The sequence below is a fragment of the Erythrolamprus reginae genome, chromosome 1 (genome assembly GCF_031021105.1).
Source record: "Erythrolamprus reginae isolate rEryReg1 chromosome 1, rEryReg1.hap1, whole genome shotgun sequence".
NCBI classification, from domain to species: domain Eukaryota; kingdom Metazoa; phylum Chordata; class Lepidosauria; order Squamata; family Dipsadidae; genus Erythrolamprus; species Erythrolamprus reginae.
The window spans coordinates 4,179,779-4,323,957 of NC_091950.1; the positions used below are offsets into that span (position 1 = coordinate 4,179,779).

The 144,179-nt window shown below is 43.5% G+C and overlaps 1 protein-coding gene and 1 long non-coding RNA gene across 2 annotated transcripts in view; one reads left to right on the top strand and one right to left on the bottom strand.

The window, feature by feature from the left end:
- Positions 1–22,435: 22,435 nt before the first annotated feature.
- On the bottom strand, positions 22,436–68,734 carry LOC139156378 (uncharacterized). Its single transcript, XR_011557307.1, has 3 exons — positions 68,562–68,734; positions 22,770–22,885; positions 22,436–22,566 (listed from the first exon to the last, which is right to left on the bottom strand). It is a non-coding gene; the product is annotated as an uncharacterized lncRNA (long non-coding RNA).
- Positions 68,735–82,415: 13,681 nt separating this feature from the next.
- The window catches only part of FBN3 (fibrillin 3), a 193,268-nt gene continuing 131,504 nt past the window's right edge, over positions 82,416–144,179 (top strand). Inside the window, 9 exon segments of the mRNA XM_070735596.1 lie at positions 82,416–82,594; positions 96,224–96,306; positions 97,516–97,614; positions 107,880–107,975; positions 109,516–109,611; positions 134,960–135,157; positions 136,859–136,984; positions 139,032–139,069; positions 139,071–139,158. Of these exon segments, the coding sequence (XP_070591697.1) occupies positions 82,416–82,594; positions 96,224–96,306; positions 97,516–97,614; positions 107,880–107,975; positions 109,516–109,611; positions 134,960–135,157; positions 136,859–136,984; positions 139,032–139,069; positions 139,071–139,158 (1,003 nt within the window).

Genomic DNA, 144,179 nt, shown 5'->3' on the forward strand with positions numbered 1-144,179 from the left:
GAAAGACAGAAAGACAGAAAGACAGACAGACAGACAGAAAGACAGACAGACAGACAGACAGACAGACAAACAAGAAAAAAATTCCCTTTTTTATTAAAAGAAATTAATAATAAAACAAAACCAAAATCTATTACTGTTATTACTATCTTCTCTTTTTCCATCCCTGTCTCCTTCCCCTTGTGTGTATGTGTGTGTGTGTGTGTGTGTGTGTGTGTGTGAACTCTTGAACCATTTCCAATAACAGGGAGCTATTGGAAATTGTTCAAGAGTTCACACACACACACACACACGGCTGGGGTTTTTTTTTCTCTTATTATTTGGGTGCTTTTTACCATATGCTTTAAATCAAGAGTCATTTCTCTCTCTTTCTCTCTCCCCCTCTTGCTCTCTCTCTTTTTCTCACTTTCTCTCTCCCTCTCTTTCTCTCTTGTTTTCTTTCTCTCTTTCTATTGCTTGCTTTCTTTCTCTCTCTTTCTTTCTATCTCTCTTGCTTCCTTTCTCTTCTCTCTCTTGCTATCTCTCCCCCCCTTTCTCTCTCTCTCTCTTTCTCACTTACTTCGAGGGGGCTGTGAGAGTGCTTTCTCCAAGCGCTTAGGGAACGCCTGCCCTGCCTCTACTGCAGCCCCCTTGCTGAAGGTCTGGGACGAAAGTGCTCCCAGAGAAGGGGCTGTGAGAGGGGCGGGGCAGGCATTCCCGAAACAGATGGAGAAAGCCCTCTCTCGCAGCGAAATCATTGAAAAGAAGGAACTTAGTGTAAAGTTTCATGAAGACATTTTCACCTATCCTATTTCCACCTCCAATCCCTCACATTTAACCCACAAGTTATCATTTTCTCTTCACTCTCTGCAGCACTGAGAAGACTCTGTGGTGCTTCTTTACCCAAGAAGAGGCAGTTTAACAATGTTCATGTTTCCCCTTCCAAATTTCTCAAAAGACCATTTGATTTTATCTCTGATTATTCATCTGCAGTGCACAGAAAACAAAGAGGAGACTATAAACCTATCAGGGCTGAAATGTTCTGCATCCATTTAACATATAGGAGAGTGAATTCATGGTAAAAGGAAGAAGAAACTGCTATGGTTTAGCAATGATGTAAGGGCTATAGTCAATGAAAAAAAGGCTGCCTATAGGAGGTATAAAGTGTATGGAAGTATAGCTGATAGGGAGGTGTATAAAATGAGACAGAAGGAGGCGAAACAGATAATATATGCTGCTAAAGCCTCAAAAGAGGAAGAACTTGCCATTTCTGTAAAGAAGGGGGATAAAACCTTCTTCAGATATATTAGTGATAAGAAGAAGAAAAACTGCGGCATCACGAAGCTTAGTACCGGGAATAATACATGCATTAATGGGAATAAGGAGATCGCTGACCATTTCAATAGCTACTTCTGTTCAGTTTTCTCAAAAGACACCTTACAAAATAATACTATAGAGGGATATAGCATTGCTTCCAGCTGTATGGATTCAGCTCCAGTGATCTTAGAAGCCGATGTCTTAGAAGAACTTGAACAATTAAAGATAAATAAGGCAATGGGTCCAGATGGCATCCACCCCAGAGTTCTTAAAGAACTCAGATCTGTCATTGCTACCCCCCTGACTGATTTGTTTAACCAATCCTTGTTAACAGGAGAAGTTCCTGAGGATTGGAGAATGGCCAGTGTTGTGCCTATCCACAAGAAGGGCAGTAGAGAAGAAGCTGGTAACTACAGGCCGGTTAGCTTGACATCAGTTGTAGTTAAAATGATGGAGACTCTACTCAAAAAGAGGATAAATCAGCACCTAAAAAACAATAACTTATTGGACCCAAATCAGCATGGCTTTACTGAAGGCAAATCATGTCAGACTAATCTCATTGATTTCTTTGACTATGTCACAAAGGTGTTGGATGAAGGTGGTGCCGTGGATATTGCCTACCTGGACTTCAGCAAAGCCTTTGATACGGTTCCACATAAAGAGCTGATAGATAAATTAGCGAAGATTGGACTTAATCCCTGGATAGTTCAATGGATTTGAAGCTGGCTGAAACGTAGACACCAGAGAGTTATTGTTAATGGCGAGTATTCTGAGCAGAGTCAGGTTACAAGCGGTGTGCCACAAGGGTCTGTTCTGGGTCTTATTCTTTTTAATATGTTTGTGAGTGACATAGGGGAAGGTTTGGTAGGGAAGGTTTGCCTATTTGCCGATGACTCTTAAGTGTGCAATAGGGTTGATATTCCTGGAGGCGTCTGTAATATGGTAAATGATTTAACTTTACTAAGCAATGGAAACTGCAGTTTAATGTTTCCAAATGTAAAATAATGCACTTGGGGAAACGGAATCCTCAATCTGAATATTGCATTGGCAGTTCTGTGTTAGCAAAAACTTCAGAAGAGAACGATTTAGGGGTAGGGATTTCTGACAGTCTCAAAATGGGTGAGCAGTGTGGTCAGGCAGTAGGTAAACCAAGTAGGATGCTTGGCTGCATAGCTAGAGGTATAACAAGCAGGAAGAGGGAGATTATGATCCCGCTATATAGAATGCTGGTGAGACCACATTTGGAATACTGTGTTCAGTTCTGGAGACCTCACCTACAAAGAGATATTGACAAAATTGAACTGGTCCAAAGACGAGCTACAAGAATGGTGGAAGGTCTTAAGCATAAAACGTATCAGGAAAGACCTAATGAACTCAATCTGTATAGTCTGGAGGACAGAAGGAAAAGGGGAGACATGATCAAAACATTTAAATATATTAAAGGGTTAAATAAGGTCCAGGAGGGAAGTGTTTTTAATATGAAAGTGAACACAAGGACAAGGGGACACAATATGAAGTTAGTTGGGGGAAATATCAAAAGCAACATGAGAAAATATTATTTTACTGAAAGAGTAGTAGATCCTTGGAACAAACTTTCAGCAGACGTGGTAGATAAATCCACAGTAACTGAATTTAAAGATGCCTGGGATAATCATATATCCATCCTAAGATAAAATACAGAAAATAGTATAAGGGCAGGCTAGATGGACCATGAGGTCTTTTTCTGCCGTCAGACTTCTATGTTTCTATGTTTCTATGTTTCTAAAATCCCTTATTATATTAAAATCAATCACACCCATTCATACAGCAACCAAGATCACCAAAAGTTCATGTGTGCAAGCACCATTGTGAGAGATTTTGGTGATTTTTGCCCATTTCTTTCCTTCTGCGCATCACACATGGAGCTGTGCAAGGCTGCACGTGTAGATGCGCACTCGTCACTGTTTCCACTAAAGGAATGGCGGTCCCAGGCATATTGGGGGCTGCCCAATACTGGCAATTGGTAATATTTAACTTTTGTCTTGTTCTGGTCAAGCAACCACATCAGCTGGAAGACCACAATTGCAAAGTAACTATAAACAGTTGGGGAAGAAATGCACGACTGGCAGATTAAACCTGCCTGCCGAAATTGCCTTGGAGCGGGGCGACGCTGTGGGCAGCTCTCTAGAGCCCCGTACTTCCGGGTTGCCGAAAACCCGGAAGTTCGGCTTCTGGCAGCGCGCCAGGTCGGCGCGCCGCCTGATGGTCGCTGGGGGAGGTCCTGGATCGCCCTATTTAAGGGCGATCCGAAGAGGACCTCCTCCTTGCTGTTTTGGTGTGAAGCGAACACCCGCCTGCCCTCCGCTATTAGCAGTGTGTCCTGAGGAGGTCGCCTCGGGGCCGAATAGGAATTTTTTGCGGCCTCCCCTTTAGAGGCGGCCGTTTTTTCGCCTATTCCATACTGATGGTGCGGACTGGATTGGTTAGGGGGTGCAACGCACTTAGCTGTTAGATAGGCCTCCCTTTGGTCACTGGGGTTTGGCAGGTTTGGGGCGGAAATGGGCAATTAGAAGCGACTGCGCATGCTCTTTTGGGCATCCTTGAAAGGGTGATGGACTGCCTCTCTCCAGGAACTAGAGGTTGGAACAACGTCGGGGATTGGAGAGAGGATGTCCATGGGAATCACCGGATCCAATCTCCCTCGGGGATTGGAGGGTGAACTCCTCCCACACGCAGGGGCGTGGCTTGGATCCAGGTGAAGGGGGCTACCTTCACCTGGTTCAGCAAGGAGTTTTTGCCCAATGTTGCCAAGGAAGTTTATGGTAGGAATTTCCGCCCCGTTAGTTTTGGCCTCTGCAGGTCCTTAGTTATGTTGAATTTAAATATTTAAATTTACGTATTTAAAGTTACGTTATTTAAATTTATGTTAATTTAATAAAATGACCCTTATTTAATCCACAATATGTCTCAGCGTCTTTACTCCGCTTCCGGGGCAATGAGACTGTGTGATAAATGTGTGTTTGAACAGCCTGCAAATGGTGGGCAAGCCACTCCTACCCAGTCACATGGTTGACCAGCCACTCCCACCTGAACACATGGCCATCAAACCACACCCACAAAATAAGGCACGCCCACAGATTGGTAGTAAAAAGTTTGGGAACCTCAGCCTGATAATTTGTGTTGTTCTGGTCAAGCAACCACATCAGCTGGAAGACCACAATGGCAAAATAACTGTGAACAGTTGGGGAAGAATTAGACTGTGTGACTTTATGGCATAATGTGTGGTTGTAGAGCAGGAAACACCTTCCACACTGAAATGTAGGCAAAGAGATATGACACACAAACAGACCGACACATTTGTGTAGTGAAATGAATATAATTCTCCCAGCTCCCTGTTAAAAAGTTCCACAACATTTTCAATGCTCATTTAGCTTTATTAGAAGGAATATTTGCCAAATTTTATGCAAATGCATTCATGTTTTCGAGTTTGATAGAAAGCAATTTGAATCATGTGAAGAAAGAAAAAGCAATAGAAGGCAGGAATCTCAGGTCTTTGGCCATATCTTGAAGGCATCCAGAGTTGTAGGTGGAGATGGTGTTATTTTTCCAAAGAGTCTATACAAATGAGATAAAATAATAGTTGGATCATAATGAATTTAAGATAAAGTCTGTTATCTCAACCTCAAAATCTTTCCTGCCCTCTTTTCTGCCTTGGAAACACCTGTTCCTCTTCAGGTCAAGGCCTTGGAAAGTGTTGGAGTATAAACAATTGTACATCCAATGCACATCTGTGGCATCTTTACTTGAGGACTGTTTACTTACCGACTACAGCATGCAAAACTCTCTGAACAGTCCAGTTTCCCTAAGTTACCAATTAGACAGGCAGGGCTACGGCAGAATCCTCCTTGACTACGACACCTGCGCTGGGCATCACCTGTGAAAAGAGAAACAGTAGACAGGGAAAAGATCAGTTATTTAGATAATTTTTTCCTTCTAAGACATCGCTTTCTTCTACAGAATTACTGGATTCCTATGAATTCAGGAAATTATCTCTGACCAAGGGATCAATTTCTTCCAATCTCCCTTCACCAGTCCCAATATGTCATATATCATTTTAAACTTGATTTAGTAGTGTGAACATTCCTGAACATAATGATATGAAAATTGAACTGAAAATATTGATGCTTATTAGTTTATTATTATTTTTTTCAATCACTCACCCTGGCCTTGTGCATTCATTTTCAATTTTCATTTTTTTAGCCTGCCAGTTGCAACTTTTTTGAAATTTTTTTGCTTTGAATTTATAGTTTGAACATTTCTGAATATAATGATATGAAAATGGAACTGAAAAAAAATGATGCTTATTGGTGTTTTTTGATCAAAAAAACCCTTTTTATTTTTTAAGCATTTTGTGTCAGTTTATGGGTTTTTTAGGCTACAAATCTCCAAGGAATTCTCCCCCAAAAGTTTTGATATACTAAATTGAACATTCCTGATCAAAAGAAAAATATAAAGGACCTGAAAAAAATGATGCTTATTGGTGTATTTTGCTCACAAACGGGCGTACACCTCCCCGGCTGTGTGTAATTATGTTCATGTATATCATTATTATGCTGCAAGTTCCAAATTTTTGGAAAACGTTTTGCATTAGAATACAAGTCTGAACATTGCTTATCACAACAAAATAAAATTTGAAATTACAAAATTAATATTTAGTCGTTTATTTTGTCCAACCCCCCCCCCAACCCCCGGCTGTGTGCAATGTGTTCATTCAATTTGTTTATACATAGATTAGGCTGAAGGTTCAAAATTGCATTGCACATTTTATTTCATCACACATCACATCAAATATGAACACATATGATATCTGACTCGTCACATCATCCTTGCAATCAATAAATCTATATGTTATTGTCTGTGCGAGGGCCACACCAGACACATATAGATGCAGACTGTGATTGTGATGCAAGTGGAGTAACAGTCCAAGTAATCCATTATAAAAATAAGGGTGTAATTTTGAACTTGGAACATAGCTCTGCTGTTATATTGCGCACTGTAAATATCATAACACTAATGTTGGTCCTACTATAGGCAAGGGATACAGTATTATCTTTTGAAAAAAAGCTGGGGTTTGTCAAAATTTCCAAGTGAAGAAAACTTGTCAGCCAAGCTAAAAAATATCTGAAAACAGATCTATTGCAAAGTACTTAGCCATCAACCTAGGGAATTGTTCACACCTTCAGAAACTGATGCAGAATCATTTTGTAAAAGCTAGATTCTTTTATCAGCCAAGCTAAAAAAATATCTGAAAACAATATCCTACATCCTTTGTCAATCTTTCAAACCATTAGAGGGACAGCATAACAGCTATATAAGAGAGTGACCAGACTTCAGTGGTTCATCCAAGTCTATTTCTCTGGTAAGTGAAAAAGCTATGTTTTTCTTTGGGATGTTACCTTCTGCTGCATGTGACATTAATGTTGCCTTTGCCTAGATTCAATACTTTGCATCTCTTCCAGAGAGTTTACCTTTGAAATAAAGTGCACCTTTATCTGGTATGTGACAAACCTATGTTTTCCTGCTCTTTCGGTGGTTTTTTTCTCCACCATTCATGTTCTATTTTTATAGGGGCAGATCTTATAATTAATGTTTTTACAAATTACAGAAGACCACTAACAGATGCAGAACTTGAAGAGCTAGCCAACGCCTCTTCTGAGGATGACTTCACACAGGGAAACCTTTCTGAAGAGGAGGATCACATCAGTGATGGGGACAGCAGATTTGAAAACTCTGATTGTGAAGCGGAAGAACCAGAAGAACCAGAAACACCTGTTCCAGATGTGCAAGGAATCCCTTCCAAAAACAGGGATGTCACTTGGTTTTCAAAATAAAACCACACCAGTAGACTGTCTGCTGCAAATGTAATTACATCTACTCTTGGTCCCAACAGATTTGCCATTTCTAGATCATCTGATATATTATCAACATTTCTATTATTCCTAAATCTTACAATTACAGATATGATAATAACAATGTCCAACATTGAGGGGAAAAAATATTTATGGTGCTAATTGGGATCCAATAGATACAGCCACCCTGCATGCGTACATTGGCTTGCTTCTTTTAGCAGGGGTGTATAAATCATACGGCGAATCGTGCACAAGTTTATGGGCTGCACATTCAGGCCGCCACATATTCAGAGCTACAATGTCTCTAGAAAGATTTTATATTATTAGCAGAGTATTGCGGTTCGACAAGAAAAAAGACAGAAGTCAAAGAAGGGCTATGGATAAACTGGCGCCAATTAGAAATTTATGGAACAAATGGGTTGAAATTCTTCCAACACTATACAATGTAGGTGACTCTGTAACAGCTGATGAGCAACTGGTGGGATTCAGAGGAAGGTGCCCATTTAAGCAGTATTTATCAAGTAAACCAGCAAAATATGGAATTAAAATATGGACACTGTGTGATAGTAAAAGCTCATATGTTTATAATGCGCAGGTTTACACTGGTAGGAACCCTGGAGAAGGTCCTACAAAAAAATCTGGCTTTGAAAGTTGTTTTAGACTTGACATATGGCCTGCAAGGGCAAAATGTAACCTGTGACAATTTTTTTACATCTTATAATCTGGCACAAATGTTATTGAAAAGAAAACTCACCATGCTGGGCACTGTTAGGAAGAACAAGCCAGAGTTACCAGTAGGCATCCTTGCCAAAAGAGAGGTATTTAGTTCCACTTTTTATTTCAGTAATGAAACATCTGTTGTATCTTACGTTCCGAAAAACAAACAAACAAGTGATTTTGATGAGCACCATGCATCATGATGATAATATTAGTGGAAGGCCAGACAAAAAGCCGGAAATGATACTATCTTACAATGCCACAAAAGGCGCAGTGGATACATTGGACCAAGCATTATCCACATACACATGTAAACGAAAAACAAACCGGTGGCCCATGATAATGTTTTATAATATTATCGATGTTTCAGCATATAATTCGTTTGTATTATGGTCAGACATAGACCCAAATTGGAATTAAAAAAAGCTTCATAAGAGAAGACTATTCATAGAAGAATTAGGTAGGTCTCTAATACAGCCATATATAGAAGCCAGAAAATATCAGCCCAGATGTGAAGACGCATTAGCCATAATGCAGGCTACCCAGCAGCATACTCCGGGGGAAACAAATCCCACACCCTCCACCAGCAGCACTCCCAGCACAAAAAGGAGGAGATGTGGCTTATGTCCATCTTCTAATGACAATAAAACCAATATTACTTGTATTAGTTCTAAAAAATATATAGTATTTGCAAAGCACATACCTGTTATCATTGTGTTTATTGCAGCAAGCATTAAGGTAGCACATAGGGGAAAACCTGATTCACAACCAAGAAGACCTTGCTGTGATCTCTCTCTCTCCATTATGACTGTGGATCCTTGTTTGCTACAGAACAATCCTGAATGATCATGGCTGGTTCTGCTGGGTGTTTGAATGGAGATTTTGAGTGAGAATATGATCTTCCCTGGACCTTCAGAATCTGGTTTAGCTTTGTCTATCTTCCTCTTCTCTTAATATTTCTAACGCTGCCCTTCTCTGCTCTTGAAAAGCTGTGCATTTGTGACATTATTCTGCAATAGCTTCTCGTTTTTACAAATTGAATATCAACAGATTCACTAGATAATTAATATTTAGTTTTTATTCATTTTATCTCTTCTTTATTACCTAAAACAAATGCATTTAATACTCCTTCCACTTCCTTTTTCCATGACCACCAAGTAGCTGTCATAAGACATGTTGAAAGCTTTTGAAATTCATAAGCATAGGGAGAGATTTAACCTACTTGTAACTGGGAAACTTTGATCTTTCTAGATCAGGTCAATTCAAAAAATGCGAGAGAATTTCTGGAAGTTCTGCATTCTGCAAAAATGGCTATCAATATTGAATGAAATTATAGAAAAGTAAATATGGAAATATATTAATTGATGCATTAGTATTCAGATAGATTTTCATAGTATTATTAGGTTACTAATACTATAAATATTTTTAAAATGTAGATTTTAAAGCATGGATTTATTAATAGTTGTGTTGTTGGTTTTGCTGGTTGTTTTAGTTTTAATAGTAATAGATTTTGGTTTTGTTTTATTATTAATTTATTTTAATAAAAAAGAAGGGATTTTTTTTTCCTAATGAGGAAAAATTTATATAAGGATTTTTTTTTCCTAATTAGGAAAAATTTGTATAAGGATTTTTTGTTTCTTTTAAGAAGAATGTATAAGGAGGAGTAGGCATGACAGCCTATTTGGATTTATGACGATAATGATATTAATTGAAATATAAAATAATAGAATTACATAGTGGGAAGAGACCTTATTCTGCCGCAGCACCGAGCCCCAAATAATTACACAAAAAGTTGTCTTGGGTGACATCTGTGAAAAAAAATCAGGCACTGAGGCATGAAAATTTATTTGTTTCTTTGTTTGTTTGTTTGTTTGTTTGTTTGTTTGTTTGCTTGTTTATTTATTTATTTATTTATTTATTTATTTGCTTGTTTATTTATTTATTTATTTATTTATTTATTATTTATTTATTTATTTATTTATTATTTATTTATTTATTTATTTATTTATTTATTTATTTATTTATTTATTTATTTATTTATTTATTTATTTATTTATTTATTTATTTATTTATTTATTTATTTATTTATTTATTTATTTATTTATTTATTTATTTATTTATTTATTTATTTATTTATTTATTTATTTATTTATTTATACTTCAAAATAACTGCTGCTCAGACAGTGTAATTTTCTGCCCAAACTGAAAAAAAAAATTAGAGGGAACACTGCCCCAATCAAGAAAGTGACAAAAAGTTAACAATAAACAAAAAACTCCCAAGACCACTCCTAACTCATACAAATAGAGCAGATCAATAGAATACAAATTGAGAGCAAACTCCATTTCTTAATGATGTTACTTAGTTTCGCAATGAAACAACTTTAAGGCGGAAAAAACCCTGAGAGAATACCAAGGGTGCCTTCTCCTATTTTACCATCAAACTTGTCGTGTGCTTTGGGCTGAGAGAAGTCCAAACTTACCCCACCAGCTCTCATGCTAAATATGGGACTAGAATAGAGTTATACAGTCGACCAGAGCTAGGCTGCCAGCAGAGGTATGTTTTTAAAACCATTCAAAAGGCCAGGAGGGTGGGGGGCAATGCAACTTTCTGGGGGAAATTGATTTGAAATGACCGGAGCTGCCACAGAAAAGGCCCTGTCCCTAGACCCCGCCAGATGACTCTGGCTGACGGGATCTGGAGAAGTCCGACTCTGGGATCTTTGTGGCTGCTGCGATACATGAGGCAGGAGACGGTCCCATAAGCACCTGGTCCTAAGCCATGCAGGGCTTTAATAGCCAGCACTTTAAATTGTGTTTGCAGACCAATCAGTAGCCAATGCAGTTCACAGAGTGATGGTGTCATATGGGGATACCTTGGTAGGCACATAACTGCTCATACAGCTGCATTTAGCATTAACTGCAGTCTCCCAACATTCTTTAAAAGCAGCCCCATATAGAGGGCATTGCAGTAATCGAACCTTGAGATGATGAGCGCATGAGTGACTGGGAGGCGACATTTCCTGTCCAAATAGGGCCACAACTGGTGCACCAGGCAAACTTGTGCAAACATCCCCCTTGCCACAGCTGATATATGTTGTTCTAGGCTCAGCTGTGGATCAAGGAGGGCTCCCAAGTTGCGGACTCTCTCTGAGGGGGTCTAAAGTCCCCCCCCCCTAGGGTAATGTATGGAGAAATGGAATTTTTATTTATTTATTGTCCAATACACAATACATTTGGAAGAGAATAGACATGAAGTAATATATATAAAGATAATATGTAAAATAGAAGAGAAAATATATGAGAGGAAGAAAATATATATGATATATGAGATAAAGGAAAGACAATACGGTAGGCACACTAGTGCACTTATGCACGCCCCTTACTGGCCTCTTAGGAACTTGAAGAGGTCAATCATGGATAGACTAAGGGAGAAATGTTGGGGGTTAGGGGTTGACACTATTGAGTCCAGTAATGAGTTCCACAACTCGATTGTTAAAGTCCTGTTTTTTACAGTCAAGTTTGGAGCGGTTAATATTAAGTTTGAATCTGTTGCGTGCTCTTGTGTTGTTGCAGTTGAAGCTGAAGTAGTCATTGACCGGTAGGACGTTGCAGCATATGATCTTGTGGATAATACTTAAATTGTGTTTTAGGCACCGTAGTTCTAGGCTTTCTAGACCCAGGATAGTTAGTCTTTTTTCTAAGGGGATTCTGTTTCGAGAGGAGGAGTGAAGGGCTCTTCTGGTGAAATATCTCTGGAAGTTTTCAAGGGTGTTGATGTCCGAGATGTCCCAGAGAGGAAAAACCCACAGCCACTCAATCTCTATGGGGTTGAGCTTGAGCCTTTTATCACCCATCCAGACCCTCACAGCCTCCAGGCACCAGCACATCCCCTCCACTGCTTCACTGAATTGCCACGGGGTGGAGATGTGCTGGTGAGTGTTGTCAGCACACTGTTGGTAACTCACCCTGTGTCGTCGAATGATCTCACCCAGAGGTTTCATGTGGATATTGATGCTGTATATTACCCTGGATCTCAAGTTTTAATCTGAATTAAATATCAATGGCATATTGTTCAAAAGTTTGAAAGCTCATGTTATCAATTGTCCACAATGTTCAAAGCTATTTGTTTTACATAAACTAAAAGAAGATGTTAAATATTATCCTACTTTCAGTGATGATCATAATTGCTTAGAATGTAGTGAATTATCAGTAATTTCTCAAATATCAATAATATCGTTTCTTACCTGGTTCAGACAGGAATGCAAGGAAAAGGAATGCGAACAGCAGATAAAGGATCTTCATGATGGGTTTGGTTCTGGACCAAATATATTCCTGGGATAGGACACAACTCTCTATTTATGCAGTTATAATGATTGCATTGTTGTGGCAAAACTCAGTTGCCAATCAAGGGAATGGAGACCACAAGAAGATTGTGTAACTCAGGTTTATTTGATGCATGCATCAGGTTCAGAAGATATAAAAGCAATGTCTGAACAACGTGGATGGTTTTTCAGGGCTCTTTATACATTTCCAAAGGAGTACAAAAAACACACAATATCAGCCAATCAGATACTAGTTGTCAATGTTTCCTTATACAGAAAGTAAAAAAGGGGGTTATTCAATGTAGAAGGTGCAGAATGTAAAACAAAAAGGAACTTGCAGTTAGTATGTGGGTTCATGCATGAAGCTATGGGCTTGAGAGCAGGTGTCAGGTCCATCTCTGCACCATCAAAGCCATGTCCTTTTCCCGTAGCACAGCTATGTTCTACCAGATGCAAGGCATAGATTATAAACACAAAATGTACTTTTGCACTCTAAATGTCAAGCATAACTATATATGTGGGGCATAGGTCAAGGCTTAAGAAATGCAGAATTTGGGCTAGCACTAAATAAGAATGTGTATCTCAGGCTAGCTTCCCCAGCATCACACTGTGAAATATTGCAACTACTCTTAAATTTAACTGGAATTGTTGTATTTCCTTCTAATGAAACAATCCTGTGGGTTAATTATTGCAAACGTCAGGACAGAAGGAAAAGGGGGGGCATGATCAAAACATTTAAATCTGTTAAAGGGTTAAATAAGGTTCAGGAGGGAAGTGTTTTTAATAGGAAAGTGAATACAAGAACAGGGGGTCACAATCTGAGGTTAATTGGGGGAAAGATCAGAAGGAACGTGAGAAAATATTACTCAAGTTGTTGTTGTTATTATTTTAATTTATAGGTCACCCAACTTCTTCCGGACTCTGGGGGGCTCACGAGTCTATGGAGAGGGGCAGCATACAAATCTAATAAAAAAATAAAATAAAAATCTAAAAAACAATATAAAAGACAGTTTAAAGCCCAATAAGAAACCATTGTTACAAACTCTGCACCAAGTGGAAGATCCAGCAGGTTCCTAACAAACCTAGCACACAACTTGGTTACCCAAAAAGTAGAGAAGGGAACAAGGGGATTAGGAGTTAATTCTCACTAACAGAGATGAAATGATAGGAGGTGTTGAAGCTACAGGAACGTTGCAGGCAAGTGACAATCCAATATTGGAATTCAACATTATGCAAACTCAAACAGTAGAACAAAGTCAAACTAGGGTCTTGGACTTTAAGAGAGCTAATTTCAATAAACTTAGAGAGAACTTCATTGGATGAGTATCCTCATGGGCAAAACCACTCAAGAAGCTTGGGAAATTTTGGAAAGTGGGATTGTAGAAGCCCAGACTAGTTCAATACCAACGAAGAATAAAATAATAAGCCACAAAAGAAACCAGCATGGCTGCATAAAGAACTGGAATCAAATTGAAAGAAAAAAAGGACAAGTACAAAAATTGGAAAAAAGGGGAAATAACTAAGACAGAATACCAGCAAATAGCCCGAACCTATAAAGATGAAGCGAGGAAAGCTAAAGCTCACAACAAGAGTAAAAAGTAATAAAAAAGGGTTCTTTCAACATATTAAAAACAAGAAAAATGTCAAGGAAACAATTGGTCCACTGCAGGGAGACAGTGACAAGAAGGTGACAAGCAACAGGGAGAAAGCATTGGTATTGGAATTCAACATTATGCAAACACAAACAATAGAACAAAGGCAAACTAGAGTCTTGGACTTTAAGAGAGCTAATTTCAATGAACTTAGAGAGAACTTGGGAAAGATTCCATGGATGAAAATCCTCATGGGGAAAACCACTCAAGAAGCTTGGGAAATTTTGAAAAATGAGATTGTAGAAGCCCAGACTAGTTCAATACCAACGAAGAAGAAAAATAATAAGCCACCAAAGAAACCAGCATGGCTGCACAAAGAACTGGAATCAAATTGAAAGACAAAAAGGACAAGTACAAAAATTGGCAAAAAGGGGAAATAACTAAGACAGAATACCAGCAAATAGCCCGAACCTCTAAAGATGAAGCGAGGAGAGCTAAAGGTCACAATGAAGGAAGACTCACAACAAGAGTAAAAAGTAATTAAAAAATATTATTTCAACATGTTAAAAAAAATGTCAAGGAAACAATTGGTCCACTGCAGGGAGAAAGTGACAAGAAGGTGACAAGCAACAAGGAGAAAGCAGAGCTACTCAACACGTTTTTTGCATCTGTCTTTACACAAAGGGGAAAAACAGTCCAATCTATCAAAAACAGCATCACAAAACATATTAGGAACACAAGTTAAAATAGGGAAGAAAATGGTAAAGGAACATCTTCTATGACATGTGGACTTCAACTCCCAGAATTCCTGATCTGGCATGATTGGACAGAAGAGCCAACTTTGCCTATCCCTGCCCTAGATGAATTTGAATCACCAGGACCAGATGTTCTGAAGGAACTGGCAGACGAGATCCCAGAACTACTGAACTATACGTATCAAAGATCCTGGAGCACCGGGGAACTGCCAGAGGACTGGGAAAGAGCTAATGTAGTTCCCATCTTCAAGAAAGGGGGGAACAGTTCCAGGAAATTACAGACCTATCACACTGACCTCAATATCTGGGAAGATTTTGGAAAAGATAATCAAGCAATGAGTCAACGAACACCTAGAAGCAAACAAAGTCATAACCAAAAGCCAACATGGGTTTGTCAAAAACAGATCATGGCAGACTAATCTTATAGCATTCTTTGACAAAGTGACAAAATTAGTGGACCAGGGGAATGCCATCGATGTGATTTGCTTGGACTTCAGTAAGGCTTTTGATAAAGTAGACCATAATCAGAACTGCAGAAAAAGCAATTGCTGCCAACCTGCCTTCCGTTGAGGACCTGTATACTGCACGAGTCAAAAAGAGGGTGGGGAAAATATTTACTGACCCCTCACATCCTGGACTGTTTCAACTCCTACCCTCAAAATGTTGCTACAGAGCACTGCACACCAAGACAACTAGACACAAGAACAGTTTTTTTTCCGAACGCCATCACTCTACTAAACAAATAATTCCCTTATCACTGTCAGACTTTCTACTAAATCTGCACTTCTATTCTACTAGTTTTCTCATCATTCCTATCACCCATTTCCTCCCATGTTGACTGTATGACTGTAACTTGTTACTTATATCCTAAGATTTTTATTAATATTGCTTCTTCATTGCTTATTTGACCCCTATGACAATCATTAAGTGTTGTACCACATGATTCTTGATAAATGTATATTTATTTTATGTACGCTGAGAGCATATGCACCAAAACAAATTCCTTGTGTGTCCATTCACACGTGGCCAATAAAACTCTATTCTATTCTATTCTATTTTATAATCTACTACTAATTAAAGTAGAAAAATGTGGGATGGACAGCAACACCACCAGATGGATTCAAAACTGACTAACCAACTGCGCTCAACACGTAGTACTCAATGGACCTACATTTACATGGAGGGATGTATGCGGTGAAGGACTCCAAGGCTCTGTTTTGGCCCAGGACTCTTGAATGTCTTCATCAATGACTTGGACAAGGGCCGTGGTGGGCTCCTAAGGAGAAGGGTGGCATAAAGGGCAGCTTACAACATGTTAGCAATAGCACTTGTACATGAGGATCTTGAGCAGAATGTGCCACCTCAACCAACATAGAGGTGGCACTTGGACATCCATTTCAATAACCACCGATACACTTGGCATCCATGAATTTGTCTCATCCTGCCTTGAAGCTTAAAGCCAGATTGGCAGCTGTCACAACCTCTTTTGAGTGAAGAAATATTTCCCTTTATTTGTCCTCACTTTCTTACCTTTCTTACCTATTTGCTCAAAAACCATCAAAATAAAAAAAAATATCTTTTTTTCTCTCTTTTTTTTCCCTTCTGGGTTCTGGGTATGTTTTTTCTATTGCAATAGATGAGGTTAAACGGGTATAATTTTAGAAGAGCTGTGCATGCATGTGTATTTATATAGTAGATACTCAGGAGATGGGGGAACGCAGTGGGGGAGGGGAAATGGAGCTCCACCCCAGAACACCCAATTGGCACTGAAAGATGTTGAAACAAAATGCATAAGCCACGCCCACAGTGTGGTAGTAAATATTTTGGTAGCCCATCACAGGACAAGGGGACAACCATTTAAATAGGAGCTAGCCGTGTGCAGCAGCTGCCAAAAAAGCCAACACAGTTCTAGGCTGCACTAACAGAGGGAGAGAATCAAGATCATGTGAAGGGTTAATACCACTTTATAAGGCCTTGGTTAGGCCACGCTTGGAATTCTGCATTCAGTTTTGGTCACCAGATGCAAAAAGGATGTTGAGACTCTAGAAAAAGTGCAGAGAAGAGGAACAAAGATGATGAGGGGACTGGAGGCTAAAACATATGGAGAACGGTTGCAGGAACTGGGCATGGCTGGTTTAATGAAAAGAAGGACCAGGGGAGACAAGATACCAATGGCTGCCACAAAAAAGACTCAACCTATTCTCCAAAGGACCTCAGGGTAGAATAGGTAAGAAAGGTAAGAAAGTGAAGACAAATAAAGGGAAATATTTCTTCACTCAGAAGAGGTTGTGACAGCTGCCAATCTGGCTTCAAGTTTCAAGGCAGGATTAGACAAATTCACGGATGTCAAGTGTATCGGTGCTTATTGAAATGGATGTCCAAGTGCCACCTCTATGTTGGTTTGTTTATTTATTTATTTATTTATTTACTCATTTGTTTATCTATCTATCTATCTATCTATCTATCTATCTATCTACCGTATTTTTCGCTCTATAAGACGCACCTGCTGATAAGACGCACCTAGATTTTAGAGTAGGAAAATAGAAAAAAAATATTTTGAGCCAAAAAGTGGGCTAAAGAAAAGTTTGGACAAAAAAAATCTCTCTCTTCCTCCCTTTCGCTCTGTTTCTCCCTCCCTCATTCTCTTTCTTCCCTTCTTTCTCCATCCCTCTTTCTTTCTTTCTTCCTCTCTTTTTTGCTCTCTCCCTCCTTCCCTCCCTCTATGTCTTTCTCTCTCCCTTGCTCTCTCTCTCTCTGTCTCTATTGCTATCTCTTTCTTGCTTTTTTCTCTCTCTCTCTCACTCTCTTCCTCACTCATCTTTCTCTTTCTTTCTTTCTTTCTCTCTTTCTTTCTTCCTCTCTCACACTCTCTTCCTTCCTCTCTCATCTCTCTTTCTTTCTCTCTCTCTCTTTATCTCTACCCCTCTTTCTCTATCTTTCCCCCTCTTGCTCTTCTCTATTTTTCTCACTTTCCCTCTCTTGTTTTCTTTCTCGCTCTCTTGCTTTCTCTCTCTTTCTCTCTTGTTTTCTTTCTCTCGTTCTCTCTCTTGCTATCTCTTTCTCTCCCCCCTTTCTCTCTCTCATTTTCTCTTGTTTTCTCTCTCACACTTTCTCTCTCTCATTCTCTCTCTCTTGCTATCTCTTTCTCTACCCCCTCTTTGTCTCTCTCTCTCTTTCTCACTTTCTATCTTGCTCTGTCGCTCTCACTCTCTCGTTCTCAGGAGGCTAGCGAAAGTGATTTTTCCAAGGGTGCACCCGAAGCCGCGGCCGTCCCCCTGCCCCGCGCCCCTGGCCTCTCGCTGCTGCCTTCGCCGAAAGCGCTTTTCTCCCGGGCTCTCAGCGAGGGGGCTGCAGGAGAGGCGGCAAAGGCGATCTCTCTCATTCTCCGGAGGCTGGCAAAAGTGATTTTCAATGTCGGAGGCGCGGTCCGGCGTGCGCTCTCCCCCTCCCCCTGTCACATTCAAAGTAAGCCGGCAGGGAGATGGGGAGAGAGAGCACGCCGGACCGCGCCTCCGACATTGAAAATCACTTTTGCCAGCCTCCGGAGAACGAAAGAGATCGCCTTCGCCGCCTCTCCTGCAGCCCCCTCGCTGAGAGCCCGGGAGAAAAGCGATATCGGCGAAGGCAGCGGGAGTAGCCAGGAGCGCGAGGGTGCGTCCGACTAGCTCCTTTCGGCCCAGCATCCCGGGCCAAGCGGCTGCCTTCCGTCACTGAGCCTGGCTCGCCCGGAAGATCGTAGCTGGCTTCCTTCGCCGGCGCAGGCAACACGCGCTACGATCTTCCGGGCGAGCCAGGCTCAGTGACGGAAGGCAGCCGCTTGGCCCGGGATGCTGGGCCGAAAGGAGCCGGGCTTGAAGATTGCAGCGCGCGTTGGCTGCGGTGGCGAGGGCTTGCGATGGAGGGTGGAGGAAGCGGCCATGGGAGGGCGAGCTGCTTCAGGGAGGAGGATCGAGCGGGAACAGGTGGGGGCTGGAATTTCTCCGCTGGGAAGAAGCGGCGATGGAGGGGTTCGTATCTTCGCCGCCCCCCCTCTGCTCCAGCGCCTCCCCCCCCTCCCTGCCTGCATCTTCGCTCCATAAGACGCGATTGATTTTTCATCCTACTTTGGGAGGGGAAAAACTGTGTCTTATGGAGCGAAAAATACGGTATTTATTAGATTTGTATGCCGCCCCTCTCCGTAGACTTGGGGCGGCTAACAACAGTAAAAAGACAATATTGTGATGTGCTTCCTACATACCTTGGTTAGTGACATCAACTTGGTGACATCTGCCCACCCAGTCACATGACCACCAAGTGACGCCCATGGAGCTGGTAGAGAAAAAAATAGAATTTCATCCCTACTCCAGACCCTCATGGAAGATGAACATGAAAATCTTTCCCCCAGGCTTATTATAATTTATGTTTGATATGTATGTGTTGTTTGGTTTTTTGTTTTTTTTTAATTGATAGGGTTTTTAGTTTTTTCTTAATATTAGATTTGTGCCTGTACAATATTGTTTTATCGCTTGTTGTGAGCCGCCCCGAGTCTTCGGAGAGGGGCGGCATACAAATCTAATAAATTATTATTATTATTATGATTATTATTATTATTATTATTATTATGATTATTATTATTATTATTATTAAAATCAGAAATTAATAAACCACAAGGACATTAGTGGACCTGTGAGCTTGAAAATATTAAAATTGGCTGCTATTATAATATTAATATTATAGTCAACACTTAGTATTGTAGCTGTTTGCTCAAAAACCACAGGAAGAAAATGCTGAAGAAACATGAAAGCCAACTTTATCTCTAAAAGTTCCTTGAAGTATAGAAACAACATAATTGCTCTAATCTTGACGTAATTCAAGAATGTGTCTATCTATCTATCTGTCTGTCTGTCTGTCTGTCTGTCTATCTATCGTTTGTTTGATTGATTGATTGATTGATTGATTGATTTTTATGCCACCCTTCTCCTTGGACTCAGGGCGGCTTACAACATGTTAGCAATAGCACTTTTTAGCAGAGTCCGCCTATTGCCCCCACAATCTGGGTCCTCATTTGACCCACCTCGGAAGGATGGAAGGCTGAGTGAACCTTGAGCTGGTGATGAGATTTGAACCGCTGACCTTCATATCTACAGTCAGCTTCAGTGGCCTGCAGTACAGCACTTTACCTGCTGCGCCACCCGGGCTCTTTCAGTTACCTTTTGCAATGAGTGTGGTTCTCAAGGGCAATGAGGAAACCTCAGGGACAAACTGACTTGATGTTTAGAAATCACATTAATTAAGATCATGGAAAGTGAATCCGTGGTATAAGAGGCCACGATGTTTGGATGGTTTTTTTCCTGTGTCAGTCTTCATGATTCCATATATTTTACTGCTTTTTTAGTATTAGCAATTCTTTCCTAAGGAATCTAGCTTGATATATTGGACTGATAACATAGAATTCACAGATGAAGGTGATTCATATACATGATATGGGTACTAATAAGAGGGAAAAATTAGGACAGAGACGGTAGGCATGCTGGTGCACTTATGCACACCCCTTACTGACCTCTTAGGAATTGGGTGAGGTCAACAGTGGACAGTCTAAGGGTAATGTTTTGGGGTTTGGGTGATGATACTACTGAGTCACAGTGAGTTCCAGGAATTAACCACTTGGTTGCTGAAATCATATTTTCTACAGTAAAGTTTGGAGCAGTTCACTTTGAGTTTATATCTGTTGTGTGCTCATGTATTGTTGTGGTTGAAGCTTGTTTATTTATTTATTTGTTTATTTATTTTTATTTATTTTGTCCAATACACAATGAAGGTTTTAGTGGGTATATATAATATACACATAGTAAAATACATGATGAAGAGGTGATACTCATAGTAAAATATATCTAAGAAATAATAGAAAAGAAGATATAGGAATAGAATATATCAATGAAAGAATAGAAGAAGAGATATAGGAATAGAGGAAAGGTATAGGAGATATAGGAGAGCAATAGCACAGGGGACGGAAGGCACTCTAGTGCACTTGTACTCGCCCCTTACTGACCTCTTAGGAATCTGGATAGGTCAACAGTAGATAATCTAAGGGTAAAGTGTTGGGGGTTTGGGGATGACACTTTGGAGTCCGGTAATGAGTTCCACACTTCGACAACTCAGTTACTGAAGTCATATTTTTTACAGTCAAGTTTGGAGCGGTTAATATTAAGTTTAAATCTGTTGTGTGCTCTTGTGTTGTTGTGGTTGAAGCTGAAGTAGTCGCCGACAGGCAGGACGTTGCAGCCTATGATCTTGTGGGCAATACTTAGATCTTGTTTAAGGCGTCTTAGTTCTAAACTTTCTAGGCCCAGGATTGAAAGTCTAGTCTCATAGGGTATTCTATTTCGAGTGGAGGAGTGAAGGGCTCTTCTGGTGAAGTATCTTTGGACATTTTCAAGGGTGTTAATGTCTGAGATGCGATATGGGTTCCAAACAGATGAGCTGTATTCGAGGATGGGTCTGGCAAACGTTTTATAAGCTCTGGTAAGTAGTGTGACATTGCCAGAGCAGAAGCTACGTAGGATTAAGTTTACAACTCTTGAAGCCTTCTTGGCTATGTTGTTGCAGTGGGCTTTGGCACTTAAATCTTTTGTTATTAGTATACCAAGGTCTTTAACCGAGTGGGGATTATCTGTGATAATTTGATTATTCAGTTCGTAAAAATCATTGAGAGGAAGGATGTTGTAGCAGATAGTTTTATGAGCTATGCTTAGGTTGGGCTGAAGACAAACTAGTTCTAAGCTTTCTAAGCCCAGGGTTTCAAATCTAGTTGCGTAAGGTCTACTGTTGCTGGTAGAGGAGTGGAGGGCTCTTCTAATAAAGTATCTCTGGACACTTTCTAATGTATTTATGTCTGCTATGCGATGTGGGTTCCAGACAGATGAGCTGTATTCAAGGACTGGGCTGGTGAAAGTTTTTTATGTTGTGGTTAGTAGTGTGATAACACTGGAGAAGAAGCTACGTAAGATTAGGTTAACAACTCTTGAAGCCTATTTGGCGATGTTGTTGCAGTGACCTTTAGCCCTTAGTTCATTTGATGGGAATATTCCAAGGTCTTTGACAGAGTGAGGGTTTTCTGCAAAATCTTCTCTATTCAGCTTGTATTTGGTGTTCTGATTCTTTTTGCCAAGGGGTAGGACAGAGCATCTGTTGGTTGAGATTTGGAGTTTATCTATTTTTATTTATTTATTGGATTTCTATGCCACCTCTCTTTGAAGACTCTGGGCGGCTTACAATATATTAAAAACCAGTAGATTACAATAAAATTAAATCCAATTAAATTAAAAAGTATATAACTATCTAAAACTTCTGATTATATTAAAATCAATCATAGCAACCAAGATCACCAAAAGTTCATGTGTGCAAGCATCCTTGTGAGAGATTTTGGTGATTTTTGCCCATTTCTTTCCTTCTGCGCATCACACATGGATCTGTGCAAGGCTGCACATGTAGATGCTCACTCGTCACTGTTTCCACTAAAGGAATGGTGGTCCCAGGAATACTGGGGGCTGCCCAATATTGGCAATTGGTAATATTTAACTTTTCTTTTGTTCGGGTCAAGCAACCACATCAGCTGGAAGACCACAATGGCAAAATAACTATAAACAGTTGGGGAAGAATGAGACTGTGTGACTTTATGGCATAATGTGAGGTTGAGGAGCAGGAAACACCTTCCACACTGAAATGTAGGCAAAGAGATAAAACACACAAGCAGACCGACACATTTGTGTGGTGAAATGAATAGAATGCTCCCAGGTCCCTGTTTAAAAGTTCCACAACATTTTCAATGCTCATTTAGCTTTATTAGAAGGAATATTTGCCAAATTTTATGTCAATGCATTCATGTTTTCGAGTTTGATAGAAAGCAATTTGAATCAGGTAAAGAAAGAAAAAGCGATAGAAGGCAGGAATCTCAGGTCATTGGCCATATCTTGAAGACATCCAGGGTTGCAGATGGAGGTGGTATTATTTCCCATTGCGGCTATACAAATGAGATAAAATAATAATTTGATCATAATAAGGTTAAGATAAAGTCTGTTATCTGAACCTCAAAATCTTTCCTGCCCTCCTTTCTACCTTTGAAACACCTGTTCCTCTTCAGGTCAATGCCTTGGAATGTGTCAGAGTATAAACAAGTGAACATCTGATGCACATCTGTGGCATCTTTATTAAAGAACTGTTTACCTAACGTCTACAGCACCACCTTGGCCTTGGACAGTCCCGTGTCCCAAAGTGACCCTTTGGACAGGGAAGGTGAGCGCAGTATCCTCCTGCACCATGACAGTTGGGCTGGGCATTACCTGTGAAAAGAAAAACAGTAAACAGGGAAAAGATGAGTAAAGATACTTTGTTATTTAGATAAATTTTTCCTTCTAAGACATCACTTCCTTCTACAGAATTGCTGGATTCCTATGAATTCAGGATATTATCTCTGACCAAGGAATCAATGTCTTCCAATCTCCCTTCAGCAGTCCCAATATGTCATATATCATTTTAAACTTGGCCCAGAGCTGAATGGGCAGGTGTGCCTGTATCTATTAAGGTAGCACAGAGGGAAAAACCTGATTCACAACCAAGAAGACCTTGCTCTGATCTCTCTCTCTCCATTATTACTGTGGATCCTTGTTTGCTAAGGAATAATCCTGAATGATCATGGCTGGTTCTGCTGGGTGTTTGGATGGAGATTTTGAGTGAGAATATGATTTTCCTTTGACCTTCAGAATCTGGTTGACCTTTGTCTTTCTTCCTCTTCTTTTAATATTTCTAACGCTGCTCTTCTCTGCTCTTGAAAAGCTGTGCATTTGCGACTTTTCTGCAACAGCTTCTCTTTTTTACAGATTGAATATCAACACATTCACGACAGAATTAATATTTAATTTTTATTCATTTTATCTCATCCTTATTACTTAAAACAACTCAAGTAACAAATGTATCTAATACTCCTTCCACTTCCTTTTTCCATGACCACCAAGTAGCAGTCATAAGACATGTTGAAAACTGTTTAAATTCATAAGCATATGGAGAGATTTAACCATCATTGTAACTGGGAAACTCTGATCATCCCAGACCAGGTCAATTCGAAAAATAGTAGAGAATTTCTGGAAGCTGGGCATTCTGACAAATTGGCTATCAATAGACATATAGATTATTTTATATTAATACCAAATTTAACCTCAGATCAAAAATCAAGAAGTAAGCAATACCCCAATCAAGGAAGTGACAAAAATTATCAATAAACAATACTACCCAAAAACTCCCAAGACCACTCCTAACTCATACAAATAGGGCAGATCAATAGAAGATAAATTGAGAGCAAACTCCATTTCTTAATGATGTTATTTAGTTTGGCAATGAAACAACTTTAAGGGAGAAAAAACCCAGAGAGAATACCAAGGGTATCTTCTCCTATTTTACCACAACATCAACCATGTCAGGTGCTTTGGGCTGAGAAAATCCAAATTTACCCCACCGGCTGTCATGCCAAACGTGGGACTAGAACAGCCTCCTGATTTCTAACTTGGTGCTTTGACCTCTAGAGGAAACTGGCTCTCTATTGTCCCTCAAACACATCATAATGTCTTTTGTTGAAATGAACCGACCAATAACCTACAATAATAAAAACTCCAGTGAAGCTTTGTAGAGAATAGTGAATCGTGTAGGATTCTTTGACAAAGTGACAAAATTAGTGGACCAGGGGAATGCTGTTGGTGTGGTTTACTTGGACTTCAGTAAGGCTTTTGACAAAGTAGACCATAACCTACTACTAAAAAAAGTAGAAAAATGTGGGACACTCAACGCATAGTGCTCAATGGAACTACATCTACATGGAGGGATGTATGCAGTGGAGTACCCCAAGGTTCTCTTTTAGGCCATGTGCTCTTCAACATCTTCATCAATGATGTGGACGAGGGGATAGATGGGGAACTCATCAAATTTGTAGATGACACCAAACTGGCAGGAATAAACAATATTCCAGGAGATCTTGAAATACTTGAACAATGGGCGCTATCTATTAAAAACTATTTCGATGGTGGAAAAAGTAAGGTTCTACATCTAGACAAGAAAAACAAAATGCACAGTTACAGTATATGTGGCACATTGCTCAACAGTAGTATCTGTGAGAGGGATCTTGGAGTCCTAGTGGACAACCATTTAAATAGGAGCCAGCCGTGTGCAGCAGCTGCCAAAACAGCCAACCCAGTTCTAGGCTGCATTAACAGAGGGAGAGAATGAAGCTCACATGAAGTATTAATACCACTTTATAAGGTCTTGATAAAGGCACACTTGGAATACTGCATTCGGTTTTGGTCACCACAATGCAAAAAGGATGTTGAGACTCTAGAAGAAGTGCAGAGAAGAGCAACAAAGATGATTAGGGAACTGGAGGCTAAAACATATGAAGAACGGTTGCAGGAACTGGGCATGGCTAGTTTAATGAAAAGAAGAACCAGGGGAGACATGATAGCAGTGTTCCAATATCTCAGGGGTTGCCACAAAGAAGAAGGAGTCAACCTATTCTCCAAAGCACCTGAGGGTAGAACAAGAAGCAATGGGTGGAAACTGAACAAGGAGAGAAGCAACTTAGAACTAAGGAAAAAAATCCTGACAATGAGAACAATTAATCCGTGGAACAGCTTGCCTCCAGAAGTTGTGAATGGAAGTTTCTTAGGTAAAAGAAACCATACAAAGAAATAATTTTAAAAACCATCTAATTAGAAATCCAATTATTTAAAAACTGTATCTTAAAAACCCAATATATAAACCATTCAATTGATTCATCTCAACACAGTTATACTGTCGACCAGAGCAGGCCTGCCAGCAAAAGTATGTTTTTAAAACCATTCAAAAGGCCAGGAGGGTGGGGGGGAGTGCATTTTTCTGGGGCACACTGATTTCAAAGGACCGGAGCTGCCACAGAGAAGGCCCTTTCCCTAGACCCCACCAGATGACACTGTTTGGCTGATGGGATCTGGAGAAGGCTGACTCTGTGGGATCTTTCTGGTTGCTGGGATACATGAGGCAGGAGACGGTCCCGTAAGTAACCTGGTCCTAAGCCATGCAGGGCTTTCATAGCCAGCACTTTAAACTGTGTTTGGAGACCAATCTGTAGCCAATGGAGCTCACAGGGTGATGGTGACATATGGGGATACCTTGGTAGGCACATAACCTCTCACACAGCTGCATTTTGCACTAACTGAAGTCTCCCAACATTCTTTAAAAGCACCAGGCAAACCTGTGCAAACATCCCCCTTGCCACAGCTGATATATGTTGTTCTAGGATCAGCTGTGGATCAATGAGGACGCCCAAGTTGTGGACCCTCTCTGAGGGGGTCAAAGGTTCCTTCAAACCCCCCCCCCAGGGTAATGTATGGAGAAATGGAATTGTCACATGGAGGCAAAACCCACAGCCACTCCATCTCTATGGGGTTGGGCTTGAGCCTCCTATCACCCATCCAGACCCTCACAGCCTCCAGGCACCAGCACATCACTTCCACTGCTTTACTGAATTGCCACAGGGTGGAGATGTGCAGCTGAGTGTTGTCAGCACACTGTTGGTAACTCACCATGTGTCATCGAATGATCTCACCCAGAGGTTTCATGTGGATATTGATACTGTATATTACCCTGGAACTCAAGTTTTAATCTGAATTAAATATCAATGGCATATTTTTCAAAAGTGTGAAAGCTCATGTTATCAATAGTCCACAATGTTCAAAGCTATTTGTTTTACATAAATTAAAAGAAGATGTTAAATATTATCCTGCTTTCAGTGATGATCCTACTTGCTTAAAATGTAGTGAATTATCAGTAATTTCTCAAATATCAATAATATCGTTTCTTACCTGGTTCAGAGAGGAATGCAAGGAAAAGGAATGCGAACAGCAGATAAAGGATCTTCATGATGGGTTTGGTTCTGGACCAAGTATATTCCTGGGATAGGACACAGCTCTCTATTTATGCAGTTATAATGATTGCATCACACTGTGAAATATTGCAACTACTCTTAAATTTAACTGTAATTGTTGTATTTCCTTCTAATGAAACATTCCTGTGGGTTAATTATTGCAAAAGTCCTTGCAAAAGCAGGAGAGTTCGTTGAATACGTACATGGTTCTGCTTATAGCTAAAATACTTTGGAGTGATATATGTGTGGCTCCATTATTGGTGGCCTGCAGAGTTGACACATCTAGTTACTTTCAAATGAAATACTTATCGGGGTACATTAGTTATGCTTGGTTTTAATGAAATGTAGCTAACATCTATTAGTATGCTCACCGAGAAAGTCTCTTTCACACACACACAAACACATCTGTCTGTCTGTCTAATCTATGTATGTATGTACGTATGTATGTATGTATGTATGTATGTATGTATGTATGTATGTGTTTGTCAGCGAAGCAAATAGCACCTATCATCTGTCTTTTTGTCTGTCTGTCTGTCTGTCTGTCTGTCTGTCTGTCTGTCTGTCTGTCTGTCTGTCTATCTATCTATCTATCTATCTATCTATCTATCTATCTATCCAGCTAGCTAATATGTCTGTAATCTATGTTAGTATTTGGAGGTACCAGGATAGCTATACTCAGATTTATTTGAGAAAGATGATCTGGTGAAAAATATGAGATTTAAGGTCTCCACTTACAAGGGCAAAGTTCCTCTGGCAGAAGAAGAGATATTGGGGATGGGGAGAATGAAAAATGTAAACTCTGTGATTGAATCCACTCTTTTGTATATGTATCAATTCTATACTGTTGTGCTACCAATAGAAAACACACATGGTGAAGTGGGTCATTCAGGATATTAGTTCTTACAAAGACAAGATTAGAGGGCTGAATGTCCACTCCAAATGCAAAGAACCGCATCAGGCTCCTTTCAAGATATACATTGACTTGGAAGAACGGGTGGGGAAAACTTTCAATGCCTTAGTGCGATGGATTATAAATGTGGGCAAGTGGATATAAAGTCTGCAGTTTTATGGCAGAAGAGAAAAGCAACAGACTATTTTAAAAATGATGAACAAATCTTCTACATATGGTTCCATTATTGTAAAGGGACCCAAACGAGTCATTTCAGTCAGTATTTTGCATGGTTAAGTGCCTGCCGCCATCAGGAATTTTTTGGGGCCCATACAGCCTAAGTGTCTGCCCCCCTTTTATAACTACTGTCCCCCAAATCCTGTGCCATGCCACCATGGCCACACACCCTGGGCAAGCCCTCCCCCAGCCCTCTGAGGTCAAACACAGCCCTGATGTGGCCCTCAGTGAAATTGAGTTTGACACCTCTGGCCTAGAGACTAAATCCTATGAACAAGGGCTAAGAGAACGAGTATGTTCAGCTCAACAAATAGAAACCTAGGGGGAATAGAATAGTAGTTTCCCAATCCTTAAAGGGCTGCCACAGAGCAGATGGCATCTATTTATTCTCCATGCCACCTGAAGGTAGTACAAGAAGCAATGGGCGGAACCTCACCAAGAAGAAATGCAATCTGGAAATAAGGAAAAACTTGGGACTGGGCGGCAAACAAACAAACAAACAAACAAACAAACAAACAAACAAACAAATAAATAAATAAATAAATAAATACCTTCTTTTTTATTAAAAGAAATTAATAATTAAAAAAAACCAAAATCCATTACTATTAAAACTAAAACAACCAGCAAAACTATTAATAAAAACAGGTGAGGGCCGGGGGGTTTTCTCTGTTATTATTTAAGTGCTTTTACCATATGCTTTAAATCAAGAGTCACTTTTCTCTCTGTTTCTCTCTCTTTCCTGTCATTCTCTGCCTCAATCATTTTCTCATTTCTCCTTTTTCTTCCCTTTTTTCTATCATTTCTCTCATCTCTCTTCCTTCCACTCTTCTCTCTCTCTCTCTTCCTCTCTCTCACTCTCTTCCTTCCTCTCTCATCTCTCTTTCTTTCTTTCTTTCTCTTTCTCCATCTTGCTTTCTTCCTTTCTCTCACTCTCTTCCTTCCTCTCTCATCTCTTTCTTTCTTTCTTTCTCTCTCTTTCTCTCTCTTGCTTTCTTCCTCTCTCACACTCTCTTCCTTCCTCTCTCATCTCTTTCTTTCTTTCTTTCTCTCTCTCTTTCTCTATCTTGCTTTCTTCCTCTCTCTCACTCTCTTCCATCATCTCTCATCTCTTTCTTTCTCTCTCTCTCTCTTTCTTTCTCTATCTTGCTTTCTTCCTCTCTCTCTCACTCTCTTCCTTCCTTCCTCTCTCTCTCTCTCTTTCTTTCTTTCTTTCTCACTCTCTCTCTCTTTCTCGATCTTGCTTTCTTCCTCTCTCTCACTCTCTTCCTTCCTCTCTCATCTCTCTCTCTTTCTTTCTTTCTTTCTTTCTCTCTCTTTCTCTATCTCTCCCCCTCTTGCTCTCTCTCTCTTTTTCTCACTTTCCCTCTCTTGTTTTCTTTCTCTCTCTCTCTTGCTTTCTCTCTCTCACTCTTTCTCTCTTGTTTTCTTTCTCTCACTCTTTCCCTCTCTCATTCTCTCTCTCTTGCTATCTCTTTCTCTCCCCCCTCTTTCTCTCTCTCTCTCTTTCTCACTTTCTCTCTATCTTGCTCTGTCGCTCTCACTCTCTCTCGTTCTCCGGAGGCTGGCGAAAGTGATTTTCTTCGCTCTTACTTTGAATGTTCCGGGCGGGCTGGCAGGGGGATGGGGAGAGTGTGCGCCAGCCCGCGTGCCCGACATTGAAAATCGCCTTTGGCGGCCCCCGCTGTGAGAATGCCTGCCCCGCCTCTCTGACTTTTAATTTGGGTCATTGGCCTGTCTAGACAGAACACCATGGATGTTATAGAGATGTAGAGATGATTCCAAAGAGAAGCACAAGACATTCTCCCTGACCTAGTAACTTGAGATCTGTCACACAACACAATTTTGGGGGTTAGTATAATAATCGGAGGCCTTTGGTTGGAACGAGTACCTTTATTTGAACTTACAATACATGCCAGAGGCGGCAGGCACAGGCTTAAACATACACATAGAACCAGCCTTTAAATACTCCAGGCTGGCTGAGGTAACCACAGATCCACAACAAGTTAGCTTCCCGCTTTACATTGTAACTGGGCATACGCATCCAATCAGCACCCTGGATAGAGACACCAATCAGCGCAGCTATCCGCAGCCGGCGGTTGTCAAGCAGACACTTCAGTTAGTTATACAGTTTTACTTTTAGACAGCTGTACAGTCATTGCTTTGAGCACCTAATGCTGTGGACTGCCAGCTGAAGGAATATTGTATGAGTTGAGTGACAAACAGATTTAAGAAATAAATGAAAAATCTATTCACTTGGCAGAGCAACAGAGTTACACCATTTATTATCAGAATTGCACATTCTTCACATCGACTCTCTGATTCAACTACAGGAAAAGTATTCTAGGAAAGGGACAATGTTTCAAGGACATTGGTCTCTTTTTTTCTCTTCTTCCTATTCTCTTCTTTCCTAGTTGCTCTGAGAAAGGACCCTAAGAGTGAGGGATTTACTCAAAGATGCAATGATTTCTGCATTACGTGGACTCTGCTGATAAAACTGGGGTGAGCAATCAAGATGCAAAAATTGGTGCAGTGAAAAGGCAAAATGAGAAAGTGCTGAAGAAACATGGAAGCCAACTTTGTCTCTAAAAGTGTCTTGAGATATAGAAACAACATGATTGCTTTAACCTTGCTGCAATTCAAGAAACTGTCAGTTACCTTTTGTAATGAGTGTGGTTCTCAAGGGTAATGAGGAAACCTCAGGGACAAACTGACTCAATCTTTAGAAATCACATTAAGTAAGAACATGGAAAGTTAATCCATGGTATAAGAAGTCACAGTGTTTGGATTCCATATGTTTTACTGCTTTTTTAGTATTTTCGATCCTTTCCTAAGGAATCTGGCTTGATAAATTGGACTCATAGAAATAACCCATGAAAGTGATTTGACAAGTCATTATTGCTTTTATCATTTTTATTATCTTGACTTCCTAATCATTGAAAAGAAGGAACTTAGTGTAAAGGTTCATGAAGACATTTTCACCTATCCTATTTCCACCTCCAATCCCTCACATTGTAATTCACAAGTTATCATTTTCTCTTCACTCCCTGCAGCACTGAGAAGACGCTGTGGTGCTTCTTTATCCAAGAAGAGGTAGTTTAACAATGTTCATGTTTCCCCTTCCAAATTTCTCATAAGACCATTTGAAAAGGCAAAAAGTAGTCAGGGTGAGGATGCAAAGTTCCCTCTAATTTTTTTTCGGTGTGAGCGAAAAAGTATAGTGTCTGAGCGACAGTCCCCTTGGGACTGGGCGGCATAGAAGTATAAATAAATAAATAAATAAATAAATAAATAAATAAATAAATAAATAAATAAATAAATAAATAAATAAATAAATAAATAAATAAATAAATAAATAAATAAATAAATAAATAAATAAATAAATAAATAAATAGATAAATGGATAAATGGATAAATGGATAAATGGATAAATGGATAAATGGATAAATGGATAAATGGATAAATGGATAAATGGATAAATGGATAAATGGATAAATGGATAAATGGATAAATAGATAAATAGATAAATAGATAAATAGATAAACAGATAAACAGATAAACAGATAAACAGATAAACAAATAAACAAATAAACAAATAAACAAATAAACAAATAAACAAATAAACAAATAAACAAATAAACAAATAAACAAATAAACAAATAAACAAATAAACAAATAAACAAATAAACAAATAAACAAATAAACAAATAAACAAATAAACAAATAAACAAATAAACAAATAAACAAACAAACAAACAAACAAACAAACAAACAAACAAACAAATAAACAAATAAACAAATAAACAAATAAACAAATAAACAAATAAATAAGAAAAAACTTCCCTTTTTTAATTAAAAGAAATTAATAATAAAACAAAACCAAAATCTATTACTATTATTACTATCGTCTCTTTTTCCATCCCTGTCTCCTCCCCCCTTGTGTGTGTGTATGTGTGTGTATGTGAACTCTTGAACCATTTCCAATAACAGGTGAGCTATTGGAAATTGTTCAAGAGTTCACACACACACGGCTAGGTTTTTTTTTCCTCTTATTATTTGGGTGCTTTTTACCATACGCTTTAAATCAAGAGTCATTTCTCTCTCTTTCTCTCTCCCCCTCTTGCTCTCTCTCTTTTTCTCACTTTCTCTCTCCCTCTCTTTCTCTCTTGTTTTCTTTCTCTCTTTCTATTGCTTTCTTTCTTTCTCTCCCTTTCTTTCTATCTCTCTTGCTTGCTTTCTCTTCTCTCTCTTGCTATACCAAAAAAAAGATTTAAATGAAGATAAGGCCTTCGACTTTTTAAGTTCAATAGACTTACCTATCTTAATAATAATAATAATAATAATAATAATTTATTAGATTTGTATGCCGCCCCTCTCCGAAGACTCGGGGCGGCTCACAACAATCTTAAGAACAACAACAGAAACTTAATGCTCCATTCACTATGACCGAATTACTTTGAATATTTGAATTTAGTAGTTAAACTGCATTAGAGGGTGACTATTTACAACATAAACGTAAATTCTTCTTTCTTCTCTTAAAATTTTATATATATATCTTTATAAATTCTTAGATAAGTTTTCATTCACTATGATACAATTGATATTTTCATATATCTTATAGATGATGTTAAATAATAAAAGGACTTTTTCCTTTTTCCTTTTTTATTACAGTGATGACTTCCACTTTGAGCGGAGCGACTGTAGCCCCACTAAATGTTATATGTCATGTTTGTTATGTTGGTTTATGAAAAATAATAAAATATTTTTTTTAAAAAAAAGAAAAGGCAAAAGAAACATGGAATTTATCTCTAAAAGTGTCTTGTGATATTGAACCATCATGATTGCTGTAACCTTGCTGCAATTCAAGAAACTGTCAGTTACCTTTTGTAATGAGTGTGGTTTGCAAGGGCAATGAGGAAACTTCAGGGACAAACTGACTCGATCTTTAGAAATCACATTAAGTAACATCATGGAAAGTGAATCCATGGTATAAGAGGTCACAGTGTTTGGATTCCATATGTTTTACTGCTTTTTAGTATTATCAATCCTTTCCTAAGGAATCTGGCTTGATAAATTGGACTCAGAACATAGAAATAACCCATGAAAGTGATTTAACAAGTCATTTTTGCCTTTATCATTGTTATTATCTTGACTTCCTAATCATTGAAAAGAAGGGACTTAGTGTAAAGGTTCATGAAGACATTTTCACCTGTCCTATTTCCACCTCCAATCCCTCACATTTCAATTCACAAGTTATCATTTTCTCTTCACTCTCTGCAGCACTGAGAAGACGCTGTGGTGCTTCTTTACCCAAGAAGAGGCAGTTTAACAATGTTCATGTTTCCCCTTCCAAATTTCTTATAAGACCATTTGATTTTGATCTCTGATTATTCATCTGCAATGCACAGAAAACAAAGAGGAGACTATAAACCTATCAGTCCTGAAATGTTCTTCGTCCATTTAACCTATAGGAGGGTGAATTCATTTAGTGGTTTCTTTAAAAAAAATACTCTGATAGGAAACTGACTATCAAAACAGTGTGGCAGAATTCACAATGATCTCTCCTTAACACTGTGTATTCTCTCCCCCTTTTTCTGGATGCTATTCCTTGTGATGGAGAGACCCTGCTGTTCAATAACCACATGAAACCGCTTGGCGAGATCATCCACAGCCACAGGGTGAGTTGCCATCAATATGCTGATGATACTCTGATGAAAAATTAGGAAGCAGCTATATAAAGGGATTCCACTATGGTATGCCCCGTTGGAAGCCTATGTACACCCTAACTTCCACAAAAAAAATAATATAATAAGATATAACGATATAATAAACACAAATGGAGAAATTAAATCTAGAGCTGAACTAGAAATTCTTGGCCAAAAAACAGAGTGGTGGGAGTATCTACAATTACAATCAAAATTCAATAAAGATAAAAATATATTAGGAATAGCCAAAAATGCCCTTTTAAACAAATTATGTACAGGACCCCAGGACCAACTGATCAAAAAATTCTACTGTTATCTAACTACCAATGAATTTGATAATACTAATATAAAAGTCAATGTCAAACAATGGAACCTTGACCTCAAAAAAGAAATCAAAGATGAAGAATGGCAACTTTTATGGAGTAGAAACTTTAAATTAACTATAGCTACATCTTATAAGGAAAACTTAAGCAAAATGTTCTATAGATGGTATATCGCTGCAATAAAATTAGCTAAACTAAACAATAAATTATCACCCTATTGCTGGAAATGCCACTAAGAACAAGGTACTTACTTCCATCTATGGTGGCAATGTAAAAAATCACAGATTTACTGGAGTAAAATTGGACTCTGGATAAAGGAAATGTTAAATTTGAAAATAGACAAAACCCCAGAATGCTTCCTTTTAGGTAGCCTAAGACAAAATCTACCAAAAAATCAAACACAATTAATTATCCATATAACCACTGCAGCCAGATTGACTTTCGCGCAATGGTGGAAAAACGAAGATATACCCCAAGACGACTTAACAATAAGGAAAATTAAATACTGTGCAGAGATGACTAAGTTAACTATGGCAGTTAGAAACGAAACTGAGTCTTCATTTAATAATTGCTGGGATCCTTTCTACTGTTGGTTAAAAAAAAGAGAACAACTCGCTTAAAAAATGATATGAATTGTATATATTTGAACAGATACAAATCTGGTATAAAACTCTTCCCTTTCTCTTCAATAGTTGTAAGAGATACCGATATTTAAAAATGGAATGAACTTTTTGTTTTCAAAATCTCCTTACCGTGAGTTATTTAACACTTGCTTTTACTTATCTATACTACTAAATTTTGATATAAGGAAACGAGCTGTGGAAATTAAAACTAGTTCATATTCTTAACACAGCTCCACCGCACACCTGCCCATTCTTTTCTTCCTTTCTTTTTTCTTCTTCTTCTTTTTTTTCCTTCTTTTTTTGTAAGTTCATATGTTCATTGATTGTTTTGTTTTTATATCTTGGCATATTGTCCAAACACACAACTATTGCTTATGTAATTTGCCATGTTTTAAATGTCAATTGTCATTATATGACTTTTATGTATTCATTGTATATTTGTAAATAAAAATCTTTAATTAAAAAAAAAAGAATAAACCCTGGAAGGAACTTCTTAAGAGTAAATGCACACAGGATGCCTGGGAAGCCCTAAAAAACACTATCATTGAGGCCCAAAACAATTCAATCCCCGTGAAAAAGAAAAGCAGAAAAACTAAAATGAAACCAGCATGGCTAAACAAGGACCTCACAGACAACGTAAAAGAGAAAAAAGCCAAATACAACAAATGGAAAGAAGGACTCATAACCAAGATGGAATATCAGCAAACAGCCAGAACCTGCAAGCAAAACATAAGAACAGCAAAAGCTGAACATGAACAGCACCTCGCAACGAAAATTACCGACAACAAAAAAAGCTTCTTCCACCACATAAACAACAAGAAAAAAATCAAGGAAACAGTCACCATAGTAAAAAACAAAGATGGTAATGAAATCACCAACAACGGAGACAAAGCAAAGCTGCTCAATACCTACTTTACATCAGTCTTCACACATAAAGGAACCACCAACCAACCAACCTACAACCTAACTGCGAATAACAGCCCCGGAACCGAACTCAACACAGACAAAGCTACCATTAGGAACTACTTGAGGGAGTTTAATGAGTACAAATCACCAGGACCTGATGGACTCCAACCCAGAGTCCTAAAAGAACTGGCAGACACCATAGTAGAACCTCTTCTTCTCATCTACCAAAAATCTTGGGCCACTGGAGACCTACCAGAAGACTGGAAATGTGCGGACGTAGTTCCCATCCACAAAAAGGGGGAAAAGACGGATCCGAGCAACTACAGACCTATTAGCCTGACTTCAATACCTGGAAAAATACTGGAGAAAATAATTAAAAAACAGCTTTGCCACTACCTGGAAACAAACAAGATAATATCCAACAGCTAACATGGGTTTGTCAGAAACAAATCATGCCAAACCAATCTCATATCCTTTTTCAACACCATAACTAAATCAGTAGACCAGCACAACACAGTGGACCTCATATACTTAGACTTCAGCAAAGCTTTCGACAAAGTCGACCACCATCTCCTAATCAACAAATTAGAAAAAAGCAGAGTAGACTACAACACATGCAGATGGGTCAATAGCTGGCTGACCAACCGCACCCAATGAGTTGTCCTCAGCGGTTCCAAATCCACATGGAAGAACGTAGGCAGTGGGGTACCACATGGTTCAGTCCTGGGCCCTGTGCTCTTCAACATTTTTATCAACGACTTGGATGAGGGAATAGAAGGGCAACTGATCAAATTCGCAGATGACACCAAGCTGGCAGGGGTAGCCAACACCCTAGAAGAAAGGCTCAAATTACAGAAAGACCTAGACAGACTAACACAGTGGGCCCACACCAACAAAACATCAACAAGAGCAAAGTCCTTCACCTAGGCAGAAAAAACCCTGGACACACATACAACCTGGGAGAAACCCCTCTTAGCAGTAGCGACGGCGAAAGAGACCTCGGAGTCTTGGGGGACAATCAACTAAACAATAGCCAACAATGTGCAGCAGCAGCTTAAAAAGCCAACACAATCCTAAGCTGCATCAACAGGGGAACATACTCCAAGATCAGGGAAGTCTTAATACCACTCTACTACACCCTGGTCTGACCACACCTGGAGTACTGTATTCAGTTCTGGTCACCACACTTCAAAAGAGACATTGAAACTCTGGAGAAGGTGCAAAAAAGAGCAACCAAGATGATTAAGGGATTGGAAACCAAGACTTACGAAGAGAGACTGAGGGAACTGGGCCTGGATAGCCTAGAGAAAAGGAGGGCCAGAGCGGACATGATAGCAGTCTACAAGTATATGAGAGGATTTAAATTTATTTATTTATTATTTAGATTTGTATGCTGCCCCTCTCCGCAGACTTGGGGCGGCTCACAACAAGATACAACAATTCATAACAAAGAGGAGGGGATCACTTTATTCTTCAGGGCACCAGAGGGCCGGACGAGGAACAACAGCTGGAAGCTGACCAAGGAGAGATTCAACATGGAGATAAGGAGGAACTTCCTGATGGTCAGAGCGATCAACCAATGGAACAACCTACCAGCGGACGTTGTGAACTCCAACACTCTGGACATTTTTAAGAGAAGATTGAACTGCCACTTGACTGGTGTACTATAGGGTTCCTGCTTGGGCAGGGGGTTGGACTCGATGGCCTTCATGGTCCCTTTCAACTCTAACGATAGATAGATAGATAGATAGATAGATAGATAGATAGATAGATAGATAGATAGATAGATAGATAGATAGATAAACAAACACTAAATAATAAAAGACCAAGTGAGATTGAATATGGTAAAATTGGCAGCTCTGGAAAGAAAGGGAATCAATATTTAATCATGTGGTTCTTTGCTCAAAAACCACAGAAAACAGTTAATGGGGAAACTGGTTAAGTCAGCTGCATCTATGAAAGTGTCTTGAAACCTCTAAATAGTGTTGAAGTGCTGCTATTACCCAAGAAATGGAAATTACGTTAAGTAATGATAGGGTGAGTTATGAGGAAACCTCAGATACAAACAGTCTTGGTATTTGGTAATCAAGTTAAGCCATGTAAAGAATAAGAAAATAAATGAAGACTATTACTGATATTTAAGTTTAGAAATAGAGAAGCACTTTTTGGAAAGAAGCTGCCGACATTTCTCTTTGAAGAAATTGACATTATTGATATAATTGGCAAAAATATTATTGAGACTACATTTGGAATACTGTGTCCAGTTCTGGAGACCTCCCCTACAAAAAGATATTGATAAAATTGAATGGGTCCAAAGACAGGCTACAAGAATGGTGGAAGGTCTTAAGCATAAAACGTATCAGGAAAGACTTCATGAACTCGATCTGTATAGTCTGGAGGACAGAAGGAAAAGGGGGGACATGATTGAAACATTTAAATGTGTTAAACGGTTAAATAAGGTTCAGGAGAGAAGTGTTTTTAAAAGGAAAGTGAACACAAGAACAAGGGGGGCACAATCTGAGGTTGGTTGGAGGAAAGATCAGAAGGAATGTGAGAAAATATTATTTCACTGAAAGAGTAGTAGATGCTTGGAACAAAGTTCCAGAACACGTGGTTGGTAAATCCACAGTAACTGAATTGAAACATGCCTGGGATAAACATCTATCCATCCTAAGGTAAAACAAAGGGAATTGTATAACGGCAGACTAGATGGACCGTGAGGTCTTTTTCTGCCGTCAATCTTCTATGTTTCTATGTTTCTCTTCCTGAAACATTCTGTTTGGACAGACTAGCAGATGTATTCTATTAATTTTAGACAACAATGAAAGAAATTTATCAGGCAGTGGATATGTTAGGATCTACAAAGAATATCAGACTACACGTACCACTAATAACCACCATAACCAAGAGAAACAAACTACCCACATCATTAAAGAAGCTACAATCCCTCCAAAAAACTCCTTCTAGTGAAAAAAGAGAGCAGGGTATGTAACTTCAGTTTCAAGAAAAAAATATCCTGCAATCTACAGCTTCTACACTACAAAAGGATACAGATCAAAGGATACAAACTATTAAAAAAAAACAGATCACACAAAAAAGGAGGTGGATTTGCACTGTACATAAAAGACCACTACAATATCACTAAGATACAAACTACAAAAGAAGAAAACCTTCTAGAAAGCTTATGGGTCAACATCAAAGAAGAAAAAAAGTGCAACACAACAATTGGTGTGTACTACAGACCACCAAACCAAACAGAAACAATGGACAGCCTTTTCAACAACCAACTGACACACATATGCAAGAAAAACAACACAGTAATAATGGGAGACTTTAACTACCCGGACATAATTTGGAAAAATAATTCCTCACGAAGCGAAAAATCAAACAAATTTCTGACATGCCTAGCAGACAACTTCATAGCCCAAAAAGTAGAGGAAGGAACTAGAGGGGCAGCCACACTGGACCTAATTCTCACAAACAGAGAAGAAGTGATCGCTGGGGTCGAAACAGTTGGAGTGCTGGGTGAAAGTGACCACAACATTCTCAAATTCAATATAATATCAACACAATCAACTAGACCCAACAACACCAAAATCCCAGATTTTAAAAAAGCAGACTTCAATAAACTTAGAGAAAACTTGAGAGTGATCCCTTGGACAACAGTCCTAAAAGGCAAAACCATGCAAGAAGCTTGGGAAATCTTAAAAACCATGATCACAAAAGCCCAAAACAATGCTATCCCGATGAAAAAGAAACACCCAAAATCCAAAAGGAAACCAGCTTGGCTACACAAGGACCTAACAAACAAACTGTTCTGTCGGGCTCTCTGGTAGAATCCTCCCAAAAATTCACAGGTACAAATTTCAGACACACACACGTTTGAAAATTCAAAACAATGTTCTTTATAATGAAAATTCACTTAAACTAAGCCCTCTTTTGTTATAGCAAAGAGCACTCGTCTCCAAACAAACTGGTAATTTATACAAGTCCCTTATCAGTTCTGTGATACTTAGCTTGCAGCTGTGAGGCAATTCAAAGTCCTTCTTTCACAAGGTGAAACACACTTTGCTCTGGTTTAGTTTCAAAGCAGGAAAAATCAGCACACAAAAAGTCAAAGTCAGTAAAGCAGTCATGAAACACAACGATCAGATAATCCTCCACAATGGCCAAACCCACACGCTGCTATTTATACAGCCTCACTAATTACCACAGCCCCACCCAACCACAGGTGGCCTCATTTTCTTTGATAATAATCTCTCAGTTGTTGTTGCCTATGCATCACTCTCCGCATGCGTGGCTGTATCATTAACTCTTGTTCTGAATCCAAGGAGGAGCTAGAGAATTGATCTCCTTTTGAGCTGTCTGCCACACTCTCCTCCTCCCTGTCACTCATGCCTTCTTGGTCAGAGGAGCCTTCATCATCAGATTCCACCGGGGGCAAAAGAGGACTGCAGCATGTGGATGTCACCCCACATCCACAGTCCTTGGGGCAGGAGGTGGGCCAGAGCTAACCACAACACTGAAAAAAAAGACAAATACAAAAAATGGAAAGAAGGCCACATAACCAAGGCAGAATACCAACAAAGGCCATGGAGCCCGTATGCAGACTGCGTGACATCGTGGAGAGGCTTGTGAATTGGAAGTTCCCCTATAACTATAGAGGTATTGGATGGCGACCAGGGGGACCAGCGGAAATCGGGGAGTTCTGTAGAAATGGAGGAGCTGAAGACAGAGGAAAAGATCGGGAGGGCCAGACGGTGGCCGGAGTCTGGGGAATAGAACTTGAATATCCCCAGAACTGACTTTTTTAGATCTTAGGTGCTATTGACTGAAAGATTAATGAACTGGACTATCTCCTGTATTCTTAACATTTTAAAAATATTTTAATTTAATTTCTAATAATTAATTTTTTATATCTTTTGCACTCTATAACTTAGCACTTTATAACTTAACGATTTTTAAATAATTATATGTTATTCTATTAAGATCCTGAGAATAACTTAGTGTTAATAGGTATCCTATTTTAGTGCAAGTGATTTTTTTATATTGTTTTTTAATTGAATTTATATGGAATTTTAATATTTTAGTTAATTTATTAGAAGGTTTTTTTTAAAAAAACTAATGAATTATTGGGGTGGGTATGATGATATGTATGAAATGAATGATTGTTATGGATGGGATCGGTGGGACTCTGGTATGGATGAAATAAATGGAAATGGTATGAATGATCTGATTAGCCTACCTGACACTGGAGAGGCAGGAGGGGAGGGGGCACTGATGTCTGGGGTGGGAGAGGGTCGGAATATCCCGATCCTGCTGGGGAGAGGCAGATATGGCGGGGGTCACAGAGCTAGCCGTTCCAGGGGAACGAGAGATCGTTGCTTAATAACGATCCCTTGTTCTGGCTCTGTGAACCTAATCCTGGGTGCTGGTGATGAGTGTAATTCTGGCCCTGGGCTCAAGCTGCTGCTACTCAATGCCAGGTCGGTGGTAAATAAAGCTCTCCTCATCCGGGATCTGATCCTGGATGAGGAGGCCGACCTGGCATGTGTTACTGAAACCTGGCTGGGCCCAGAGGGAGGAGTTCCTCTCTCTGAAATTTGCCCAGCCGGGTTTCAGATATGGCATCAGCCTCGACCCCAGGGAAGGGGGGGAGGAGTGGCTATTATAGCCAGGGAGAGCCTTGGCTTGCGTAGACTCGTTGCTCCAGAGATTGCGGGCTGCGAGTCCCTCCTGGTGAAGTTGGACTTAGGGGTCCAAGTGGGCTTGTTTCTCACGTACCTGCCTCCCAGCTGCGTGTCACAAGCCCTGCCTGTGCTACTCGAGGAGGTGGCCGGGTTGGCGGTGGGGTTCCCCAGACTTATTGTCTTGGGGGACCTTAACCTGCCGTCGCTCGGTGAAACCTCTGGACTGGCACAGGAGTTCATGGCCACCATGACAGCCATGGACCTGACCCAAGTAGTACAGGGTCTGACTCACGAGGGGGGGCATGCACCCGACATGGTATTCCTCTCTGAGCAACTGAGTAATGGTCTGAGACTAAGGGGCTTAGAAGTGTTGCCTTTGTCATGGTCGGACCATTTTCTACTGCGGTTTGACTTCCTGGCTCCAATCCTTCCCCGCAGGGAGGCGGAACCGATTAAGCTGTTCCGCCCCAGACGCCTGATGGATCCAGAGGGCTTTCAGAAGGCGCTTGGAGTTATTCCAGATACACTCGTACACAGTTCGGCAGAGTCTCTGGCTGAGGCCTGGAACAAGGCTGCAGCGGAGGCTCTTAACCGAATTGCGCCGTTGCAACCTCTCCGCGGCACTAGACCCCATAGAGCTCCATGGTTCAACGAGGAGCTCCGGGAGTTGAAACGCCAGAAGAGACGTCTAGAGAAGCGATGGAGGAAGAGTAAGTCCGAATCCGATCGAACACTTGTAAGAGCACATATTAAGACTTACAAAGTGGCGCTCAAGGCGGCAAGATGCGCGTATCATTCCGCCTTGATTGCATCAGCGGAATCCCGGCCGGCCGCTCTGTTTAGGGTGACCCACTCCCTTCTTAATCAGGGGGGAGTTGGGGAACCCTTGCAGAGTAGTGCCGAGGATTTTAACATGTTTTTCGCTGATAAAATCGCTCGGATCCGAGCGGACCTCGACTCTAATTGGATAACAGAGTCGACTGACAATGAGTCAGTTGAGGTGACTGGGGCACATACTTGTCCACCTGTCTGGGAAGAGTTTGATCTGGTGACACCTGATGAAGTGGACAAGGCCATTGGAGCTGTGAGTTCCGCCACCTGTTTACTGGATCCGTGTCCCTCCTGGCTGGTTTCGGCCAGCAGGGAGGTGACACGGAGCTGGGTCCAGGAGATTGTCAATGCTTCTTTGGGGAGGGGGTCCTTCCCGGATCCCTACAAGGAGGCACTTGTGCGCCCCCCTCCTCAAGAAGCCTTCCCTGGACCCAGCCATTCTCAATAACTATTGACCAGTCTCCTTCATGGGGAAGGTTGTTGAGAAGGTGGTGGCACTCCAGCTCCAGCGGTCCTTGGAAGAAGCCGATTATCTAGGTCCTCAGCAGTCAGGATTCAGGCCCGGCTACAGCACGGAAACTGCTTCGGTCGCGCTGATGGATGATCTCTGGCGGGCCCGGGACAGGGGTTTATCCTCTGTCCTGGTGCTTCTTGACCTCTCAGCGGCTTTCGATACCATCGACCATGGTATCCTTCTGCGCCGGCTGGAGGGGTTGGGAGTGGGAGGCACTGTCCTTCAGTGGTTCTCCTCCTACCTCTCTGGTCGGTCGCAGTCGGTGTTAGTGGGGGGTCAGAGGTCGACCTCTAGGTTACTCCCTTGTGGGGTGCCTCAGGGGTCGGTCCTCTCCCCCCTACTATTTATTATCTACATGAAACCGCTGGGTGAGATCATCCAAGGGCATGGGGTGAGGTATCATCAGTATGCAGATGATACCCAGCTTTACATCTCCACCCCTTGTCCAGTCAGCGAAGCAGTGGAAGTGATGTGCCGGTGCCTGGAGGCTGTTGGGGTCTGGATGGGTGTCAGCAGACTCAATCTCAACCCGGATAAGACGGAGTGGCTGTGGGTTTTGCCTCCCAAGGACAATTCCATCTGTCCATCCATCACCCTGGGGGGGGAATCACTAACCCCCTCAGAGAGGGTTCGCAACTTGGGCGTCCTCCTCGATCCACAGCTCACATTAGAGAAACATCTTTCAGCTGTGGCAAGGGGGGCGTTTGCCCAGGTTCGCCTGGTGCACCAGTTGCGGCCCTTTTTGGACCGGGAGTCACTGCTCACAGTCACTCATGCCCTCATCACCTCAAGGCTCGACTACTGTAATGCTCTCTACATGAGGCTACCTTTGAAAAATGTTCGGAAACTTCAGATCGTGCAGAATACAGCTGCGTGGTACGCTAGTGTGTATGATTGGTTTTAATTTGTGGTGTTTTTAAAGTAATTTAAATATTGGATTTGTCGTACATTGTGTTGCTATTGCTGTGAGCCGCCCCGAGTCTGCGGAGAGGGGCGGCATACAAATCTGATTAAATTTGAAACTTGAAACTTGAACAAACAGCCAGAATCTGCAAAGAAAAAATCAGGACAGCAAAAGCCCAGTATGAACTAAGCCTAGCAACAAAGGTCCAAGACAATTTAAAAAAGCTTCTTCCAACACATAAACACCCCCAAAAAAATCAAGTAAGCAGTCGGTCCGCTAGAAAGAGGAGATGGCACTGAAGTAACGGACAATAAAGAGAAAGCAGAATTGCTCAACACCTTTTTTGCATCTGTTTTCACGCACAAAGAAACAACAAAACAACGAGCTTATATCACAGCTGCAGAAATCAAAATTGGAACAAAACACTACTTTAATAGAAATACACTAAGAGACCACCTATTGGAACTGAAGGAGTACAAATCACCAGGACCAGATGGCCTGCACCCCAGAGTCCTAAAGGAGCTAGCCGATGTCATCACTGAACCTCTGTACCACATCTTTCAAAAATCCTGGACCACAGGAGACCTACCAGAAGACTGGAAACGAGCCGACGTGGTCCCTATTTACAAAAAAGGCAAAAAAACAGACCCAGGAAACTATAGACCGATCAGCCTAACGTCTATTCCTGGGAAAATATTGGAAAAGATAATCAAGAAACAGATCTGCCACCACCTTGAATCAAACAACGTAATAACCACCAGCCAACACGGATTCGTCAGAAACAAATCATGCCAAACCAACCTCATTTCATTTTTCGACACTGTGACCAAGTCAATTGACCAGAGAAATGCAGTGGACATACTTAGACTTTAGCAAAGCATTCGACAAGGTGGACCACAACCTTCTACTCTCCAAAGTAAAGAAGAGTGGAATCGACAGTAACACAATAAGATGGATTGAAAACTGGCTGACCAATCACACCCAACAAGTAGCCCTCAATGGGACTAAATCCACATGGAAAGAGGTAGGCAGCGGGGTACCACAGGGATCAGTCCTAGGCCCAGTACTCTTCAACATATTTATCAATGACCTAGATGAGGGAATAGAGGGGGAATTAATTAAATTCGCAGATGACACCAAGCTGGCAGGAGTGGCCTACACCCCAGAGGATAGACACAGAATTCAGAAAGATCTAGACAGACATGTACAGTGGGCCGAAATGAACAAAAAGAAGTTCAATGTAGAGAAGAGTAAAATCCTGCACCTAGGCAAAAAAAAAACCAAAACATGCATACAAATTAGACGAAACCACACTCACCATGAGTGACTGTGAAAGGGATCTTGGAGTCTTAGTGGATAACCAGCTAAACATGGGCCAGCAATGTGCAGCAGCGGCTAAACAAGCCAACACAATCCTAAGCTGTATGAACAGGGGGATACACTCCAAGACCAGAGAGGTAATAATACCACTCTATAAGGCCCTGGTCAGACCGCACCTGGAGTATTGCATCCAGTTCTGGTCACCACACTTCAAAAAAGATATAGAGACTCTGGAGAGGGTGCATAAAAGAGCAACTAAAATGATAAGGGGACTAGAGACCAGGTCATACGAGGAAAGGTTGCTGGAACTGGGCATGGATAGTCTAGTAAAAAGAAGGGCTAGGGGGGACATGATAGATGTATACAGGTACTTGAGGGGTTGCCACGGAGAGGAGGGGGACACACTGTTTTCCAGGGCACCAGAGGGCCGGGCGAGGAACAACGGTTGGAAACTGACGAAGGAAAGATTCAATCTGGATATAAGAAAGAATTTCCTGACAGTGAGAGTGATCAACCAGTGGAACAGCCTTCCAGCGGAAGTTGTGGACTCCCCAACTTTGGACAATTTCAAGAGGAGATTGGACTGCCACTTGACTGGTGTACTATAGGGTTCCTGCTGGGCAAGGGGTTGAACTCGATGGCCTTCATGGTCCCTTTCAACTCAATCAATCAATCAATCAATCAATCAATGAACAAACAAACAAATAAACAAACACTAAATAGTAAAACACAAAGTGAGACTGAAAATGGTAAAATTGGCAGCTCTGGAAAGAAAGGAAATCCATATTTAATCATGTGGTTCTTTGCTCACAAACCACAGAAAACAGTTAATGGGGAAACTGGTTAAGTCAGCTGCATCTATGAAAGTGTCTTGAAACCTCTAAATAGTGTTGAAGTGCTGCTATTACCCAAGAAGTGGACAATCACCTTAAGTAATGAGAGGGTGAGGAATGAGGACACCACAGATACAAACAGTCTTGGTATTTGGTAATCAAGTTAAGCCATGTAAAGAATAAGAAAACAAATGAAGACTATTACTTATATTTAGGTTTAGAAATAGAGAAGCACTTTTTGGAAAGAAGCTGCTGACATTTCTCTTTGAAGAAATTGACATTATTGATATTGTTGGCAAAAATATTATTGAGACCACATTTGGAATACTGTGTCCAGTTCTGGAGACCTCCCCTACAAAAAGATATTGACAAAATTGAATGGGTCCAAAGACGGGCTACAAGAATGGTGGAAGGTCTTAAGCATAAAACGCATCAGGAAAGACTTCATGAACTCAATCTGTATAGTCTGGAGGACAGAAGGTTGGACTCCCCAACTTTGGACATTTTCAAAAGGAGATTGGACTGCCATTTGGCTGGGGTGCTGTAAAATTTCCTGCTCAGGCAGGGGGGTTGGACCTGATGACCGATAAGGTCCCTTTCAACTCTAATAATAAATAAATAAATACAAAAAGCATGTGGATGTCAAAACTTGACCAGGGCAAAACAATAGATATAATTTACATAAACTCCTATAAAGCTTAGACTCAATGGTCCATGATAAACTACTTCTAAAACTGAAATCCTACAGCCTCTCTGCATCCCTACAAGACTGGATATTTATTTATTTATTTATTTTGTCCAATACACAATGAGGGTTTTAGTGGGTATACAGTGATCCCTCGATTATCGCGAGGGTTCCGTTCGAAGACCCCTCGCGATAATCGATTTTTCGCGATGTAGGGTTGCGGAAGTAAAAACACCATCTGTGCATGCGCGCCCTTTTTTTCATGGCCGCGCATGCGCAGATGGTGGAATTTGCGTGGGCGGCGGGGAAGACCCAGGGAAGGTTCCTTCGGCCACCCAGCAGCTGATCTGCTCGGCAGCGCAGCAGCAGCGAGCAGACGAAGATCGGGGTTTCCCTGCCGCCCACACAAAGGGGAAACCCCGATTCGGCTCCTCGCTGCTGCTGCGCTGCCGAGCAGATCAGCTGCTGGGCGGCCGAAGGAACCTTCCCTGGGTCTTCCTCGCTGATGCCCCCGCTCACCCGCCCGCCCACCGCCCACCGCCCGCCCGCCGCCCGCCAGCAAGAGGGGGAGAGATAGAGAAAGAGAGAGAAGGAAAGAAAGAGATGAGAGAGGGAGGAAGAGAGTGTGAGAGAGGAAGAAGCAAGATAGAGAAAGAGAGAGAGAAAGAAAGATGAGAAAGGAAGGAAGAGAGTGACGTCATCGGGTGGGGAAAATCACGATATAGCGTTTCGCGAAGAACGAGATCGCGAAAATCGAGGGATCACTGTATATCTATATACACATAGCAAAATACATGATGAAGGTTATAGAGGATATACTCATAGTAAAATATATCTAAGAAATAATAAAAAAGAAGATAAAGTAATAGAACATATCAATGAAAGAATAGAAGAAGAGATATAGGAATAGAAGAAAGGTATAGGAGATATAGGAGAGCAATAGGACAGGGGACGGAAGGCACTCTAGTGCACTTGTACTCGCCCCTTACTGACCTCTTAAGAACCTGGATAGGTCAACCATAGATAATCTAAGGGTAAATTGTTGGGGGTTTGGGGATGACACTATGGAGTCTGGTAATGAGTTCCACGCTTTGACAACTCGGTTACTGAAGTCATATTTTTTACAGTCAAGTTTGGAGCGGTTAATATTAAGTTTAAATCTGTTGTGTGCTCTTGTGTTGTTGGAGTTGAAGCTGAAGTAGTGCTCCTGTCAGACAACAAGTGGTCAAAATGGGGAGTGCCTTATCAAACCCAGTTCCTGTTAACAGCGGTGTACTCAAAGGCAAGGAACCAGGAACAACACTCTTTATACTTTATACAAATGACCTTTGCGATCACATTATAAGTGATTGCGTTCTCTTAGTTGATAATGTAAAAATCTTCAACACCACTGACAACACTGCTACCCTCCAAAATTTTGGTTGGTAAATCCACAGGAACTGAATTTAAACATGTCTGGGATAAACATATATCCATCCTGTTGTGGTTAGCTCTGGCCCTGCTCCTGCCCCAAGGACTGTGGATGTGGGCGAGACATCCACATGCTGCAGGCCTGTTTTGCCCCCGGTGGAATCTGATGATGAAAGCTCCTCTGACCAAGAAGACAGGAGTGACAGGGAGGAGGAGAGTGGGGCAGACAGCTCAGAAGGAGATCAATTATCTAGCTCCTCCTTGGATTCAGAACAAGAGTTAATGATACAGCCACGCATGCGGAGAGTGATGCATAGGCAGCAACAACTGAGAGAGTACAGTATTATCAAAGAAAATGAGGCCACCTGTGGTTGGGTGGGTCTGTGGTCATTAGTGAGGCTGCTATAAATAGAAGCCTGTGGGTTTGGCCTTTGTGGAGGATTATCTGATCATTGTGTTTCGTGACTGCTTTACTGACTTGGACCTTTTGTGTGCTGATTTTTCCCCGCTTTGAAACTAAACCAGAGCAAAGTGTGTTTCACTTTGTGAAAGAAGAAGGACTGTGAATTGCCTCACAGCTGCAAGATAAGTATCACAGAACTGATAAGGGACTTGTACAAATTATCAGTTTGTTTGGAGACGAGTGCTCTTTGCTATACCAAAAGAGGGCTTGGTTTAAGTGAATTTTCATTATAAAGAACCTTGTTTTGAATTTTCACATGTGTGTGTGTCTGAAATTTGTACCTGTGAATTTTTGGGAGGATTCTACCAGAGAGCCCGACAGAACACATCCTAAGATAAAATACAAAATATAGTATAAGGGCAGTCTGCATTGGTGGCCGATCAGTTTCCGGTCACAATTTAAAGTGTTGGTTATGACCTATAAAGCCCTTCATGGCACTGGACCAGATTATCTCAGGGACCGCCTTCTGCTGCACGAATCCCAGCGACCAGTTATGTCCCACAGAGTGGGTCTTCTCCGCGTCCCGTCAACTAAACAATGTCTAAACTCCCCCCAGAGATTAGAATTGCCCCCACCCTCCTTGCCTTTCGTAAGCTTCTTAAAACCCACCTCTGCCGTCAGGCATGGGGGAACTGAGATATTCTTTCCCCCTAGGCCTTTACAATTTTAAGCATGTTATGTCTGTATGCATGTTTGGTTTTATAATAAGGTTTTTTAGTTGTTTTAGAATTGGATTATGATATGCTGTTTTTATTACTGTTCTTAGCCGCCCCAAGTCAACAGAGAGGGGCGGCATACAAATCCAATAAATAAATAAAATTAATAAATAAATAAATAAATAAATAAATAGATGGATCATGAGGTCTTTTTATGCCGTTAGTATTCTATGTTTCTATGAACACCCGATTTGCACTGAAATGTTGCAACACAATGCATAAGCCATGCCCACAGTGTGGTAGTAAAAATTTTGGTAGCCCATCACTGTGTAGCGGCGAATTATATGTGCCGATCCCAGTAAAGTGGCCTTTTGCAATTGACAGATGGAGATTTTGTCAATTCCGATGGTTTTCAAATGTCCACTGAGATCTTTTGGCACTGCATCCAGGTGCCAAGGACCACAGGGACCCCTTTCACTGGCTTCGTATTTTATTAATTTCTCTAGCTGCTTCTCCTCAATTCTGCTGTCTCCTGGGATTGCGATGTCGATGGTCCATGCTTTCTTTTTCTCTACAATCAGGATGTCTGGTGCATTATGTTCCAAAATTCAGTCAGTCTGAAGTCAGAAGTCCCACAGTAGTTTTGCTTGCTCGTTTTCAATGACTTTTTCAGGTTTATGGTCCCACCAGTTCTTTACCACTGGTAGATGGTAGTTCTGACACAAGTTCCAGTGGATCATCTGTGCCACAGCATCGTATCTCTGCTTGTAGTCAGTCTATGCAATCTTTTTGCAGCAGCTGAGTATATGGTTGATTGCACTTTGGATTAGAAACATAGAAACATAGAAAACTGATGGCAGAAACAGACCTCATGATCCATCTAGTCTGCCCTTATACTACTTTTTTGTATTTTATCTTAGGATGTGTTCTGTCTGGGTGCCCCCAGACCTCAACACCAACTGGAAAAAACAGCCAGACACGCTGGTAAAAGCAAAAGTACTTTATAGCTTGAAAAATAAACACAGAGAAAAACCTGTTCTTCCCCACAGGCAGGTTATGAGACTTTACAGCAGAGTCCTGATGTCCAGACAATACAGCAGCCTTCTTTCTGGCACACCCACCACTGTAGAGAATAAGACCCCCCACCTTTTCCCCCCAAGGTTTCAGTATTCAAAGTCACAAACCAGAATTCCAAGACGCCAAAGAGCACAGCCAGGTCCCATGACTCCCAAAGATAATACTCCACAAGCCAGGAACGGTGGGTCTGCCTTTTAGCCTTTCCAGAGAGCACCACACCCAAACCCAGCTGTTGCCTCTTTAGTGCTGAAAGTACCTAGCTAATTGGTCCCTTCTTTGTGTTGCTCTTCTCTGTCGCAGATCGATTATTGCTTGTGCATTTTCCTCTAAGGAATCCAGGCTGCTTGCTGGGGAGAGCTCCCTCTCGGGGGCCTCTGGCTGTTCCCCCTCTTCCTCAGCCTGAGATTCCTCCTCCTCGTCTGCCTGCACCTCCTGTTCCACATCCTCCCCCTCTGAGCAGGAAACCGACAGGGGCCTCGGACGGAATCACAACAGGATGGATGGATGTTTATCTCGGACATGTTTAAATTTAGTTAATGTGGATTTACCAACCGTGTCTGCTGGAAGTTTGTTCCAAGGATCTACTACTCTTTCAGTAAAATAATATTTTCTCATGTTGCTTTTGATCTTTCCCCAACTAACTTCAGATTGTGTCCCCTTGTTCTTGTGTTCACTTTCCTTAAATGTTTCGATCATGTCCCCCCTTTCCCTTCTGTCCTCCAGACTATACAGATTGAGTTCATAAAGTCTTTCTTAATACGTTTTATGCTTAAGACCTTCCACCATTCTTGTAGCCCGTCTTTGGACCCGTTCAATTTTGTCAATATCTTTTTGTAGGTGAGGTCTCCAGAACTGAACACAGTATTCCAAATGTGGTCTCACCAGCGCTCTATATAGCGGGATCACAATCTCCCTCTTCCTGCTTGTTATACCTCTAGATATGCAGCCAAGCATCCTACTTGCTTTTCCTACCGCCCGACCACACTGCTCACCCATTTTGAGACTGTCAGAAATCACTACCCCTAAATCCTTCTCTTCTGAAGTTTTTGCTAACACAGAACTGCCAATACAATACTCAGACTGAGGATTCCTTTTCCCCAAGTGCATTATTTTACATTTGGAAACATTAAGACAGAGTGGCTGTGGGTTCTGCCTCCCAAGGACAATCCCATCTGTCCGTCCATCACCCTGGGGGGGGGAATTATTGACCCCCTCAGAGAGGGTCCGCAACTTGGGCGTCCTCCTCGATCCACAGCTCACATTAGAAAACCATCTCTCAGCTCTGGCGAGGGGGGCGTTTGCCCAGGTTCGCCTGGTGCACCAGTTGCGGCCCTATCTGGACCGGGACTCATTGCTCACAGTCACTCATGCCCTCATCACCTCGAGGTTCGACTACTGTAATGCTCTCTACATGGGGCTACCTTTGAAAACTGTTCGGAAACTTCAGATCGTGCAGAATGCAGCTGCGAGAGCAGTCATGGGCTTACCCAGGTATGCCCATGTTTCACCATCACTCCGCAGTCTGCATTGGCTGCCGATCAATTTCCGGTCACAATTCAAAGTGTTGGTTATGACCTTTAAAGCCCTTCATAGCACTGGACCAGAATATCTCCGAGACCGCCTACTGCCGCACGAATCCCAGCGACCAATTAGGTCCCACAGAGTGGGCCTTCTCCGGGTCCCGTCAACTAAACAATGTCGGTTGGCGGGCCCCAGGGGAAGAGCCTTCTCTGTGGCAGCACCGACTCTCTGGAACCAACTCCCCCCAGAGATTAGAACTGCCCCTACTCTCCCTGCCTTCCGTAAACTCCTTAAAACCCACCTCTGCCGTCAGGCATGGGGGAACTGAAACACCTCCCCCGGGCATGTTTAATTTATGCATGGTATGTTTGTGTGTGCGTCTGTTAGTTTATGGGGTTCTTTTAAATCTTGTATAAATTTTAAAGTTTTCTGATTATTTATGATTTGTTCTATTCTGTTGTGAGCCGCCCCGAGTCTTCGGAGAGGGGCGGCATACAAATCTAAATAATAAATAAATAAAATAAATAAATAAACTGCAGTTTCCATTGCTTTGGCAAAGCTAAATCATTGTCTGTTGATTTTTCAATTCTGGCTTTGACAACATTTGTTCTAATGGCCTGTTCTTGTGCCGCCAGTATTAGTCCTTCTGTCTCCTTTTTGATTGTTCCACTTGTAAGCCATGACCAGGTTTTTTTCTTTATCCACTTTGCCTTCAATCTTCTCCAAGAACTGGCCATGCAATGCTTTGTTCCACCAGCTGTCCATCCGGCACTGAGTTACAGTTTCCCTTACTGGTCCTTGGTTTGCTTCACCTTGAGAAGTTTCCTGTTGTTGACCTCTATCAACCCTGACTCTTTGTCTGCAATTCATGTCCTTCTAGTGTCAGTAATCTATTGTTTTTTTAATGTTATCCATTTAGTAATCCATTGTAATCCTGCTGCATGATAATATACTTCTAGATCTGGCACTCCAAAACCTCATTGCCTCCTCCTGTCTTGTAAGTACTTTAATTTCACCCTTGACTTTTTATTTCCCAAATAAAATTTAATATTATTTTATTTACATTTTGAAAGTATTTTCTAGCCAAAGTTACTGGGATCATTTGAGAAAAGTAGAATATTTTAGGGAGCAGGGACATCTTCATAGCCGATATTCTTCCTAATAATGAAATGGGTAGTTTCTTCCAGTTTTCCAATTCTTTCTCTATTTGTTTGCTTAAGGTCATATAATTTTCATTTTTGATTGTTGAATATCCTGGGTTTTTTGACTATTGGGATTCTCAATTTTCTCGCCAATTCTTAATGTTGTTGATTAGACATATTTTTAGTTATTATTTTAGTTTCATTGATTTTCAAGTCTGTTACCTTTCCAAATTTACTTATTTCATCTAGATATTTCTCCCCCATGGGCTCAGTGGGATCGGATACATTCCTACCAATGAATGGAATAATTGTTATCTGACATCTCTTTAGCCTTGATAACATGCAAAATTAGAAATCAATTAACCCCACATACACTAAATAGTAAAAGACCAAGTGAGACTGGATATGGTAAGATTGGCAGCTCAGGAAAGAAAGGAAATCAATAGTTAATGATGTGGTTCTTTGCTGAAAAACCACAGAAAACAGTTAATGGTGAAACTGGTTAAGTCAGCTGCATCTATGAAAGTGTCTTGAAACCTCTAAATAGTGTTGAAGTGCTGCTATTACCCAAGAAATCGACCTTATGTAATGAGAGGGTGAGGAATGAGGACACCTCAGATACAAACAGTCTTGGTATTTGGTAATCAAGTTAAGCCATGTAAAGAATAAGAAAATAAATGGAGACTGTTACTTATATTTAGGTTTAGAAATAGAGAAGCACTTTTTGGAAAGAAGCTGCTGACATTTCTCTTTGAAGAAAATGACATTATTGATATTATTGGCAAAAATATTATTGAGACCACATTTGGAATACTGTGTCCAGTTCTGGAGACCTCCCCTACAAAAAGATATTGATAAAATTGAATGGGTTCAAAGATGGGCTACAAGAATGGTGGAAGGTCTTAGGCATAAAACTTATCAGGAAAGACTGAATGAACTCAATCTGTATAGTCTGGAGGATAGAAGGAAAAGGGGGGACATGATTGAAACATTTAAATGTGATAAACGGTTAAATAAGGTTCAGGAGAGAAGTGTTTTTAATAGGAGACTATTACCGTATATACTCGAGTCTAAGTCACTCTGACTATAAGTCGAGGCACCTACTTTTGCCACAAAAACTGGGAAAATGTATTGACTCCATTATAAGTCGAGGGTGCAGCGGCTACTGGCAACTTATAAAAATGGAAAGCAATAAAATTACATCAATTGAAGCATCAGTAGACTAAATGTTTTAGAATATTTATTTCAAAGAAATCCAGCAAACTAGCTCTGTAAGTTTAAAAGAGGGTAAACAGGTATACGGTATGTCCCCCCAAGGCAGGTATAGGCAAAAAAATGCAAGTACCTACTTACCTCTATCCCCCACTGCTCCTGCTGGTTTGGGTTAGGGTTAGGATACTTGGCCTCTCCTTGCCTCAAAGAGATACAATTTCCCTCTCTATTTACTATCACTTCAAAAAAGACATTGAAACTCTGGAGAAGGTGCAGAAAAGAGCAACCAAAATGATCAGGGGTCTAGAAACCAAGACTTACGAAGAGAGACTGCGGGAACTGGGCATGGATAGCCTAGAGAAAAGGAGGGCCAGAGCGGACATGATAGCAGTCTACAAGTATACGAGGGGATGTCACAGAGAGGAGGGGATCACTTTTTTCTCCAGGGCACCGGAGGGCCGGACAAGGAACAACGGATGGAAGCTGACCAAGGAGAGATTCAACCTGGAAATAAGGAAGAACTTCCTGATGGTCAGAACGATCAACCAGTGGAACAACCTACCAGCGGATGTTGTGAACTCCAATACTCTGGACATTTTTAAGAGGAAATTGGACTGCCATTTGGCTAGGATGCTATAGGGTTCCTGCTTAGGCAGGGGGTTGGACTTGATGACCCGCATGGTCCCTTCCAACTCTAACAATAAATAAATAAAATAAATATTACTGAACATCCAAAATATATTATTTAATTCTATGTATATATGCCATATGTGTACATACATATGACACACAGGCACACAAAAATATACTGTACATTATCTACTATATAAATTGTATATGTGTATACAGAGAGAGAGAGAGAGAGAGAGCTCTTGTAAAATTATATACATTCAACCTCACTTACTGTAATAGTTTTCCTAATACAGTATTGTAATATTTCCTATTACAATTTATATAGTAGATAACAAACCCAGAGTCCACTTTCTGCCACACAGTTAACCATAACTAGAACATTACACATGTCTTCAGATGTACCAATATTTCCCTGTTGTGGTTAGCTTTGGCCCAGCTCTGCCCCAAGGACTGTGGATGTGGGGGAGACATCCACATGCTGCAGGCCTGTTTTTCCCCCGGTGGAATCTGCTGATGAAGGCTCCTCTGCCCAAGAAGACATGAGTGACAGGGAGGAGGAGAGTGTGGCAGACAGCTCAGAAGTAGATCAATTATCTAGCTCCTCCTTGGATTCAGAACAAGAGTTAATGATACAGCCACGCATGCGGAGAGCGATGCATAGGCAGCAACAACTGAGAGAGTACAGTATTATCAAAGAAAATGAGGCCACCTGTGGTTGGGTGGGGCTGTGGTCATTAGTGAGGCTGCTATAAATAGCAGCGTGTGGGTTTGGCCATTGTGGAGGATTATCTTATTGTTGTGTTTCGTGACTGCTTTACTGACTTTGACCTTTTGTGTGCTGATTTTTCCCTGCTTTGAAACTAAACCAGAGTAAAGTGTGTTTCACTTTCTGAAAGGAGAACTGTGAATTGCCTCACAGCTGCAAGCTAAGTATCTCAGAACTGATAAGGGACTTGTACAAATTACCAGTTTGTTTGCAGATGAGTGCTCTTTGCTATACCAAAATAGGGCTTAGTTTAAGTGAATTTTCATTATAAAGAACATTGTTTTGAATTTTCAAACGTGTGTGTGTCTGAATTTTGTACCTGTGAATTTTTGGGAGGATTCTACCAGAGAGCCCGACAGAACATTCCCTAGCTTGCACATCACTGTTAGAGCTAGGAAATATCATGGATTGAGTAAAATGTGGTGATTCTCACTTAACAATGCTTTTGCTTAACAACAAATTTTGAGCTTAATTGTGGTCATAGGTCTCTGCCTGCCTGCCTGCCTGCCTGCCTGCCTTCCTTCACCTCTACCTAGTTCCTTTCAAATCACCCTCCCTGCTTTCCTATTCTTTTAAGCAAATCTTCCTTCCTTCCTTCCTTCCTTCCTTCCTTCCTTCCTTCCTTCCTTCCTTCCTTCCTTGTCTGTCTGTCCCCCCTCCTCTCCCCTCCCGGGTAAATTACAGCTGTACTGGTTTTTTATTTAAGGTTACAAAGCAAATGAAGAATCATTTTGAGTATTCTCTAAAATTTCTTCAGTGGGCTCCATAGCTTATCTGGCGAAAGATTTTTCACCTGGCAAAACTTTTTAGTGTTGACATTAGACACAGACAGATGTCTTAAAAGGCCAAGAAACTGTCAAAAAAGTATGTTTTTTAAAAATATAATATCTTGGTTGTTGAATTTAATTCTGCCTTGGCACGGGGCAGTCCCGGCAGATGGGCGGCTGGCGAGGACCATGCGCTACCATCTTTGTGTCCGCTGGGGTTAAAGGAAAGTTTAGGGACCCACGCCCCATCGAGAAATGCCTCGGTGGTGACATTTTGAGAGTTTTTGCCTCCCCACTCCGAAAACCCAGCTTCTCAGCACCCTGCCGAGGCTGAGAGGAGAGTGATTTAAAAAGGCACTCTCGGCTTGGGGTTTTCTCCCCGCTGAAATGTTTCTCTCTCCACTGACAAGTTGCTCACCCGCCGCCTCCAATGCCAGCTTTGTCCTCGAATGGCAGAGGTAGAAAAAAAATATACGTCCTTTCCTGTCGCTCTCTTCCCTGCAAATCCAAAAGTGAAATTAAAAGTCCTCGTTTTCTCCTGCGTTTTCTCTCCGAGCGCATGGTAATTTTGTTTAATAGCCAACCACTCCAACGGTGCATGAGAGGGGAAGAAAGCTGGTGAGGTGGGTGGGCGGGCAATGGCGAGAAGTCAGAAGCAGCCAACGACCACTCCAATGGCGCACGAGAGGGGGAAAAGGCAACGGGAAGCCAGTGAGGTCAGGGGCAGTGGATTCTTGACCAGGGGAATGCCGTTGATGTGATTTACTTGGACTTCAGTAAGGCTTTTGACAAAGTAGACCATAACATACTACTAAATAAAGTAGAAAAATGTAGGATGGGCAGCAACACCACCAGATGGATCCAAAACTGGCTAACCAACTGCACTCAACCCGTAGTGCTCAATGGACTACATTTACATGGACGGATGTATGCAGTGAAGTACTCAAGGGCTCTGTTTTAGGCCCAGGACTTTTCAACATCTTCATCAATGACTTGGACGAGGGGATAGATGGGGAAATTATCAAATTTGCAGATGACACCAAACTGGCGGGAATTTATTGATTTGATTTGATTTGATTTGATTTGATTTGATTTGATTTGATTTGATTTGATTTGATTTGATTTGATTTGATTTGATTTGATTTGATTTGATTTGATTTGATTTGATTTGATTTGATTTGATTTGATTTGATTTGATTTGATTTGATTTGATTTGATTTGATTTGATTTGATTTGATTTGATTTGATTCGATTCGATTTGATTCGATTTGATTTGAATGCCGCCCCTCTCGGTAGACTCGGGGAGGCTCACAACACAATAAAAACAGTTCCTGACAAATCTAATAATTTACAATTTAAAATTTAAAATAGTTTAAAAAAACCATTTTTAAGCAGACATACCTACAAACATACTATACATAAATTATATAGGCCCGTGGGAGATATCTCAGTTCCCCCATGCCTGACGACAAACGTGGGTTTTAAGGAGTTTGCAAAAGGCAAGGAGGGTAGGGGCAGTTCTAATCTCTGGGGGGAGCTGGTTCCAGAGAGTCGGGGCCACCACAGAGAAGGCTCTTCCCCTGGGGCCCGCCAAACGACATTGTTTAGTTGACGGGACCCGGAGAAGGCCCACTCTGTGGGACCTACTCGGTCGCTGGGATTCGTGCAGCAGAAGGCGGTCTCGGAGATATTATTAAATTTGTCTGCCACCCCTCTCCGTAGACTCGGGGTGGTCTCTGTAGATAGCCAACACTCCAGAAGATAGTGGCAAAATACAGAAAGATCTTGACAAACATGAACAATGAGTGCTACCTAACAAAATGAAATTCAATGGTGAAAAAATTAAGGTTCTACATTTACGCAAGAAAAACAAAATGCACAGGTACAGTATATGTGGTACTTTGCTCAACATGAGCGACTGTGAGAGGGATCTTGGGAGTCCTAGTGGACAACCATTTAAATAGGAGCCAGCCGTGTGCAGCAGCTGCCAAAAAAGCCAACACAGTTCTAGGCTGCATTAACAGAGGGAGAGAATCAAGATCACGTGAAGGGTTAATACCACTTTATAAGGTCTTGGTGAGGCCACACTTCGAATCCTCCATTCAGTTTTGGTCGCCACAATGCAAAAAGGATATTGAGACTCTAGAAAAAGTGTGAAGAAATGCAACAAAGAAGATTAGGGGGCTGGAGGCTGAAATATATGAAGAATGGTTGCAGGAACTGGGCATGGATAATTTAATGAAAAGGACCAGGGGAGACATGATAGCAGTCTTCCAGTATCTCATGGGTTTCCACAAAGGAAAAAGAATCAACCTATTCTCCAAAGCACCTGAGGATAGAACAGGTAAGAAAGGTAAGAACGTGAGGACAAATAAAGGGAAATATTTCTTCACTCAGAAGAGGTTGTGACAGCTGCCAACCTGAATAGCTTCAATGCAGGATTAGACAAATTCATGGATGCCAAGTGTATCAGTGGTTATTGAAATGGATGTCCAAGTGCCACCTCTATGTTGGTTGAGGTGGCACCTTCTGCTCAAGATCCCCATGTACAATTGGTGGGCCACTGTGTGACACAAAATGCTGGACTAGATGGGCTTTGGCCCAATTCAGCACGGCTCTTGTTATGTTCTTATGTTATGTTATGTTATGTTATGTTATGTTATGTTATGTTATGTTATGTTGTTATGTTATGTTATGTTATGTTATGTTATGTTATGTTATGTTATGTTATGTTATGTTATGTTATGTTATGTTATGTTATGTTATGTTATGTTTTGTTTATTTATTTATTTATTTATTTATTTATTTATTTATTTATTTATTTATTATTTGGATTTGTATGCCGCCTCTCTCCGAAGACTCGGGGCGGCTCACAACAAGTGGAACAAATCATAAATAATCCGACTAAATTTAAAATATTTAAAGATTTAAAAAACCCCATATACTAACAGACACACACACAAGCATACCATGTATAAATTAAACATGCCCAGGGGGAGATGTTTCAGTTCCCCCATGCCTGACGGCAAAGGTGGGTTTTAAGGAGTTTACGGAAGGCAGGAAGAGTAGGGGCAGTTCTAATCTCCGGGGGGAGTTGGTTCCAGAGGGCCAGTGCCGCCACAGAGAAGGCTCTTCCCATGGGGCCCGCCAACCGACATTGTTTAGTTGACGGGACCCGGAGAAGGTCCACTCTGTGGGACCTAATCGGTCGCTGGGATTCGTGCGGCAGGAGGCGGTCTCGGAGATATTCTGGTCCAATGCAATGAAGGGCTTTAAAGGTCATAACCAACACTTTGAATTGTGACTGGAAACTGATCGGCAGCCAATGCAGACTGTGGAGTGATGGTGAAACACGGGCATACCTAGGTAAGCCCCTGACTGCTCTCGCAGCTGCATTCTGCATGATCTGAAGTTTCCGAACACTTTTCAAAGGTAGCCCCATGTAGAGAGCATTACAGTAGTCGAACCTCAAGGTGATGAGGGCATGAGTGACTGTGAGCAATGAATCCCGGTCCAAATAGGGCCGCAACTGGTGCACCAGGCGAACCTGGGCAAACGCCCCCCTCGCCACAGCTGAGAGATGGTTTTCTAATGTGAGCTGTGGATCGAGGAGGACGCCCAAGTTGTGGACCCTCTCTGAGGGGGTCAATAATTCCCCCCCAGGGTAATGGACAGACAGGTGGGATTGTCCTTGGGAGGCAAAACCCACAGCCACTCCGTCTTATCCGGGTTGAGTTTGAGTCTGTTGACACACATCCAGGCCCCAACAGCCTCCAGGCACCGGCACATCACTTCCACCACTTTGTTGACTGGGCATGGGGTGGAGATGTAAAGCTGGGTATCATCAGCATATTGATGATACCTCACCCCATGTCCTTGGATGATCTCACCCAGCGGTTTCATGTAGATGTTAAATAGCAGGGGGGAGAGGACCAACCCCTGAGGCACCCCACAAGGGAGAGACCTCGGAGCCGACCTCTGACCCCCCACTAACACCGACTGCGACCGGCCAGAGAGGTAGGAGGAGAACCACTGGAGAACAGTGCCTCCCACCCCCAACCCCTCCAGCCGGTGCAGAAGGATACCATGGTCGATGGTATCGAAAGCCGCTGAGAGGTCAAGGAGCACCAGGACAGAGGATAAACCCCTGTCCCGGGCCCGCCAGAGATCATCCATCAACGCGACCAAAGCGGTTTCTGTGCTGTAGCCGGGCCTGAAACCCGACTGCCGGGGACCTAGATAATCGGCTTCTTCCAAGGACCGCTGGAGCTGGAGTGCCACCACCTTCTCAACAACCTTCCCTATAAAGGGAAGGTTGGAGACTGGACGATAGTTATTAAGTACGGCTGGGTCCAGGGAAGGCTTCTTGAGGAGGGGGCGCACGAGCGCTTCTTTATAGAGTGTTGGAAAAACTCCCCTCCCCAAGGAAGCGTTGGTAATCTCCTGGGCCCAGCTCCGTGTCACCTCCCTGCTGGCCGAAACCAACCAGGAGGGACACAAATCCAGTAAACAGGTGGCGGAACTCACAGCTCCAATGGCCTTCTCCACTTCATCAGGTGTCACCAGATCAAACTCTTCCCAGACAGGTGGACAAGTACGTGCCCCACTCACCTCGACTGACTCGTTGTCAGTCGACTCTGTTTTACAATTGGAGTCGAGGTCGGCCCGGATCTGAGCGACTTTATCAGCGAAAAACGTGTTAAAATCCTTGGCACTGCTCTGCAAGGGCTCCCCAACTCCCCCCTGGTTAAGAAGGGAGCAGGTCACCCTAAACAGAGCGGCCGGGCGGGATTCCGCTGAGGCAATCAAGGCGGCATGGTACGCGCATCTTGCCACCTTGAGCGCCACTTTGTAAGTCTTAATAAAAGCTCTTACAAGTGTTTGATCAGATTCAGACCTACTCTTCCTCCATCGCTTCTCTAGACGTCTCTTTTGGCGTTTCAACTCCCGGAGCTCCTCGTTGAACCATGGGGCTCTATGGGGTCTAACACCACGGAGAGGTCGCAAAGGCGCAATCCGGTCAAGAACCTCTGCCGCAGCCCTGTTCCAGGCCTCTGCAAGAGACTCCACCGAACTGTGGACGAGTGCCTCTGGAATAACCCCAAGCGCCGTCTGAAAGCCCTCTGGGTCCATCAGGCATCTGGGGCGGAACATCTTCATTGGTTCCGCCTCCCTGCGGGGAAGGATTGGAGCCAGGAAGTCAAGCCATAGTAGAAAATGGTCTGACCATGACAAAGGCAATGCTTCTAAGCCCCTTAGTCTCAGACCATTACTCAGTTGCTCGGAAAGGAATACCATGTCAGGTGCATGCCCTCCCTCGTGAGTCGGACCCTGTACTACTTGAGTCAGGTCCATGGCTGTCATGGTGGCCATGAACTCCTGTGCCAACCCAGAGGTTTCGCCGAGTGACGGCAGGTTGAAGTCCCCCAGGACAATGAGTCCGGGGAACTCCACCGCCAACCCGGCTACCTCCTCGAGTAGCACAGGCAGCGCTTTTGACACGCAGCTGGGAGGCAGGTACGTGAGAAATAAGCCCACCTGAACCCCTAAGTCCAACTTCATCAAGAGAGACTCGCAACCCCAATTTCCGGAGCAATGAGTCTACGCAGGCAAAGGCTCTCCCTGGCTATAATAGCCACTCCTCCTCCCCTTCCCTGGGGTCGAGGTTGATGCCATATCTGAAACCCGGCTGGGCAGATTTCAGAGAGAGGAACACCTCCCTCTGGGCCCAGCCAGGTTTCAGTAATACATGCCAGGTCGGCCTCCTCATCCAGGATCAAATCCCGGATGAGGAGAGCTTTATTTACCACTGACCTGGCATTAAGCAGCAGCAACCTGAGCCCAGGGCCAGAGTTACACTCACCACCAGTACCCAAGATTGGGCTCACAGAGCCAGAACAAGGGACCATTATTAAGCAACGATCCCTCGTTCCCCTGGAACGGCTAACGCTGTGGCCCCCGCCATATCTGCCTCTCACCAGCAACACAGGGATATTCCGACCCTCTGCCACCCCAGAGATCAGTGCCCCTTCCTCTCCTGTCTCCCGAGTGTCAGGTGGGCCAAATCTATCATTCACACTACTATCAATCAACTCATCCATACCATAACCTCACCCACCCCCACCCACCCAATCATACCAGTCATTCCACTCATACCCACAGGTATATTTATCCCAGTCATCCATTACTTTAGAACCCCAATTATGTGAAAAGTCAATTAAATTAGTAACAGTGTAAAATAGCAGTTAATAACAATTTAAAACACTAAAACATTAAAAATATAAATATATAGAATATAAGATAAAAATTATAAGTTAATATAAATTGATTTTGTTTGATGGTATAAAATCAGATCTTAATGTTATGTTATGTTATGTTATGTTATGTTATGTTATGTTATGTTATGTTATGTTATGTTATGTTATGTGAGAGGGATCTTGGACTTCTAGTGGATAACCATTTAAATATGAGCCAGCCATGTGCAGCAGCTGCCAAAAAAGCCAACCCAGTTCTAGGCTGCATTAACAGAGGGAGAGAATCGTTCAGGTTTTGCATGGATGGTTTGGGAGGAAATTTGTTCTAGTATTGTTTTGATTTTGTACCAATATTTTTGGGTGGTTTCACATGTCCACCAGATGTGGTAATATGTGCCTGGTTTTTCCCTGCACTTCCAACAAAGTGGTGATAAATTTAGATACATTTTTGCAAGTCTAGCCGGTGGCAGGTGCCATCTGTAGAACATTTTGTAATGATTTTCCTTATATGAAGTTGCCATCGTTAGTTTGTAGTTGACAGTACAAATTTTTTCCCATTCATTTAAATTAATTGTGTATCCAAAGTTTTGTGACCACGCTAACACAGGGATAGAATCAAGATCACATGAAGTATTAATACCACATTATAAGGCCTTGATAAGGCCACTCTTGGAATACTGCATTCAGTTTTGGTCACCACGATGCAAAAAGGATATTGAGACTCCAGAAAAATTGCAGAGAAGAGCAAGTATGCGGAGAGGGGCAGCATACAAATCTAAATAATAAATAAATAAATAATAAATAAACAAATATGATTAGGGAACTAGAGGCTAAAACATATGAAGAACAGTTGAAGGAACTGGACATGGCTAGTTTAATGAAAAAAAGGAGTAGTGGAGACATGATGGCAGCCTTCCAATATCTCAGGGGTTGCCACAAAGAAGGAGTCAACCTATTCCCCAAAGCACCTGAGGGTAGAACAAGAAGCAATGGGTGGAAGCTGAACAAGGAGAGAAGCAACTTAGAACTAAGGAGAAATTTCCTGACAGTTGTTACAGTTAATCAGTGGAACAGCTTGTATCCAGAAGTTGTGAGTGCTCCAACACTCGAAATTTTTAAGCAGATGTTGGATAACCATCTCTCTGATGTAGGGTTTCCTGCCTAAGCAGGGGGTTGGATTAGAAGATCTCAAAGGTCCCTTCCAACTCTGTTGTTGTTGTTGTTGTGATGATGATGATGATGATGATGATGATGATGATGATGATGATGATTACGATTACGATTACGATTACTATTACTATTACTATTACTATTACTATTACTATTACTATTACTATTACTATTATTATTATTATTATTATTATTATTATTATTATTATTATTATTATTATTATTATTATTTGCACACCCGTAGTGGTTAGGTGGGAGGAGTGCAGGGCCTATCCTTTTTAGCACAAAATGTATATACTGTACCAGTAATGGGCAGCCATAACTTTTACTGCCACACTGTGGGGTGTGGCTCATTTTGTGGGAGTGGCTTAATGGTCATGTGACTGGGTAGGAGTGGCTTGCCAGCCATGTGACCAAGTGGGAGTGGCTTGAACGATCATCATCATTCAAGTGAACTGTTAAGTCCTCAACTTACAACCTTACCAGTGTCGCTGTCTGGGGTGACAATTTGCTTCGTGTTTCCCACACTCCACTTCCTGGGTCGCCCCTCCATCTCAGGCTGGGTAGCTAGGCAAACGGGTGCTGCAAGAAGCATAAATGCTGCCAGCGCTGCTTCCACCCAGGACTTCTGGAAGTGGCTGTGTGAGGCTGGAAGGGAGCCAGGCAGGAGAGAGGGAAGCTCAGCCGAGGCCAGGAAGGAGGAAAGAGGAAAAAAGCAAGGAGCGCAGACGCAGCAGGGAAAAAAAAGGAGAGCTGAGCCGAGACCAGCAATCCAGGAAGTGACAGCCACCAATCAGCTGGAGTTGCGCACAAATCTTCATTTCCGCCTGTGGAACTGTGTTCCACCCCGTCCTGCCTTCTGCCCACCCCTGTACTGTACACACAAAGAAAGGCACACACAGAGACACCAAAAAGCAAAGCTTTCTGTTTTCAAGAGGCCCCTAAATCTGCGGTTGATGCCTGTTGGATCATGCAGAAGCCAAAAAATACTCCAAATAACTCGATAGTAGTTGATGGAAAGGGGTAGCACGAAGAAAAAGAGGTTTTTGAATATATAAGATATGACATGTTTTTACAATTACTTTGTGAAAGAAAGAGATATAAGAGCTCACTCCCTGAGTGAGCAGGCTGACTCGCAAGTTTATTATTTATAAGTGTATAAGTTTCTTGTGTATACAAATATAAAGTATTCATTCTCTACTTAACCTAGTGACAATGTGAATGGTTAATATGTGATATATGACATACAGACATATCCTGCCAAGGTGCGGCTACTAAATAAAAAAGGAAATTTAAATGGAGGCAAAGAGAAAGGAACGGTCTGTGGGTTTTAAGGCGCTCCTCAATCTGGCCACAAGAGGGCAGGCCAGGCTCTCAGATGAACCGGCTGCTTCTGTCTTTCCAAGTTCTTCCATCCCCATCAGTCAATTATCACAAAATATGCTGCTTCAAAAAGATCAGAATTCTGCAAGCCACAGAAGGGAAAGTTGGACTTTAAAGAAAGAGGAGAGGAAGAACAGAACAGAACAGAATAACAAGAGGTGGAAGGGACCCTGTAGGTCATCTAGTCCAACCCGCCCCTCTCCACCCAAGCGGGAGACCCTACCTACACTGTTTCTGACCAATGGCTGTCCAGTCTCTTCTCAAAAGCCTCCAGTGATGAAGCTCCCACATCTTCCGAAGGCAACTTCTGTTACACTGGTTGGCTATTCTCATGGTTAGAAAAAATAAGTTTATTTCTAGGTTGAATCCCTCCTTGATCAATTTCATTAGATTAGATTAGACTAGACTAGACTAGACTATACTAGACTAGACTAGACTAGACTAGAATAGAATAGAATAGAATAGAATAGATTAGATTAGAATAGAATAGAATAGATTGGACTGGACTGGAATGGAATAGAATAGAATAGAATAGACTAGAATAGATTAGATTAGATTAGATTAGATTAGATTAGACTAGACTAGACTAGAATAGAATAGAATAGAATAGAATGGAATGGAATGGAATGGAATAGAATAGAATAGAATAGAATAGATTAGATTGGAATGGAATGGAATGGAATGGAATGGAATGGAATGGAATGGAATGGAATGGACTGGACTGGAATGGAATAGAATAGAATAGAATAAACTAGAATAGAATAGAATAGAATAGATTAGATTAGATTAGATTAGACTAGACTAGACTAGATTAGATTAGATTATAGAAACATAGAAACATGGAAACATGGAAACATGGAAACATGGAAACATAGAAACATAGAAACATAGAAACATAGAAACATAGAAACATAGAAACATAGAAGATTGACGGCAGAAAAAGACCCCATGGTCCACCTAGTCTGCCCTTATACTATTTCCTGTATTTTATCTTAGGATGGATATATGTTTATCTCAGGCAAGGAACTCGCTTTGCTTGCAGCACCGCTGCGGCGTCCCTTTTTGTAAAAATAAAAATAAATAAAAATTAAAAATCCATAAAAATAAAAAACGATGGGATTCCGGGGGGCAGAGCCTTGACGTCACGTATACCGGCAGGTTGCTAAGCACCCAAGGTGATCACTTCCTGGATTCCATCCTCCCTCCATTATTCTAGTGCCGCCCCCGGAAGTGATCACCTTGGCGTGCTTGGCAACCTGCCAGTATATGTGATGTCAAAGCTCCACCCCCGGAATCCCTTCGTGGGATTCCCCAGCTCCTTTTGTGCCTCCCTCCCAGCCTCCCGACCGGCCAACAGCTCCCCGGTGTTTGCCTTCCTCCACTGCCACCGGCGCCCGGCTCTTCCTCCTCTTCTCAGCAGATGACAGCCGGGTGGTGGTGCTTTGCGGTACTCGGCATGAACGCCTAACCAGAGCACGAATTTTTTTAAAAAATCGGGTTCGGGTTCGGTATGCCAAACACAGCAAAATTCGGTACGGACCCGAATTGTGCGAGATCGGTTCGCCCAACACTAGTCGTAACAGCTGTCAGCCTGGATAGCTTCAAGGAAGGATTAGACAAATTCATGGATGCCAAGTGTATTAGTGGTTATTGAAATGGATGTCGATGTGCCGCCTCTATGTTGGTTGAGGCAGGAAGGATTCCCTTGGTTCCCATTTGTTGGGGGTCAAGGGAAAGGGAGGGTCTTGCCTTCTCTTTCTGCTCAAGATCCCCATGGACAATTGGTGGGCCACTGTGGGACACAGAATCCTGGACTCAAAGGGCTTTGGCCTGATTCAGCAGGGCTCTTCTCGTGTTCTACGTTCTTAATGCAAAACAACTTTACAATGATTAGTGTGCCTTGCTGTCATTGGTGATATTGTTATTTGGCTGGCTGGAGCAGTTTGAGCATGAGTTCAGATATTGAGTTAGACCTGTAGAGTTGATACAGAGAAACCTAGATTGGTTTAGTATCTACGTGTAAGTAAGCTTTACTGCATATAGATAGAGTGAAGTTTGTTCCTCTAAATAGAAGACTAAGACAGAAGATATTTTGAATGCACTGAAGAGTAAAACTGTTTACTAATGTTTTTCTACAAAAGTGTCTTTGTTATTTCTCTGCACTGGTTCCCAAATTGCCACACTATTCTAATATTTATTTATTTATTTATTTATTTATTTATTTATTTATTTATTTATTTATTTATTTTGTCCAATACACAAAAATACACAATGAAGGTAATAGAGAACACCTTTGAAGAAATAGAATTAGAGAAAGAATAGAAGAGGGAGTATAGGATAAAATAATCAATGAGAGAATAGAAGAAAGATATAGGGATAGAAGATACATGCAAACCCTTCGACTCAGTGGTCCACGACAAACTACTCCTAAAACTCAAATCCTATGGCATCTCAGGACTCGTCCACAACTGGATTACTGCATTCCTGTCAAACGGGCAACAAATTGTCAAAATTGGTAGCGCCATCTCCACCCCCGTCCCTGTCATAAGTGGCGTTCCCCAGGGAAGCGTACTACGTCCTACTCTCTTCATTCTCTACATCAATGACCTCTGTGACCATATCGAAAGTAACTGTGTTCTTTTGCCGACGATGTGAAACTTTTCAACACCACTGACATCACACTCACCCTCCAGAAAGACCTGGACTTTGTCTCAGACTGGTCTAACACCTGGCAACTTCAAATATCAACCAACAAATGCTCTACCCTCCACATCGGCAAAAAGAATCCAAACCGCACATACGAACTGAATAAACAATCTCTCACTGCCAACCCACACTCAGTAAAAGACCTTGGAATACTAATATCGAATGACCTAAGTGCTAAAGCCCACTGCAACAATATTGCCAAAAAAGCTTCTAGAGTTGTTAACCTGATCCTACACAGCTTCTGCTCTGGCAATCTCACACTACTCACAAGAGCCTACAAAACTTTTGCCAGACCCATCCTAGACTACTGCTCATCTGTCTGGAACCCATACCACATCTCAGATATCAACACCCTTGAAAATGTCCAAAGATATTTCAGCAGAAGAGCCCTTCACTCCTCCACTCGAAACAGAATATCCTACGAAAATAGACTGACAATCCTGGGCCTAGAAAGCCTAGAACTACGACGCCTAAAACACGATTTGAGTATTGCCCACAAGATCATATGCTGCAACGTCCTACCGGTCAATGACTACTTCAGCTTCAACCGCCACAACACAAGAGCACACAACAGATTCAAACTTAATACAAACCGCTCCAAACTTGACTGCAAAAAATATGATTTCAACAATTGAGTTATTGAAGCGTGGAACTCATTGCCGGACTCAATTGTGTCAACCCCTAACCCCCAACACTTCTCCCTTAGACTCTCCACGATTGACCTCTCCAGGTTCCTAAGAGGCCAGTAAGGGGCGTAAATAAGTGCACTGGTGTGCCTTTCATCCCCTGTCCAATTGTCTTTCCTTTCTCTCACTTATCATATATATTTTCTTTCTTTCATATATGCTCTCCTCTAAGTTCACTTTACCCCTATATATATTACTACATGTCTATTTTTCTTCCTATGTATTTGTGTATTGGAAAAATGAATGAACGAATGAACGAACGAACAAACAAACAAACAAACAAACAAACAAACAAATATAGGAGAGACAATAGGACAGGGGTCAGAAGGCACTCTGGTGCACTTATGCACACCCCTTACTGACCTCTTAAGAATCTGGAGAGGTCAACCGTGGGCAGTCTGAGGGTAAAATGTTGGGGGTTAAGGGATGATACTACGGAGTCCGGTAATGAGTTCCACGCTTCAACAACTCGATTACTAAAGTCGTATTTTTTACAGCCAAGTCCTGTTGTGTAGCTCTGTATATCCAGACATCTCCATGTTGTTCCCTGCATTTAGCATTTAGACTTATAGTATATACCACTTGACAGTGCTTCCCAGCCCTGAGCCTCTTGCCCCCAACAATCTGGGGCGGAAGACTGAGTCAACCTTGAGCCAATTGAGATTCGATCTGCCAAACTGCTGGCAGCCGGTGATCAGCAGAAGCAGAAGCAGTCTGCAGTACTGCACCATCGAGGCTCTCTTAATGTATTGAATTTGCCTCTCTTACCGTTCCTGGTTTGTTGGCTTGTTTTTTCCCTCCGTGGGAATTCCGCCTCTGCCCTCCGCCCCATCTCTCCCGCTTGGCTCCAGGCTGGCTTTGCAGCTCCTGCCAAGCGGGGACAGAGAACAAGGAAAGGGGGGTGGGAGGGGGTCATGAGAAGAAAGGGAAAGTGACACCCTCCCTGAAGAAGGGGTTTGGGGGAGGGGAGCTGCTTGGGAGCCTCGGTCTTTCCCGCGCAATCCCAGCCATGCCCAGCCGGAGCTACTTTCCCTGTGGTTTCCCTTCAGATTCCTGGAAGTCCAAAGGAAAGGGGTGGGGGCTCCTTGCTCAGGGGGGGGGGGGGCACAGACCAGCTGGGCTGGAAAGACTCTTCATCCCATTGCAGGAAAACCAGGCGGAGAAATTGTCCTGCAGGAGGGAAGGGCCCATCAGACATCATGGCCAAAGCCACTCAGGCTGCTCAATGTTTCCTTCCTTCCTTGAAAAATGTTCGGAAACTTCAGATCATGCAGAATGCAGCCGCGAGAGCTATCGTGGGGCTCCCAAGATTCGGCCACGTTTCTGCAACACTCCGTGGCCTACATTGGCTGCTGATCAGTTTCCGGTCACAATTCAAAGTGTTGGTCATGACCTTTAAAGCCCTACATGGCAGTGGACCAGAATACCTCCGGAACCGCCTTCTACCGCACAAATCCCAGTGGCCGATAAGGTCCCACAGAGTTGGCCTTCTCCGGGTCCCGTCGACTAAACAATGTCGTTTGGCGGGTCCCAGGGGAAGAGCCTTCTCTGTGGCAGCCCGGGCTCTCTGGAACCAACTCCCCCCCGGAGATTAGAACAGCCCCCACGATCCTTGTCTTTCGCAAATTACTTAAGACCCATCTATATCGCCAGGCATGGGGGAACTAAGACATCCTCCGGCAGGCTTTTATATTTTATTTTTGGTATGTATGTGCTGTATGGTTTTAATTGCTGGGGTTTTATATATGTTTTTTAATATTGGATTTGTTTTACTGCTGTATTGTTTTATTATTGTTGTGAGCCGCCTCGAGTCTTCGGAGAGGGGTGGCATACAAGTCCAATAAATTATTATTATTATTATTAATTCTTTCCTCTTCCTTCTTTCCTTCATCCCTGCCTTCCTACTTTTTCCCCTTCCTTTCCTCCCCCTCCCCCTGATGCTTTCCCCTTCCTTCCTTCCTTCCTTCCTTCCTTCCTTCCTTCCTTCCTCACTCCCACTTCCTCCCTCCCTGTCTTAGAAACATAGAAGACTGATGGCAGAAAAAGACCTTGTGGTCCATCTAGTCTAGATTGAGCACAAGGGGGTCTTTTTCTGCTGTCAATCTTCTATGTGTCTATTAGTCTTCTCATCATTCCTATCACCCATCTCCTCCCACTTATGACTGCATGACTGTAACTTGTTGCTTGCATCCTTAATATCGATTCTTTCCTGATTGCTTATTTGTACCCCATCTTTTCTTTTATATACCCTGAGAGTTTATGCACCAAATCACACTTGGCCAATAAAGAATCCTATTCTATTCTATTAATACCTGGAACTTGACATTTCGGGAAGACTCTTGGTTCTAGAGAGCCAGGGGATCAACTAAGAAATTTCATTTATTTTTTCAAGAAATGAATCCCCACTTCTGGGTGGCAAACATAGTCGATTATAAACCCCCTCCATCTCTCTATTTATTTATTTATCGATCTAATCTTGCCTCTCCTATCTACACATAGAGATAATTTATTTGGGATGGGAATAATGGGAAGCCCACCGAGGTTTAAATTAAAATGTTTGCAAGATTCCTGCACTCCAGACATGAAGAACCACTGCAAGGCCCTTGGAGAAAAGACACAATCCGATCATAATAGAATCAGAAGGGACCTTAGAGGTCATCTAGTCCAGTGTTTCCCAACCTTGGCAACTTGAAGATATTTGGACTTCAACTCCCAGAATTCCCCAGCCAGCGAATGCTGGCTGGGGAATTCTGGGAGTTGAAGTCCAGATATCTTCAAGTTACCAAAGTTGGGAAACACTGTTCTAGTCCAACCCCCTGCTCAAGCAGGGGACCCTAGGCCTAGCCCTAGACCACATCAGACAGGTGGCCATCCGGTTTCTTCTGATTTAATTCTTGAATAACAGGATAACAGACTTGGATGGGACCTCGTAGGTCATTTAGTCCCACCCTCTGCTTAGACAGGAAACACTATCCTATTTCAGACAAGTGGCTGTCCAATCTCTTCTTGAAAACACTCACAACGTCTGGTGGCAAGCTGTTCCACTGGTTAATGGTCCTCCTTGAGTCATTTCCATCTGTTGTCCTGCCCTCAGATGCTTTGGAGAATAAATTGACCCCCACTTTTTTTATGGCAACTCCTCAAATACTGGAACACTGCTATCATGTCACCCCTAGTCCTTCATTTCTCTAGACTGGTCATGTGGCCCAATCCCTGTGTATTTTTCATATTTTAGTCTCTAGGTCTTTAATCTTCTTAGTTAATAATTAATTTAATAATAATAATTTATTAGATTTGTATGACACCCCTCTCCGAAGACTCGGGGCAACTCACAACAATAATAAAAAACAATATTACATGGAACAAATCTAATATTAAAAGAAAAAAAACAAACTCAAACTCAACCCTGATAAGATGGAGTGGCTGTGGGTCTTGCCTCCCAAGGACAATTCTATCTGTCCATCCATTACCCGGGGGGGGGAATTATTGACCCCCTCAGAGAGGGTCCACAACTTGGGCGTCCTCCTCGATCCACAGCTCACATTAGAGAAACATCTTTCAGCTGTGGCGAGGGGGGCATTTGCCCAGGTTCGCCTGGTGTGCCAGTTGTGGCCCTATTTGGACCGGGAGTCATTCCTCACAGTCACTCATGCCCTCATCACTTCGAGGCTCGACTACTGTAACGCTCTCTACATGGGGCTACATTTGAAAAGTGTTCGGAAACTTCAGATCATGCAGAATGCAGCTGCAAGAGCAATTATGGGCTTCTCCAAGTATGCCCATGTTACACCAACACTCCGCAGTCTGCCTTGGTTGCCGATCAGTTTCCGGTCACAATTCAAAGTGTTGGTTATGACCTATAAAGCCCTTCATGGCACCGGACCAGAATACCTTCGGGACCGCCTTCTGCTGCACAAATCCCAGCGACCAGTTCGGTCCCACAGAGTTGGCCTTCTCCGGGTCCCGTCGACTAAACAATGTCATCTGGCGGGACCCAGGGGAAGAGCCTTCTCTGTGGTGGCTCCGACCCTCTGGAACCAGCTCCCCCCCTGAGATTAGGATTGCCCCCACCCTCTTCGCCTTTCGCAAACTCCTTAAAACCCACCTCTGCCGTCAGGCATGGGGGAACTGAAACATCTCCCCTTGCCCATGTTGTTTTGGTGTTAGATTGATTGTGTGCTTGTTTTTTAATATTCTGGCGTTGTTTTTTATGAATTTTTAAGCTCAAAATTGTAATTGGATTGGTGGGTATTGGATTTGTTATTATGTATTGTTTTTTACCATTGTTGTGAGCCGCCCCGAGTTTGTGGAGAGGGACGGCATATAAATCCAATAAATCTAATCTAATCTAATCTAATCTAAAACCCCATCATTTAAATCCATACAACACACACATACCAAACATGAGGTGTCTCAGTTCCCCCATGCCTGGTGGTATAGGTGGGTCTTGAGTAATTTGCGAAAGACAAGGAGGGTGGGGGCAGTTCTAATCTCCGGAGGGAGTTGATTCCAGAGGGCCGGGGCCGCCACAGAGAAGGCTCTTCCCCTGGGGCCTGCCAAACGACATTGTTTAGTCGACAGGGCATGGAGAAGGCCAACTCTGTGGGACCTTATCGGCCACTGGGATTCGTGCGATAGAAGGCGGTTCTGGAGGTATTCTGGTCCAATGCCATGTAGGGCTTTAAAGGTCATTACCAACACTTTGAATTGTGACCGGAAACTGATCGGTAGCCAGTGCAGGCCACGGAGTGTTGTAGAAAGGTGGGCGAATCTGGGAAGCCCCACGATGGCTGTCATGGCCGCATTCTGCATGATCTGAAGTTTCCGAACACTTTTCAAAGGTAGCCCCATGTAGAGAGCGTTGCAGTAATCGAACCTCGAGGTGATGAGGGCATGAGTGACTGTGAGCAGTGACCCCTGTCCAAATAGGGCCGCAACTGGTGCACCAGGCGAACCTGGGCAAACGCCCTCCTTGCCACAGCCATAAGATGGTGTTCCAATGTTAGCTGTAGATCGAGGAGGACACCCAAGTTGCGGACCCTCTCTGAGGGGGCCAATAATCCCCCCAGGGTAATGGACGGACAGATGGGATTGTCCTTGGGAGGCAAAACCCACAGCCACTCCGTCTTGTCTGGATTGAGTTTGAGCTTGTTGACACCCATTCAGACCCCAACAGCCTCCAGGCACCGACACATCACTTCCACTGGTTTGTTGACTTAGTTGCACTTTTTCCAAAGTTTTCAACATCCTTTCTTTTGTAAGGTGGTGAGCACATATGACCACGTATTACTAAGGCTTTATAAAGAGGTAAGAATACTTTCTTTAGTGCATAGAATCATAAGGGTGGGTGGGAAGGGGCCCCCAAGGTCGTCTAGTCCAGCCCTCTTCCCCCTGTGAGAAAACTATCCCACATTTCCCTGGGCCCATGAGAGGGAGGGAGAGGGGAGTGACTCCTCCCAACCTGCAACTATGTGGGGACATCGAAAGGGCAGCCTGAAGATGTCCATCTCCAACTGACCTCCAGGTGACCCTTTCTGCCTGTTAAAACCCCCCCTCGCAGCTGCCATCTTGGCTTTCTGACCTCCTCCGGGAAGGGGAGTGGGCTGTGGAGTGGGACTCTAACCCCTGAGCCTTGCTGCACATGTCTGAACGCTCGACGCAACCGAGGCGGGTTTCTAACTATCGTGGTTTGCCACCCTTCCTCTTCCTCTCCTAGCAGGGAGAAACGTGGCCTGATGCCTTGTTTTTAGCCCACCAAGAAGGTGGGGTGGAGGAAGCTGTGATGGTGGCCACCTCCCATTTCCCCAAATATCTCTAGGGAGGGTGGGGGGGGGGTCTCCGGTGGGTCTGAAACTCCTCTACGTGTGACCAAATCTCCTTTGAGGCTGCAGCAAGAGACCCTGCCCTAGTCTGTTCCGTTCTTTCTAATGTCGTTCTGTTCCGTTCTGTTCCGTTCCATTTGTTCTGTTCTGTTCCATTTTGTTCTAATCCGGTCACTTCCATCCTAGAACTGTGTTGGCTTTTTTGGCAGCTGCTGCACATGGCTGGCTCCTATTTGAATGACCACTTGGACTCCAAGATCCCTCTGTTTCTCCGCTGAAAACCACAAACCTGAATTTACTTTAGGACCCCCCCCCCCAACTCTCCAAGCAAAATTTCAGCCTTTCCTTGCAAGGCTGATGCCCCCCCCTTTGACCATTTGCAAAGAGAACTTTGTGAGTGGGTGGGAGCTGCAGGGGGGGTCTTCTCTCTCACTCCTGCACCCTTTGATCTCTCTTCCTGGCAGTCCTGCCACAGCCCCCTCCCCCCAAAAAATAAACCCCTTCCCTTCCTGCCTTTTGAAGTCCACAAGTCCTGTTATTAATTTCCCCTTTTGTGCCCGCTGCCACCCACCAAGGGAGGGGGTTTGTGGTGGGTGGGTGGGTGGGGGCGAGTGGGGGGGCACAGCAGCAAGATGGCTTGGATGGAGACCCTCCAAGACCGAGGGAAGAAAGAAGGAAGGAAGGAAGAAGGGAAGGAAGGAAAGAAAGAAGGAAGGAAGGTAAGAAAGAAAGAAAGAAAGAAAGAAAGAAGAGAAGAGAAGAGAAGAGAAGAGAAGAGAAGAGAAGAGAAGAGAAGAGAAGAGAAGAGAAGAGAAGAGTTGGGGGCTCTGATGCCTCCGTTCCACAACCCCCAGCCCTCTCCTTAAAAACTTTTGGCTGAAAAATGCAGCTGCTCCTTTTCCTCGCCCCCTCCCCGCAGCACCCCTTCCTCATCTGCGAGAAGACCCTCCCCCTGCCCCAGTGGACGAGGGAGTACCTCTTCCCTCTCTGAACTTAGTTCTCTCCCGCCCGGCTCCTCGGCGCTTCCGAACAAAAGAAGACCCCCCGACTCAGCCCGGGATTCCGCCGCCCGAGGTAGCTTCCTTCACCAGCCTCCCCCCCCACCTCGGGGCTTTGGGCAGGGGGCGCGCGGGACTGTTTTTCTCGTCTTGGAGGAGGGGGGCTTGCAACTTTCTCTCTCTTTCCCTCTCCTTCTCTTTCTCCTTCTCTCTCTCTCTCTCTCGTTCTCTTTCTTTCCCTCTCATTTTCTTTCTCCCTTTCTCCCTCACTTTCTCCTTCTCTCCCCCTCTTTCTCTTTCTCATTTTCTCCCTTTCTCTTTCCCTCTCATTCTCTTTCTCCTCCCTCTCTTTTTCTCTCTTTCCCTCTGCCTCTCTTTCTCCTTCTCTCTCCCTCTTTCTCTTTCTCATTTTCTCTTTCTCTTTCTCATTCTCTCATTCATTCTTTCTTTCTTTCCCTCTTATTCTCTTTCTCCTCCCTCCCATTTTCTTTTTCTTTTCCTCTCATTCTTTTCCTCTCATTCTTTTTCTCTGTGTGTCTTTCTCCTCTCTCCCTCTCTTTCTCATTTTCTTTTTCCCTCTCTCTCTCTCTCTCTCTCTCTTTCATTTCCCCCCTCGCTTTCCCTCACATTATCTCTCCTTCTCCTTGTCTTTCTCTCTCCTCTCCCTCTTTCCCGCCTTGTCTCTCGTTCTCATTTTCTCGCTCTCTCATTCTCTCATTTTCTCTTTTCCTCTCTCTCTCTCTTTCGACCCCTCCTCTTTCCTTCCCCCAACTTTCTTTGTTCAGTTCTGACACGCGCGGAGTGGGGGGATTCCCTCGCCTCGCCTCCATCCCTCCGGGGGGATTCCTCCTGTCCCCAGCCTTGCGGGGGACTTGAAGGTGGAAGGCAGGGGTCCCTCGAAAGGCCCCCGTCCCCCCCCCCATCCTAGATTTCCAGGACGGACTTCCCCCCCCCCCCCAAGGCGCAGGGGCTTCTTTTTCCCCTCTTCCGCGCTCTCGCCGCGGTCGGTTTTTCCCCCTCGGCGGAGATGGAGACGGGGCGCCCCGGGACTGGCCATTTGGCCGCCGCGCCCACCCATTCATCCACTTTCTTTCTTTCTTTCTTTCTTTCTTTCTTTCTTTCTTTCTTTCTTTTCTTCCTCCCTCCCTTCCTTCCACTTCTTCCTTCTCCTTACTTTCCTCTTCTCTTTCCCGTGGGAGGGGGCTTCCCGGCCTTTCCTCGATGGAGGCGCAAGTCCGGGCAGCTCGCCTCTTTGTTCCCCGTCGGGGGGTTCACTTTCCGCTCGCATCCTTCCCTCCCCACTCGTCTTGTGAGGAACCCACCCACCCCCGCCCCTTCAGCGGGACCGTCGGGCGGTTGTAACTTGGGGACCCCCCTCAGCCCCCCAGGGCGGGTTTCCCGAGGGTTGTGCGAAAGGCAGCGGGTGGGAGAGGGACCCTTGGACCCCCCGAAAACCGGGCTGGGGGTCCTGGTGGGTTTTCCTCCCCTCTCCAATCTGCCGCCGTCCCAAGTCACCTCGGGGGTCCTCTGGAGGGAGGGGGGAGGGGGGAGAGAGAGACGGGGAGGGGCCGAGGATCGCCGGCCGTCGGGGACGGAAGGTCGGGGAAAGGTGGGGCGGGGGCCGGGGGCACAAAGTGACTGTAGTGGTGGACTGTGGGTCCCCTACAACGATGGCCAGGATTAGCATCTGCAACTTGCAAGTCTCTAGAATGTGGGAAGAGGGGGCGGAGAAGACCAAACGTGTGTGTGTGTGAGAGAGAGAGAGAAGGGGGCGGGGGAGAAAAAGGAAGGAATGGAGAGAGAAAGGAAAGAAAGAGAAGAAAGAGAGAGGGAGAGGGAGAGGGAGAGAAGGGAGGGAAAGGAAGAAAGAGAAGAAAGAAAGAAAAAGGAAAGAAGGAAAGAAGGAAAGACAGAAAGACAGAAAGACAGAAAGACAGAAAGACAGAAAGACAGAAAGAAAGAAAGAAAGAAAGAAAGAAAGAAAGAAAGAAAGAAAGAAAGAAGGAAGGAAGGAAGGAAGGAAGGAAGGACAGAAACATTCATTGGCCAGGGGGAAGGTCTAAAAACCCCAGGCCTGGCGTTTAAACTCTTCCCGAAGACGAGGAGGGTGGGGGCAGTGGGAATCTCGGGGGGGGGAGTTGATTCCAGAGGGCCAGGCCCCCCACAGAGAAGGCTCTTCCCCTTGGTCCCACCAGCTGACATTGTTTGGTCGATGGGACCCTAAGGAGACCCACTCTGTGTGACCTCACTGGTTGTTGGGATTCATGTGGCAGAAGGCAGTCTCGGAGATAGTCTGGTCCTATGCCATGTAGGGCTTTATAGGTCATAACCAACACTTTGAATTGTGTCCGGAAGCAGATCGGTAGCCAATGCAGTCCGCGGAGTGATGGATAGATGTGGGCATGTCTTGGAAGGCCCAAAACTGCTCACACTCTTCAAAGGTAGCCCTACTACATGCTAACACACTCACACACAAACACAAACACACACCCTTTTAGCATGGAAACCAAAAAAGGTTCGCCATCGGTGTTGTCAATTGCTTACATATTCCTGCTTTCTCTTCTTCTATCCAACCATCTATAAAATGAATCCCATAGTTGAAAGGATTCTGTCCAGGGGCGGATTGCCCTTATGGCTGCTTCCTGCGGAGTTCCACACCCCCGGCGCATGCACACACGTGCGTCGGAATGAGATTTGCCAAATCTTGCATGAGGACACACACAAGTGTGAGATTTCAGCAATTTTGGCCAATTCTTTTCCTTCAACGCATGCACAGAAGAATCAGCCAAAATTGCCAAAATCTCACACTCGCATGCAGCCTAGCACAAAATTTGGTTTTCTGCACATGTGAGGCATCTTACTTTTTTCTATATTCTGTATTCCACGTTCTATATTCTGTATTCCACGTTCTATATTCTGTATTCCACGTTCTATATTCTGTATTCCACGTTCTATATTCTGTATTCCACGTTCTATATTCTGTATTCCACGTTCTATATTCTATATTCCACATTCTATATTCTGTATTCCACGTTCTATATTCTGTGTTCCACGTTCTATATTCTATATTCCACATTCTATATTCTGTATTCCACGTTCTATATTCTGTATTCCACGTTCTATATTCTGTATTCCACATTCTATATTCTATATTCCACATTCTGTATCCTGAATTCTATATTTTGTACTCTGTGTTCTACGTTCCCCATTCTGCATCCTACATTCCATATTTTACATTCTACAAGGTTGACTCAGACTTCCATCCTTCCGAGGTGGATAAAATGAGGACCCAAATTGTTGGGGGCAAGAGGCTGACTCTGTAAAACCGCTTAGGCTAAGCACTGGAAAGCAGTATATAACTACTATATAAGTACTATTGCTATTGCTATTCCATATTCTGCATTCCGTATTCCGCATTCCCTACTCCACAATCCACATTCTGCTTGGGGAACAGGGCCTTGTGTGCACAGCCCAGGCAGGGCGAGGAAGGGGCTGCCTTTCCCCCCCTTCCTGGTTGACTGAAAGAAACCTGGCTTTGAAAAGGGACCTTTCAGAGGTGGTCTTGCCAGAGAGGGGAGCACTGCTTCCGAGCGCCCCTCCTCTGCAGCTTAACTTCCCTCAACCCCAGGGGAAGACAACCTGGGCAGCAGCTCTCCTGTGGCTGCCAGGAGGTTTTGGAAATCTGGAAAAAAATGTGCATAGAGGCTTCCGAGAGAAATTTGCAAGGGAGTCCCAAGCAAGCCGCGAGTGAGGCAGAAAACCAAGAAGGCCCTTTGGACAAAAGTCTGAAAAGCCTCACGCCTCCCTTGCCAAATTCTTTCCCTGGCTCCCTTTCAGAGCTCTGCCTACTGGAGCCAGAGAAACATCTGTGCACGAGCGGTTGCAGGAATTATGCATTAGTTTAATGAAAAGAAGGGCCAGGTTGGCAGGAGAGCAGCCTTCCAATATCAGAATCAGAATCAAGCTGGAAGGGACTTTGGAGGTCTTCTAGTCCAGCCCCCAACTCAAGCAGGAGACCCTATCTCCATGATGGTAAACCTACGGCATGCGTGCCACAGGTGGCACACAGAGCCATATCGGAGGGCATGCAAGACGTTGCTGTATGTCAGCTCCAGCACACATGCGGTGGGTAATTAGCCCCAAATTAAAACTCAAACACAAAGGATTCGAAATGAACAACAATCTATTTATAAGGATGTTTATTGAACTGCACAAACATGAACCAAACAATGTCTTTCAACTGCCAAAATACAGGTGTGAGGCCAAGTTGATAAGATAAAGTCCCACACAGTTGCTAAAAAAAATAGTTAAAATATATATAAAGGGGGCAAGAAAGGAGAACCCACCAAATAGTATATCCCAAATATTGCCAAATCAATAAGCCCAATTAAAAAATAACCTAATTAAAAATAACTCCCTGTCTCTTCTTAAAAGCCTCCAGTGAGATAGCGCCCACAATTTCTGAAGGCAATTGGTTAATTGTTCTCACTGCTAGGAAATTGTTAGGCACTGCCTCAAACCGGGAATTAAGGACCGTGAGAACAATTAACCAGTGGAGGTTTTCTTTAGAAGAGATCGGATGATTGTTTGCCTGAAAGGGCAAATAGGGTTTCCTGCTTTAGCAGGGGTTGGACTAGAACAGTAATGGTGAACCTTTTTTCCCTTGGGTGCCAAAAGACCATGCACGAGCAATGACATGCATACGCGAGTGCCCATACCTATAATTCAATGCCTGGGGAGGGCAAAAACAGCTTCCCCTGCTCCCTCGGAGGCCCTCTGGAGGCTTGAAATGGCCTGTTTCTCAACTTCTGGTGGGCCCAGTAGGCTCATGTTTTGCCCTCCCCAGGCTCCAAAGTCTTCCCTGGAGCCTGGAGAGGGTAAAAGCGCTCTCCCCCATCCCTCTGGAGGCTCTCTGGAAGCCACAAACGCCCTCCCAGAGCCTCTGTGTAAGCCAAAAATCAGCTGGCTGGCACACACATGCACATTGGAGCTGAACTAGCGCAATGACTCGCGTGACCGCAATTTATTTATTTTTATTATTTATTGTTAGAGTTGAAAGGGACCATGCAGGTCATCAAGTCCAACCCCTTGCCTGAACAGGAATCCTAGAGCACCCCATCCAAGTGGCAGTCCAATCTCCTCTTGAAAGTGTCCAGAGTTGAGGAGTTCACAACCTCCACAGGCAGGTTGTTCCAATGGTTGATTGCTCTGACCGTCAGGAAGTTTTTCCTTACTTCTAGGTTGAATCTCTCCTTGGTCAGCTTCCAGCCGTTGTTCCTCGTTCGGCCCTCTGGTGCTCTGGAGAATAGAGTGGACCCCTCCTCTCTGTGGCAACCCCTCATATACCTGTATACAGCTATCATGTCCCCTCTGGCCCTCCTTTTCTCTAGGCTATCTATGCCCAGTTCCCTCAGTCTCTCTTCGTAAGTCTTGGTTTCAAGTCCCCTAATCATTTTGGTTGCTCTTTTCTGCACCTTCTCCAGAGTTTCAATGTCTCTTTTGAAGCGTGCCACCTCTGGCACCGGTGCCATAGGTTCGCCATCACTGGACTAGAGGATCTCCGAGATCCCTTCCAACTCTTTTATTCTGTGGAGCACTTTTGCATGTCTTGGTTTGCATTCCTCTTCATCCGCAGAGTTTTTTTAAGTTCCCCTGCCGGCATCCCGTTTAAAAAAAACCCAATGAGAGCCGGCAGTGGCCGAGGGCAGGGATATGTGTGTTCCAGGGATCCAAATTGGGAAAGGAGGAACTGGCCAAAGCATTCCTTGAGCAGATAACGGCAGGCCTGGGAAAGCGATAAGGAGCATCCAAGGAGTCCCTGGAGAGATTGTTGGAGGAGAGAGGGCGGAGGGAAGAAAGGGTTTTTCTTCTCATTAACCAAAATTGTTTAATGAGTTTGAAGGGAGTTGGAAAGGACCTTGGAGGTCTTCTAGTCCAATCTGCTACACAAGAAAGAGAGGCTATACCATTTGAGACAAGTGGCTGTCCAGTTTCTTCTTAAAACCTCCCACACCCGAGTGTGAAAAACAACACAACAGGCAAACCGGAAGTCTGTTTTTCTGAAATTCCAGTTTGCCCATTGGGCTGTTTTTCACACTCCAGGGCTTCAGGGAAGTTTCCCTAAAGCAGTGTTTCCCAACCTTGGCAACTTGAAGAGATCTGGACTTCAACTCCCAGAATTCCCCAGCTAGCAAATGCTGGCTGGGGAATTCTGGGAATTGAAGTCCAGATCTCTTCAAGTTGCCAAGATTGGGAAACACTGCTCTAAAGCCTCCAGAGGACAAAATGGTAGTCCCCAAGGCCGAAAATTTAATTTAATTTAATTAACTTCACTTAAAATCAACTGCCTAGCGCACGCATGTGCATTGGAGCTGGTCAAACAGGCAAACAGGATATAGCCAGTAATGGGCAGCCAATTTTTTTACTGCCACACTGTGGATGTGGCTTAATGGCCATGTGACTGGGTAGGAGTGGCTTGCCGGCCATGTGATCAGGTGGGAGTGGCTTGAATGACCATCATCATTCAAGTTAACTGTTATGTCCTCGACTTACAATTTCACCAGTCTGGGGTGACAATTCGTTTCCCGTTTCCCACCCTCTCCTTCCTGGGTTGCCCCCTTGCCTCATGCTGGGTAGCTAGATGAACGGGTGCTGCCAGAAGCATAAATGCTGCCAGCGCTGCTTCCACCCACACCTTCTGCTTGCACCTCAGGGGGAAGGTGGCTGCGTGAGGCTGGAGGGGAGCCAGGCAGGAGAGAGGGAAGTTCGTCCGAGGCCAGCAAGGAGGAAAGAGGAAAAAAGCAAGGAGCGCAGACACAGCAGCAGCAAGGGGGAAAAAGGAGAGCGGAGCAAAGAACAGTAATCAAGGAAGTGACAGCCTCCAACCAGCAGGAGCTGCACATGCATTTTCATTTCCACTGGTGGGACTGTGTTCCACCCCATCCTGCCCACCTCTGGATATGGCTCTGTGTGCCACCTGTGTCACGCAAGCCATAGGTTCACCATCATGGCCTTAGGGACTCTGGGCGGTTTTATTTTCTAGAGACCCTGAATCTCAAGACTTTTGTGAATTCTGTTAATATGAGGGTCACCCAGAAGGCAATGCACCACTTTTTTTTTCCTCAGCCTACACATAATGGTAAGAATGCAAAACTTAAGATATACATTACTTGAATTTTCAGGAGTGCGTGTGTAAATTTTGCGTTTCTTCAGACAGATAGCGTAGCTGCAGAAGTGTTTTGAGATGGCATCTGTAAGTGATGTACATTACAAGCAACATGTCATCATCATTGAATTTCTCATTGTGGAGAAAGAAACTGTTTTTTTTAAATTATTTTAAGAAAGAAACTGTTGAGAACATTCACAAACATTTGGGTACAATTTATGAAGAATCTGCAGTCGACAGAAGTACGTTTAGTCATGGAAGACTTTTTGAGGATGACAAAGAGGTGATTCGCAAAGTGCAGAAATGTCTTCGTGACCAGAACAAGGAGTGGTACCGACAGGGCCCTTGTGTCTCACTGGAGGAAGGTCCTAGAACGGGATGGAGATTGCATGAAAAAAATAGGGAGTGTAGAAGAAACATCATTCTTTCTTGTGTGTAACTTTCATTGTGTTCAATAAGTAATTGTTGAAGAAAAAAATATGGTGCATTACTTTCTGGCCAACCCGTGTATTTTAAAGGAAAATAAAACCAGTGTAAAGAGTAAAATATATTTTGATGTAAAACTTCTCACAGGGGCCTTGGATTCTCCCCCCACCTCCCGTGCCATCCGTAGCCCTGCCCATTGGACACCCAAATTATGAGGGCGGTGGTCTGGTTCATCCGATTTGCCCTGGGCTTCTGGACATCGCTCGCCCTGCGCCAAGACGTCGCCCCTGGTCAACACAATGAGGAAGTTCAGCCCAGCCAGTTCTCCGATTCGGAAAGGAAGCCCACACCCAGCCGAGTGCGACGGAGGGGCCACGAGACCTTGCGTGGGTAAGTCTGGGCTACTGCTTCTTTGGGTCTAGACGGGGCAGATGGGCGGCCATTGCTGCAAGTTTTGCAAGGGTTGAGTCGGTCAGTTTTTCCTTCCGTTGCAGGGAATTGGACTAGAATAGCGATGGCAAACTTATGGCAGGCGTGCCACAGGTGACACATAGAGTCATATCTGCCAGCATGCCAGCCATTGCCCTAGCTCAGGTCCAGCACACATGTGTGTGCCAGCCAGCTGATTTTGAGCTTGCAGGAGGCTCTGGGAGGATGTTTTTGGCCTCTGTAGCCCACTGGTGGGGGAGAGAAGTCTCTGGAGCCTGGGGAGGGTGAAAAAGAGGCCTACAAGGCCCACCGGAAATCAGGGAATGGGCCATTTCAGGCCTTCAGAGGACCTCTGCGCAGAGGCAGGCTGCTAGGGTGGGACGGTGATGTGCGCTCGTCCCCTGGCTCTGAGTGCTAGCATAGTCCAGCACAATTATGCTATTGCACCTGGGCAGGTAGCAAAATTGCATGCAGGTGCGCCCATGTTTTGGTGGGGTAACTGAAGGAAGGGAGGGAGGGAGGAACAGAGGGAGGGAGGAAGGAAGGAAATAGCAAGAGCACTTAGACTTATATACTACTTCACAGTGCTTTACAGCCCTCTCTAAGCGGGTTACAGAGTCAGCCTCTTGACCCTTCCTTCCTCCCTCCCTCCTTCTCTCCCTCCCTTCCCACTTAATAGGATTTATAACATTTAGATTTATATACCGCTTCACAGTACTTTTACTGTCCTCTCTAAGCGATTTACAGAATCAACCTTTTACCCCCAACAATCTGGGTCCTCATTTGACCCACCGCGGAAGGACAAAAGGCTGAGTCAACCTTGAGCCGGTGGTGAGATTCGATTTGTCAAACTGCTGGTGATTAGCAGAAGTAGGTTGCAGTACTGCGCTCTAACCATTGTGCCATTGAGACATATTATTATTATTATTATTATTATTATTATTATTATTATTATTATTATTATTAATTAGATTTGTATGCCGCCCCTCTCCGAGGTATCCACATATAGTACTTCGCAGCCCTCTCTAAGCAGCTTAAAGTTAAGTTGCCCCCAACCATGTGGGTCCTCATTTTTTTTAAACAACCTCAGAAGGATGGAAAGCTGAGTCAACTTTGAGCCTGGTGCAGGCAGCCAGCGGTCAGCAGAAGTAGCCTGCTGGATTGCATTCGAACCAATCTTTTGGCCACTATGTTCATAAGGCCATTTAAGTTGACTGCACAGCTAGGTGAGGAATCGGAGTGTGGTGTGGGGTCTTTTCCAGACATTGGCATTGAGCCTGCATGCTCCTTCTCCCTCTCCCCCCCCGGTCTCTCCCCCCCCTGATCTCAGTGGAAAGTTTTTCTTCTCCAGTTTTTGCTACAGTGACCGAGAGGAGCTGAAGGGGAAATGCCAGAGAGGGATTGACCATGTTTGGCTTGGATGAGTTCCCTCAAGCCCAGGGGGCGAAGTGAGCTCCTCCATGGAAAAAAAAAAGCCCACCCAGCCCACAGACATTGTTCCGCCCCCACTCCCCAAATAGCCCCCACATCGGGCCAGCTCTAGCTGGGCGCCCTTACAGAAACTAAACTCCACTGGCAAAGAGGGCTGTCTTCAAGGGATGGACAAAGAAGTCAAGCTGGTAGGCAGTGGGGCCAGTGGAATGGAAACTCCCAGAATTCATAGAACATAGAGAAACACACACAGTGGTACCTCTACCTAAGAACGCCTCTACTTACGAACTTTTCTGGATAAGAACTGGGTGTTCAAGATTTTTTTGCACTTACAAACCCAAGCCTCCGAAACTGTTACTGGAAAAGGCAGGGAGAATCCTCTGTGGGGCCTCTCCAGGAATTTCCTGGGAGGAACAGAGCCAGAAAAGGGGGGGAGAAGCCTCTGTGAGGCCTCTCCAGGAATCTCCTGGGAGGAAACAGGGCCAGAAAAGGGGGGAGAAGCCTCTGTGGGGCCTCTCCAGGAATCTCCTGAGAGAAAACAGGGTCAGAAAAGGGGGGAGAAGCCTCTGTGGGGCCTCTCTAGGAATCTCCTGGGAGGAAACAGGGCCGGAAAAAGCAGGGAGAAGCCTCCGTGGGGCCTCTCTAAGAATCTCCTGAGAGGAAACAGGGCCGGAAAAAGCAGGGGGAAGCCTCCATGGGGCCTCTCTAAGAATCTCCTGAGAGGAAACAGGGCCGGAAAAAGCAGGGAGAAGCCTCCGTGGGGCCTCTCTAGGAATCTCCTGGGAGGAAACAGGGCTTCTATCCTCCCTGTGGTTTCCCCAATCGCACACATTATTTGCTTTTACATTGATTCCTATGGGAAAAATTGTTTCTTCTTACAAACTTTTCTACTTAACAACCTGGTCACGGAACGAATTAAGTTCTCAAGTAGAGGTACCACGCCAGTTGAAAGCAGGCAAGAGTTGCTACTTACCGCCGCTACCAGTGCGCTGCGCATGCATGTTCAGGTCTCCAGCGTCCACGTGAACACATCCCAGCAAGATTTTGTTTCCGTGCATGCGAAAGAAGCAAAATCTTGCGAGAGGACACATGCGCACGAGAGATTTGGGGGTGTTATTATTATTTATTATTATTATTTATTGGATTTGTATGTCGCCCCTCTCCGCAGACTCGGGGCGGTTAACAACAGTGGTAAAACAACATGAACAATCCAATTAATAAAAACAACTAAAAAACCCTTATTATAAAAAAAACCCCAAACATACACACAAACATACCATGCATAACTTGTAATAGCTTAGGGGGAAAGGATAACTTAACTCCCCCATGCCTGGTGACAAAGGTGGGTCTTAAGTAATTTGCGAAAGACAGGGAGGGTGGGGCCGTTCTAATCTCTAGGGGGAATTGGTTCCAGAGGGCTGGGGCTGCCACAGAGAAGGCTCTTCCCCTGGGGTCCGCCAAACGACATTGTTTGGTCGACGGGACCCGGAGAAAGCCAACTCTGTGGGACCTTATTAGCCGCTGGGATTCGTACGGTAGAAGGCGGTTCCGGATGTATTCTGGCCCAATGCCATGTAGGGCTTTAAAGGTCATTACCAACACTTTGAATTGTGACTGGAAACTGATCGGCAGCCAGTGCAGGCCACACATGCGCAGAAGCAAAAAAAATGGTGGAATCTCACATGCGCTTGCGTCCCCTCGCAAGATCTTGTTTCCTGCGTGCGCAAAGAAGCAAATTTTGCTGGGAGGCCACGCATTTTCATGCCGGCAACCCAAAGCGGTATGCACATCTCACATGTTAATACCATTTCCCCCCGAAAATGAGACAGCATCTTATATTAACTTTTGCTCCCAAAAATGTGCTACGTCTTATTTTCAGGGGATGTCTTATTTTTTCCCCCAATGAATTGTATCCTGTATCCTGCTGCAGCAAAAACACATCCTAACACACAGCCGCATGTTGGATGCGTGTTGGATGTGTTTTAAATCTGATGGATGCAGCGTTTTGGGATGCAATTTATGGACAGCAGTGTTATATAAGTTCTGTTCGGGAAGGCTGTGAAACGAAACGTCTCCTACGTCTAACTTTCGGGGGATGCCTTATATTAGGCCATTCTACAAAACCTCTCCTATGACTTACTTTCGGGGGTGACTTATTTTCAGGGAAACAGGGTATCAGTGCGCAGTTTGGTCCATACTGGGTAGGAACCCAATACCGGTTGGAAGGGAATTCAGAGGTCTTCTAGTCCAACCCCCTGCTCAAGAAGGAGACCCTACACCAGTGATGGCGAGCTTTTTTTTTTTTGCTAGGGAGCCAAAAGGGAGCACACTCATGCAATAGCGCACATAGAATCATAGACTCATAGACTCATAGAATCATAGAATCATAGAATCATGGAATCATGGAATCATGGAATCATGGAATCATGGAATCATAGAGTCATAGAATCATAGAGTCATAGAGTCATAGAGTCATAGAGTCATAGAGTCATAGAATCATAGAATCATAGAGTTGGAAGGGACCTCCAGGGTCATCATGTCCAACCCCCTACTCAATGCAGGATACATCCCAGAAAGATGACTGTCCAATCTTTGTTTGAAGACCTCCAGTGAAGGCGAGCCCACCACCTCTTGTGGCAAACTGTTCCACTGGTGTATCACCCTTATTGTTAGAAAGTTTTTTCTGATATCTCATCTAAATCTACTCCCTTGCAGTTTCATTCCATTGTTTCTAGTTCTTACGTGTGCTAATGAGAACAATGCTGATCCCTCTGCTCTGGGACAGCCCTTCAGATATTGACAGTTATCAAGTCTTCTCTTTTGGAGACTCAACATCCCTAGATCCTTTGACCGTTCCTCAGAGGACATGGTTTCCAGACCACTCACCATCCTTGTAACTCTCCTTTGAACTTGCTCTAGTTTATCAATGTCCTTCTTAAATTGGGCCCCCCAGAATTGAACACAGTATTCCAAGTGTGGTCGTACCAAAGCAATGCCTTACTCCGTGCATGCATGCACAATCCCACGATGCCCCCTGCTATAAGGTGGCCAGATTTTAACATTGCTAAAGTGGGACATTATTAATGAGGGTGGGGGTGGGGGGGGTGAGGGTTTCTTGATTCTTGAGCCATCCAGAGCGAATAAAGTGCTTCCTTTTTCTCCGCGGTGCAAGAAGTTTATGCCCCCTCCCAGCGCCCAGAGAAAGGAAGCGCTTTATTCGCTCTGGACTGCCCTGACGGAATAAAGCACTTCCTTTCTCTCGGCAGTGGGAGAAGTTCCCTAGCCTGTTGTTCATTCTTTCAAAAAATCGGGATTTTTCAAAAAACACCATGGGATGCAGGACAAATTGTTAAAAAGCAGGACTTTCCCACCAAAATTCAATTCAATTTCAATTCAATTTATTAGATTTGTATGCCGCCTGTTGTGGTTGGCTCTGGCCCAGCTCCTGCTCCAGGGAATGAGGAGGTGGATGCAGGGGAAACTTCAACATGTCACAGGCCTGTGTTATTGCCGACAGAATCAGTTCAGAGTTTAGTTTCCTTGGACGAAGAAGAAGGTGGGAGTGACTTGGCAGAGGAGGGCTTGGCACACAGCCAAGGCAGTCAATCTCCCTTATCTTCCATTGATTCAGATTATGACATTTTGGACCCACGCAAGCGCAGAATTATGTGTAGAAGAGACTAAGTAAGAACATATTACAGGAAATAAGGGAGGCCACCTGTGTTTGGGTGGGCCTCCAGTAATTAGGGTTGCTGCTATAAATAGCAGCATGTGGGTTTGGCCGTTGTGGAAGAATATCTGATCGCAGTTCGTCAGGAATCTTGTGTGCCGGACTTTGTTGCTTTTTCACGCCTTTGAAACCAAAGCAGAGCAACGTATGTGTGTGTGTGTCTCACTTCGTTGGAAGAAGGAGTGAGAAGTTTCTTCACAGCTGCTAGCTAAGTACTTAATGACTGCTTAAGGGAAATTGTACAGACTACCCAGTTGTTTTGGGACGAGTGCTCTTTTCAATACAAAAAGAGTGCTTAGTTTATTTTGACTTTTGTGATAAATAACATTGTTTTGAATTTTCAAATGGGTGTGTGTCTGAAATTTGTACCCTTGAATTTTCGGGAGGCTCCTACCAGAGAGCCCAGCAGAACAGCCACCCTTCTCCTAAGACTCGGGGCGGCTCACAGAATAGATAGAAAACAAAGCATATAAAACAAATCTAATATATTAAAAAAGTATGACTAAAAACCCTATATAATACTCAGACAGTCCAATCACACCATGCATCCCTTTTATTGGTCAGAGGGGCAAGGTCTCATCTAAAAGTGGGACATCTGGTCACCTATCCTTTGCACTGAAACCTCTGGACTTACAGTAGTAGGCCTGTTGGGCTGTTTTTTGCCCTCCCCATGCTTCAGGAAAACCTCTGGAAATTCTGGATGGTGAAAAACAGTCCTAATGGGCCTACAGATGTTCAGAAATATTCTGGAAGGTTTTCTGAAGCCTGTGGATGGTGAAAAATGGCCCAACTGTCCTACAGGAAGTTTGTTCTGTTAGTCCCATTGGGTCTGTTTTTCACCATCCACAGGTTCCTGAGGGTGAAAACGGCCTCACCCCCCCCCCCAACCCGGCCCTCCTGAAGGTTGAAAATTAGCTGGTCATCACACTGGAACACAACACACATAGGGGAATGTCTTGCATGCCCTTAGATATGGTTCCATATGCCACCTGTGGCACGCATGCTATAGGTTCCCCATCACGGCCCTACACCATTTCAGACCAATGGTTGCCCCTCCTCTTTTTGAAAGGCCTCAGAGATGGAGCACCCACAACTTCCGGTGGCAAGCTGTTCCACTGGTTATAATAACAACAGAGTAGGAAGGGAACTTGGAGGTCTTCTAGTCCAACTCCCTGCTTTGGCAGGAAACCCTACACTACTTCAGACAGATGGTTATTCAACATTTGCTTAAAAACCTCCAGTGTTGGAGCATTCACAACTTCTGGAGGCAACTTCTGTTCCATGGATCAATTGTTCCCACTGTCAGGAAGTTTCTCCTAAGTTCTAAGTTGCTTCTCTCCTTGATTAGTTTCCATCCACTGCTTCTTGTTCTACCCTCAGGTGCTTTGGAGAATAAGTTGACTCCTCCTTCTTTGTGTCAACCCCTGAGATACTGGAAGGTTTATATCATGTCTCCCCTGGTCCTTCTTTTCACTAAACTAGCCATGCCCAGTTCCTGCGACCGTTCTTCATATGTTTTAGCCTCCAGTCCCTTAATCATCTTTGTCGCTCTTCTCTGCACTTTTTCTAGAGTCTCAACATCCTTTTCGCATCATGGCAACCAAAATTGAATGGTTAATTGCTCTCACCGTTAGGAAATATCTTCTTAGTTCTCGGTTGCTTCTCGCCTTGGTTAGTTTCCATCTGTTGCTTCTTCAGAGGTTGTGGGAGCTTCATCACTGGAAGCTTTGAAGAGGAGACTAGACTGCCGTCGGTCAGAAATGATGTAGGTTCTCCTTCTTGGGTGACGGGGGAGGAGATTTATTTATTTGTTTATTTATTTAATGGAGTTATATTATTTGGACTAGATGACCTACAAGGTCCCTTCCAACTCTTCGGTAATCTTTTCTTGTCTTGGAAAATAGCTTGACACCCTCATCTTTTTAGGAGCCCCTCAATACTGGAAGACCGCTATCATGTCCCTCCTATTTCTATTTCTATTTATTAGATTTGTATGCCGCCCCTCTCCAAAGACTCGGGGCGGCTAACAACAATAAAGAAAACAATGTAACAAATCCAATATTAAAAAGCAATCTAAAAAACCCCAATTTAAGAGACCAATCATACAAACAAACATACCATGTATAAATTCTATAAGCCTAGGGGGAAGGAAAAAAATTTCAATTCCCCCATGCCTGATGACAGAGGTGGGTTTTAAGGAGCTTGCGAAAGGCAAGGAGGGTGGGGGCAACTCTGATATCTGGGGGGAGCTGGTTCCAGAGGGTCAGGGCCGCCACAGAGAAGGCTCTTCCCCTGGGTCCCGCCAGATGACATTGTTTAGTCGATGGGACCCGGAGAAGGCCAACTCTGTGGGACCTAACCGGTCGCTGGGATTCGTGCGGCAGAAGGCGGTCCCGGAGATATTCTGGCCCGGTGCCATGAAGGGCTTTATAGGTCATAACCAACACTTTGAATTGTGACCGGAAATTGATCGGCAACCAATGCAGACTGCGGAGTGTTGGTGTAACATGGGCATACCTTGGGAAGTCCACGATTGCTCTAGCAGCTGCATTCTGCACGATCTGAAGTTTCCGAACCCTCTTCAAAGGTAGCCCCATGTAGAGAGCATTACAGTAGTCGAACCTCGAGGTGATGAGGGCATGAGTGACTGTGAACAGTGAGTCCCGGTCCAGATAGGGCCGCAACTGCTGCACCAGGCGAACCTGGGCAAACGCCCCCCTCGCCACAGCTGAAAGATGTTTCTCTAATGTGAGCTGTGGGTCGAGGAGGACGCCCAAGTTGTGGACCTCTGAGGGGGTCAGTAATCCCCCCCCAGGGTTGTGGACGGACAGATGGAATTGTCCTTGGGAGGCAGAACCCACAGCCACTCCGTCTTATCCGGGTTGAGCTTGAGTCTGTTGACACCCATCCAGGCCCCAACAGCCTCCAGGCACTGGCACATCACTTCCACTGCTTCGTTGACTGGATATGGGGTGGAGATGTATAACTGGGTACCATCTGCATACTGATGATACCTCACCCCATGCCCCTGGATGATCTCACCCAGCGGTTTCATGTAGATATTAAATAGCAGGGGGGAGAGGACCGACCCCTGAGGCACCCCACAAAGGAGTAACCTCGAGGTCGATCTCTGACCCTCCACTAACACCGACTGCGACCGATCGGAGAGGTAGGAGGAGAACCACTGGAGAACAGTGCCTCCCACTCCCAACCCCTCCACTCCTAGTCTTTCTTTTCTTTAAGCTAGACATACCGAGTTCCTGCAACCATTCTTCATATGTTTTAGCCTTCACACACCTACATCCCAATTATTTTTGTGGTTCATGTCTGGCTGGGGAATTCTGGGAGTTGAAGTCCCCCCATCTTTAAAGTAGCCAGTTTGGAAAATGTTGCTCAAAATAATTTTAGAGACGGAGACATATAGTTTCATTAACAGCGGCAAAATGTGGTGGGGGTTTTTTGCTATGCATTTCTTCAGGAATAGTTTTATTTACATTTTCCAACTCCAGTCTATAGCCTGGGGACATCCTCAGTTCTAGACTAAATAAACTTATCCCTGCAAAATTTCCAAGCCCAGACAGGATTAGCCAATGTTTTATGGAGTCTCTTTGAGATTCCTGTGAAGTTCCTCTCAAATTTTATATTTAAGCTCCGCATTAAACTTGCACATAATTCTCTATTACAATGATGTATATGGAATGGAATGGAATGGAATAATTAGAACAGAACAGAATAACAGAATTGGAAGGGGCCTTATAGGTCATCTAGTCCAATCCCCAGTAGACTGGACTGATAGATAGCAGTCCAGTCTCTTCCAGTTATGAAGCTCCCACAACCTCCAAAGGCAACTTCTGTTTTATTGGTTGACAATAACAATAACAATAACAATAACAATAATTTATTAGATTTGTATGTTGAGGACTCGGAGAGGCTCACAACAAACAATACAATGTACAAATCCAATATTAAAAACAATATTTAAAACCCTAATTAAAAAACAATCATGCAATCCAAACAAATCATACATAAAACGGAACAGCAGAGGGGTATATCAATTTCCCCATGCCTGGCGAGATAGGTGAGTTTTGAAGAGTTTGAGAAAGGCAAGGAGGGTGGGGGCAGTCCTAATCTCCAGGGGGAGTTGATTCCAGAGGGTCGGGGCTGCCACAGAGAAAGCTCTTCCCCTGGGTCTCACCAGACGGCATTGTTTTGTTGAAGGGACCCGGAGAAGGCCAACTCTGTGGGACCTAATTAGTCATTGGGATTCATGCAGCAGAAGGAGGTCCCAAGGGTATTTTGGACCGATGCCATGTAGGGCTTTATGGGTCATAACCAACACTTTGAATTGTGACCGGAAAGTGATCGGCAACCAATGCAGGCAGCCAGTGCAGAACAGTGATTGTTCTCCCTGTCGGAAAAGATATATACAAATAAAATTAATTATTAATGCAATATGAATTATTCAACACATGGCTTTATTGCATTTTAATTATTTTGTTATTTAATGAATTAGTAAGTCATAGCTATACGTTTTTGTTAATCTGGGGTGGAAATGAATTTTCCTTGTTCTCAGCCTTTCTCGTTTTTACTTATTTTCACCCATAAGTCAATTCTATCGGGGTGTTAATGTTTGATGGGAAAAAAATTAAAATGATTTTGCAAAGTGTGAAATGCCCACCCACTGCTGCGTCGTAGTAGCATAGTAGGCTTTGAAAGATGGTATTCTTTTTCTAAAAAATGTTCTTCGACTTAACCAGCAAAAGACCAGCCGAAAAAGTCCCCTAGAAATTTTTTTTTAAAAAAAGTTTAAAAGGGGGAGAGAGAGAGAACTGGATCAAAAGCAAATATTGAGCAACTTCCAGACTTTGGCAGAAGGTTTAATTTTGGTGGCAGTGAAAAAGGGGAAGATGGTTCAAGAGCTGAAGTTTGTTAACCCACACTCTGTGCTTGCTCAGAGGCATTGCGTCTCATTCTGGTTTGAGCAGAGTTGAGCCCTGCATTTGCAGACGTGTTGTTGTTGTTGTTGTTGTTGTTGTTGTTGTTGTTGTTATTATTATTATTATTATTATTAATTAGATTTGTATGCCGCCCCTCTCCGGAGACTCAGAGCGGCTCACAACAACAAAACACAGAACAAATCCAATGATTAAAAAATAGTTTTAAACCTTTTAATATAAAACCAGTCATACATCCCAGACAAATCATGCATAAAACGGAACGGCCCAGGGGAATCAATTTCCCCATGCCTAACAGCAGAGGTGGGTTTTAAGGAGTTTGCGAAAGGCAAGGAGGGTGGGGGCAGTCCTGATCTCCGGGGAGAGTTTATTCCAGAGGGGCGGGGCCACCACAGATAAGGCTTTTCCCCTGGGTCCCGCCAGACGGCATTGTTTCGTCGATGGGACCCGGAGAAGGCCAACTCTGTGGGACCTAACCGGTCGCTGGGATTCGTGCGGCAGAAGGCGGTCCCGGAGATATTCTGGCCTATTATTATTATTATTATGGCTTATTGGCATTGAACCAGAATATCTCCGGGACCGCCTTCTGCCGCACGAATCCCAGCGACCAGTTAGGTCCCACAGAGTTGGCCTTCTCTGGGTCCCATCGACTAAACAATGTCATCTGGTGTGACCCAGGAGAAGAGTCTTCTCTGTGGCGGCCCCGACTCTCTGGAACCAACTCCCCCCAGATATCAGAGTTGCCCCCACCCTCCTTGCCTTTCGCAAGCTCCTTAAAACCCACCTCTGTCGTCAGGCATGGGGGAATTGAAATTTTCCCTTCCCCCCTAGGCTTATAGGATTTATACATGGTATGTTTGTATGTATGATTGGTTCTTTAAATTGGGGTTTTTTAGATTATTTTTAATATTAGATTTGTTTACATTGTCTTTTTTATTGTTGTTAGCCGCCCCGAGTCTTCGAAGAGGGGTGGCATACAAATCTAATAAATAAATAAATAAATAATAAAATAAATTATTATCATTATCATTATCATTATCATTATCATTATCATTATCATTATCATTATCATTATCATTATCATTATCATTATCATTATCATTATCATTATCATTATCATATATCATCATCATCATCATCATCATCATTATTATTATTATTATTATTATTATTATTATTATTATTATCCTACAAACATTTGCAGGATTTTAAGGCTGGGCAGCATTAGGGATTTAATCCCAGTCTTCCGAGCTCCTTTGCATTTCACAGAATGAATCCCAAACACGGCTCAAACGGGGTCATTTTAAAAAAAATGGAGATATGAAGGAACGAGGGGACATTTCTTGAAAACAGGAGTGGGCTCCTTTTTGCAAAAAACGCAACTGGGATCTTCAACTTCCAATTTTTCTAAAGTGATGGACTGCCGCCTGGATTTCGCAAATCTGAGCAGCTCCAAAAAAAAACCCCATCCACCCCCTCATTTCTGGCCCAAAGACCGGCGGCCAAACTTTTTCAGCCAAGTAGGTGACTTCTCTGGAGGGGGTTTTCCCAGGAAGGCGGGAAAAACCTTCCTTCGTTCCTCGAAGGCTCCCTTGCAGCCAGCCAGATCTGGGAAGGCCCAGTAGGGGGAGGAAAAAAAATGTGTTTTTAGAAGTTTTTTACGGAAAGAGGCTGGATTGGCTACCAGCAGATTCCGAAGGACTTGGCAACCGTCAACCCACATTGCCTCCGCCCGTCTGGACTCGCTCAAGGTCAGCCAGCTGGGAGTCTCCATTTGAAATGAAGCAGCCTCTCTCCTCCTTGCTCTGATGCCTCCAGCTTTCCAACATCTGGTCGGCTTTGTCCGCAGGTTTTTCCAGCACGGCTGAGCTCCTGGCACTCAAGAGTTTGAGATGCAGGAAGGGTGTCCGTCCAGTCTCCATCTTGCCTCCTATCTCCAGGTTCTCTTTCTGGTTGATGGAGGCTAAAACATACGATGAATGGTTGCAGGAACTGGGCCTGGCTAGTTTTTTGAAGAGAAGAACCAGAGGAGACATGAGAGCATAGAAACATAGAAATATAGAAGATTGACGGCAGAAAAAGACCTCACGGTCCATCTAGTCTGCTTTTATACTATTTCTTGTATTTTATCTTAGGATGGATATATGTTTATCCCAGGCATGTTTAAATTCAGTTCCTGTGGATTTACCGACCATGTCTGCTGGAAGTTTGTTCCAATCATCTACTACTCTTTCAGTAAAATAATATTTTCCCACATTATTGTAATCTTTCCCCCAACTAACCTCAGATTGTGCCCCCTTGTTCTTGTGTTCACTTTCCTATGAAAAACACTTCCCTCCTGGAGCTTATTTAACCCTTTAACCTATTTAAATGTTTCGATCATGTCCCCCCTTTCCCTTCTGTCCTCCAGACTCTACAGATGGAGTTCATGAAGTCTTTCCTGATAAGTTTTATGCTTGAGACCTTCCACCATTTTTGTAGCCCGTCTTTGGACCCATTCAATTTTGTCAATATCTTTTTATAGAACAAGGGGACACAATCTGAAGTTAGTTGGGGGAAAGATCAAAAGCAACATGAGAAAATATTATTTTACTGAAAGAGTACTAGATGCTTGGAACAAACTTTCAGCAGACGTGGTTGGTTAATCCACAGTAACTGAATTTAAACATGCCTGGGATAAACATAGATCCATCCTAAGATAAAATATGGAAAATAGTATAAGGGCAGACTAGATGGATCATGAGGTCTTTTTCTGCCGTCAGTCTTCTATGTTTCTAAAAAGCTATCATAACCAGAGGGCCAGAAAATCAGCTGCTTAGGCCTCATTAATATCAAATAGAGTCAAATTTGGCGAAAATAGATTACAGTACAATGCAATACATATTCTTTCATTGATATTCTTTCTTAGACATATTTTACTATGAATATCTCCTCTATAACCTTCTTTATGTATTTTACTATGTGTATACCCACTAAAACCCTCATTGTGTATTGGACAAAATCAATAAATAAACAAATAAATAAAATAAATAAATAAATACAATAGATGGTATGTGATAGGGGTAAGGATAGGAATTAGAACAGAATAGGGATTAGAAGAGACCAGAGCAGCATAGAGGAATAGAATAAGAAAGAATACAGGAGCGGAACAGAAGAGAATGGAATAGAATAACAGAACTGGAAGGGACCCTAGAGATCTTCTAGTCCAACCCTCTGCTCAGGCAGGAAACCCTACAGCATTTCAGACAAATGGTTGTCCAATTTCTTCTGTAAAAGCCTCCCGTGTTGGGACATTTACAACTTCTGGTGGCAAGCTGTTCCACTGGTTAATTGTCTTCACTGTCAGGGAGATTCTCCTCCATTCCAGGTTGCTCCTGGGTTCTTGTCCTGCCTTCAGGTGCTTCAAGGTTGATGGCAGCATTTTGGGGTCTTCTGAATCAAAATCTTTCCCTTAATCTGCCCGTTGCATTTCAGGCCTAATGTCTGCGGATCCAGATACCACTCCTACTGCTGTCCGGGCTGGAAAACTCTCCCTGGGGGCAACCAGTGCATCGTCCGTGAGTATAAATAGCATTTAGACTTATATATCACTTCCTAGTGCTTTCCCAGCCCTCTCTAAGTGGTTTACAGAGAGTCAGCCTCTTGCCCCCAACAATCTGGGTCCTCATTTTGACCCACCTCGGAAGGATGGAAGGCTGAGTCAACCTTGAGCTGGTGATGGGATTCGAACTGCTGAACTACAGCTGGCTCTTCTCCAGAAGACCATCTCCTGACTGGACATTGCTCTGCATCAGAAATACAGAGTAATTTCCCCAAGTTTTTCTTTTAAAACTGTGTAGAAATATCCACCAGATCAGAAGGAGGGGGATGAAGGACCAGGCTTTAATCTCTTAAATCATGGGAGATGACCCAGAGATCCCTTGTCATTCGTTTTGCTACCTGTGGTTAGAAAATGGAAGAGAGTGAGTTCAAGTCTCGCCTTAGCAATGAATGTCAGCTGGATGACTTTAGGCCAATCACCATGAGACGGCGAATTCTAGTCCTGCCTTAGGCATGAAAGCCGTCTTTCATGGAGGGAGGGAGGGAGGGAATGAAATGAAGTGAAGTGAGGTGAAGTAAGGTAAGGTAAGGTATAGTAGGGTAGGGTAGGATAGGATAGGGAAGGGAGGGAAGGAAGGAAGGAAAAAGAAAAGAAAAGAAAAGAAAGAAGAAAAGGGGAAAGGGAAAGGGAAAAGAAACTGAAGGAAAAAGAAAAGGAAAAGAAGGGAAAAGAAAAGGAAAAGAAAGGAAAGGGAGAGGAAAGGATAGGAAGGAAAGGGAAAGGAAAGGAAAGGAAAGGAAGGGAAAGGAGGGGAGTGAAGGAAGGAAGGAAGGAAAAAGAAAAAAAGAAAGAAGAAAAGGGGAAAGGGAAAGAAAAGGAAAAGAAAAGGGAAGGGAAGGGAAATTTCAGCCTTTGAACCCTGGTGCTTGCAGAGCTTCTTTTCTGCTCTCTCGGGAACCACCGTGCAGGTGATCCAATGGCCATTCCAGGAAGTGCTGGGGAGAGGGGCAATGAAGCCTTCTTCAAACAACCAGACCATTTTCAACCATCCCAGACCAACCTGTGTACCGGCTGGGCTTCCTCTCCCACCCAAGCCCAGTTTTTCTTGTGTGTGGGGGGGGTGTTGGGGCATGAAACCCACTGCAGGAGCTCTCTTCACGTCTTGGGCTCAGGGAAGACCCCCTTCCCACCCTCTGGGACTCAGGTCCTTCTCCTTTTCCCACAGCCATTTGCCGAAACTCCTGTGGGGACGGCTTCTGTTCGCGGCCGAATATGTGCACCTGTTCCAGCGGACAACTCTCTCCCAACTGTGGTTCTCTAGGAGGTGAGGAAAAAGTGTGCTTGTGTTTGCGTGTGTATGCATTTGTGTGTAAGAGCAGGGCCTGTAAATCTTCCGTCATCTTTATAATGTCTGCCGTCAACTTTAAGGTAACGAGCCGAGGTGGTGCAGTGGTTGGAGTGCAGTACTGCAGGTGACTTCTGCTGCCTGCCAGCTGCCTGCAATTGGGCAGTTCAAATTTGGCATGCAAGGCGCCTGTGACTACCCAGGGGTGGGTTCTACTTTCTTTCTACTGCTGGTTCTGTGGGCGTGGCTTATTTTGTGGGCTTGATGGTCATGTGACAGTGGGCATTTATGATCATGTGATTGGGTAGGAGTGGTTTGGCAATCATGTGACTAGGTGGGAGTGGCTTTGCCATCATGTTATTGGGTGGGGATGGTCATGTGACTGGGCAGGCGTGGCCAACTATAAGTCATTCACGTCAAGTGTTAGGGTTAGGGTGCCTGGCTTCTCCTTGCCTCAAAAGTTTCAACGAGATACAAATTCCCTGTCTATTTACTACTATTGAACATCCAAAAATATACTATTTAATCTACTTTGTCAAAAGCCTTACAGAAGTCCAAGTGAACCACATAGACAGCATTCCCCCGGTCCACTAATTTTGTCACTTTGTCAAAGAATGCAATAAGATTAGTCTGGCATGATCTGTTTTTGACAAACCCATGTTGGCTTTGGTTATTACTTTGTTTGCTTCTAGGTGTTCATTGATTATCTTTTCCAAAATCTTCCCGGTATTGTGGTCAGGCTGATAGGTCTGTAGTTTCCTGGATCTGTTGTTTTTTTCCTTTCTCGAAGGTGGGAACTACATCAGCTCTTTTCCAGTCCTCTGGCAGTTCCCCGGTGCTCCAGGATCTTTGAAAGATATACTTCAATGGTTCTGAGATCTCGTCTGCCAGTTCCATCAGAACCTTGGGGTGTAATCCATCTGGTCCTGGTGATTTGAATTTGTCTAGGCCCAGCTCCAACATGTATGTGCCATCAGCTGATCTTTGGCTCACATAGAGGCTCTGGCAGGGTGTTTTTGGCTTCTAGAGAGCTTCCAGGGGAAGGGGGAGGGCATTTTTACCCTCCCCCGGCTCTAGGGAAGCCTTTGGAGCCTGGGGAGGGTGAAACACAAGCCTACTGGGCCCACCAGAAGTTGGGAAACAGGCCATTTCCAGCATCCAGAGGGCCTCCAGTGGAGTGAGGGGAACTGTTTTTGCCCTCCCCGGGCATTAAATTATGGGTGTGGGCACTCGGGCATGTGCACACACACACACACACTCAGTACCCAAGGAAAAAAAGGTTCACCATCACTGATCTAGGGTAAACAGGTGTTCCCTTATCATTTTCTTCCCTATTTTAACTTGTGTTCCTAATATGTTATTTGAGATGCTATTTTTTATAGGTTGGAATGCTTTTTTCCCTTTGTGTAAAGATAGATGCAAAAAACGTGTTAAGTAGCTCTGCTTTCTCCCTGTTGCTTGTCACTTTCTTGCCACTTTCTCCCTGCAGTGAACCAATTGTTTCCTTGACTTTTTTCTTGTTTTCAATATGTTGGAAGATGCTTTTGTTTTGTTTTGTTTTTTACTCTTGTTTGCAAGCCTTTGTTCATTGTGAGCTTCAGCTTTCCTCACTTCGTCTTTACAGATTCCGGCTATTTGCTGGGATTCTGCCTTAGTTGTTTCCCCTTCTGAAGCCATATCTAGTGGCAGGGTTTGTGATGATTCCTTCCTTAATTTCTTTTTTTCTTCTTTTTACATTTGTTACCCCTAGCTTCTTTTTCTCCTGCCAAATGACATTGTTTAGTCGACGGGACCCGGAGAAGGCCAACTCTGTGGGACCTAACTGGTCGCTGGGATTCGTGCAGCAGAAAGCGGTCCCAGAGATATTCTGGTCCGATGCCATGATGGGCTTCCCAAGGTATGCCCATGTTACACCAACACTCCGCAGTCTGCACTGGTTGCCAATCAGTTTCTGGTCACAATTCAAAGTGTTGGTTATGACCTATAAAGCCCTTCATGGCATCGGATCAGAATATCTCCGGGACCGCCGTCTGCCGCACAAATCCCAGCGACCGATGAGATCCCACAGAGTTGGCCTTCTCCGGGTCTCGTCGACTAAACAATGTCATTTGGCGGGACCCAGGAGAAGAGCCTTCTCTATGGCGGCCCTGACCCTCTGGAACCAGCTCCCCCCAGATATCAGGGTTGCCCCCACCCTCCTTGCCTTTCGCAAGCTCCTTAAAAACCCACCTTTGTCGTCAGGCATGGGGGAATTGAAATTATTCCCTTTCCCCTAGGTTTATAGAATTTACACATGGTATGCTTGTATGTATGATTGGTTCTTTAAATTGGGGTTAGGGTTAGGGTTACGGTTAGGGTTTTTAATATTAGATTTGTTTACATTGTCTTTTTATTGTTGTTAGCCGCTCCGAGTCTTCGGAGAGGGGCGGCATACAAATCTAATAAATAAATAAATGCACAGCTTCGTGTGCATCGTGATTTTTGCTACCACACTACTGTATGGCCCCGTATCGCTGCAGCCCACCACTGCTCCAAGGTCTTTGACACAATGAGACCTCACCTACAAAAAGATATTGACAAAATTGAACGGGTCCAAAGACGGGCTACAAGAATGGTGGAAGGTCTTAAGCATAAAACGTATCAGGAAAGACTTAATGAACTCAATCTGTATAGTCTGGAGGACAGAAGGAAAAGGGGGGACATGATCGAAACATTTAAATATGTTAAGGGGTTAAATAAGGTCCAGGAGGGAAGTGTTTTTAATAGGAAAGTGAACACAAGAACAAGGGGACACAATCTGAAGTTAGTTGGGGGAAAGATCAAAAGCAAAGTGAGAAAATATTATTTCACTGAAAGAGTAGTAGATCCTTGGAACAAACTTCCAGCAGACATTGGTAAATCCACAGTAACTGAATTTAAACATGCCTGGGATAAACATATTTCCATCCTAAGATAAAACACAGGAAATAGTATAAGAGCAGACTAGATGGATCATGAGGTCTTTTTCTGCCGTCAGTCTTCTATGTTTCTTCTATGTTTCTATGAGGGTTGTCTGCAAGTTTCATATCCTGTGGACGATCTTTGTAATGCCATCAAACATCTCCCTATCGCTGTTTCTTCAGAAGGACTCGACAGGTAAATGACGATTCAAAATCCAGTCTGAACACCTGGCTGCCTGTGCCAAAAACCCAAAAACCCTAAGCCTAGAAATCTCCTAATATGGTCTGTTTGGTGCCTGCTTTCTTTCGGAATCTGCCTCTCTGCACAGATTCCGTTTATTTATTTTTTAAGCCATTGAGCTGGATTTGCATGAAAATTTCAAGCCTTGCTCCAACTTGTAGCTCATAAAGTATCTTAGGAGTATTGTATTGGGTGGGGGACAAAAAGGAGGGGGGAGGAATGGGAACAAACCCTCCCCTGAATTCAATCTCTCAAGATGTGGGGGGGGGGGGGTTTCTTCCTGGCTAATCCTGGCTGCAGGGGGGCTGGGGAGTGGGTCGGCCTCCCAGCCCCCTCCCCACACCCAGCAAGGGCTGCTCTCTTCCATGGGGCTCAGCTGCAGGCGCCAGATGTTTGCAATCCCCCAGCAATGCCAGGAATTCGAGCTGGGGGATGGGACGGGGGTGTGGGCTACATTCCAGCGGGTCTTCGGCTGGGTGGGTGGGTGGGGAGGGGGGTTAAGGGGGGAATGAAAGAAGCCGGGGACGGAAGCAGGAAGATCTAGGGCAGGCAGGCCCCAGCAAGGCTGAAACTGGGGCCGGTCCAGTCCAGGCACCGATCCAGAACAAGGGTCTCCAACCTTGGCAACTTTAAGCTGGAATTCTGGGAATGGAAGTCCACACATTTTAAAGGTTGCCAAGGTTGGAAGGGCCCCCCTGGTCCAGAAGATCTTAGAAGCTAAAGGAGGAGCAGGAGAAATGTGGGGAGAAGCCCTCCCCCCATGCTCTGTAAGAAAGACCCTCCTCAAATGGAGCTTTCATTCCTGCCTGCCAGTTTAGCCCACATGCCTTCCAAGGAGCAATTACGGGCAGGTGGATTTAATAACATTCCTCAGGAGCAGCTTCCTGGTTGTGGAAAGATACACAAACACACTGCACATACAGACACACACAGAGAAACACACGCACACCATAGGGGCGCCAGCAGATCTGGGCCCCTTGGACCACTATCCCTCTGCCACCAGGCATGGGGGAACTAAGATACACTTTCCCCCTAGGCCTTTACAATTTTATGTATGGTATGTTTGTATGTATGACTCATTACTCACAGTCTCTACATGGGGCTACCTTTGAAAAGTGTTCGGAAACTTCAGATCGTGCAGAATGCAGCTGCGAGAGCAGTCATGGGCTTACCTAGGTATGCCCATGTTTCACCAACACTCCGCAGTCTGCATTGGTTGCCGATCAACTTCCGGTCACAATTCAAAGTGTTGGTTATGACCTTTAAAGCCCTTCATGGCACTGGACCAGAATATCTCCGAGACCGCCTGCTGCCGCACAAATCCCAGCGACCGATTAGGTCCCACAGAGTAGGCCTTCTCCGGGTCCCGTCAACTAAACAATGTCGGTTGGCGGGCCCCAGGGGAAGAGCCTTCTCTGTGGCAGCCCCGGCCCTCTGGAATCAACTCCCCCCGGAGATTAGAACTGCCCCTACTCTCCTTGCCTTTCATAAGCTCCTTAAGACCCACCTCTATCGTCAGGCATGGGGGAACTGAAACATCTCCCCCGGGCAGATGCAATTTATGAATGGTATGTTTGTATGTATGTGTGCTTAGAAAATGAGGTCTTTTAAATATTTTTAAACAATAATTTAGATTTGTTGTAGATTGTTTTTTCACTTTGTTGTGAGCCGCCCCGAGTCTGCGGAGAGGGGCGGCATACAAATCCAATTGAAACAAACAAACAAACAAAACAAACACTATCGGGTTCCTCACATTCTATAATTTTCGTGATGACAACCAGTAGTGGCGGTGTTTGATCCCGTTTCCAAAAAAGGGCGAATGAGATCCTTGCCGCTGTTAGAATTTGCAAAATGAGGTATTTTTGTGCTTTCGTAAGATTTTGCCTAAATATACCAAGGAGATAAAGTTCGGGTTTGAATGGTAGGTTGGTTGACATGACTTGGTCTATTAAATTTTTAATAGTTATCCAATATTTTTTTGCATATGTGCAGGTCCACCATGTATGGTAATATGTTCCAGGTTTTATTTTACATTTCCAGCAGTTGGGTGAAAAATTAGGGAACATTTTGGATATTCTTGCTGGGGGTAAGTGGGAATGGATTTGCACACGCAGCTCCAGGAGACCAGCGGCTGGGTGCGTACGTCGGAGTAAGATTTGACTTTTGCGCCAAGTCTCGTGAGAGGACACACGCCTGTGAGATTTCGGCAATTTGGGGTTATTTTTTGCTTCTGTGCATGCAAAGAAGCAAAAAAACTCCACTGAAATCTCACGGGCCCACGTGTCTTCTCGCAGGATTTGCTTCCCGTGCATGTGCGGAAGCAAGATCTCATCTGACGCATGTGTGCACCCGCCAGTCACCCAGAGCTGTGCGTGTATCGGCACCCATAGTGGCAGGAAGTTGGAACCTCCCCCTGCCTTGGACCCAAACCAGAGCTTTTCTTAAAGCCTCGAAATTGTTTGGTCATGACCTTTAAAGCCCTACATGGCAATGGACCAGATTACCTCCGGAACCACCTGCTACTGCACGAATCCCAGTGACCGATAAGGTCCCAAAGAGTTGGCCTTCTCCGGGTCCCGTCGACTAAACAATGTCGTTTGGCGGGTCCCAGGGGAAGAGCCTTCTCTGTGGTGGCTCCGGCTCTCTGGAACCAACTCCCCCCGGAGATTAGAACTGCCCCCACCCTCCCTGTCTTTCATAAACTACTCAAGACTCATTTATACCGCCAGGCATGGGGGAGTTGAGATAGCTCTTCCCCCTAGGCCATTACAAGTTATGCATGGTATGTTTGTGTGTATGTTTGGTTTTAAAATAGGGGGTTTTAGTTGTTTTTTATTATTATTGGATTGTACATGTTGTGTTTATTATTGTTGTTATCCACCCCGGGTCTGCGGAGAGGGGCGGCATACAAATCCAATAAATTATTATTATTTATTATTATTATTATTATTGTTGTTGTTGTTGTTGTTGTTGTTTGAAGTGACACAGACCCTGAAAAAAGCCAGTTAAGTCCTTTCTTCACATTATTACTATTACTATTACTATTACTATTACTATTATTATTATTATCATTATGTCAGTACAACACAGCAAACGAGATCACTATGCTGGATGTCGTATTTCATCACCAGTTGGGCACTTCCCAAGCACCTAGGACTGCGTGATGTAGCGGCAAATTATGTTTGCCGATCCATTATTATTATTATTATTATTATTATTATTATTATTATTATTATCATTATGTCAGTACAACACAGCAAACAAGATCACTATGCTGGATGTCGTATTTCATCACCAGTTGGGCGCTTCCCAAGCACCTAGGACTGCGTGATGTAGCAGCGAATTATGTTTGCCGATCCCAGTAAAGCGGCCTTTTGCAATTGACAGATGGAGATTTTGTCTATTCCGATGGCTTTCAAATGTCCGCTGAGATCCTTTGGCCCTGCGCCCAGCGTGACAAGTACCACTGGGACCACTTTCACTGGCTTATGCCAGAGTCGTTGCAGCTCGATTTTTAGATCTTCGTATTTCACTAATTTCTCTAGCTGCTTCTTCTCAATTCTGCTGTCTCCTGGGATTGTGATGTCGACGATCCATACTTTCTTTTTCTCCACAATCAGGATGTCATCATTATCATTATCATTATCATTATCATTATCATTATCATTATCATTATCATTATCATTATCATTATCATTATCATTATCATTATCATTATCATTATCATTATCATTATCAATAATAATAATAATAATAATAATAATAATAATAATAATAAACAAACCACTGGGGACTTTTGGGCTCCTTGTGGTCATAAGTCGAGGACTCCCTCGAGAGCCAAGGAGGTCTGGCACTACTGAGCGAGGGACGGGAGACCACATGGCGATTCTAGAGCAGGAGGCGGGACTGAGAAGTTAGCCGAGTTGGATTTCAGGGAGGTCACACCGCTTGGGGTCTGTAAGGGACACATGGGGCCTGGAGTAGCTGGGGAACCTGGCTCAAGTCTGGGGGGGTGGGGTGTCTCACAACTGGAAAACAATGGTATCCGTATTTGTCCAGCCTTATTCCGTCCATCCATCCGCAAAGGGAAAAACATTGGTGGGATGACAACTGAGCGCCTTCTTCAGATCCCATCTGTCAATCAATGTCAGTTGGCGGGACCTTGGGGAAGGGCCTTCTCTGTGGTCGCTCCAACGCTATGGAACCAACTGCCCCCCAGAAATCCATCTTATCCCCACCCTGCCCGTCTTTTGGAAAGCCTTTAAGACCTGGCTTTTCTGGCAAGCCTGGGACCATGAGTGAGTGAGTGTCTGTATGGTTTTTCAGGGTTATAATGCATATTATACTGTTTTATCTTATTTATTATTCCTATGTATGTTATATTGTTGGTATTTATTGCTAGTACTGTAAGCCACCCAGAGTCCAATTGGAATTGGGTGGCAGATAAATCCCATAACTAACTAACTAACTAACTAACTGACTGACTGACTGACTGACTGAATGAATGAATGAATGAATGAATGAATGAATGAATAAACAAACAAACAAACAAACAAACAAACAAACTGTGGAGAACATTGGAGGGGTTTCATCCCCCCCCCAATTTTTACAGCCACGGGGGGGGTCCCTTTTTCCATACAAACCTGCTCCCACCCACTCAATCTGAGCATCTCTGGCAGGGGGGAAGGGCCTTGAGCTGGGAACCCATAAAATGGAGGGCAGGGGGAGGTTAAACTGCTCCTCTAGCGAACGACATCCGTCAATATTTGGGAATGGGAACCTTAGCAACCTCCACGGCTGGAAAAAAAACCCACAAAAGAAGATGCGAAGGGCAGATGGGACCCACAGCTCAGCACTTGTCCGGCTGCAATGGGGGGAGAGGGGATTTTTTAATTCCCCTGCAGAAATACACATACACACACACACATGGGGGGGTTGCTGGAAAAGTCCTCTCTTTCCTCCTTCCCTGTCTTCCTTTCCATTTCACTATCTCCTTCCTTCCTTTCTTCCTTCATCCCCTTCATTTCCCCTCCCTTTCTTCCTTCTTTCCTTCCTCCCTTCCTTTTTTCCTTCCTATCTACTTCCTCTTCCTCCCTCCCACCAACCCTGTTCTTCCATTCCTTCTCTCTTTTCCACCTTCTGTCCTCCCTCCCTCCTTATGTTCCTCCTCCTTCCCTTTCTTTCTTATCTCCTTCATTCCTTTCTTCCTTCTGTTCTTCCTCCCTCCATCCCACCCTTTTTCTCCCTTCCTATCTTCATCTTTCTGTTTCTCCTCCCTCTCTCCTTCTGTTCTTCCTCCTTTCCTTTCTTTCATCTCCCCTTCATTCTTTATTCTTTCCTCCTGTTCTTCCATCCTCCCTCCCTGTTCTTCCATTCCTTCTTTCTTTCTCTCCCTCAATCTTCTTCCCTCCCTCCCCTCCCTCTTTCCTTCTGTTCTTCCTCCCTCCTGCCTTTACTCCCTCCCTCCCTTTTTTCCTCCCTCCCTCTCACCTTGTTCTTCCATTCTTTCTCTCTTTCTCTCCTCCCATCTTCTTCTCTCTTTTTTGCAATATTTTTATTTATTTTTCTTGTTTTTACATCCTAACATTTCCAGACAGATAAACCTCTCTATATATTTACATTGGTAATAATACATTGTACAGTTTGTACATTATAACTCAGATAACTCAGAGAGTTATTGTTAATGGCGAGTATTCTGAGCAGAGTCAGGTTACAAGCGGTGTGCCACAAGGGTCTGTTCTGGGTCCTATTCTTTTTAATATGTTTGTGAGTGACATAGGGGAAGGTTTGGTAGGGAAGGTTTGCCTATTTGCCGATGACTCTAAAGTGTGCAATAGGGTTGATATTCCTGGAGGGGTCTGTAATATGGTAAATGATTTAGCGTTACTAGATAAATGGTCAAAGCAATGGAAACTGCAGTTTAATGTTTCCAAATGTAAAATAATGCACTTGGGGAAAAGGAATCCTCAATCTGAGTATTGTATTGGCAGTTCTGTGTTAGCAAATACTTCAAAAGAAAAGGATTTAGGGGTAGTGATTTCTGACAGTCTCAAAATGGGTGAACAGTGCAGTCAGGCGGTAGGGAAAGCAAGTAGGATGCTTGGCTGCATAGCTAGAGGTATAACAAGCAGAAAGAGGGAGATTGTGATCCCCTTATATAGAGCGCTGGTGAGACCACATTTGGAAGACTGTGTTCAGTTCTGGAGACCTCAGTTACAAAAAGATATTGACAAAATTGAATGGGTCTAAAGACGGGCTACAAGAATGGTGGAAGGTCTTAAGCATAAAACGTATCGGGAAAGACTTCATGAACTCAATCTGTATAGTCTGGAGGACAGAAGGAAAAGGGGGGACACGATCAAAACATTTAAATATGTTAAAGGGTTAAGGTCCAGGAGGAAAGTGTTTTTAATAGGAAAGTGAACCCAAGAACAAGGGGACGCAATCTGAAGTTAGTTGGGGGAAAGATCAAAAGGAACATGAGGAAATATTATTTCACTGAAAGAGTAGTAGATCCTTGGAACAAACTTCCAGCAGACGTGGTAGATAAATCCACAGGAACTGAATTGAAACATGCCTGGGATAAACATATATCCATTGTAAGATAAAATACAGGAAATAGTATAAGGGCAGACTAGATGAATAAAATAAAATAAAATAAAATAAAATAAAATAAAATAAAATAAAATAAAATAAAATAAAATAAAATAAAATAAAATAAAATAAAATAAAATAAAATAAAATAAAATAAAATAAAATAAAATAAAATAAAATAATAAAATAATAAAATAATAAAATAATAAAATAATAAAATAATAAAATAATAAAATAATAAAATAATAAAATAAAATAATAAATTAAAAAGTGACCTGCTCTTTTTGCACTGCCAACAAATCTGATTTGAACTTGGATATATTTTTCTTAATCTTTTGAGGGGCCAAGCGCCACCAATAAAACATTTTGTAATGTTCTACAAAAACGTTCCCTCTTCTGTCCTCCCCCCATTCTTTCCTCCCCTCCCTCCTTCCTCCTCCTGCCACTGACATCCCTCCTTCCTCCTGCAGTCCCGTCCTGCAGCCTGAAGTGTCTGAACGGAGGCAGCTGTGCCGAGGAGGCCTGCCTGTGCCAGAAGGGATACACCGGCAACCACTGCGGCCAACGTGAGTACCAACGCAGGCCCAGGCAGCCAGCATCCGCCCGCGGGCATCCCTGGCCAGAGGGGCCAACATCTGGGGAAAGTCAACAGCCATTTTATTTTCCAGATTATTTTCACAATCACCTTAATCAACCTTGGCCCCTTTAAGACAGGTGGATTCTGGGAGAGAAAGTCCCAAGATGGTAGATTTGCCCAAGTGTGAGAAAAAAACTGAGTAAAATGTGTGTTCTGGTTTAAGGAATCTTGGGAGTAGGATAGAATATGATAGGGTAGGGTAGGATAGGGAAGGGTAGGGTACCGTAGAGTAGAATAGAATAGGATAGGATAGGATAGAATGGGATAGGATAGGATAGGATGGAATAGGATAGGAATAGAATAGGAATAGGATAGGATAGGATAGGATGGAATAGGATAGGAATAGAATAGGAATAGGATAGGATAGGATAGGATGGAATAGGATAGGATAGGATAGGATGGAATAGAATAGGAATAGAATAGGATAGGATGGAATAGAATAGGAATAGAATAGGATAGGATGGGATGGGATGGGATGGGATGGAATAGAATAGAATAGAATAGAATTTTTTCCCTGGACAAATGTGATTGGACACACAAGAAATTTGTCTTGGTGCAGATGCTCTCAGTGTACATAAAAGAAAAAGATACATTTGTCAAGAATCATGAGCTACACTTAATGATTGTCATAGGGGCCAAATAAGCAATCAGGAAACAATCAATATTAATAAATCTTTTTAAATCGTTAAATATTTTAAATCTGTTTGGATTATTTATGATTTGTTTCCACGTGTTGTGAGCCGCCCCGAGTCTTCGGAGAGGGGCGGCATACAAATCTAAGTAATAAATAATAAATAAATAAAAAAAAAAAAAATCTCAAGAATACAGTCATACAGTCCTAAGTGGGAGGAGATGGGTGATAGGAATGATGAGAAAAAACTAGTAGAAACAGTAGTGCAAACTTAGTAAATAGCTTGACAGTGTTAAGGGAATTATTTGTTTAGCAGAGTGAGGGCATCCAGGAAAAAGTCCATCTGTCTTAATATTCCCAAGATTGAGAAGTTCTTCTCCAGCCAGAAAATTTGAAAGTGGATCAAGGATTGAAAAATATCATTTCTGCATCTACTCGACCCTTAATATGCAGAATCACAGAGTTGGAAGGGACCCTCTTCTCAGCCAGGAGACCTTATACTATTTCGGGCAGGTGGTTGTCCAGTCTCTGGAGGAAAACCTCCAGTGATGAAACACCTTACAACTTCTAGTGGCAAGCAGTGGTTAATCATCCTAACTGCTCCTTAGTTCTAAATTGCTTCTCTCCTTGATTAGTTTCCACCCATTGTGTCTTGTCCTTGGGGAATAGGTTGTCCCACTTAGTTTGATGACCATATCAATGACCATATCAAGTGAGATTTCTTCCTCTGAAGTCAACTCCAAAATCAACTCCGAGGGCACTCCGAAGCCCATCCTCCTGGGAATCCCAGCTTTGCCCCAAACTCATCTTCTGATTTCTACCTCTCTCTCTTTCTCAGCCATCTGCGAAGGAGGGTGCCAGAACAGTGGGCGGTGCATCGGGCCCAACCGCTGTGCCTGCGTGTACGGATTCACAGGACCCCAGTGCGAGAGAGGTAGGTCAGCTAACCCTGTTGGAATGCAATTGAGCTGCGGTGGCACAGTGGTTAAAATGGAGTACTGCAGGCTACTTCTGAGAGCTGTACTTCTGCAGGCTACCAATGGAACTGGAAAAGGTGCAAAAAAGGGTAACAAGAATGATCAAGGAAATGGAGCCCCTCCCTTATGAAACCAGGTTGCAACACCTCAGTCTCTTCAGCCGTGAAAGACGGCGTTGAAGGGGTGACTCGATTGATGTGTATAAAATCATGCATGGGATAGAAAAGGTGGAGAGAGAAAAGTTATTTTCTCTATCCCACAATACTAGGACGAGGGGGCCCTCCCTAAAACTCATGGGTAAGAAAGCAAGGACAAATAAAGGGAAATATTTTTTCACCCAGAGGATGGAATTCACTTCCAGAAGAGGATGTGACAGCTGTCAGCCTGGAGAGCTTCAAGGCAGGATTGGACAGATTCATGGATGCCAAGTGTATCATAGGTGGTTATTGAAACAGATGTCCAAGTGCCTCCTCTGTGTTGGTTGAGGCAGGCAGGGTTCCCTTGGATCCCATTTGTTGGGGGCCAAGGGAAAGGGAGGGTCTTGCCTTCTCTTGCTTCTCAAGATCCCTATGGACAATTGGTGGGCCACTGTGGGACACAGAACGCTGGACTCGATGGGCTTTGGCCTGATTCAGCATGATTCTTCTCATGTTCTTACGTTGACTACCAGCAGTTTGGCTCAAGGTTGACTCACCCTTCCATGGTCAGTAAAAGGAGGACCCAAATTGTTGAGCCAGGAGATTGACTTTGTAAACTGTTTAGAGAGGCTGGGAGGCACTGTGAAGTGGTATTATATAATAATAATGATAATAATAATAATAATAATAATAACAACAACAACAACAACAATAATAATAATAATAATATTATATTAGATTTGTATGCTGCCCCTCTCCAGAGACTCAGAGTGGCTAAGAAGGAAGGAAGGAGGGAGAGAAGGAGGAAGGAAAGAAAGAAGGAAGGAAGGACGGAAGGAAGGACGGACGGAAGGAAGGAAGGAAGGAAGGAAGGAAGGAAGGAAGGAAGGAAGGAAGGAAGGAAGGAAGGAAGGAAGGAAGGAAGGAAGAGCTTGTGGTACATTGGTTACAATGTAGCATTGCAGGCCGACACTGCTGACTGCTAGGGGTTCGATCCTAACCAACTCAAGGTTGACTTAGCTTTCTATCCTGTCAAGGTCAGTAAAATGAGGACCCAGATTGTTGGGGGCAAGAGGCTGACTCTAAACTGCTTAGAGAGGGCTGCAAAGCACTGTGGAGTTGTATATATGTCTAAGTGCTATTGCTATCCCGTTGCAATTAAACTGGTTTAAGCTGGTGAATTCTGGGAGTTGAAGTCCACATGCTTTAAGCTTTCTGAGTTTGAGAAACTGAATTTTCTCAGCAAGAGAATTCAAGAATTTTATTTGATGGAGTGGTGGTTCTATTTTTATTTTATGTTTTTGCTTATAGAATAAAATATAATTCTTTATTGACTAAGTGTGATTGGACACACAAGGAATTTGTCTTTGGTGCAGATGGTACATAAAAGAAAAGGATACATTTGTCAAGAATCATGAGGTCCAGCACTTAATGATTGTCAAAAGGGTCAAATAAGCAATGAAGAAACCATCAATATTAATCAAAATCTTAACGATACAAGCAACAGATTACAATCATACGATCATAAATGGGAGGAAACCGGTGATTGGAATGATGAGAAAAAAACTTGTAGTAATAGTAGTGCAGACTTAGTAAATAGTTTGACAGTGTTGAGGGAATTATTTGTTTAGCAGAGTGATGGCATTCGGGAAAAAACTGTTCTTGTGTCTAGTTGTCTTGGTGTGCAGTGCTCTGTAGCGACGTTTTGAGGGTAGGAGTTGAAACAATTTGTGTCCAGGATGTGAGGGGTCAGTAAATATTTTCCCCGCTCTCTTCTTGACTCGTGCAGTCTTCAGGTCCTCAATGGGAGGCAGGTTGGCAGCAATTGTTTTTTCTGCAGTTCTGATTCTCCTCTGAAGTCTGTGTCGGTCCTGTTGGGCTGCAGAACCCAACCAGACAGTTATAGAGGTGCAGATGACAGACTCAGTGATTCCAAGTTTGAGAAACTGAATTTTCTCAGCAGGAGAATTCAAGAATTTTATTTGGTGGGGTGGTGGTTCTATTTTTATTTTCATTTTTTTGCTTATTAAAAGAAAGGCCTGGTTAATGAACACACACAACCTTGGGCTGTAGATCCATGGATTTTTGTGAAAAAAAGGCTTGAGATATCTGATTTGTGGTTGCAAACCTGGGGAAAGGGCTCTGAGGTTTTGAATGCAGAGTATTTAGCAGAGCCGTCGGTATCTGAAGGAATGCGGCTGGATGATGTGAGCCATCTGCCGTCTGGCTGAGCTAAGATAATCAGCTTTTGCATACCAACAGATACCCACATCCTTTACCTGCAGGATAGAAGCAAGGAGCTTTATATAAATAGTCCTCCTTCCAGACAGCCCTCATTTGCAGACGTCGAGAGAGGAAAAACCTTAGATGAAATGCCAATGAAACAAAAATAGAAGTTTTGAATCCAATCCATGTGTACTTTGGATTGAAGCATGTGTAGAATTGCTCTGCAGGGCGTCTGCCACTCTGGGCTCCCAAATCTCCTGGCTTGCTTTCCAACAAGTCTTTGAGCCCAGTCTTTCTTTCTTTCTTTCTTTCTTTCTTTCCTTTCTTTCTTTCTTCCTTTCCCTTTATTCCTTTCCTTCCTTCCTTTCTCTTTCTTTCTTTCTTTCTTTCCTTCCTTTTTCTTTCTATCTTTCTTTCTTTCTTCCTTTCCTTTTTTCTCTTTCTTTCTTTCTTTCTTTCCTTCCTTTCTCTTTATTTCTTTCCTTCCTCCCTTCCTTCCTTCCTTTCTTTCTTCCTTCCTTTCTTCCTTTCCTTTTTTCTCTTTCTTTCTTTCCTTCCTTTCTCTATTTCTTTCCTTCCTTCCCATTCCTACAGCAACCATACAATCATTTGTTGGCCAGGGGGATAAGGTCTAATCGACCCAAGCCTGGTGACATAAAAAACGAGTCTTAAAACTCTTACAAAAGTTGAGGAGAGTGGGGACAGTACGAATTTCCAGGGGGAGCTGATTCCAGAGGTCCAGGGCCTCCACAGAGAAGGCTCTTCCACTAGGTCCTGCCAAGTGACATTGTCTAGTCGATGGGACCTGGAGAAGGCCGACTCTGTGAGACCTGACCAGTCGCTGAGATTCATATACCAGAAGGTGGTCCTGGAGATATTCTGGTCCGATGCCATGTAGGGCTTTATAGGTCATAACCAACACTTTGAATTGAGACCGGAAACCAATCGGCAGCCAGTGCTGAACGCAGAGTGTTGGAGAGACATGGGCATATCGGGGAAGGCCCATGATTTATTTATTTATTGTTAGAGTTGGAAGGGACCATGCGGGTCATCAAGTCCAACCCCCTGCCTAAGCAGGAACACTATAGCATCCCAGCCAAATGGCAGTCCAATTTCCTCTTAAAATGTCCAGAGTATTGGAGTTCACAATGTCCACTGGTAGTTTGTTCCACTGGTTGATCGTTCTGACCGCCAGGAAGTTCTTCCTTATTTCCAGGTTGAATCTCTTCTTGGTCAGCTTCCAGCCATTGTTCCTTGTCCAGCCCTTCGGTGCCCTGGAGAATAAAGTGATCCCTTCCTCTCTGTGGCAACCCCTCGTATACCTGTAGACTGCTATCATGTCCGCTCTGGTCCTCCTTTTCTCTTGGCTATCCATGCCCAGTTCCCCCAGTCTCTCTTCGTAAGTCTTGGTTTCTAGACCCCTGATCATTTTGGTTGCTCTTTTCTGCACCTTCTCCAGAGTTTCAATGTCTTTTTTGAAGTGTGGTGATCAGAACTGAACACAGTACTCCAGGTGTGGTCTGACCAGGGCGTAGTAGAGTGGTATTAAGACTTCCCTGGTCTTGGAGTGTATCCCCCTGTGATGGCTCTTGCAGCTGCGTTCTGCACAATTTGTAGTTTCCAAACACTCTTCAAACATAGCCCCATGTAGCGAGCATTGCAGTAGTCGAACCTCGAGGTGATAACGTTAATTAAAAGAAGGATAGAATCAAGATGATGTGAAGTTCTACCATCGCTTTGCAAAAACCTTAATTAACGGCACAGCTGGAATACCACATCCAGTTTCCGTCACCACGATGCAAAAACAAATGTGGAAGTTGCTTAGAGAAGAGCCACAAAGAGATTCAAACACTGAAAGCCAAAATGGACAAAGAACGGTTGTAGGATTTGAGTGTTTGGAGGCTTTTAAGAAGAGATTGGACTGCCGTTTGTCAGAAATGGTGTAGGATCCCCTGCTTGGTGTTCCATCGGGCTCTCTGGTAGACTCCTCCCAAAAATTCACAGGTACAAATTCAAAACACTGTTCTTTATAATGAAAATTCACTTAAACCAAGCCCTCTTTTGGTATAGCAAAGAGCACTCGTCTCCAAACAAACTGGTAATTTGTACAAGTCCCTTATCAGTTCTGAGATACTTAGCTTGCAGCTGTGAGGCAATTCACAGTCCTTCTTCTTTCACAAAGTGACACACACTGCTCTGGTTTAGTTTCAAAGCGGGGAAAAATCAGCACACAAAAGGTCAAAGTCAGCAAAGTAGGCACGAAACACAAGGATCAGATAATCCTCCACAATGGCCAAACCCACAGGCTGCTCTTTATAGCAGCCTCACTAATGACCACAGCCCCACCCAACCACAGGTGGCCTCATTTTCTTTGATAATAATCTCTCAGTTGTTGTTGCCTATGCATCGCTCTCCTCATGTGTGGCTGTATCATTAACTCTTGTTCTGAATCCAAGGAGGAGCTAGATAATTGATCTCCTTCTGAGCTTTCTGCCCCACTCTCCTCCTCCCTGTCACTCATGTCTTCTTGGTCAGAGGAGCCTTCATCGGCAGATTCCACCGGGGGGGGGCAAAACAGGCCTGCACCATGTGGATGTCTCCCCCACATCCACAGTCCTTGGGGCAGGAGCTGGGCCAGAGCTAACCACAACACTTGGGTGGGAGGGTGGACTAAATGACCTACAGGGTCCCTTCCAAGTCTGTTAATCTGTTATCTGTATAGCTAGTCTAGAAAAAAGAAGGACCAGGGTTGACATGATAGCCGTCTTCCAATATTTGAGGGGCTGCCAAAAAAAGCCCCTATTCCTTAAAGCAGTGTTTCCCAAATAGTGGGGTGGGGCCCTCTGGGGGGGGTGGAGCAATGCCGGGGGGGAACGTGACCCCAGGGAATGTGTTTTCTTTGCCGCAGGGAACAGGGGGAGGGTTGCACCAAACAATAGCACACAGCATAGAGCAGGAGATATGAAGTGCAAATAATAAACCCGTAAGAGACACCACAGAAAAACATTTAATAGGGATAAAAACAGTAATGGGCAGCCAAAAATTTTACTGCTACACTGTGGGTGTGGCTTATTTTGTGGGTATGGCTTGATGGTCATGTTACTCGGTAGGAGTGGCTTGCCATGTGACCAGGTGGGAGTGGCTTGAACGATCATCCTCGCTGTTAAGTCCTTGACTTACAATCTCACCAGTGTTGCTCTCTGGGGTGACAATTTGCTTTGCGTTTCCCGCGCTCTCCTTCCTGGGTCGCCCCTTGCCCCCGGCTGGGTAGCTAGGCGAACGGGTGCCAATCAGCTGTTGAGAAAAGATGGGGGAGGAAATGGGCCCCCTGCAACTCCTGCTGCTTTCCGATGAGAAGGAGCAGAGGATGGGAGGGTGGGATGGTCAGCTGGAGCTGGGCACACAGTTTCATTTATGTTGTGAGCTGCCCCGAGTCCTCAGAGAGTGGCGGCATACAAATCCAATAAATAAATAAATAAATTTCCACTGGTGGAACTGTGTTCCACCCTGTCCTGCCTGCTGACCACCCCTGGATAAAAAGAAAGGAGAAGAGAGACGGAGATAATGAGACAAATGTAAGTCTCCCAAAAGTTAAGATGAGGAAATATCACAAGGAAGCGCATATAGCGTCGACCAAACAATGTTGTTTGGCGGGACCCAGGGGAAGAGCCTTCTCTGTGGCGGCCCCGGCCCTCTGGAATCAACTCCCCCCAGAGATTAGAACAGCCCCCACCCTCCTTGTCTTTTGCAAATTACTCAAGACCCACCTTTGTCGCCAGGCATGGGGGAGTTAGGATATTCCTTCCCCTAGGCCATTACAAGTTATGTATGGTATGTTTGTGTGTATGTTTGGTTTTTATAATAAGGGTTTTTAGTTGTTTTATTAAATTGGATTGTCACATGCTGTTTTTTATCATTGTTGTTAGCCGCCCCAAGTCTGCGGAGAGGGGCGGCATACAAATCCAATAAATAATAATAATAATAATAATAATAATAATAATAATAATAATAATAATAGCACTTGGCTTCACTTTGACTACGGTGGGAGATGAGGGAAGACCGGTATGTTTGCTGTGTCTAAAAATGTTGGCCGTGGACAGCAAGTGGAAGCCAAGGAAATTAAGGCATCACTTAAACACATTACACGCCAATCATGCTGATAAGCTGCTTGAGTTTTTTCAGCAAAAACATGCCTAATATTGCAAACAATCCTCCCGGCGGAGAATGGTGTGAAATGTTTACTTCTTCCTAGGAGGGGGGGAGGACGTAACAGAAAATAATTGAGAAACAGTGCCTTAAAGCAACAGGGAGAAAATCCATTAAAGCTAAAGTGATATGACTATTTATTTTTTATTTTATTTATTTATTTATTTTGTCCAATACATAATACACATTGAAGAGAAAGATATGTAATAATATAAGTAAAGAAAAGAATAGAAGAAAAGATAACTTCACATCACTTCCACGAAGCGGTGGAAGTGATGTGCCGGTGCCTGGAGGCTGTCGGGGCCTGGATGGGTGTCAACAGACTCAAACTCAACCCGGATAAGACGGAGTGGCTGTGGGTTCTGCCTCCCAAGGACAATCCCATCTGTCCGTCCATCACCCTGGGGGGGGAATTATTGACCCCCTCAGAGAGGGTCCGCAACTTGGGCGTCCTCCTCGATCCACAGCTCACATTAGAAAACCATCTCTCAGCTGTGGCGAGGGGGGCGTTTGCCCAGGTTCGCCTGGTGCACCAGTTGCGGCCCTATCTGGACCGGGACTCATTGCTCACAGTCACTCATGCCCTCATCACCTCGAGGTTCGACTACTGTAATGCTCTCTACATGGGGCTACCTTTGAAAAGTGTTCGGAAACTTCAGATCGTGCAGAATGCAGCTGCGAGAGCAGTCATGGGCTTACCTAGGTACGCCCATGTTTTACCAACACTCCGCAGTCTGCATTGGCTGCCGATCAATTTCCGGTCACAATTCAAAGTGTTGGTTATGACCTTTAAAGCCCTTCATGGCATCGGACCAGAATATCTCCGAGACCGCCTCCTGCCGCACGAATCCCAGCGACCGATTAGGTCCCACAGAGTGGGCCTTCTCCGGGTCCCGTCAACCAAACAATGCCGGTTGGCGGGTCCCAGGGGAAGAGCCTTCTCTGTGGCGGCACCGGCTCTCTGGAACCAGCTCCCCCCAGAGATTAGAACTGCCCCTACTCTTCCTGCCTTCCGAAAACTCCTCAAAACCCACCTTTGTCGTCAGGCATGGGGGAACTAAACATCTCCCCTGGGCACGTTAATTTATGCATGGTATGCTTGTGTGTGTGTCTGTTATCATATGGGGTTTCTTTTCTTAAATCGTTAAATTTTAATTAATTGGATTGTTGTGACTGTTTTTACATGTTGTGAGCCGCCCCGAGTCTTCGGAGAGGGGCGGCATACAAGTCCAACAAATAAATAAATAAATAAATAAATAAAAAAGTATAGGTGAACATATTTGAAAGGAAGAAAAGATAAATGAGATAAAGAGAGACAATTGGACAGGGGACAGAAGGCACACTGGTGCACTTATGCACGCCCCTTACTGACCTCTAGGGAACCTGGAGAGGTCAATCGTGGAGAGTCTAAGGGAAAAATGTTTGGGGTTAGGGGTTGACACTACTGAGTCAGGTAATGAGTTCCACACTTCAACAACTCGGTTGCTGAAGTCATATTTTTTACAGTCAAGTTTGGAGCGCTTAATATTAAGTTTGAATCTATTGCGTGCTCTTGTGTTGTTGCGATTGAAGCTGAAATAGTCATTGACAGGTAGAACGTTGCAGCATATGATCTTGTGGGCAATACTTAGATTGTGTTTTAGGCGACGTAGTTCTAAGCTTTCTAGACCTAGGATTGATAGTCTGCTTTCGTAGGGTATTCTGTTTCGAGTGGAGGAGTGAAGAGCTCTTCTGTTGAAGTATCTTTGGACATTTTCAAGGGTGTTGAAGTCCGAGATGTGGTATGGGTTCCAGACAGATGAACTGTATTCAAGGATGGGTCTGGCAAAAGTTTTGTAGGCTCTGGTGAGTAGCATGAGATTGCCAGAGCAGAAGCTGCGTAGGATCAGGTTAACAACTCTAGAAGCCTTTTTGGCGATATTGTTGCAGTGGGCTTTGGCACTTAGATCATTCGATATTAGTATCTGTGGTCTTTGGAACTCCCCGAGACTGGTTTTTGTGCAGATATTCCACTGAAAATCAGTTCATTGAAAAAGTGTACAAAATGGCGTTTGGGATATTTGGAAAAATGGGATCTTATGCCTGTAAAGAACTCAGCGGGTGGAGGGGGGGTTAGTGGGAAGGTGGGAAAGCATTTTCGGTGTCTGAGTTATTTAAACCTGGTTCCCAGCTGTCTTGCCTTTGCCAAAACAAACCCGGGGCTCTGGCTGTGCAGAGGAGGAGAAGGATCGAGTTTCAAAGCCTCCTGAGCTTTTTCGAAGCAGCGGGATAAGTTCTCCCCGCTGGAGTCTCAGCTACAACCCCCCCTCCATCCCCCACCCCCCCTTAACAGTCGGGGTCTCCTTGCAGCCCTCCAGATGTTTTGGATTAAAGTTCTCATCAAACCCAGCTGGTAGGGTCTGGAGTTGGGCGGTGGCAGGGTTTTGCAGACCCAACCATCTGCATGGTTGAAGAAGGTGGATGGGATGGGCAGTGATGGGCTCCTATGGGAACAGTCAGGTACGCAGAACCGGTAGAAAAAATTTGATTTTTTTTTTCCTTTTTTTCCCTTCCGGGCTCTAGGTCTGTTTTTCCTAGCGTGGTAAATGAGGTTAAATGTAGAAACATAGAAACATAGAAGACTGACGGCAGAAAAAGACCTCATGGTCCATCTAGTCTGCCCTTATACTATTTCCTGTATTTTATCTTAGGATGGATATATGTTTATCCCAGGCATGTTTAAATTCAGTGACTGTGGATTTACCAACCACATCTGCTGGAAGTTTGTTCCAAGGATCTACTAGTCTTTCAGTGAAATAATATTTCCTCACGTTGCTTTTGATCTTTCCCCCAACTAACTTCAGATTGTGTCCCCTTGTTCTTGGGTTTACTTTCCTATTAAAAACACTTCCCTCCTGGACCTTGTTTAACCCTTTAACATATTTAAATGTTTCGATCATGTCCCCCCTTTTCCTTCTGTCCTCCAGACTATACAGATTGAGTTCATGAAGTCTCTCCTGATACGTTTTATGCTTAAGACCTTCCACCATTCTTGTAGCCCGTCTTTGGACCTGTTCAATTTTATCAATATCTTTTTGTAGGTGAGGTCTCCAGAACTGAACACAGTATTCCAAATGTGGTCTCACCAGCGCTCTATATAGCGGGATCACAATCTCCCTCTTCTTGCTTGTTATACCTCTAGCTGTGCAGCCAAGCATCCTACTTGCTTTTCCTACTGCCTGACCACACTGCTCACCCATTTTGAGACTGTCAGAAATCACTACCCCTAAATCCTTCTCTTCTGAAGTTTTTGCTAACAATGTGTATAATTTTAGAAGAGCTGAGTGTGTGTGTGTGTGTGTGTGTGTGTGTGTACATACACATACAGTTTATAGAGTAGATAATGTATATTTTTGCGACCCTGTGTGTAATATGTATCTACACATGTGGGATATATACATAGAATTAAAGAGTATGTATTGGATCTTCAGTCATAGTAAATAGAGAGGGAAATTGTATCACTTTGAGGCGAGGGGAGGCCAGGCACCCTTTCCCTAACCCTTGACATGACTGACATCAAGTTGGCCACCTTTAAGCCCGTCAGATGACCTTTAAGCAACCCCCCGGTCACATGATCATCAAGCCACTCCCACCCGGTCACATGGCTGGCAAGCCACGCCCACAAAATAAGCCACACCCACAGAGTGGTAGTAAAAAAATTTGCAGTTCTACCCTATTATTATTTGACTGAAAGAGGAGGTTCAGGAGGGAAGTGTTTTTAATAGGAAAGTGAGCACAACAACAAGGGAACACAATTTGAGGTTAGGTGGGGGGAAAGATCAAAAGCAACATGAGAAAACATTATTTGACTGAAAGAGTAGTAGATGCTTGGAACAAACTTCCAGCAGACGTGGTTGGTCAATCCACAGTAACTGAATTGAAACATGCCTGGGATAAACATATATCCATCCTAAGATAAAATACAGAAAATAGTATAAGGGCAGACCAGATGGACCATGAGGTCTTTTTCTGCCGTCAATCTCCTATGTTTCTATGTTTCTATATCATTTCAGACAAATGGCTCTCCAATCTTTATTTATTTTTATTTATTTATTTATTTTGTCCAATACACAATAATACACAATGATGGTAATAGAGGACACCTTTGAGGAAATAGAATTAGAGAAAGAATAGAAGAGAGGGTATAGGAGAAAATAATCAATGAGAGAATAGAAGAAAGATATAGGGATAGAAGAGAAGATATATGGGATATAGGAGAAACAACAACAGGTCGGAAGGCACTCTAGTGCACTTATGCACGCCCCTTACTGACCTCTTAGGAATATGGAGAGGTCAACCGTGGACAGTCTGAGGGTAAAATGTTGGGGGTTAGGGGATGATACTACAGAGTTGGGGGAAAGATCAAAAGCAACATGAGAAAATATTATTTTATTGAAAGAGTAGTAGATCCTTGGAGCAAACTTCCAGCAGACGTGGTTGGTAAATCCACAGTAACTGAATTTAAACATGCCTGGGATAAACATAGATCCATTGTAAGATAAAATACAGAAAATAGTATAAGGGCAGACTAGATGGACCATGAGGTCTTTTTCTGCCGTCAGTCTTCTATGTTTCTATGTTTCTATGTATAGGAGATATAGGAGAGCCATAGGACAGGGGATGGAAGGCACTCTAGTGCACTTGTACTCGCCCCTTACTGACCTCTTAGGAATCTGGAGAGGTCAACTGTAGATAATCTAAGGGTAAAGTGTTGGGGGTTTGGGGATGACACTATGGAGTCCGGTAGAGTTCCACGCTTCGACAACTCGGTTACTGAAGTCATATTTTTTACAGTCAAGTTTGGAGCGGTTAATATTAAGTTTAAATCTGTTGTGTGCTCTTGTGTTGTTGTGGTTGAAGCTGAAGTAGTCAAAGGAAGAAGTTGAAAATGGCAGCTGCATCCGTTGAGTGCCAAAATTCCACCGCTGGGTTTTGCAAAGGTTTGCTGAGCTGCACAGCTGCTGGTTGGGGGAGCTTTTATCGCTGGGGATTAATCTTGGATTTTCTTCTTGGATGGGTTTTAATCCGCTGTATTCCTGGAGAGGAAGGGGAGGGGCTGCCTGTGTAATAGCCCTAAATCATAGCGCTTGTAAATCTCCCAAGGGGGTTTTTTGAGTCGGAAGGAAAATCCCCTTCAGTTGCCAGAGGCGGATTCCCAGGAAAGCGAGCAAAAGTATGCGATCCAAGTATGCAGATGTCTTTCTGGTGGGAGAAAAGGAGGGGGAGATACCACAGGGTGGGGGGGAAGCAACAGGAAGGTTATTTGTGCATTGGGGAAGGGGAAAGGTCTGGAACGCCCCTTCCCCAAAACTCTGGGTTTCTTGAGTGGAAGCCACTTCATACAAACATAGAAGATTGATGGCAGAAAAAGACCTCATGGTCCATCTCTTATACTATTTCCTGTATTTTATCTTACGATGGATCTATGTTTATCCCAGGCATGTTTCAATTCAGTTACTGTGGATTGACCAACCACGTCTGCTGGAAGTTTGTTCCAAGGATCTACTACTCTTTCAGTGAAATAATATTTTCTCACGTTGCTTCTGATCTTTCCCCCAACTAACCTCCGATTGTGTCCCCTTGTTCTTGTGTTCACTTTCCTATTAAAAACACTTCCCTCCTGGACCTTATTTAACCCTTTAACATATTTCAATCATGTTCCCCCTTTTCCTTCTGTCCTCCAGACTATAGAGATTGAGTTCATTAAGTCTTTCCTGATACGTTTTATGCTTAAGACCTTCCACCATTCTTGTAGCCCATCTTTGGACCCGTTCAATTTTGACAATATCTTTTTGTAGGTGAGGTCTCCAGAACTGAACAAAAATGAGGTCTCTCTATACAGAGAGATCACAATCTCCCTCTTCCTGCTTGTTATACCTCTAGCTATGGAGCCAAGCATTCTACTTACTTTCCCTACCGCCTGACTGCACTGTTCACCCATTTTGAGACTGTCAGAAATCACTACCCCTAAATCCTTCTCTTCTGAAGTTTTTGCTTACACAGAACTGCCAACACATTATTCAGATTGAGGATTCGTTTTCCCCAAGTGCATTATTTTACATTTGGAAACCTTAAACTGCAGTTTCCATTGTTTAGAGTTGCTAGTCCTCGTGATCTCTTTGCCAAGTTGTCCTGCGTGCCAACTCTCCCAGGGGCTGTTTGAGATGGGCTAGTGAGGAAATCATTGGATTGGCAGCAGAGGGCGATCCTACATCACCCCAGACAGATGGCAGTCCAATCTCTTTTTGAAAGTGTCGAGTGTTGGAGCTCTCACAACCTCCGCAGGCAAGCCGTTCTCCTGGTTGATCGCTGTCACCGTCAGAAAGTTCCTCCTTGTTTCCAGATTCCCTCTCTGACATCTTTATCTGCTATCCGGAAAAGCTATTTTTGCACAAGTGCTGTCTGATTTAAGAGTGTGCTCATTGCATCTCCGTCCACTTCAGAAACATCCGCGCATTCTGAGATTAGGGTTTTTGTTGGAAGTTCTTTTCTAAGTGCTCCATGTAACATCTCATGAGCATCTGGATTATCTGGAGCATCTGAAGTTAGTTGGAGGAAAGATTAGAAGTAATGTGAGAAAATATTATTTGACTGAAAGAGTCGTAGATCCTTGGAACAAACTTCCAGCAGACGTGGTTGGTAAATCCACAGTAACTGAATTTAAACATGCCTGGGATAAATATATATCCATCCTAAGATAAAAATACAGGAAATAGTATAAGGGCAGACTAGATGGACCAGGAGGTCTTTTTCTGCTGTCAATCTTCTATGTTTCTATGAATGCGAGGAAGAAGTAGAATAGAATTCTTTATTGGCCACACAATTCTGATTGGACACTCAAGATATTTGTCTTGGTGCAGATGCTCTCAGTGTACATAAAAGAAAAATATATATTTGTCAAGAATCATATGGTACAAAACGATTGTCATAGGGGTCAAATAAGCAATGAAGAAACAATCAATATTAATAAAAACCTTAAGGATACATGCAACAAGTTACAGTCATACAGTTCTAAGTGGGAGGAAAAGGATGGGATAGGAATGATGAGAAAAAACTAGTAGAAATAGTAGTGCAGACTTAGTAAAAAGTTTGACAGTGTCGAAGGAATTATTTGTTTAGTAGAGTGATGGCGTTCGGGGGAAAACTGTTCTCGTGTCTAGTTGTCTTGGTGTGCAGTGCTCTGTAGGGATATTTTGAGGGTAGGAGTTAAAACAGTTTGTGTCCAGGATGAGAGGGGTCCATCAATATTTTCTCAGCCCTCTTTTTGACTCATGCAATATCCAGATCCTCAATGGAAGGCAGGTTGGCGACTATTGTTTTTTCTGCAGTGAGGCTAACGCAGGTGTCAGGGTTCCAAATGATATGTCTATAGCAAACTTATTTATTTTATTTGTTAAGTATGCCTAAGATAAGTCTGCGGAGAGGGGTGGCATACAACTCTAATAAATAATAATAATAATAATAAAAATAACAGATATAACTGTCTGCGGAGAGGGGCGGCATACAAATTTAAATAATAATAATAATAATAATAATAATAATAATAATAATAATAATAATAATAATAATAATAATAAATATGTTTATGAATACATGAAATAAATACAAATAAATGGGGGACATTAGGACAGGAACGGTAGGCATGATGGTGCCCTTATGCACACCTCTTAGGAATTCTACTCACTCACAATTCTAAATTATCAACTAGAACTAAGACTGGAAATATACCTACTAGGTGTTATCAGTGGGCATCATAGAAAGGCAAATTTATATCTTATAATCCATGTACTTAAAGCGGGAAGATTGAGTTTTGCACAAAATTGGAAAAAAGAAAATATACCAACAGAACAGATGATAATCAGAAAGATACTAGAATGCTCAAAAATGAGTAAAATGATGATAGAATTGCAGAATAAAGAGAAATTAATATTATCCATATGGGGAAAATTATACAAATGGACAAAAGAAAAAAAATGGAAATAAAAAACCAGACAAAATAAAAGAGGACAATGTAGAAAAGGCAATGTAAAAACAACTTTATTTCAAAATGCTTCCATAAATTGTTTGTATGGTGTATTTTATACTGTGTCTACTTTTTATATGTGTTTGTTTATGCTTTATGTTTCAAAAAATTGAATAATTCAATAACAATTGGGGAATGGGGTGATATCAACAATAGATAGTCTAAGGCAGTAGTTCTCAACCTTTCTAATGCTGCGACTCCTTAATACAGTTCCTCATGTTGTGGTGATCCCCAACCATAAGTCCAGCGCCAATTCTCCCAACAGAGCTTTCAGCTGATTGGAAGGAAGGTCAGAGGGATACCCCCACTGTAAACGTCTGATTGGTTGAATTGTAAAAATATGTTCCAAGGCGCCAGAATAGAAGTTTTAGTTCCTAACACCATGGGAAATTTGCCTTTTCCGATGGTCTTAGGCGACCTCTGTGAAATGGTCGTTTGACCCCCAAAGGGGTCCCAACCCCCAGGTTGAGAACCACTGGTCTAAGGTTAAAGGTTTGGAGGGTCTGGGGATGAAATCAGAGTCAGGTAGTGTGTTCCAGGCATTGACCACTCTTGCTGAAGTCGTATTTCCTTCAATCCAGTTTGGAGCATTTTACTTTGAGTTAATATATCTATTGTGGGCTTGTTTATTGCTGTGGTTGAAGCTGAAGTAGTCATTGACAGGTAGGATGTCATAGCAGATAATTTTGTGTACTACGCTTAGGTCAGATGCGGCATAGTTTCAAGTTGTCTAAACCCAAAATTTCAAGCCTGGTGGCATGTGATATTCTATTGCAAGCAGAGGAATGGAGGACTCTTCTTGAGAAATATTTCTGGACTCTCTCAATTGTGTTGATGTCAGATATGCAGTGCGGGTTCCAGATGGGTGAGCTGTATTCAAGGACTGGTCCAGCAAATGTTTTGTATGTTCTCCTTAGCAATACAATATTACCAGAGTAGAAGCGACACAAGATTAGGTTAGAAACATAGAAGACTGACAGTAGAAAAAGACCTCATGGTCCATCTAGTCTGCCCTTATACTATTTCCTGTATTTTATCTTACAATGGATATATGTTTATCCCAGGCATGTTTAAATTCAGTTACTGTGGATTTACCAACCACATCTGCTGGAAATTTGTTCCAAGGATCTACTACTCTTTCAGTAAAATAATATTTTCTCATGTTGCTTTTGATCTTTCCCCCAAATAACTTCAGATTAATTCTTGTAGCCCGTCTTTGGACCCGTTCAATTTTGTCAATATCTTTTTGTAGGTGAGGTCTCCGGAACTGAACACAGTATTCCAAATGTGGTCTCACCAGCGCTCTATATAAGGGGATCACAATCTCCCTCTTCCTGCTTGTTATACCTCTAGCTATGCGGCCAAGCATCCTACTTGCTTTTCCTACCGCCCGACCACACTGCTCACCCATTTTGAGACTGTCAGAAATCACTACCCCTAAATCCTTCTCTTCTGAAGTTTTTGCTAACACAGAACTGCCAATGCAATACTCAGATTGAGGATTCCTTTTTCCCAAGTGCATTATTTTACATTTGGAAACATTAAACTGCAGTTTCCATTGCTTTGACCATTTATCTAGTAAAGCTAAATCATTTACCATATTACAGACCGCTCCAGGAATATCAACCCTATTGCGCACTTTAGAGTCATCGGCAAATAGGCAAACCTTCCCTACCAGACCTTCCCCTACGTCACTCACAAACATATTAAAAAGAATAGGGCCCAGAACAGACCCTTGTGGCACACCGCTTGTAACCTGTTAAAGTTCCAACTAATATGTCCCATTCCATAAGAACTCTGAGGCAGGCATATTTCTCACAGGACATACCCGATTGGCATTTTCTCAGTGAAAAAACATCTCTATGTTCCCGCCGATTTTACACCCAATTAAAAGTAAAACTTGACCATTTCCTTCCAGACTCACCAATCACACTGTCCAATCAGCATGTAGTCCAGTTGCTAGGTGACCACTGTCTCCACCGGTAATAGGCTGCTGCCTCTACGGGGTGGGGGGGCACACATAGTGGAGGGTAGTAAGTTTATGCACTATTTATTGAATACTTAATAGGTTTTTTTATTGTCCTTCCTTCTCTAGTACCTTAGTATCATCCTTAATTACTTTTAAAATAGGAAATAATTAAAATAGTATGTTTTTACCCATAAACGCTTTAATCATTTTAATAAAACTGAACTTTTATAGCGATGAAAGAAAATTTAGCTACTTGCCTAATCTGTTATCCTATTGAACCTGGTAGGTTCAGTACAAAACCTTAAAATGTTACTGTGCTCCTCAACAAATAATGCTGTCTATCCTTTGTCCTTTTTGTGGCTATTCAAAATATGTGACTTCACCCACTGAAAAAGAGTCCAAGCACCTATTTGAAAACTTATCTTGTTAGGTAAGCCACTCCCACCCAGTCACATGACCTTTAAGCCACACACAACCCAGTTACATGGCCGGCAAGCCACTCCTACCTGGTCACATGGCTGGCAAGCCACTCCTACCTGGTCACATGACCATCAAGACACACCCACACCATAAGCCACGCACACAGTGTGGCAGTAAAATTTTTGCAGTCCTTCACTGCTTCGGACAGTCACCAAACGATGGGTTGCAAGATGAAAGAAACCTCCTTGTACTCCAGAAGTAGCACTAGAGGGCGTCCCCCTAAAAACACGGCTAAGGTTCTAGTCCTCATGGAGGTCGGCCAAGGGTGGGCTTCCTTTGGGAAGAAAAAGTACAAATGAGTTCCCGGGTTCTTTAGAATTGTGCGACTTACAGCCTTTCTCATGTATGGGAGGGCGGGTTCCGATCCCAAGTCTGAGCCTTAATAAAATTCCAATTGTGGCCTCATTAAGTCTTTGTTCACCTGACCTCTTCCAATTAGATCCAGATGTGCTCTGGCCCTCTGCCAGCTCGTTCCCCCCCCCCATTAGTTGGAAGGCGCTCCGAGTCCTCAGAGAGGGGCGGCATACAAATATAATAAATAATAATAAAATAATAATAATAAGACGGGGGAAAACTCCCTTCCTGCCACAGCCTGGGCACTGCAGAAAGCTTTGATTAGATTAGATTAGATTTATTGGATTTATATGCCGCCCCTCTCCGCAGACTCGGGGTGGCTCACAACAATGGTGAAGAACAGTATATAGTAACAAATCTAATATTTAAAAATCTAGATTACAGTTTTAAATTTTAAAAGTCCAAAAAAGAAACCCCAATATATAAAAAACAACACACAATCGAATCATACACAAGAACTATATGGGCAAGGGGAAGATGTCTCAATTCCCCCATGCCTGACAGCAGAGGTGGGTTTTAAGAAGTTTACGAAAGGCAAGGAGGGTGGGGGCAATCCTGATCTCTGGGGGGAGCTGGATCCAGAGGGTCGGAGCCACCACAGAGAAGGCTCTTCCCCTGAGTCCTGCCAGATGACATTGTTTAGTCGATGGGACCCGGAGAAGGCAAATTCTGTGGGACCTAACCGGTCACTGGGATTCGTGCGGCAGAAGGCGGTCTCACAGATATCCTGGTCCGATGCCTGTTATCTGTCTCTTGCTGGGAACTTAAATCAGAAAATCTATTTTTGTCCATTTCTCTGCCTTTCCCCCTTACAACCCCCCCCCCTCCTTCCCAAGTCTATTTCGGGAGCAAGGCTTAACGAGAAAAAAGGGTATTTGGCTCATTGCCAAAGGTTGTCCTTGTGTTCAGTCTCCAGGTTGGGGTTTCTTTTTAGAGGGGGGGCACTTCAACTCCCAGAATTCACCAGCCAGGACAGGAAATGAAGCCCATTTTAAGATGGGTGGAATTTCCTGACAGTGAGAACAATTAACTGACTCTGGGACGTTGGTGCTGAACCCCCTGCTAAAAAGAAGAGGGGGACACCCACCATCCTCTTTTAACAACCCCATAATCCTTTATGAAACCAGGTTGCAACGCCTTCATCTCTTCAGTCTTGAAAGACGGCGTTGAAGGGGTGACTTGATCGAAGGGTATAAAATCCTGCATGGGGTAGAAAAGGTGGATAGAGAAAAATCATTTTCTCTATCCCACAATACTGGGAGGAGGGGGCCCTCCCTAAACATCATAGGTGAGAAAGTGAGGACAAATCAAGGGAAATATTTCTTCACCCAGAGTTTTGTTGGTTTATGGAATTCACTTCCAGAAGAGGTCGTGACAACTGTCAGCCTGGAGAGCTTCAAGGCAGGATTAGGCAGATTCGTGGATGCCAAGTGTATCAGTGGTTATTGAAACGGAGGTCCTTGTGCCACCTCTTTGTTTGTTTGTTTGTTTGTTTGTTTGTTTGTTTATTCGTTTATTCATTTATTCATTTATTCATTTATTCATTTATTCATTTATTCGTTTATTCGTTTATTCGTTTATTCGTTTATTCGTTTATTCGTTTATTCATTTATTCATTTATTCATTTATTCATTTATTCATTTATTCATTTATTCATTTATTCATTTATTTAGCCTGGAGAGCTTCAAGGCAGGATTAGGCAGATTTGTGGATACCAAGTGTATCAGTGGTTATTGAAATGGATATCCAAGTGTCACCTCTATATTTGTTTGTTTGTTTGTTTGTTTGTTTATTTATTTATTAAATATTTATTTATTTATTATTTAGCTTGGAGAGCTTCAAGGCAGGATTAGGCAGATTCGTGGATGCCAAGTGTATCGGTGGTTATTGAAATGGATGTCCAAGTGTTGGTTGAGGCAGGCAGGGTTCCCTTGGGTCCCATTTGTTGGGGGTCCAGGGAAAGGGAGGGTCTTGCCTTCTCTTTCTGCTAAAGATCCCCATGGACAATTGGTGGGCCACTGTGTGACACAGAATGCTGGACTTGCTGGACTTTGGCCTGATTCAGCAGGGCTCTTCTTAGGTTCTAATGTTCTTATGTCCTTTGTGGGCTTGAATCTGGACAACTGAATGGAGCTGAGGGTTTACTGGCCTGATGCCTTTCCTGTTGCCAATGTGGAGGGTTTCCCCCCCCCCCACCAGATATATGAGGGTTATTTGGAAAGTAAGGTTACAAGGCATGTAACTCTTGTGGGGAACGTTCGCGGGGGAAGTGGGTATTACTATCATGTAGCGGGAAGCCAGCAGAAGAGAACGAGCAGTGCCAGTGGTCAGTAGATCATCAACAGGCATTGTGGTAGAGGTTTTCCTTTCCCTCCAAGTGCGAAGTGCACGCTGTCATACACTACCTGAATGCTAAGGGCAGGAACGCTGCTGTGATGGGCACCCAAGATGCTCACTGAAGCACAAAAAGTTGATAAGAGTCCGTGCCACCCGAGAATTTCTTGACTGTTTTGAGATTGAAGGCGAGGCTTTTCTCAACTGTAGAGTGACAGGAGATGAAACTTCCCTTCCCCTAGGCTTATAGAATTTATACATGGTATGCTTGTATGTATGAGTGGTTCTATAAATTGGGGTTTTTTAGATTATTTTTAATATTAGATTTGTTTACATTGTCTTTTCATTGTTGTTAGCCGCCCCAAGTCTTCGGAGAGGGGCGGCATACAAATCTAATGAATGAATGAATGAATGAATGAATGAATGAATGAATGAATAAATAAATAAATAAATAAATAAATAACACCATACTCCAGAGAGCAACGGCAGTGGCATCATACTCATTTTCATTCAGCCGAAAAATTCAAAACTCAGCAATCGGAGAGAAAAATCTTGGGCACCCGTCGTGCACAAATCCTGGGCACCCATCACAGCAGCGTTCCTACCCTTAGCATCCAGGTAGCATATGACAGCACACACTTCCCACTTGGAGGGAAACGGAATGAAGACACTCATCTCCAACCCTCACCACAATGCCATCTACTGACCATTGGCACTGCTTGTTCTCTTCCACTGGCACAATAATAATACCAACTTCCCCCGCAAACATTTCCTGTGAAAGCTACGTGCCTTGTAGCCAGTGACAGGCCACGATTCACAGCATTACCAGAACATGCTGGGAGCTCATGTGCACCCCATCCCAGGATTCCGCTTCTGCGCATGCAGTAAAGCCAAATCTTGCACGAGAATTCACCAATTTGTGGCCTTTTTTGCTTCCGCGCCTGCGCAGAAGCAAAAAATAGTCGAAAATCATGAAAAATGGCTGCTGCTGGAGCTCAGAGGCCTCTCAGAGCCAAAGAAGAGCCTTCTCCTTGCAGGTAAGAGACCTCCGGCCACCCCCGCTGCTCATTCTGGCCGCCCACACCCATTCCCTGCTGCATCCCATGCCGTCCCATCTCTTTCTCCCCTACCTTTTCTGCCGCTTCTTCGCCCTGCTCTGCAGCGCAAGGAGCAGTTCGGGCGGCTAAAGCCCAGCACTGCCGCAGTCTACTGCTGCTGGCTGGAGTTCTCACTGAGCCTCTCAGGCACATAGTGACATTTGGCTACTGCACATGCACAGCAGCGCGAGATTTGCTTCAGCAAGTGTGCAGCAATCAAAATGTCGTCCGGGTATCTTTGCATAAGCAAGATTTCTGCAATTTTCTTAAAAAAAAAAAAAAAGAAGAACAGTGAAAATCACCAGAATCTCCCTGGTTGTGCCCATGAACAGGCACTGGGGACCATTTTTGCTGGAGCTGTGCACAAAGCTGCATTTTTACTGCTGGAACAGCATTTCCCAGCATTCCGGTTGGGGCCCACACCCCTGCTTGTAATCTATAACCCTCCTATACTCAGAGAAATATCTGCCTGTGAGTTCAATCCACCTAGGATTGAACTCACAGCCTCCTGGTTGTGAGGCAAGGGCTCCACCTGTAGGCCATCACAACATTCAGGAGGACACCCACCAATGAACTAGACTTTCAGTCCTGGGCCTAGAAAGTTTAGAACTAAGATGCCTTAAACAAGATCTAAGTATGGCCCACAAGATCATATGCTGCAACATCCTGCCTGTTGGCGACTACTTCAGCTTCAACCACAACAACACAAGAGCACACAACAGATTCAAGTTTAATATGAAATGCTCCAAACTTGACTGTAAAAAATATGACTTCAGTAACTGAGTTGTCGAATTGTGGAACTCATTACCAGACTTCATAGTGTCATCCCCAAACCCCCAACACTTTACCCTTAGATTATCTACGGTTGACCTATCCAGATTCCTAAGAGGTCAGTAAGGGGCGAGTACAAGTGCACCAGAGTGCCTTCCATCCCCTGTCCTATTGCTCTCCTATATCTCCTATACCTTTCTTCTATTCCTATATCTCTTCTTCTACTCTTTCATTGATATATTCTATTACTTTATCTTCTTTTCTATTATTTCTTAGATATATTTTACTATGAGTATCTCCTCTATAACCTTCATCATGTATTTTACTATGTGTATATAGATATATACCCACTAAAACCCTTATTGTGTATTGGACAAAATAAATAAATAAATAAATAAATAAAATAAATAAAATAAATTCCTGCAAGCTGCCCACCCCTGCAGCCGTGGACTGGCAGCTAAAATCAACGATGACAGCCAGAAACGTGGGAAAGACAGAACGCAGCGGAGGTCAGGAAATGAAGAAAAGATGTTTTTCCCACCCTGACAATGCCTCTCTTGTCCTTCAAGACCCCCGTCCCTCTTTGCAGATGGTTGGGCTGGACGGGAGGGTGAGTGGGATCTCTACTTGGATCTTTCTGGTTTCAAAGGCAGGAAATCTCAGTGGGTCACCCCGTTGACTGGATCCCGTAGGGAGGGTGGAGGGGAAGCATTGGAAAATCCTTGGAGAGGCTCTTTCCAGAGTTTAAAAACTGGGGTCTTTCCCGGAGGGGTTTCAGGGAGATAGCCCAGCTGCAAAACGGGGGAGCCTGGGGGGAATCTCCCCCCCCCCCATGTTCTTTCGGAATCCACTTTAGTGTAATGGAGGGAAGAAATGTCATTTTTTCCAGGTGGTGTAAAGTCAGTGATGGGCTTCTATGGGTACAGTCAAGTACGCAGAACTGGTAGAAAAATTTTGAATTTTTTCTTTTTCTTCCCTTTCTGGAGACCTCACCTACAAAAAGATATTGACAAAATTGAACGGGTGCAAAGACGGGCTACAAGAATGGTAGAAGGTCTTAAGCATAAAACGTATCAGGAAAGACTTCATGAACTCAATCTATATAGTCTGGAGGACAGAACTAAAAGGAGGGACATGATCGAAACATTTAAACATGTTAAAGGGTTAAATAAGGTTCAGGAGGGAAGTGTTTTTAATAGGAAAGTGAACACAAGAACAAGGGGACACAATCTGAAGTTAGTTGGGGGAAAGATCAAAAGCAACGTGAGAAAATATTATTTTCCTGAAACAGTAGTAGATCCTTGGAACAAACTTCCAGCAGACGTGGTTGATAAATCCACAGTAACTGAATTTAAACCTGCCTGGGATAAACATATATCCATCCTAAGATAAAATACAGGAAATAGTATAAGGGCAGACTAGATGGACCAGGAGGTCTTTTTCTGCCGTCAGTCTTCTATGTTTCTATGTTTCAATGGCTGGGGAGGATGAAAATTGCCTCTCCTGCCCCTCAGAGGCCCTCTGGAGGCCAAAAACAGCTTGTTTCCCTACTTCTGGTGGACCCAATAGGCCCATTTTCCACCCTCCCAGGCTCCAGAGGCTTCCCTGGAGCCTGGAGAGGGCAAAAACGCCCTCCCACATCCCCCCAGAGGCCTTCCGGAAGCCAAAAATGCCCTCCCAGAGCCTCTGTGTGAGCCAAAAATCATCTGGCCCGCACACACATGCCTGCTAGGGCAACAGCTTGTGTGCCCTAAGATATGGCTCCGCGTGCCACCTGGGGCACCCATGCCATAGGTTCACCATCACTGCCCTATACTATGTCAGACAAGTGATTGTCCAGTCTCTTCTTTTTTATTTTATTTTTTTTTATTTTTTATTTTTTAAAAATATTTTATTTACAAATATACAATGAATACATATAATTCCGATTGATAATAAAAACATTTCGAATTACAGAAGACAATAATCATGTCGGATTATAGTCTAAACAATATACTTTGACAATAGACCAAGACAAATAAACAAAAAAGTCGGTAAATATACAAACATACAGAAGGAAAGAAAAGAAAGAAAGGGAAAGAAAAGAGTAGAGGGAAGAAAAGGATGGGCGGGTGTACGGTAGATCTGTATTGAGATTATGAACTAGGTATATTTTCAGCAGCTCATTTCCTTATATCTAATATCTGAAATTATCGATAAGTAAAAGCAAGCGTTGAATAAATCAAGATAAAGAGGTTTTAAGAAAGCCAGTCCAATTTTAGAGTACATATCAAGTTTCAAGTTTCAAGTTTTATTGGATTTATATGCTGCCCCTCTCCGAAAACTCGATGTCTCATACATCTATTGAGAAAGAAGGAAAGATTTAATACCAGATTTGTGTCTGTTTGAATATATACAGTTCTTGTCATTTGTTAGGCAAGTTGTTCAGTCTCTTCTTAAAAGACTCCAGTGATGAAACACTCACAACCTCTGGTGGCAAGCTGTTCCACTGATTTAAGGGGCACTGAAACATAGAAACATAGAAGTCTGACGGCAGAAAAAGACCTCATGGTCCATCTAGTCTGCCCTTATACTATTTTCTGTATTTTATCTTAGGATGGATACATGTTTATCCCAGGCATGTTTCAATTCAGTTACTGTGGATTTATCTACCATGTCTGCTGGAAGTTTGTTCCAAGGATCTACTACTCTTTCAGTCAAATAATATTTTCTCATGTTGCTTTTGATCTTTCCCCCAACTAACTTCAGATTGTGTCCCCTTGTTCTTGTGTTCACTTTCCTATTAAAAACACTTCCCTCCTGGACCTTATTTAACGCTTTAATATATTTAAATGTTTCGATCATGTCCCCCCTTTTCCTTCTGTCCTCCAGACTATACAGATTGAGTTCATGAAGTCTTTCCTGATACGTTTTATGCTTAAGACCTTCCACCATTCTTGTAGCCCGTCTTTGGACCCGTTCAATTTTGTCAATATCTTTTTGTAGGTGAGGTCTCCAGAACTGAACACAGTATTCCAAATGTGGTCTCACCAACATTCTATATAGCGGGATCATAATCTCCCTCTTCCTGCCTGTTATACCTCTAGCTATGCAGCCAAGCATCCTACTTGCTTTCCCTACCGCCTGACTGCACTATTCACCCATTTTGAGACTGTCAGAAATCACTACCCCTAAATCCTTTTCTTTTGAAGTATTTGCTAACACAGAACTGCCAATACAATACAGTACTCAGATTGAGGATTCCTTTTCCCCAAGTGCATTATTTTACATTTGGAAACATTAAACTGCAGTTTCCATTGCTTTGACCATTTATCTAGTAAAGCTAAACCTTTTGCCATATTACAGACGCCTCCAGGAATATCAATCCTATTGCACACTTTAGAGTCATCGGAAAGAGAAGATTCTCTTTCTCAACCCCCTCCCCCAACACCTAGCCCCACTACAACAGTCCAGCATTTGTCCAGAAACAAAGAACTGCCCAGTGTTAGGAAAATAGCTTCTCTAGGAAGCAAATTTCTTCACCAAATCCTGGCAGCCCACAGATTCTGGTGGGAGATGCATGTGAAACCCCATTTGCACACTCACTCAGGAGGGAGAAGTCTTTCCTACACATCCGAGGGACCCCCATTTCTGGCTTGGTACTGACCACCATTCTTCTTTCCTCCCTAGATTACAGGACGGGACCCTGCTTTAGTCAGGTGAACAAACAGATGTGCCAAGGGCAGCTGAGTGGCATCGTGTGCACCAAAACCATGTGCTGTGCCACCATTGGCCGTGCCTGGGGCCACCCCTGCGAGATGTGTCCGGCACAGCCACACCCTTGCCGCCGCGGATTCATTCCCAACATCCGTACTGGAGCCTGCCAAGGTCTGTGATATGTTTGTGTGTGAGCCAGCTGGGAAGAGGGTGGGTTTCAGCAGGTTGTGACCAGTTGTGGAGAACCAGTAGCAGAAATTTTGAGTAGTCTGGAGAACCACTAAATGCCACCTCTGATTGGCCCTGCCTCCATCTAGTCTCTGCCTCCCGAGTCCCAGCTGATCGGGAGGAAATGGGGATTTTACAATAACCTTCCCCTGCCACGCCCACCATGCCATGCCACGCCCACCAAGTCACACCCACAGAACCGGGAGTAAAAAAAAATCAATCCCACCACTGCAACTGGGGTTTTTCAGTCCAAGAAGTCAAGATGGCCACCACAATAGTGTTCTGTCGAGCTCTCTGGTAGAATCCTCCCAAAAATGCACAGATACAATTTCAGACACACACACGTTTGACAATTCAAAACAATATTCTTTATAATGAAAATTAACTTAACCTAAGCCCTCTTTTTGTATAGCAAAGAGCACTGATCTCCAAACAAACTGGTAATTTGTACAAGTCCCTTATCAGTTCTGTGATACTTAGCTTGCAGCTGTGAGGCAATTCACAGTCCATCTTTCACAAAGTGAAACACACTTTGCTCTGGGTTAGTTTCAAAGCAGGGAAAAATCAGCACACAAAAAGTCAAAGTCAGTAAAGCAGTCATGAAACACAACGATCAGATAATCCTCCACAATGGCCAAACCCACAGGCTGCTCTTTATAGCAGCCTCACTAATGACCACAGCCCCACCCAACCACAGGTGGCCTCATTTTCTTTGATAATAATCTCTCAGTTGCTGTTGCCTATGCATCGCTCTCCTCATGCGTGGCTGTATCATTAACTCTTGTTCTGAATCCAAGGAGGAGCTAGATAATTGATCTCCTTCTGAGCTGTCTGCCACACTCTCCTCCTCCCTGTCACTCATGTCTTCTTGGTCAGAGGAGCCCTCATCAGCAGATTCCACCGGGGGCAAAACAGGCCTGCAGCATGTGGATGTCTCCCCCACATCCACAGTCCTTGGGGCAGGAGCTGGGCCAGAGCTAACCACAACAAATGGTGAATAAGTAATCCTAAGCAGTATTGGGTTACAACCGGTGGACTTGACGGCATCAAAATGGAGCTGCGTGTGCAGCTCTGAGTGACTGGTGGGCAGGTGTGCATGCATAAGAAGCCAAATCTCACGTGAGGATGCTCTCATGTGAGAGATTTCGCCAATTTTGGGGATTTCTTTTGCTTCCGCACAGCAAAAAAATGCCCAAAATCGGCGAAATCTCACATGTGAATCCTCACGCGAGATTTGGCTTCCTGCGCATGCCCAAAAGTCAAATCTCACGTGGACATGTGCATACACCCCCGAGTCACCTGGAGCTATGCACGCAACTGCACTGGTAACGAGGAACCCCTGCCTGATCCTAAGCCTTACTACTGGTGACTTAGGGATTGTTGGAAGTTACAACGGTCTGCAAGGGGTATAAATCCTTCCATTCCCCATGAATCAGTCAGAACTTGAGAAACTTCTTGGATGAGAAACGAAATATCTTCAAAGAAAAAACAGAAAGTCCAGTTACCACCCGAAAAAGCACTTTTGGGGACAAGGGATTGAAGTGGTTTCTGAATGGCGTGACTGCCCTCCGAGGCCCTTTTCTCTCCTCTCCTGGGGAGGTGGGCTCACTCAATGTTGGGGGTCCTTGCTTTCTCTCCCCATAGATGTGGATGAGTGCCAAGCCATCCCCGGATTGTGCCAAGGGGGGAACTGCCTCAACACCGTGGGCTCCTACGAATGCAAGTGCCCGGCGGGTCACAAGCAGAGCGAGACCAACCACAAGTGTGAAGGTGAGGAGACTCAGGTGGGCTTGGGGTGGGGTGGGGGAAGTGAAATCAAATAGGGTTCTCCATGGAGAGCATTTTGCCCAAAATATCAATACAGTGATACCTCGTCTTACAAACTTAATTGGTTCCGGGATGAGGTTCTTAAGGTGAAAAGTTTGTAAGACGAAACAATGTTTCCCATAGGAATCAATGGAAAAGTGATTAATGCATGCAAGCCCAAAATTCACCCCTTTTGCCAGCCGAAGCACCCGTTTTTGTGCTGCTGGGATTTCCCTGAGGCTCCCCTCCATGGGAAACCCCACCTCTGGACCTCTGTGTTTTTGCGATACTGTGATTTCACTGAGGCTCCCCTCGCTGGGAAACCCCACCTCCAGAATTCCGTTGCCAGCAAAGCACCCGTTTTTGCGCTGCTGGGATTCCCCTGCTGGGAATTCCCCTGCAGCATCACAAAAACATGGAAGTCCGGAGGTGAGGTTTCCCATGGAGGGGAGCCTCAGGGAAATCCCAGCAGCGCAAAAACGGGTGCTTCATTGGCAATGAAAGTCTGGAGGTGGGGCATCCCAGTGGTGGCGGTGGGTTTGTAAGGTGAAAATAGTTTGTAAGAAGAGGCAAAAAAATCTTAAACCCCGGGTTTGTATCTCGAAAATTTGTATGACAAGGGGTTTGTAAGATGAGGTATCACTGTATAGATGTAACTACAAATAAAGAAGCAGTAGCCCTCACGATCTATGGAACATATAAAATTTATTTAAAACTAGTAAAAGCTACTAAGCTTTCATCAGCCCCTACTGACTTCATCAGAGGGACTGACGAAAGCTTAGTAGTTTGTAGTAGTTTTAAATAAATTTTATACTTTCTGGAAATGATGAAAGCTACTGTTTCTTTATTTATAACTACAGTAATCCCTCGTTTTTTGCTGGGGAATGCGTTCCAAGACCACCCGTGAAAAACGAATTTCCGCAAAGTAGAGGAAAGATATTTTTTATGTATTTAATGAGTATTTGGACTTTTAAAATTCACCCTTTGCATTAAACAGTCATTCTATAATGTTTCTCAGATGGAACTGCATGTGATATCCTACCAGTTTCTTTAATAGAGTGCAGTAGCACTGCAGAAGAATTTTATGAATTTTTAATGGATTTAAAATTTTCAATGGATTTAATGGATTTGAGCCCCCTTTGAAAACCCGTGAAGTAGCGAATCCGCAAAAGATGAACCGCGAAGTAGCGAGGGATTGCTGTATACCTGGAACTCGTATCTTTAGGACAATTCTTAGATGTAACTATACAGATATATTTGTGGATGCTTTATTTAGACCAAATTGGTATATCAGCATCTGCAAAGCTTTACGCTAAATGAAATCAATTCCTTCTTTCATCGGGGCGGGTTTATTTGTTTGTTTGTTTGTTTGTTTATTTATTTATTTTGTCCAATACACAATACATATTGAAGAGGATAGACAGGAAATATTATATATAAAGAAAAGATATAAAAGTAGAGGAGAAGATATATGAGAAGAAAAGATATATGATATATGAGATAAGGAGAGACAATTGAACAGGGGACGAAAGGCACACTAGTGCACTTATGTACGCCCCTTACTGGCCTCTTAGGAACCTGGAGAGGTCAATCGTGCATAGTCAAAGGGAGAAATGTTAGGGGTTAGGAGTTGACACTATTGAGTCCAGTAATGAGTTCCACGTTTCAACAACTCAATTGCTAAAGTCATATTTTTTACAGTCAAGCTTGGAGCGATTAATATTAAGTTTGAATCTGTTGTGTGCTCTTGTGTTGTTGCGGTTGAAGCTGAAGTAGTCATTGACAGGCAGGACGTTGCAGCATATGATTTTGTGGGCAATACTTAGATCGTGTTTTAGGCGGCGGCGTTCTAAGCTTTCTAGACCTAGGATTGATAGGGCTCTTAGGCTCCGGTCTCCAAGGCGGATTGTCCCTGAGTGGTCAGCTCTTTCCAGGGGGGAAGGGAGGTGACTTACTTGAATGAATCGGATTAGATGGCCACCGATTAACCCCCCCCTTCCCCCTCCCCCAGATGCCGACGAGTGCAGCAGCACGCCCGGTGTGTGCAACGGGGGGCGAGTGTACGAACACGGTGGGCAGCTACGTGTGCGCCTGCCCACGAGGGTTTATGACCAGCCCGGATGGATCCCGTTGTATGGGTAAGCATGACACTAATACGGTCTGGGCCGGCCCTGCTTTTCCAAGTGGCAAGGAGTCCCAAGGGCACAGAGGGCAGGGAGGGCAGGGAGTCCTTTGACTTGGGTTCTTTTTTCATACATACAACAGTTGCGGCATCCTCACGTGGTTGAAATGTGGACACTTGGCCACTGACTCACAATCCCCTTTTGACGAGCAAAGTCGATGGGGAAGCTGGAGCTTCTAAGTTAACAAATGCAGGGATTCACTTAACATCTGTGGCAAGGAAAGGTGGTAAAACGAGGCAAAATCCGCTTAGCAATGGTCTCGTTTAGCAACAGAGGCTGCGGTTGTAAGTCGAGGATTTCCTGTCTTGCCTCTTTGCAGGAAGTTCTCACTATGAATACGATGGTTGGTAGCCCCAGCCGCTTTGGGAACTGGTCAGTAGATGTTTGCTTGTGGGGGAGCGAGGGGCACTGCTCATGGTCAGTCAAGGCCTTGGTCACTTCCTGAGAATGGATTTCTGCAATCCCCACCTCTGTAGGGGCTGCCGTAGAAAGCCAAGAATGTGGCCCAGAATGTCCTGGTAGGGGTAGTTGAGGAACGGCTGTCAATTTACTCCTTTAAAATACCACTCAGGTAGTTTCGTTTATGTGACTGCCCTGTTTAGTCACCATTCAAGCTTGCTTGCATCCTCTCACCCTCCCTCCCTCCCCTCTTCTCTCTCCCTCCCTCCTCCCCTCTTTCCTCGTTCATTTTTTCCTTCCTTCCTTTCGTCCTCTCTCCCTCTTTCCTCTCACTTTGTCCTTCCTCCCTCCCCTCCCTCCCTCTCACTTTGTCCTTCCTTCCTTCCTTCCTTCCTCCCTCTTTCCTCTCACTTTGTCCTTCCTTCCTCTCTCCGCCCTCCCTCTCACTTTTTCCTTCCTTCCTTCCTTCCTTCCTCCCTCTTTCCTCTCACTTTGTCCTTCCTCCCTCCCGCTCCCTCCCTCTCACTTTGTCCTTCCTTCCTTCCTTCCTTCCTTCCTCCCTCTTTCCTCTCACTTTGTCCTTCCTTCCTCCCTCCCTCCCTCCCTCTCACTTTGTCCTTCCTTCCTTCCTTCCTCCCTCTTTCCTCTCACTTTGTCCTTCCTTCCTTCCTCCCTCCCTCTCACTTTGTCCTTCCTTCCTCCCCTCCCTCCCTCTTCCTCTCACTTTGTCCTTCCTTCCTTCCTCCCCTCCCTCCCTCTCACTTTGTCCTTCCTTCCTCCCTCCCTCCCTCTCACTTTGTCCTTCCTTCCTCCCTCTTTCCTCTCACTTTGTCCTTCCTTCCTTCCTCCCTCCCTCCCTCTCACTTTGTCCTTCCTTCCTCCCTCCCCCTCCCCTCCCTCTCACTTTGTCCTTCCTTCCCTCCCTCTTTCCTCTCACTTTGTCCTTCCTTCCTTCCTTCCTCCCTCCCTCCCTTCCGAGGTGGGTAAAATAAGGACCCAGATTGTTGGGGGCAAGAGGCTGATTCTGTGAACTCGCTTAGAGAGGGCTGTAAAAGCACTATGAAGCAGTAGATAAGTCTAAATGCTGTTGCTATTCTCTCCCCTTTCTTTTCCTATCTCCTTCCTTCATGCCCTTTTCTTTCTACCCTTTCTTTTCTTTCCTCTATTCTCCTCCTTCCTTCTCTTTTTTCTTCATTTTTTTCTCTCCTGCTCCTCCATTTCTCATTTCCCTTCCCATTTTCTCCCTCTTCCTTCCTCTCCTCCCTCCCCTCTTTTCTTTCTTTCTTTCTTCTTCTTTCTTTCTTTCTTTCTTGGATTTCTATGCCACCTCTCTCCAAGGATTCGGGGGCAGCTTACAACATATACAAATCAGTAGGCTACAATAATATTAAAACCAATTAAATTAAAATTATATAACTATCTAAAATCCCTAGTGATTAGTTGGGGGAAAGATTACAAGTAACATGAGAAAATATTATTTTACTGAAAGAGTAGTAGATGCTTGGAACAAACTCCCAGCAGACATGGTTGGTAAATCCACAGTTCTAATAATGCAGAAGGAGCCGAGGGGTTTTGGGGGAGGGGAGGTTGAGGGAGCCTCAGTTAATCCTTTGCAAATGAACCTTCTGTCCTTCCTCATTGCTAATGGGAGTGGGTGGGTGGGGGGATCTTGGCTCAATGCCTTCTCTGTCCCCCTGCCCGCTTGGCCTAACCAGAAAATTCCTTTTCTAATGACTTCCTCACTTGCTTTGTAATTTTTCTGGCTGGGCTGCCAGGAATCGCTCCCCCCACTCTTTTTTTTTTCTTGCAGCTGCTCCCCCAAGGACCATAAGCCACTCTGAAACGGTGCCTTATTGGGTTGGATTCCAATGTGGAGACCCTCCCTCTCCCTTCCCCCAATCGAAGCACCCAGCTAAGATTGAGTGAAATATCTTTCTTTTTTTGAGAGAGAGAGGGACAGAAGTCAACCTGTCCCAAAGTTCAAATCCTTGCAGGCTGCTTAAAGCCATCAGTTTATTAATTTAGCGTATGTCGTACCATGCGTGGACTTACAACAGGCATTACCATTTTGTTCAGATTAAACATAGAAACATAGAAAAGATAGAAGTCTGACGGCAGAAAAAGACCTCATGGTCCATCTAGTCTGCCCTTATACTATTTTCTGTATTTTATCTTAGGATGGATCTATGTTTATCCCAGGCATGTTTAAATTCAGTTACTGTGGATTTATCTACCACGTCTGCTGGAAGTTTGTTCCAAGGATCTACTACTCTTTCAGTAAAATAATATTTTCTCATGTTGCTTTTGATCTTTCCCTCCAACTAACTTCAGATTGTGTCCTATTGTCCTTGTCTTCACTTTCCTATTAAAAGCACTTCCCTCTTGGAACTTATTTAACCCTTTAACATGTTTAAATGTTTTGATCATGTTCCCCCTTTTCCTTCTGTCCTCCAGACTCTAACAGATTGAGTTCATTAAGTCTTTCCTGATACGTCTTATGCTTAAGACCTGTCCACCATTCTTGTAGCCCGTCTTTGGACCCGTTCAATTTGATCAATATCTTTTTGTAGGTGAGGTCTCCAGAACTGAACACAGTATTCCAAATGTGGTCTCACTAGCGCTCTATATAGCGGGATCACAACCTCTTCCTGCTTGTTATACCTCTAGCTATGCAGCCAAGCATCCTACTTGCTTTCCCTACCGCCTGGCCTCACTGTTCACCACCATTTTGAGACTGTCAGAAATCACTACCCCTAAATCCTTCTCTTCTGAGGTATTTGCTAACAGAGAACTGCCAATACAAACAATAAAAAAACAGTAATAAAAACGCAATAAAATATGAATCAACAGGTTAAAAAAGATCTGTGTTCAGATACCAATATCCTAGGCCAGTGATGGTGAACCCATTTTTTCCCTTGGGTGCCGACAAGAGCATGTGTGTGCACTATTGTACATGCGTGAGTGCCCACACCCCATAATTCAATGCCCCGGGGAGGGCGGCAAAAACGTCTTCCTCTATCCCCTGGAAGCCCTCTGGAGGCAAGAAATGGTCTGTTTCCCAATTTCTGGTGGGCCCCAGTAGGCTCGTATTTCACCCACGCCCAGTCTCCAAAGGCTTCCCTGGAGCCGGGGAAGGGTAAAAACATCCTCCTCCATCCCCTGGGAAGCTCTCTGGAAGCCAAAAATGCCCTCCCAGGGCCTCTGTGCCAGCCTAAAATCAGTTCGCCTCGCACACACATGCACACCAGAGCTGAGCTAGGGCAACGGCTCACATGCCGGCAGATATAGAAACATAGAAGACTGACGGGCAGAAAAAGACCTCATGGTCCATCTAGTCTGCCGCTTGATACTATTTTCCTGTATTTTTATCTTAGGATGGATCTATGTTTATCCCAGGCATGTTTACATTCAGTTCCTGTGGATTGACCAACCACGTCTGCTGGAAGTTTGTTCCAAGGATCTACTACTCTTTCAGTAAAATAATATTTTCTCACGTTGCTTTTGATCTTTCCCCCAACTAACTTCAGATTGTGTCCCACTTGTTCTTGGGTTCACTTTCCTATTAAAAACACTTCCCTCCTGGACCTTATTTAACCCTTTGACATATTTAAATGTTTTGATCATGTCCCCCCCTTTTCCTTCTGTCCTCCACACTATACAGATACATATAGCTCCGCGTGCTACTTCCGTGGCCACTGTCTAGGCTATTTAATCATTGAAAGGCAACATTGTTTAAGTCTACAATTTAATTTATTTGTTTGTTTGTTTGTTTATTAGATTTGTATGCCGCCCCTCTCCGTAGACTTGGGGCAGCTAACAACAATAATAAAAACAGTCAGTTTCGGGTCACAATTCAAAGTGTTGGTCATGACCTTTAAAGCCCTACATGGCATTGGACCAGATTACCTCCGGAACCGCCTGCTACTGCACGAATCCCAGGGACCGATAAGGTCCCACAGAGTTGGCCTTCTCCGGGTCCCGTCGACTAAACAATGTCGTTTGGCGGACCCCAGGGGAAAAGCCTTCTCTGTGGCGGCCCCCGGCCCTCTGGAACCAACTCCCCCCAGAGATTAGAATTGCCCCCACCCTCCCCTGTCTTTTGTAAACTACTCAAGACTCATTTATATCGCCCAGGCATGGGGGAGTTTAAATATTCCTTCCCCCTAGGCCATTACAAGTTATGCATGGTATGTTTGTGTGTATGTTTGGTTTCATAATAAAGGGTTTTTAGCTGTTTTATTATTGGATTGTCACATGTTGTTTTTATCATTGTTGTTAGCCGCCCCGAGTCTACGGAGAGGAGCAGCATACAAATCCAATAAATTATTATTATTATTATTATTATTATTATTATTATTATTAATAATATTTAAAATAACTAAAAACCCATATTAAAAACCAAACATATACTACAAATATACCCATGCATAAATTGTATAGGCCTGGGGAAAAGGAATACTGTATCTCAATTCCCCCGTGCCTGACGACATGACCTGAGACCCTGCCGTCAGACTGAACTGGGGGTGATGTACCCCACGTATGCAATGAATTCCAGCAGATGTCTGGAGAGCTGCCCC